The 144,179-nt window shown below is 36.8% G+C and overlaps 5 protein-coding genes and 4 long non-coding RNA genes across 10 annotated transcripts; 7 read left to right on the top strand and 2 right to left on the bottom strand.

The window, feature by feature from the left end:
* Positions 1–5,861: 5,861 nt before the first annotated feature.
* Positions 5,862–11,193, bottom strand: LOC115928223. Its single transcript, XR_004065952.1, has 4 exons — positions 11,087–11,193; positions 7,292–7,419; positions 6,584–6,711; positions 5,862–5,968 (listed from the first exon to the last, which is right to left on the bottom strand). It is a non-coding gene; the product is annotated as an uncharacterized LOC115928223 (long non-coding RNA).
* Positions 11,194–27,649: 16,456 nt separating this feature from the next.
* Positions 27,650–33,787, top strand: LOC115928281 (fibropellin-3-like). Its single transcript, XM_030995359.1, has 4 exons — positions 27,650–27,769; positions 28,915–29,028; positions 32,081–32,188; positions 33,270–33,787. The coding sequence occupies exons 1-4, from the start codon at positions 27,757–27,759 to the stop codon at positions 33,383–33,385; spliced, it is 351 nt and encodes a 116-aa protein (XP_030851219.1). The 5' UTR covers positions 27,650–27,756; the 3' UTR covers positions 33,386–33,787.
* A 937-nt stretch (positions 33,788–34,724) lies between these two features.
* On the top strand, positions 34,725–40,792 carry LOC115928241. Its single transcript, XR_004065968.1, has 5 exons — positions 34,725–34,820; positions 35,555–35,653; positions 36,197–36,298; positions 37,269–37,367; positions 39,645–40,792. It is a non-coding gene; the product is annotated as an uncharacterized LOC115928241 (long non-coding RNA).
* Positions 40,793–41,543: 751 nt separating this feature from the next.
* Positions 41,544–44,194, top strand: LOC105445744. Its single transcript, XR_973497.2, has 3 exons — positions 41,544–42,417; positions 42,860–42,997; positions 43,181–44,194. It is a non-coding gene; the product is annotated as an uncharacterized LOC105445744 (long non-coding RNA).
* Positions 44,195–48,320: 4,126 nt separating this feature from the next.
* On the top strand, positions 48,321–61,810 carry LOC579961 (dynein assembly factor 3, axonemal). The gene is made up of 10 exons (XM_030995301.1): positions 48,321–48,527; positions 49,453–49,595; positions 51,436–51,623; positions 52,128–52,274; positions 53,409–53,625; positions 54,160–54,282; positions 54,967–55,186; positions 57,074–57,191; positions 58,383–58,539; positions 59,768–61,810. The coding sequence occupies exons 1-10, from the start codon at positions 48,461–48,463 to the stop codon at positions 59,837–59,839; spliced, it is 1,452 nt and encodes a 483-aa protein (XP_030851161.1). The 5' UTR covers positions 48,321–48,460; the 3' UTR covers positions 59,840–61,810.
* A 426-nt stretch (positions 61,811–62,236) lies between these two features.
* Positions 62,237–135,041, bottom strand: LOC105445770. Of its 2 annotated transcripts, none has more exons than XM_030995298.1 (51): positions 134,887–135,041; positions 128,509–128,670; positions 122,183–122,314; positions 120,514–120,648; positions 119,345–119,449; positions 118,983–119,113; positions 117,730–117,916; positions 116,527–116,559; positions 114,963–115,294; positions 114,211–114,355; positions 113,249–113,475; positions 112,072–112,221; positions 111,393–111,537; positions 107,853–108,010; positions 107,304–107,498; positions 106,665–106,809; positions 105,872–106,040; positions 105,310–105,557; positions 99,775–99,900; positions 99,112–99,290; positions 98,451–98,589; positions 97,734–97,896; positions 97,220–97,464; positions 96,357–96,749; positions 95,577–95,778; positions 94,906–95,147; positions 94,181–94,420; positions 93,691–93,775; positions 93,326–93,489; positions 92,834–92,881; positions 92,390–92,719; positions 91,934–92,065; positions 91,374–91,544; positions 90,325–90,441; positions 89,164–89,280; positions 88,274–88,426; positions 87,819–87,935; positions 87,476–87,595; positions 86,963–87,074; positions 86,297–86,413; positions 85,784–85,855; positions 85,327–85,398; positions 84,853–84,924; positions 84,244–84,315; positions 83,658–83,729; positions 82,950–83,021; positions 81,664–81,967; positions 80,669–81,235; positions 80,025–80,238; positions 78,048–78,301; positions 62,237–65,258 (listed from the first exon to the last, which is right to left on the bottom strand). In XM_030995298.1, the coding sequence occupies exons 1-51, from the start codon at positions 134,945–134,947 to the stop codon at positions 65,004–65,006; spliced, it is 8,598 nt and encodes a 2,865-aa protein (XP_030851158.1). In that variant the 5' UTR covers positions 134,948–135,041; the 3' UTR covers positions 62,237–65,003. The 2 variants fall into 2 exon arrangements, with proteins under 2 accessions (XP_030851158.1, XP_030851160.1); XM_030995300.1 differs by having other exon boundaries at positions 80,139–80,238.
* LOC100890279 lies at positions 66,175–72,175 on the top strand. The gene is made up of 2 exons (XM_003729412.3): positions 66,175–66,435; positions 67,970–72,175. The coding sequence occupies exon 2, from the start codon at positions 68,050–68,052 to the stop codon at positions 69,664–69,666; it is 1,617 nt and encodes a 538-aa protein (XP_003729460.2). The 5' UTR covers positions 66,175–66,435; positions 67,970–68,049; the 3' UTR covers positions 69,667–72,175.
* On the top strand, positions 72,920–77,115 carry LOC579785 (histone H2B.2, embryonic-like). The gene is made up of 2 exons (XM_011681668.2): positions 72,920–74,037; positions 74,971–77,115. The coding sequence occupies exon 2, from the start codon at positions 74,991–74,993 to the stop codon at positions 75,423–75,425; it is 435 nt and encodes a 144-aa protein (XP_011679970.2). The 5' UTR covers positions 72,920–74,037; positions 74,971–74,990; the 3' UTR covers positions 75,426–77,115.
* Positions 100,963–103,613, top strand: LOC105440723. The gene is made up of 3 exons (XR_004065976.1): positions 100,963–101,515; positions 101,880–101,965; positions 102,610–103,613. It is a non-coding gene; the product is annotated as an uncharacterized LOC105440723 (long non-coding RNA).
* Positions 135,042–144,179: the final 9,138 nt, after the last annotated feature.

The following is a 144,179-nucleotide window of genomic DNA, read 5'->3' as shown; positions in this document are numbered from 1 at the left end:
TGAGTATAGACCATCAATAATATTATTGTTGAAAAGTTGTTTTGCTGAAGGACATAAAGGCAGTGGGAAGGGTTCGAACTCGGGATCCTATTATCGGAAAGCATGCGCTCTACCAATCTTGACAAGCCAAATGCACATGAATGTGTATATAGCGCGAAATCCTGAATATATTAGTACAGGAAGTTGGTCAGATGACCGCCTTGATCGACGTTCATGATCACAAATGAAATAGTAATCATATATTGTCCCCATAGCCCTGTCTAATACTGGTTACTACAGTGCCCTCTTGTTTCGGAGTTGCAAAGTGCTAAATAACGTAGGCATTGTAATTATTAAAGAAGCCAATAATAAGTTATATGAATAAAAGTTATGAATAATACTCATGTTTCGATTTATATAGCGCCTAATATGGATGATAACCAATTCTAAGCGCTTTACAATGATATTATTAGCCCGGTCATAGGACACAATGGAAAACAGCACACATTGTGTGCACCATCTCAACTTTCTGGGGAGCAATCCTCCTAAGCGGCTCATGGGCATTGAGAAGATATTTTACATGAGGGCTTTCACCTCCTACAAGGTCCTCATTTATACACCTGAGTATAGAGCATCAATAATATTATTGTGGAAAAGTTGTTTTGCTGAAGGAAAAAAAGGCAGTGGGAAGGGTTCGAACTCAGAATCCTATTATCGGAAAGCATGCGCTCTACCAATCTTGACAAGCCACATGCACATTAATGTGCATATGGCGCAAAATCTGAATATATAGTACAGGAAGTCGGTCAGATGACCGCCTTGATCGACGTTCATGATCACAAATAAAATAGTAATCATAATATATACAAATATTATCCCCATAGTCCTGTCTAATACTGGTTACTACAGTGTCCTCTTGTTTCGGAGTTGCAAAGTGCTAAAATAACGTAGGCATTGTAATAATTACTAAACCCAATATTAGTTAACTATAATAACTATAATAAGTTATGATTAAAAGTAATTTTTTCGAGTTATAAAGCGCCAAATTTGGATGATTAGCGCTTTACAATGCTATTATTAGCCCGGTCATAGAAAACAACGAAAACCAGCACACATTGTGTGCACCATCTCAACTCCCTGGGGAGCAATCCTTCCAAGCGGCTCATGGGCATTGAGAAGATCGTTCACATAAAGGCTTTCACCTTCTACCGGTTTCCCATTTATACACCTGAGAGCAGCAATAATTACTGTAGCCTATTTGATATGCGTCGAGCTCTATGGCAAGTGCACTAATCGCGTTTAACCCTTACTGTACTGGGGGGGGGGGGCTGGGAGGCCCCCCCCCCCTTGACATTTTCGGAGATTGCGCCGCAACCGCTTAGAATTTTGAATTGTCGTTTCATGACTTTTTTCCCTCAAGTCTTACGCACATTTTGATACCATTTTCGTCATAATCGAATATACCTGTAAGGCGTTACATAACAATTAGTATGCGCATGTCATCAACAACAAACAAATAATAATTAAAAATCCATCAAAATTTGCATAAATTATCATTATTAATTACATTAAAATAACTTTTTTGTGTTAGAAAAGAAGTTTCATATGAATAATTAGTTTCAACATTCAAAAAGTGGAGTTTGACACGTTTTCTGTAAAATGCATAAAATTAGCGCATTTTGCATAATTAATTAGGCTAACGACAAACATTTGCATATTCGTAAAAAACTAATTATACCATCTTGTTCCTTACGTAAATATCTACAAACATGCAAATTTTCGTGTTCATCGGACAATCGACGGCCGAGATCATAGGGGGGGGGGGCCTCCCAGGCCCCCCCCCCCCCCAGTCAGTGGGTGCTCAAAATAGCCCAGTACAGTAAGGGTTAAGGAGACCGACATCGGCTGACGCCCGCGCCGATGTCAGTCTCCATAAAACGCGATTAGCCACTATATGCCCTTTCAGCTAGAAACCCCCAATATCTCATATTTTCAGACATATTTATACATAGTTTTAATTTAATGCTGTATACGTATACGCATGATGATGTTGAATATATATAACAAGTTCCAATTGGTTTCACGAGGTTACGTCTTTAGCTAGTCTAGCCTAGCTGGAAAATTTGGGTCTTTGGGGGCGTCTGGCGGCTACACCCCACCACTTAAAAAGTTTGGCACAGTCATTCGTGTGTCCTTTAGATATAAATAACAAGTTCCAATTGGTTTCACAAAGTTACCTTTTCAGCTAGCCTAGCCGGGAAAGGTCGGATCAACATCATCCTCATCATGGTCACCATCTTCATCACCCTCACCATCACCATCATATTCTTCCTCATCACCACTACCATTTTCATCCTCACCATCATCATTATCATCACTATCATAATCATCCTTCATATTTCATCATGCCGACATGTTAGTCATAATAAACCAAAGTAGAGAACATGAATGTGCTGAATTTAATATAAAAAGGTTTATTTTGTACGTTTACATGAACTAAAGTTAGATTTTCAAATACACGCATCAATGTTTATCTGGTTAGTTAACGAGTATGTAAGTACTAAAGCCTATGATATTAATTCCATCCATGATAAAATGCCTTACTAAGAGTTCTGGTGTTGGCGGAGGCATAACAACTGTGAACAAGAACGTTGTATGTTTAGCTAGATCATTGCAAAAAGCTGGACATTAAACATAACGATTGCTGAGTATGTAAAGTTTGTCTTGCCCCATGTTGTATGAGTTTGTACTTTGTTGGTATTATATTGACAAATGTATTTCGAAAATACTGAAATATGGTTTACTTAGTACAATTACCCGGTAAAGATTAAAACTATGTGTTTGTACTACATTTTTATTCTGACATTTTGAACATATATTTATACAAACATTTTCAAGGAGTGATCAATTCAATACACATGCAGTACCAGGGTTGCCAACTTTGAGCCAGAGGTGAGAGTGAGACACTGCGAGGGAGCTAAGCGACTGAGCGGGGGAGGGTGTGGGAGGGTGTGGGAGGGGTGTGTCCCCCTCCTACGGTAGGGAGCTTTTTGCAATTTTGGACTTGAAATTGTGCAATCTGGTGCATATCTAGATATGAAATTCAGGCTGAAGATTAACTATATCTGGGTAAGGGTGTTTATGATTTGATCGACCAGAAATTTGTAATATATTTTTCACGAAGAAAACAAATAATTGACATATGCACCCCAATACACACACATGCAAATATTATTGTATTTAGTGTCATATGCAGTTCCAACATAAACCATATATGCAACATTATGTATGATCCAACAACATACAGCCAAGAATGAGTCTGGAGGGAGCGAAGCAACATAGGGCTGGGGCAGAGCCAGAGGGGGAGGGGGTAACCTCCCTCCCACGGTAAGGAAGATTTTGCATATATACTTGACATGGTGCAATTTGGTGCACGTCATGCCATACATGTGTCAAACGTGAAACAGGAGTTTTCAACAGGAACTGTATTTATCTCCACAGGTCAATCACCAAATAAACTGCACACAGATTGTGACTGAACAATGGTGCAAGCAAATACTAAACAAAATAACTAGGACTTATAAAACTTATAGCTAATATGTAATTTTCATTGCCAATTTTCGAGAACTTGTTCGTGTCAAACCTGAAAGAAATGTTGTCCATACAATATCTTTATGTCAAAACTCCAACATTGTAGTAACATTATGCTAAATCAAATTAAACACATTTAATGGCTGCTGTGTAGTTTAAGGAAGGGATGATTTCTACACACACGTTTTTCATTTGTAGAATCCAAATACCGGTAACAGGTGTTCGACCTGACATTTTATTTGAATATTGAATTCGTCCCCATCCATCTACGAGAAAATATTCAGACGATGTAAATGGTGGACATTCCCTTGAGAGGGGTAGTACAATTTTGGTAGAGCTAAGCTTTAGTTACCATAAAACAACAACACTACAAAATAGTTATTATTTCACCATGCTTGAAAGTTATAGAAAATTACGAAGACTATGGAAGAAAAAAAACCCGTTATCATTCAAAAAGAGCCATTGAAACACAAGAAGGCGCTCTAAAAAAAACATTGGTTTGAACCATTTTTCATACAAAGTTATGCTTGTGATGTTGTGTTGAAATAATGATGATATAAAGAAATCATCAACAACTATTTAAAAACCTCTTTTGAAAATGTTTGAAAAGTGTAAGCATTTTATTAATTTTTAGAAAAATCATCTTATAAATTTGGGGCCCAAATTCATTCTGACTGGATATATTTATTGATATTTCAGCCGTTTCTAAATTTCAAATTTTACACTTGATTTTCATTATCTCACAAACAAATTATTTTGTGTAGCACCCTCTTTACCAAAACTGAACTACCTCTTTAAGCGATAGGAATTTAAACAAAAAGTGACAATGCTTTCCATTTACTGAAACTTATGGAAAACATACATTTCAATAACATTCAATATGGCCTTGATCATGTTGGTAATGGCTGTCTGTTAGGATCATTCACACCCCTGCTGTAATGTACATGAATTCTGTGGTGCTAGTGGCGACTAATCAAACGAAAGTCCACTCTACTGCTTTCCGCTTGAGGGAAACATCATTACTGGTTGTGCCATAGCAGGTTCTTTCATGGTTTTGAATAGATGGAATCCATTTGCATACCCACTTCAGTATTGATGTCCTTTCTCTGACGCATTGGGGTGATAAACTGTGTGGTTGACCCGCCTATATCCATCGATACCTATATATAAATATATATATAGGGCAAAAGAAAGAAAATGTGCATATCAGTGGCAATTATCAATGCATAAAGATAACCAAAAGGGTTGGGACTAATCTTCCAATTTGTCTTTTAGACGAAAAGGATTGACCCTGATAAGCACTCTATCAACTACAAAAACATATGCAAACTGGGAAAGGTAAGGCCAATATTAATTTAATCCTAAGAATCGTAAGGGGTTGAGGAGCAAGAGATCATCTTCAGTTGAAAATAATGACTCCGCTATCAAGCCAAAATTAACATGCACTGAATTAATCTGTAAACTCAACTTTGATGGTAATTCATCAACCAGATCCTGAGAAATCACAATTACAAGCTATTTTAGAATGATTCCTGAGACCTTGACCTTTGACCTCATGACCCCAAGATTGTACCACTACATTGACTTCATAAAATTCAGGTACCAGGTGTGATTAAAATCTGACATTCATTTCTTGAGTTTTTACAATTAAAGGCCACTTCGCATCTCTAAATTCTGTGACCTTGAACTTTTACCTCATGACCCCAAAATGGTACGGTACGTAAGTCCCCTATTAATTCAGGTACCAAGTTTGATTGAAATCTGATATTCAGTTCTTGAGATTTTGCCATTATAAACAGTTTTAGCATGTATTTATAATATACCGGCAGTCATATGACCTTGACCTTTTGAACTTGTGTCCCCAAATTCTGACCAAATATTTTCCCCTCAAGAGACGTACAGGTACAAAACTTGATGCTATTTTGTCTAAATAATGTGATCACAGTAATACAATATGTTTGGAAATATATATATAAGCCCTGTGACATTTTATCTAAAGGCCTCCAAAATCCAAAAGATACACGTATTACTGGTAATGTGTCAACTGGTTCTTATGATATTGTACACCTTAGCAGTTATCATAAAGCCTTGTGACCTTTTATTCCATGATCCGAATATCAATCATATCATTGTCACCCACAATGTGGGAACATACCAAGTTACAAATTGATCCATCAACAGGTGCTCTAAGATATCACAAGACTCTTCATGGGACAAAATCTCTCAAGGGTCCCGACACATGTGATGAGATATATCTGGCAAAATCTTACCCAGCATTTAAGGACGTTTTACAGCCTCTTCACATTGACATGCATCCTGATGCTAAGCTGGTCTAAGTGCTGGTCTAGTATGTGGTTGTTCAAACTGCCTCTCGATCAAATGCGACACAGGTATGGTACTGTAGTAAACAAATACATGTAAGAAGACAATAATACAAAAATAACAAAACATACACAAAATGGCGTTCTGCATTTATGCATTGCTATCATAAACATATATTTCCTCTAAGCTATCAAGAAGTATAGGTGAGTTGTATGAATTTAAAAAAACTTTTGACATCTCAAGATATTGTTTTTTTCATACATATCCCACAAATCAATCTGTCATCAACTCATCGTCAGCTCAATCGGTAAGGACAGCGTGTTACTAATAGAACTTTGGATTTGACGTGAGGGTTCGAATCTCAGTTTATTCAGTTTTTTTGCCTTTATAAATAGTGGGGCAAAGCAATAAATAATCGAAGTCCAATTGTTTGTGACCTCTTTTTATGTATGAAAATGAGTTCATACTGGAATCTGGGCACGCTGGGGTACGAAAAAACAAGACCCGGCCTGAAACGACATACATGTAGCCGATTGGCCTTCCTAACATCACAATAAAAGAATTTGCTGAAAATGATGACATTCTGGGAGAAACGAGTCACTGTGTATGGAACCAAGTGATGTTAGGATGATAAGATGCATTTCAGTGTTTTCACAAAATCAAGGAGGGGTACAATTTTTGAAAATCTTACCCTGCATTTGGAGAGGTTTCACAGCCTCTTCACATTGACATGCATCCTGATGCTAAGGTGGTCTAAGTGCTGGTCTAGTATGTGGTTGTTCAAACAGCCTCTCGATCAAATGCTGCACAGGTTTGTTACTGTAGTAAAGAAATAAGAAGACATTTGTACATAATAACAAAAAAATATATACACAAAATGGCATTCTGCATTCATTGCTATCTTAATATGAGCACTGGTTTCTCTTACAGCACGGAAAGATCAAGATGTTAATATGACACATGTTCATTGGCTATTACACTGAATTTTAGTTTTTCTAGAAGAATTAATCATGTGTAACCATGTGTCGAATAAACCGCATACACGTCGTACAGTAATTTGTTGTAAAATCTGACACAAATTATTGCTGTATTAACCAGGAAAGCAGAGTTCTTTTTTAATGAAACTTTTACACATCATTCGGACATTTCTAACAATAGGTGAATAGGTGAACAGTTCATACTGGAATCTGGGCTCGCTTGGGTACGAAAAAATAAGACGCGGCCTGGAACGACCTAGCCGATTGGCCTTTCTAACATCACAATAAAAGAATTTGCTGAAGGTGATGACATTCTGGGAGAAAGGTGTCACTGTGTATGGAACCAAGTGATGTTAGGATGATCAGATGCATTTCAGTGTTTTCACAAAATCAAGGAGGGGTACAATTTTTGAAAATCTTACCCTGTATTTGGAGAGGTTTCACAGCCTCTTCACATTGACATGCATCCTGATGCTAAGGTGGTCTAAGTGCTGGTCTAGTATGTGGTTGTTCAAACAGCCTCTCGATCAAATGCTGCACAGGTTTGTTACTGTAGTAATCAAATAAGAAGACATTTGTACATAATAACAAAAAAAATATATACACAAAATGGCATTCTGCATTCATTGCTATCTTAATATGAGCACTGGTTTCTCTTACAGCACAGAAAGATCAAGATGTTAATTTGACACATGTTCATTGGCTATTACAATGCTGTCTTTCTATTTCAATTCAGTTTTTCTAGAAGAATTAATCATGTGTACCATGTGTCTAATAAACCGCATACACGTCATACAGTAATTTGTTGTAAAATCTGACACAAATTATTGCTGTTTTAACCAGGAAAGCAGAGTTCTTTTTCATACATCATTCGGACATATCTAGCAATAATTTTGGCATGGGATGAAAGACTCAAATGTCATTTTGGGCAATACCTGACAATTTCCAGGTGCACCTGTAAGGGTAGCACACCACTTGAGTCAAATCTTGTCAGTATACCAGGTCTCTACTTTTAACAGAAACACCACCCGTAATCAATAATCTTACAAATGAGTTTTAGTAGTCCAGTCCATTCCACTAATAAAAAAAAAAACTAAGAAAAAATAGTTTCCAGACTAATTGTATAATTTGAATACCCATTACAATACTACAGTAATCGTTAATGGGTCTGCAGATAGAGACTAGTCCATTGTCTAGGATGTACGCATCTACCATGCTTTGAATGTATTCAGGTAAGAATTGGCGCACACACAATGTACGTTTACTTTTACTTGGGCGCTTGCCTAATGCGGTGGTCACATCCCGCCGTACTTGCAAGTACGTGCTGTCTACGTGCAAAAACGTGGGCAAAATTTGGGTATCCGTACGTGATGAGTACCGCCTCCGTACGGATTTGAGAGCACGCAGACACACCGTAGCACTTTTAGTGCACGAGGAACTTTCGCTGCGTTCGGGCTGCGTTCGGGCTACCGATTCACCCCAGTGCGTGTGACGTGCGTGCCCGGTACTGCCAACGAGCGCACAACGCACTGACTCCGTGCGTCTTTTGAAGGCGCACGTGATAAGTGCGTGGTCCGTGCTTACTCGCCACTTCCCCAGTTCAGCTATCAAATGAGCACGTAGAACTCACGTGGACCGTACCGAGTGAGCACTTACAACGCACGTTGTTCGCACTGATTTATGCAGTATATAGTCTCTTCGGTGAAATAGGCGGCATCTTGAGGCAGCCTACATATACACCGTCCTACATATACACCGAGTTCATCGCACGTGCACGCACTTACAACATGCGTGTGAGTAAGAACACCGTACGTGAGCAGCACTTGTAAGTACGGCCACCGTGCGATAACGTGGCAACCGCACGGAGACCGTACGTTGTAAGCACGTACAACGCACTTACCACGTGCGCAACGTACGATGCACGCAACCGTTCACGGCCAGGCGTGGCGTGCGGGCCACGTACTTACACAGTGCGTGTGACGCGCGTTGCCGGTACTCCCTCCCTGCCTTTGCCACTCCATCCCTACGTTTTCAGAAAAACGTGGCGGCCGTGGCCTCCCCAAAAACCGTACGGACTAAAAACACGCATGGTGGGATGTGACCAACGCTTAACCAAACTATCTAGCCTTAGCTTGGCAAAGGAGTACGTGTTTCTCAAAAATGGGCCATTTTAGCTTTTTTCCATTCCCAGGGTTTTCAAGGTCCAAATTGTAATTAAGCAAACTCCCATATCAGCTTAGATTTAGGTTTCCGAGATATCAGGGGCCATATACACCCAATTACATAATTTGTATAGTACTGTATGGTAATGTAGATCTATATATCCACGTCCATGGAATTGTTGTTATAACTTAAGCGATTTACATGTTGTGTTGGGACGTATGGGATGCTGGCCTGGATCATCACCTTACCTTAAAGGGCAATGAAACTGTGGCTTTCGGTTATTATTATTATTATTGTTTAGAGGGTGAACAGACATTTGATTTAATACATAACTTGGCAATTTTGGCCTCCTGGATCCAATAAATCCTTACGTGAACATAGTAACATACCCACATTTTACTAATTCTTATGGCGGCAAAAGATGATGGGAGTGGCCATGTTCTTGTAAATTACCTGACATGCTTTGCAAACTCTGACGTACATGTATGTGCCAATGGTCGAACAAAAAGCTTTTCACTGATTTCAAAGCATCTACAAGTATTCAGATTTCAGACGATGGTTTCTTCAAGCATGTATGTAAATTGTAGTTGTACAGTGCCAGCCGAGCGCAAGGGGAAATTTTTAAATCAATTGCATGACGCGCAAAATCACAAGTGTACGTGTTTATGTCATCTTTGTCATAGAAAACATACTTACTGTACGAGTGGCTTAGTAAAGTGCGCGCCTAATGCCCAGGGGGGGGGGGGGGGGGGAGTGCACTCAGTCATAGATCTAGACCTAATGTAATAGTATGACGGGTATGTGCTGCTACTGCCTGCTAATACAGTTAACCTTTTAGTTCTACAACCATGCGCGTAGCCAGAGGGGGGGGGCGGTCGCCCCAAAAAAAAACGCCGGCCGAAAAGAAAAAAAAGAGAGAAAAAAAGAAGAAAGGAAGAGGATGTAGGAAGAAAAAGGATTAAGAGTCGAGAACGGTACAACGAATCGTCTTCTTTCTTTAATAATCTAATTAAAAACGTCAAAGCTTCCGTGCTATGGGCAGAGGAAGGGGATATTGATTCAAACAAGGATTACGAGTTGAGGACGGTACAACAAATCTTCTTCTTTCTCTAATGAAACGTCAAAAGAAACTGAATTTAGATAAGGATTAAGAGTCGAGTACGGTCCAACAAATCGTCTTCTTTCTCTAATAATTTAATGAAACGTCAAAGCTGCACCCACCTAGACCGAAAACTTCAGTCTCTCTAATCGTCGGTTGTTCCACTGAGACTACGTCTGGCTCCACTAGACCTCCGATTATAGATGACAACAAATGTCAGTTTTATTAAAGAAATGACCCAAATCAGATGGTTATTGCTGTCTACACCCACCCCCCTAGGGAGCCGCTACGCGCGCTCTGTGTTTCGCAGGCTTCGAGCTTGTATACAACGGCTAGAGCAACACGGTACTAGATGGATCTAGATCTAGTCTAGGGTCTAGTATTGTTTAGTAGTCTATTCCTGTTTTCGACGTCTTTGGCATCGGCGTTGGAGCTTCCTGGCCATGGAGTTCTATAAAGAATTTAGGGAGTCGGCATGATCGGGCTAACTCGGACCAGGCGACAACTCGGCCCAGCTGCAAAAACGGTCATTTTTTGCATGTTTAGGTTTAGGGTTAGGGTTAGGGTTAGGGTTAGGGTTAGAGTTAGGGTAAAATGACAAAAAATGACCGTTTTTGCAGCTGGGCCGAGTTGTCCCCTGGTCCGAGTTGGCCCGGATCCATTATTGATCGACAAATCTATCGCTTTCATATGGCCCCTGCTTCATATTTACTGCAGCAGCAGTCTTTCAGTTTGGCAGTTTCTAAATCAAATTCGCCACAAAAAAAACACAAAAATAATAATATTAATAAGTCATAAGACTAAGAGCCAGGAGCAATGGCAAAGGAAAAGAGGCCATGTTATATTGTCATGATTGTTAACGATAGATTTGTAGGCCTAAAGTTAGATCTAGTTCTAATTGTTCCTCCTAGATCTATTCTATGATTAAACTAACAACACAGGGTAAAGTACATACCAGCCTTCGTCAAGCTCGTCGAGTAAGCTGCCTCGACATCGACGTCGACAGCAATCATGTCGATCCTGCAAAAATGTGCATGCATTCACGTCACCGTTTGGCTTCCAGTCTAGCTAGCTACCCTCACGAGCCGCGAGTCGACCAGCACGCCTGGCCGGGGCCGGGCGGCCAGCGCCAGGGAGCTAAGACATATGGCGCGCATCGCAGTCGGATATCCTGGTCGCTCGATCAGGCGAAAATCAATACTGTACGAAAATGTTAGAGTTTTCCTAACCCTAGCTAGCCCTATATAGGCAGCTAACCACTGATCTCTACCCAATTCAGTGCAGCTAACCCTAGATTGTTCACATTATATTTCAACGCAAGTTGGCGCTTTTGCCTTTGAAATCGAGAGTCCGTCATGATCTTTGGCAAGATTTATACTATTTTGTAAACTTCATTTAAAAACAGGAAAATGCGTTTCCAGTAAAATTGACAGCGGATTTAAATTACAATTTACTCCTGCTAACTTGGTATAAAAGGGCAATCAATAAATCCAATAATTGGAGCCGTCAGAAAGGGATTGTGTTACGGGGACATGTACGAGTCCCCGTAACACGGCAAGTCCCCGTAGCACGGGGATATACCCCGACAGAATGTCCGCGTAGCACTAGTTTTACATAAATATATATATATTGTGACGAATATATGAAAATGATCTTTCTCTTTCTACTCTTTCTCTTTTTATATTCAATACTTGTAAATATTGTGACCATTATAAATATAAAATGTCTTTTCTGGTCGTTACTTATTTGTGACATGTTTTTAACGGATTGCTCTGAACGAGCGACTAATATAACAAGTAGCATGTGCTCTTGTTGATAAACAATGCTTAATTTATTCCACTATTGATCGATAACTTAATATTCATGTATTATTCATTAGTTTAAGGCGCGATCCAAGGTGCGCAGCCAATTAAATGATTGTATATGCGCGTACGGCTTTCTTTTCCATGCGCGACCCAACCAGTATAAATAGTCCGCGCGTGGGTTACTGGGTTACCCAGGTACGTGACTGACAGCTTTTTACAGGCTAGTACGCGACTACAGTTTTTGCAGACTACGTGTTACGCGAAAGGTGAATATAAATAGTGACTCATACAATGTTTACTTATGCAAATTTACTAGGATTGTTCCAAAATATGGAGTGAAAGGGATATTTTATTGTTCTATGGATCAATGCGGTCAGAGTGGTGTATATGAAGAGAGGTTTTGAAGTATTTTTGATGGTGATATATTAAGTTGGAAATAGGCATCTATATTTGTAATAGTTTGGATGGGGGGAAGCAAGACAGAATGTCCAGTACCGGTAGTGAATGGACGAAACGTCCTTGAACTTGTCTAGGACGGTCGGTGCGTCCTATTTTTAGAGGGACGGAACGTCCCATTATCGTTTTAGGGACACAGTGTCTCCCTTAAGTGTATAAATATTGGCATGGGATTATAGTTGAATTATTATAGAGATATCATTATACAAATACATGAAAGATGTTTTTCTTATGTGAAATGTCTATTTTGTGTGATTATCTTCTTCTTTGTGAAGATTATATTGCCATTTTTGTTAAGGAATAAATCTAGAATTGGTCAACCTATTTTGGAAGAGAGAGATTTTTGCTCTTTGGTGTCCTAATTGATTAATTTGGACACATAAAATTGAGTGTGATTCAGGTCGTTGGGCAGACTGACAATCTGTCCCAAATGCGGTCATATCTCAAGTCTAGCCATTTCTAGTTTAATTTCTATGGCCAGTTTAACTATGTTTGATAAGGAATATTACATTGTATTGTTGTCTTGATTTTCTCCTAGACTATGAATATTTGGAAAGGAAGGCTTCGGTCCTCTGTGACCTAATTAAGGCCGAAAGTCACCAGTGCCTCCGTAGTTTAATTCATATATTTAATATTGTATAACGCTTAAACTTATAACACATGTATTCGCCTATCTAGAGGGCGTGATACTCCGTAGATCGTATAATGATGTTTTAATGAACTTGATATTGTATATAGATATTGTATAGAAAGTGTATAAAGGATCGAGAGAGTTGGAGAAACAACTTTGTCGTATATCTATAGTTTATTATCTACATTTATTTAATGCATATATAACAGTTTATTACAGACATGAGTGTAACTCCCCCCCCCCCCCCCCTTTCTCCTTCTTCGTCCTGTCTTGGAAGGGACAGTGTGTCACTATGAACATGACTGACAATGAGAGCGGACAAAATATACAGTTCCTCAGGTAGACAAAGGAACATCCCTTACTGCTATTATGTAAAAATGTGTAGAACAGGTGTCACATGCATATTCACCTTTTTACATAATAGCTGTGAAGGGATGTTCCTTTGTCTACCTGAGGAACTGTATATTTTGTCCGCTCTCATTGTCAGTCATGTTCATAGTGTGTCCTTCAACCTGGAATGGACACAGAACGTTATATGTATAGACAATGCATGGGCTTGTCTTGGAGGACACAGTGTCCTTAGATTTGGACATGGACACAGTGTCTCTTTTCTTCCCCCCCCCCCCCTTCTTACTCATTTGAATTGCACTCATTATTGTATATAGCATGACATGTATATTAATAGAATGACATTGAATAGTGGACAGTTGAATATGTACACTCGTAGTTAATTAATTAAATAGCTGCATTTACGAGCCTATCTAAATCAGGCAATTATTACTTTACTACATAATTAAGAGGTGCGAACTTAAGACAGTAAGGGACGAATTCAATGGAATGCCGGTTATCTTTGAATTTAGAAAGTCAAATCTTATACAAGTATATTCTGGAGTAAGTTATAACTAGGAGATAAATACTCGAGGCTAGTTTATAACGGTGATGATGGATTTATATAGGTACAATGTTTAACCGACACAGTGTGTTAGCTTGTTACTTAATAAAGGAGTGGAAAGACTTTTGAAATCCTGGTCGGAAGGGTGTATTGGTTTAAATGTTTCATTCTTGTAGAATGGGGATGATAGGGACACATTGGCCAAAGGTGTCGGGCGCAGGTAGATAGTTGTTTCAAGGGGTAGGAGTACCGAGAATACTAGTAGTCGGTCAGAATAGAGTTACTTGTAATAGGAGTTAGAAAGAAATGCTAACTTTGGTTTGATAGCCATGGTGGTTTGTAAAGTTCGTTAGAAAAGCCTCTATCTAAGTTCAGTAAGTTTATACATGTACATTATTTAAATCGTATGCAGTCTATACTAGTCAATTAAGTGTTGACATCCTGTAAATATGAAGCTAAGAAATACTGTATAAATTATATAAGCAGTAAACATTTATTACAATAATTAATTAATGTACATCTAGTAGCAATCAGTAAGTTAGTAAGTTCATGGAAGTATTTCTATTCTTGTTGAGAGTTTTACAGTTCTTATGTTGTTGAACAGTTGCCTAGAAATGGCTTAGTGAATAATAAATTCATTATTCGACTTTAGATCGATTTCAAGTTACAAATCTTGTTAGTCTGGTTTGCCTAGTAAATTAAGTATGCATTGTTGATGATAGCGTACAAAATCTATAGTAGAATTAGAACTTACTGTAGGATTTATTACTAAACAGGAACACAAAACTTCGTCTGTATATTTCAGACAAACGGACTCAGGTCATCGTGCCTTATATATCGCTCGGAAGTGTGAAAGGGAATAAGATACTATTTTTGTTATTTAGTGAGTGACTGAGTGGAAGACTTGATACACAGAAATGAATGTATGGGACATGATTATGGTCTAAATGGTGTTGTGAGGCTTGTTAGAGAGACAAAAACATGATTAGTTCCTACTTAATGATACTTAATTACGGTATCAGGGGTGAGAATAACACTCACCTATAAAAGGATGGAAGATATTGTGAAGTGGTTTGAGACTCTAGAAGCTAACTTTGAGTGGAAATGGCCAAATCAATACAGGATTTTCCCAGAGTGAGACAGTGCGTCTTGCACGTGACGAGAGACAGATTGGGAAAGGACGAGACAGTGCGTCCCAAAAGGAAGCAATTGCCATACGTCACAATGACTTTAAGCGTATACTAGTAGAAGGACGCATGGTCCGGTTTCTTAGGAATCTGGGGGCCGTTTCTCGAAACCGTCATAACTACAAGATCAACGACATCTCTCCACTGTCACGCAACTTGTCAGCTAAGTGTTTCACGAAGCCGTCTTTGCCAAGATGAGCGACAACTTCCGCGACAAGCGAGTTGTCACTGCTCCGAACCTGTCATATCTTTTTAATTGCTGTAAAGCGCCACCACAAGTCAGTTTGTTGCCATTCCATGGGCCGCGAAAAGGACGATTAGTTTCACTATCATTTTGAGAAAAATATAGACGAGTTCGGTACGTAATTCTCTGGAATACGAAATGCAAATGTACAAAAGTGAAAATACAAATTATACAGAAACTTTAGATAAGCGGAATATAAACATTAAATCACAAATCATTAAACTATGACATATAAATAAGAGAGGTAAGAATGTTACACACCGTTTTCCATAGTCGATCCATAGTCTTTTCTTAGGATACCGTCATACCTTTGTGGCCTATGTGCATTATTATTCCCTCTCTAATTACTTCTTCCAAATTATATTTTAAATATCAAATCAATTATATAACGAGTATTTATGAGACTCTAGAATAAAAAACTGGCTGAGAAAAGACAAATTTGCCTAAAATTCCTCGTCACAATAAACAAAAAAGTACGTATTGATAAACTATCACATTACGGTATCCTTCAACTAACTTTTGATTCGACTGTCGAAAAAAATCATTCACCGGTTTTTCTTCAATTTAAGAATCTTTACAGAAATATGCAAATCGTTTGATGATGTAAATATGATAATTACACTATTTATTATTTATTTTAGGAGAATTTATACGTATATATTTCTTTTTGAACAAATTTAGCCCCAAAACTTGTTTTGGGTTATTCTTGATAAATCAAATGGATCGTGACAAAGACTATGTTCTTGAGCTGCTAGTATCGCGATATATCGATATCATGTCTGTCATGGCTTTGTGAAACGGTTTATCCGCTTCATGACATCTCCGTAGGTCGCCGACAAAGATATGACTGTCATGGAGTTGGTTTCGAGAAACGGCCCCCTGTGTATGTAAGTGAGAGTGTATCAGATTACAGAGTGAATGTAAACACACAAACCGTGTTGTTTTGGAGATCCTAGCGCTCCAGATTAAGACTAGGTGGTGGCAGCAACCGTCAGAATTAAGGGTATAAGAGACTGACATAAAAGTGGTTATGAATGTAGTCTTCTTTCCAGACCTGTTTTACTTGTATTCCCTATATTGATAGAATTCGCTATAATGGTAGCAGGAGAAAGTTTATGTAGCGATGGGGATGATTTTGGGACAATGGTGGAAGCATATTAACCACCCCCCTCGATTCCCCGATTCCCTAGAACCGTCACAATGGTGGCCTTTCTATCAACCCCCCCCCCCCTCTTCTTCCCTGATCACACGCCAGAACCGTCACAATGGTGGCAGCGGTGGGATTTCTATTAAAACCACCCCCCCCCCCCTCTCTGATTTCACGCTAGAACCGTCACAATGGTGGCAGCGGTGGGATTTCTATCAACCCCCCCCCCCCCCCCTTTCTTCCCGATTTCACGCCAAAAATCGTCACAATATATATACTTCGATTTGGTCTATTCCTCCGTACAGACTACAGTGCTCAATGCTTATAGGCGTGAAACTCGGAATTGCAACCATGTTCCATTAGTCTGCCTTATTCACTATATACATATATATATATATATATATCCGTAATTTCATGTTTTGTTTTTGTTTCTTAGATGACCTGTGTGTGCCAGTTAACCCTTGCCAAAATGCAGGGACCTGTAATCCTCGAACGTTTGACAACAACAAGTCCACTTTTACCTGTACGTGCGCACTGGGCCAGTTTTGGACAGGAACTCTCTGCGCTACGCGTGAGTACAAAGGGTGTTATTATAATTTTGCCCCGGGTGCCATTTGGCTTCAGTATCTGTTTCTTCTTCTTCATCTTTATTTTATAGAATAATGGGCCATTTTTATTCATTTAGGTCAACGAAATACAGTGAGTTTTTAATTATTAAGTCAGTATAATCAAGGAAATCCTGCTGGTCATGTTCTAATAAACCTTTATTGAATTGAATTTATTGAAAATTCTTGTTTATGGATATAATGTGCAGGCCTGCATTTTACGTGTGTCTTTTTGGGTGTTTGTAACTGTTACAAATTTGCGAAACCAAAAAATTGGAATTGCAAAGACAGTCCATGAAATTACAAAAAATACACGCCAATCCCCTCGCATTTTGACTGCGTTAGTATTTATGATGATGATTTATTATTGATGATGAGGACAATGAGTGCATGCTTCAGAGATTCAACAAAAGGTTTGCATCCTTCGTTTACTTTCTGTACGTTGTATTTCTTACACGACGCGTCAAGCAATACTGTCAACAACTGATAATCATGACACGGTATTGAAGCCGTTTAGTGATCGTCAGTACTACTGATGTTTCACTAATCTCATGTCGTTTAATCCTTTAAATCGTGCTCTATAGCGTCTGGATGTACAAATATCCGGTGTGAGAATAACGGCAATTGTATTACCAATCCTGGTACTGGGGGGTTCGAGTCCTGTGTCTGCACTTCTGGTTATTATGGAGTATTGTGTGGTAATGGTAAGTTATTCAACGAGCCATTTAATAAACAAAATACGACAATACGATCGCTTTTGAAGATATCTGCGATTTCACCTGATTAAAAATATCTTCTGTTAAAATTGTTACTTTCCTACATATAGAGTGTACATGTAAATAATGAAAGAATACAGGTATGTTTAGATATCCCTAATCATTTGGTCACCACATTATGTAGATAATCTAGCTATTGTTTCCAACCTATGACATAATTATGTTTAATTCATGTATAACAGCTTTGGTATACTTTGTAATATCTATAATACAAACGAGATCTCACTGTAATTCACTTTAACTTTTAATATCGATGTTTCTAGCATTATGTCCTCAGAAACCTTCAAAGTGTCACCGTTTTGATATATGCACGGTGTCTGCAAGCACTATGCAGATATACCATTACTCTAGTCATCAAGATCAGGCTTGCCCCCAAACAATGTATGTACATTCTCAACTCCCTGGGGAACATTTAGCCAGTCACCATTTAGGACACGCTGAAAAAAAATGAATAAATCACAATGAAATATGTACCCCATATTTTCGGGTTTAATTTATCATCTGCAAGGAGACTTGGAAATCATGCAAATTAAATGTATTCCCTTTTTTATTCAACCTACGACCTTTGCACTTCAGGTCAAGTGTTAAACAACTCAACTTCGGTACCTTAGATATTGTTCATGCATGACTTATTACATGTAAACTTTGTTTATTGCTAATGCAGCATACCCATGTACCAACGACCCGTGCAATGGACGAGGTAGTTGTGCTAATATTGGGACAGTTGCTCCCTTCTCCTACCAGTGTACTTGCTCTTCTCCATACATTGGAATCACATGCGCATATGGTAAGTTTGTTGAAGTGTTAGCTTTAAGCTTTTGAATTTCTATGTGTTAGTCAGGCCTTTTAAATCATGGAATCTATCATAGCATCTTCATTAAGTTTATATATTCATTCATACACAACACAAATATTCAAACTTCTCAAGTCAAAGCCTCACAAATACTTTTATCTTTTATACCATATCAACTTTTTTTATTCTTAAAACAAGTCACCTGATAAATGCAAAGCGCAACCAACCAATAAGGAGCTCCCATGGTAACTTTATTACTCAGCAAACTCCCTGGTACAAATATACATCCTACTCAAATCAGGAAAGGAAAACAAAATCTATTTTCGACAGCTACGAACTCATAAAGTCTGAAGCAGTGGACATGAGGGTAAATTTGTCCGCAAGGCATTGTCATTTATAGTATGCTTACCTTAACCCCCAAAAAGCGTTGTACTTTTTGAAAGAAAAGTTTGTAATGGCGATCATCTGTTTTGGGGGACAAGTCCTTTATACAAAAAAAAGTTACCATACTTTTTTTCCTGACGTAACATACATGTATTCGAATTAGAAGAAACAAATCATTTGTATGCATAAGGCTCTGATGTTTCACCGACATTATTTTAATTTTTTCTTCAGAGGATCCTTGTCACATGACGAACAATCCATGTCGGAACGGTGGAACGTGTTCATACATGTTTCCTGTAGCCGGCACGGTCAATGCTCCCACTGTGCAGTGCTCCTGTCCAGCAAACATTTACTATGGAGCCAATTGTGAGTTTGGTAAGTTCATATTAGGTGGAGCACTTTTGTTATGCACACACATACCTCTACCTTCCGACAAAATGTATTCTTGGCCTTAAGGAGAACAAAAATATCTTCCAAATGTCAGGGTCATCTGACAACCAATCTTAACATAAATTGTTATCACATGTGTTCATGGCGCTCGTGTGCGTGTGGGTGTTTAAACAAAAAAATAATGTTCATCTCATTTCCTACTGAAAAAAATTGGTACATGCGATAGGTCGGGTTGAATCGATCCGCGATTGGCTCCTGTTTCGTGGGCTCCAGGGCTTAACCCGATCGTTACGGTCAGGCTGACATGGAGCTCATATTCCTCAATAAAGAAAGTTGTACATTTTGTTATAATTTATGTTCTGGACATACTCCATATTGTATTATCATGAATTTGAATTTGTAACAGATTTGATACATAATCCCGAAGAATTTGTATTGATTAATTTGTGTCTTTCATATTTTCTTTTAGCTTTTCCATGTACTAGTAATCCCTGTCAATTTGGAGGTTCTTGCACCAACGTGGGATTTTCTAATTACGACTGTAATTGTATTAATCCCTTCATTGGAGAAAGATGTCAAGCAGGTAGAATTCAATTCATTTCTTTACCCTACAACTTTTGTTAAAGCCTTGAACATTCTACATCATGCACAGAACGATAGTTTCCACATAATAATCGTTACAATTGGGCTATTCCATGTTTATTTAGATTAACATAACCCCGATCAGGAACAACATTATTATATTTATTCTCAGTCATTAGTTTTGTTCAGACCTAAGTTATTACACAAATATTTCGAGTATCCAGTAGTATAGACCCCGTAATGATGAACCTGATTGTACACATTGGTTGGAAAAGTCATTGAGAATATTTTTAAATTTTAAAAATGCGTTTGATGTTCTTCCATTAAATTGCGGCCATGAAATTATGTACAATTATTCCTTCTATTACTCTACTGCAGTTGACAAAAATGGTTTTGTTATACAGTATGAGGATTTTTCACGTTCTTTGTCTTCATAAATAGTTGAACCGTGCATCTCCGACCCGTGTTTGAACGGTGGGATCTGCAGTGGCTCTGTAACCGCCGGCACTACAACTACTTCATACTCATGTGCATGTGAAGGGGTGTGGGGTGGACTAAGGTGCGAAGTTGGTGAGTATAATCAGATGAATAGTGTAATTCAGTTACAATATCCTTTCCGAAATAAAATATTTTTCCATGCAAAAGGAGATTAGACGATTAGGCCCTACGAGATTGTTGGAAATATTAGATGAGATCAGAGTTATCTTCAATTTTATAACGGGTGTTTGAAAGAACCCCAAGTTGAACATTTCCTGTCGAAAGAATATTTACCGGTAACGCTGTAAGAGGATTGTCCGTTATACTTTCCATTGAGAGTTCGATTAGGTATCACTGAAGACCATTATTGATGGGCGAGTAAATTTTGGTCAAAAATATTACTAACCAATCCAATACGAGGTTAAAATAATAACAATGGATAAGGATAACGAAGTCGGTCGTTCGTTTGCTCATTAGATGCCAATTAAGTTTAATAGTATAAATATTGCTCAATATTTAACTGGGCACATCAGTATGGGGCGAATCTTGTCCCAGATTTTTTTTTTTTTATTATTATTTTTAAACATTTAACCTACAATGTGTAAGAAAAATTGCCCTTTTTTTTCTAACCATCGGCCCGTGTACCGAGGGGACGCTAGGCATATGTATGCAGGATGTACTGAACTAATATGTTCTCGAACAGATATATGAATATTCATGGTATTTACATATTGATTGGGCGGGCCTGTTAACTTAATGACACCAAACACATCATAACTTTTATAAGGCATTATAGAAGCTTGTGATTGATATAAATACATTGTAGATGGTTAGGTATTATAGGTTGGGATATAGGTTAGGATAGGTCAAGATGTGTTAAGTTATGATAGCATTGGTTAGGATAAGTTAGGTTATATTAAGTTATGATAGGAAAGGATAGGATAGGTCAGGTTATGTTAAGTTTTGCTAGGATAGGTAAGGATAGGTCAGGTCATGTTAAGTTATGATAAGATATGTTGGATAAGTCAGGTTATATTAAATTATGATAGAATATACTACATTAAGACTCATAGAAACAACCGGAAGATAGTAAATGGCTTTACGGCGAAAAACTGTTTACTATACTTTTTGATCCAGCCAGGTTAGGGAAATAAGGGGGAAAATTTGGCAAATTTTGCTTAAGAACACAACATTTCATTTACTCAATATCAGTTGGGTAAATTTTGACTATTTTCAGGCAATCACTGCAAAAGAGAATTGGATTTCTTTTCAGAGTTGGGCAAATTTTTCCTTCAGAATTAAAATTTCTTTACGCTAAGATTGGGCAGTACGGAACTTTGATAATGTGTTTTAGGGTAAAATTAATTGGACGATTGATTTGCGTGTATGTATGCATACACATTTATCTCGGCCCGTGTATACACATACGCCGTGTTAAAAGGGGAACCCGAAGGGATAAAACATAAACAAAAGATAATACGATACTCTCCGAACCCTACTTTCCACCCATTCGTTGGTTTTCGTTCACTGAGTAAAGCCAGCGCACCTCATACTAACTAACCTTCATACGCCTCTGGTACTTCCCAACAACTCCCCTCCTTAATAAACCTAAAGCCTCGGTTACAAATGCCATTACGAGCTGCTACGAATGCCGTACGAACGCTTTCAGACAATGGACATTCGGGAAGACAGTGGAAAAACAGGGAGATTCTTACGAAATTATCGTTCGTACGAACCTTTGTGACCGTAGCATAACTAGAATGCATGTTTACATTTATTCAATTGTTTCTAGGCTAATCGAGAGCATCTATTTGTAATTAGGTGTCATGCAAAATTTACATTTCTGCTGAAAAACTGTTTTTTTCCAGGTGCATGCTCACCGACGAACCCATGTATAAATGGAGGAACTTGTCTGTCCAACGCGGATGGTACCTTCCAATCTTGCCTATGCCTGGCGGGATATACTGGTAGCATTTGTGAAACTGGTAAGTATTTTGCCAGGTGAAACTTGTTTTCTTCTTCATTTCCGTTATTACGAAAACTCCAGATACATAGTATTTCAGCATGAAAATAGCCATACATTTGGTGAATGGAGCCGGTCAAGATGGGCCCGTCCAATACACATTTATGACAACGAATCAAATATTTATGACAAAAAATCAATCGTTGAGAATAATCATTGAATTACAAAGAATCAACTTTTGGTTTGCACTAACGTTGAAACGATTTTGTCGTTCTCAAATGATTATAATTATACACAAAATAATCATAACCCTGCATATATGTATACAGTATGTAGATTAAACTATCTACATAATATGATTAAGATATATACCACTATTGATGCCTCAAGGCTAGTTTATTTATGAAGCGTGAACAAAATTGTCCATGTCCTCTACGATTTTTGTGTATAAATAAATATGCATAATGTTTATATAGATAGTGCCCTCTTTCTGCTTAATATCTCTTTACTTCGAAATTTTGCATTAAATGTTACTTTCGTTGTATTGTTGCTTCTAAATACTTTTTCCTTTTAAAACACAGAGGGAAAACCCCTGTTTGGATTTTGTTTAGACATAGCATGTTGTAAACGGTTTTCCGGTATCAGGGTACTTCCCTGCAGCATTTTTAGGTGGACTACCTTAAAAAAATATGCTGCTTGAAAGATATGTAGGCCACTTTTAAAAATGGCCGCTATGTATATCTAATGTTTAACGATTTTGAAGATAAATTGATAATAGAAACTCATTTCACAATGTGTGAGGTTTCATCTAAGAGAGAATTAAGAATTTCGAAGATGATACCTCATTTAAGAATTTTTTCAAGATCATGAACTGCGCCAAAAACATATTTCTTAATATTGAATAAGTTATTATCATTTATGACTTTTGAAACTTTCTAGAAATCTGTCCGCAAATATGTTTTATATTATATCTAAATTGCAAATTCATTGAATTTTTATAACATAAAAAACACGTTTCAGCGATCTAGAGTTAACACTTTGATATGAGCTAAAATTTCAATCATGTTTACTACGGGCTGCCTTCTTCATATCAACACAAACAAAGATGACTATTTTGATAGGTAGTGTGATGTAAGATGATGCAGTTTCATCATATTTTAATTATATATATAATTCTCTCTTAGTTCCCGTTGATAGCTTTGGTAATAATATGTCTAATTGTATAGCAACCAATATGTGTGCTCATAAACCAAATTGGCTGTAATTCATGTATTCATTTGGTATAATTTCAATGGGGTAGCCCTGTCAGTAGTTAGAATACTGTTATACTTGAGGCACCGCATAACGTAGATAATACAGAAAACATGTACATATTAATTATTTAAATGGTGAAATAACAATCAGGATGTTTTTTTTCAGGTTATTTAAACAGAATAAACAAGTAAAATGAGGCGTGTGCACAATTTCGTGTCGATCGATCGCTCAATGGCTGAGATCTTTGAGTGGGACGTCATACTACCTCCAGTCTCTAAAACATCTTTTATTGTTAAAACGACCGATAATGAACGTATAAAAAATGATTTAATTTCTGTGTATTTTTTACATCTATTCATTAGTTTTCTGATATTGGTTGGTCAGACAACTGTCGTTTCTCTGTTATCTCCTGTTGTAACTTGTATACCTACGTTTACAGAGATTCCGTGTTATGTAACCAGAAACCCATGCCAGTTTGGAGGAGTATGTACATCAACTAACCAGGACCAAAGCTTTGTCTGCACTTGCCTTACCGGATATCTTGGAGTTACATGTCAATTCGGTATTATACTGCATTCTCTTATGCTTTGATTTTTTTAGAACAGGTTGCCATTAAATAATGTATTTACTGTGGCATCTATTAGAATTTTTAAAGGTCGTAATCTTGTCTTACGTTAAACGGTGTTTATTTTCTTCTTCTTTTTTTGTACACGAAATGATAAAGTAATTGCCACAAGTGCATCAAGTCTTTCGTGTTCTTTGCGCATGGCTGTTCGTCAACGAAACGGAGTTAAGTCTTTTGTCAACTATATTTGTTGCTACGGCAGGCAGCCAGTGAAAACGAATTCATTTAATCAAATTGTGGAAATGCAAGCATTACTTTGTTATTCCTGGCTCATTTTTCCTGATTGAGGTGTCATATGAAAGGGCAGAAAATGAACTTTCTAGAAATGTGATTTTCTCTTTGAAATTCAGATACCACCCTAAAATGATTTTTTTTGTTGGTACCCTCTCTTCAAATTCCTTTTAATCCACTCATGCGTGAAATATGCATCATATGAGTTACATCAAATGAAAGGAGGGGAGTTAAGCCTCACAAATATGTGTCCTTGTTTTCGTTCACGTTCTTCCCAATTAATTGCAATGACGACCTTCGTCATTGCCTTGTTTTCGTTCACATTCTGCCCCATTAATATTCTCCTTTTCCTTATCGTCCGGAAATCCCATTCGTTTTGCACGTAGTGCTTGTCATCACTAATTATGGACAATTATTCCTTCTATTACTCCACTTTCCTCATGTCCGTTTCCTTTCAAATTTCATAGGCATAGTCTCTAACATCGCATCAAGGTCACTACATTCTTCGATTCTCGAAATCGCTCATGCATAACCGTCCAGGCGCCATTTTGTCCGTTTCTGGTCCATTTTAAGGCCTTTCTTTTTACCTTCCTATCTCCACTATCCTAGATCCTACAAACTTCTAACAAATTCCTTTAGATAGTCTAAGAGATGTTCGTTCATCAGCGACGTATAATCTGACCTTCAAAATGCCATATTCGTACTCAAAAATCAATTACGAAACCTACTCCGTCAAAAATCTCTCAAATTCTTGAAAAATGGACCCCTAAAAATCTGAAAAATGCCATTCCTTTCTCATATAAATTCCGTTTTGTATTTAAGTCTCACAGTTTCCTTATCCCACAATTGCACTTAGCCATGCCAAATTTCATGCTCCAATGGCTATGCAAAACATAAATAGCGCCCTCTAAAGTTCTGGGAATTGGCTTTCTTTCTGTGGCCGTATCTCCATTATGGCTTGGCAAACCCGTACCTTTTTTTGGATAAAGATACTTGAAGATATGCCCTTTCCAGCTATATACAAAATTATATACCCTATTATTGACCAAATTTGAGAAAATTGCCCTCCAAATATGCAGTTTTCAAGAAAATTGCGAAATAACTTCAACTTGCTCTAAAATTACGATCCTTATGCCTACAGCAATGAAACTTGGCAGACATATGTATCCATATACGTGACAACTGTCCGCCAAGTTTGATACATTTCAATGACGTCAGCGCAAAGTTATCGCCAAAAATTATGAATTTACTGTGCATTACGTAATAGCGCGTCTAATGCGTGCAGTACATTGCGCACAGATGACAATGGTGTCAAACTGACCGCAATGAAGTGCCCTTCTGAATGATACCAAACACGTTATACGTTATCACAGAAAATTGTGAGTAAATCGCATTTGAACAAGGATCGCTATACGAATTCCCGCCGAGTTTCCGCCCGATTATAACACGTATCGGTTATGACGTCATTTTTTCAGACTGCTTTTCGCCCCCTAAACGTCCTTATTTTTCCTTGAAAATGGGCAGTGACATTACGAGTTGCAATACGCAGGGCACCCCAAGGCCGGATTTTTAAAATTGGTCAAGGGGGCCATTTAAGACGCCATTTTGTCCTATAAATCTTTTTTGAATCACGTGTTTCGATAGGATTATCATAGCAAAAAATAAAGTGGTTTACAATAACCACCATGAAATTCTCTTTCCAATAATACCAAATACGGCCCATGAAAAGATATAAAGAGGGAGAGAACAAAACAATTTAAATCCGGTCATAATACAGATCATGTACGTTTTCCGCCCATGTATTACACGCATTGTCTATGGGGGCAAATCAGATTCACGCTTTTGGCCCCCAAACCGATCTATATTTTTCTTGAAATGTTTTTTATAATTTTTCAAGGGGGTATTTTAGACCCCATGTTATACTGTTTATGATTATGTTAGTATAGACGACCGTTAGTGCCAATTCGCCCGTCATTGCACGCATATCGTTGTGCCACGATTGCAGGTCTAGTTTTGTAATTATAATTGTGATTAAGTTACGATAAAACATCGATAATTCTGGGTTTCATTTTTTCTAGGACGCATTTTATATTAAAATTGAACTTAGAGTTGAATCGAACATGGCCATGCTGAAGAACAGCCTTTGGCTGAAGTATTCCACCGTACTAACATGAAATAATCAAACAAACAAACTTAGAGTGTCGGGACCGGGACCCTTGTGGTGGCCATTCTTAGTTAAATGGGCACAGCGGGCCAAAGGGACCGAATTTTTGATTTCCTGATATGCAGAATAATTGAAAATCCTATCTTTGTGCAAATTCTCGTGATTTCATGAACCTTTGCACAATTCCTTCAATATTCAGCACCATACTGCTGGACTTATAAAGCTGGTATCTTTGTAATCATGACTGTTATACCTATATTTCTGCTCCATGAAGTATGAACATTTTTGTTTGTAATACTTGAATAGGTGTATACATGTACCTTTGATGTTGTATAAGAGGCACCATTTTTTGGTATGGTGTACATTATGCTAAGGCTGAGTTGATAAAATCTTCTCGTTGCCCTTAACCATTTTGTTGTAGAGGTAGTGGCATAGCCATTTTTTCCAGTGTGAGAAGGGGCAACCTTTCAAAACTTCCAGACGGGAATCAAGTTCATAATGCATGGAACGGACGTTATCCATGAATATATCTAGGATACTAATGATATGATAGCAATAATATGACAATATTTCTAGATAATAATGATAATCGAATATTGCCAATTCTACCGGAAAAATAAACACAATCCTCCTCCTCTGGTATCGTAGTTGAGTATTCCGAACACCGGTTACAATCGGGGAAACTGTATTTTGCCACGAGCGCAAACAAGCGCACTCGTTTTCTTTTTTGCATTGAACAATGTTTGTTTATTCATCTTGTTGAAAATGTATTACTTTTATGCTTATGTGAATAAAATCCACTATCGCAGATTTGACACCTTTTTCAACGAAAACTTTCTATTATATAGGTTAAGTTCTCAATTTTTCTTACTTTTCATAGAGTCTCTTTTCCAATTCCTCATTTAGTATCGCCATGCCTTGCTGGGCCATGTGAAAACAGTGGTGTCTGCCATGCCATTGACAGAGGTCTTTCAACACCCTCCTATACTTGCTCCTGTGCCCCAGAATATTACGGACCCATGTGCCAAAATTGTAAGTGTTCATACTTAATGCATAGAGTTTGATCATTGGGTGTACTTTTTGTTAGGAAAACATGCTGCTTACCCGACTGGCTGTTAATGAAAGGAAAAGTGTTATTCGAGCAAGACTACATGCTAAAGCTGTCACGCATGAATGTGAATTCGGGCGTCATTCAAATTCAAGCACGACAGTGTAGAGCATACTTTTGCTAATGCAAATGTGGTCGTTTATATATCGTTTTCTAATGCAAATGTGGTGTTGCAAAATAATGTTGTCGTCGAATTATAACCGGTTTTATAACACAACCATTCTAACTTGTGTACAGTGCAGGACATTTGCCTTTACCAGCTGATTGTCGCGTTTGGTATTCCGTCTAATTCTCCCTTTTAATTATATCTTGTTGCGTTTCATCTCAGGACCTGCAGTTGGTCCGATCACACGTATAATGATTCCCATGCGTGGTTCCTATTCTAATTGATGCTAGTGGGTGCTTCCGTTCAGCATTCCATTTTAAATTATCTAGAATTCCCCCAAATAAAACATTGAATAGGGACTTTAATATTAATTTTGAGGAGCATTCACACGTAAATGTAATCAAACGATTGTGCATCAATTTGGCTAGTACTTATGAATAGGACTGTAAAAATACATATTTGTACTAAATGAGGAACCTTAAATGGTTTCCTCCAAGCTACTCTCTAGTTCTCCTTAAGCATATTGATTTTATGTATTTTTAATTTAATGTCCATTCATTTTGGATTTTTTAATACAAAAATTATCATCATTGGACACAATGGGCCATCATGAGTGAGTTCTTGTCATAAGCAAAATGTTGCATTAGTTTAAAAATACTGTAAGCTATTTTTAATAGTGTCATTCAAGTTATTTTAAACATATATTAAACCGATTTCATCTTTTTGATCTTTTCTAATTGCTCTCGGAAAATTGTTCTTCCTTCCAATCTTGCCAATGATATTCTTACCTGATTGTACGAATAGTGTTTAATTGATGACATGAATGAATTATCTTTAAAAAGACAGGAGATATAGGAATATTACTGAGTCCTTTTCTTCTTCATTTTCTCAGGTATTTCACTTATTTTAATCGTGATTGTAATTGTTATTTTCATGTCGCTGCCACTTCTTTATTTCTGCCAGCCAAGTCGTGTCTTCTTGATCCTTGTCAGAATGGAGGTGCATGTGTGCAAGTTACAAACACCTTTCATACGTGTTCTTGCTCCTCACAATTCACCGGGAATCGATGCCAGTATGGTAAGTAGAAAACAATAATAGCGTAACAGGGGACAAATCATTCTCTATCTACAGTTAGATTTTTTTTTTGTCAGCGTAATTTAGTGACCAAGCAAAAACTATTTTCATAAAATTGTTTGTTTTTATATGAGTAAAGGATACATTTTCATTTTATTTAATAGAGTCGCTGTAAACCATATTGTTAATTTATGAATCGGCAGTTGTGGCAAATATCCGATAGGACGGGATATTTCTTTTAACCATGGATTGTTATGTATCAGTGGCAGGGAAAAGATAAGTTATTGTTTAATCGTCAAAGGGTAATCTTCTGAAAAGTAAGATTAAAATCAATAAAGTATGTCACCCTTCCTTCCACCTCCCCTTCCCCATCCCCCTATACCCCCCCCCCCTCCATCTCCACCCCCGCCCCAATCCTTCTCTTCTCTTTGTTCTTTTATTTCCTCTATTTTTGCCATTTGATGGTTGGGTGGAGTTGTCACGTGTAATAAAGAGTACTTTGTAATAGAAGTATCCTTTTAACCCATATTGAAAATCATATTAAAATGTTCTCTGCTTCGTCACCAAAGTTCGGGCTCCATAACACAATCTTATGCTTTATACCTGAAATTTACAATTTCTTCCTTACATATCTCTTTTGTCGCTTCCTCATCTACGTCTGTTTCTCTCTATCCATATCTCTCTTTCTCTTCCCCTCTTTCTTTCGCTCTCTCTGTTTCTTTCTCTTCTGTGTAAAAATAACTATTCCACCATTATGACATTATTACGGAATGAATTGAATGTATCAAATGAAATGAATTGCATATGCTTTTTGCAGAAACAAAGTCACACACACGCGCACAAAAGTTGGTTGATATTTGATATTAGATATTTGATATGTGTGGCATGATTAATTTCGTTAGGGATGTTATTTGGATCTGCAAAGACCGAATTAAAACCCAAATCCCAATTGTTTTATTCAAACATCACATAAGCAACTTTGGCGCAAGTCGATTTTTGCACTCTTGCAAACAATGCCTCCTGTTCATCCAAGCGTGAATACATACCACACAGCAATTATACCAAATGATTTGGGATAAAACACTCTTTCATAAGATGTATAATAATTTACTGTTCAAAGATGATTTTTAAAATAATAAGCAATTATCTAGGTGTAAACTTTTTTTTTTACTCACACGGTATAACATTCCATGATGAAAGACACTATAAACAGGTACATGATGAATAAAAGATGATGACCTCTCTTCCAGTTATATATGATCGCATTATTCAGTGATACTCAAAACCGTTCAAGACAGGAAAATACTATACTATTTGGTCAAGAATATTATACTCCCACATGTTGATGAACACCCAACATGTTATTCTCCCTGCTATAGTTGTCCTTAGTTTATCTCATCAGTATCTCTTGTTATCGATTGAGATAAGAGACAAGTACCCACTCTATCTTCTGATAAAAAACCTCCTCACCTCTAAGTGCCCCTTTTAAATGTGATAAAGAAACATTTTATCTTCTGATAAATGGCATTTTCATCTCTAACTGCCCTTTGAAATGTAATGTATTGCTCCCTTATAAAACAAAAATTATGATTAGTGAAACCTTCTTAAAAAAATTACCCTTTCCCCCTTTTGTCCTAGATGGGTAATTGACCAGGGGATAAATGTCCGGGTAGAATAAACGAGTTAATTTAATTGTTGTATTCTTTCAAATCTTTATTCGAGTAACTGATAATCTGAAATTCGAAAGTATATCACGATATGGACATATTTTCAAGTTTTCTCCTGAAAATAATACACTTGAAGAAACTATTCAAGAAGTTTTAGGCTAGTTTGACGTGATTGTACTCTACCGTTTAGAACCGCGGTAATCCATTTGTGCTGGACAATTACTGTAATTTCAAAATTCGCCTATGGACACACTCCTCCATTTTGGAATCTCCTAGGAAGTTGTTCTGTTAATCGTCAGACTAACAAATTTGTTTTTGCAGCTTTGACGAGAACATACAGTCGACTGAGACAGATTCTAAAGTTTTCTTTAGACCCTTCTCATTCTCGATGCCGTTCTTGTGTTTCATCTTTCACCGATTCAAATAAACTTCGTACAGGCTTGAACTTAAATGAGCTTTTCACGAAACTACAATTACTATGCTATTATTAAAGTTAAATTCAAAGGGGAATAAGAACCGCCCATGTTTATAGCCTTCTCTTGCCGAGTCTTTGAAAAGACCACTAGATGAGAGACGTTGAAACATGCACATGCCTCAAGAATGAATTGAACATGCAATAGTTTGATTTTTTTTCTTCTTCATTTGCGTTATTACCTGTTTGACAAAGTGGTCCGGCCCATCCCGCTCTGCAAAGACACGTAAATCACCCGGGATTATTTATACAGTCTCAGTTGATACATGGGGTAGTTCGAAATTCGTCGATATCTGTAAATATTAATGTAATAGCATACAAACATCAGCAACACCAACAATAACAACAATACCACAAATAAGAATAATTAGACATGTTATCGTGCCCACGATACATGAGCAATATTTTAAGAATTGAGAGGGACATTCGCTCACCAATCATCTTGACCTTTAGCGAGGGCGGCATAGAAATAAATTATGCACACGGTAGATTAGTTTGTTACAAGCAAAATTGTTTATCGAGTCACTTTTAAATTCGTTCCCTGAGTCCCGGTAGACTCAATTTTCAAGTTGCTGCCTCGGGTACTTTTGTCATTAGTTTTTTTTTTATTTCAGCACATTTCGGTTGTTGAAATCAAAGCTTAAATTATTATTATTACTATCATTTTACTTGTAGAACATGTGCGGAGGGATGCTAATTGTAAACAGGGAAATATTACCTAATTATTCAAAAATGACATAAATATGTGGCACAGGTGCCCATCACGACAAAAGAGGGCCCAAAATGTCCTTGTTAAATTGAACTTGTATCATTCATGCATTTTGCATTTCCACGTGTACAGTGAATGCAAACAAAAAAAAAAAAAAAAAAAAAAGAATCGTCATTAAATCTAGGATATTTTCTCTCCTCTTTGTAGTTGACTGTACTGGTGCCAACCCATGTCTGAACGAAGGTGTATGTGAGAACGCTGCATGTACATGTGCATCGGGCTTTAGTGGATCTCTGTGCAGTGACGCCTTTATCAGTAAGATCTTTTAGGATTTTATTATATTTGTTTTATATTACATTGACCACTTTTGAAATGTCTATTCGTTGTGTTGGAGTATTGCAAATAAAATCAAATGGTCTGTGTCCGTGATCTCACCAAAGCACACAGACAATAAGGTTAAATACACCTGCAAACTATTCCTGGAAATGTCTGACCGGTGGTTGTTTCTTCCCATTCATCCTTCCCTTCATCATATATTTGCATAGGGCTTCTTTTTCAAGGGTAATCCCAACAAAACTTACTTTACATTAGTACTCTGAAAGTCTTTACCGGAGCCTTTCTTCCTTCCATTGAAAGTTATATCATTGTTTTGGAATATATAAAATCGATTTACGATAAAAAAATTGCGATAATCCTATTTACTAACTACACACATTAATGTATAATGATACGCTAACAAATGACATCATCTCAATATGGTGTGAAATGTGGTTACACTAATAATAGTTCCTTTGTATGAAATACAATTAGTCTTATTATATGATACCAACAAATATTCAAAGTCATCTCTTGTCACATATTTTGTTTAATGTTTCAATAACCAATCCTTTTCCCATCACTCCTGTCCCAGCTTAAAAACGAGGTGAGGCTGGCCTTATATACGCCTCTGTAGTTTAGAAAGTTCAAAATACAAGTTCAAATTTTCTTTTCTTAATATAAGTTTTTTGTTTGTGTAGTAGAGGTATAAAAATCTATTGCAACATCGGGATTCATTGTGTACATTAAGTATAATATTTTTGCTAAAGGAAATTAATTGACACTTAATGATAACAATGATTTAAGCCATGATACACCAATATCGCGTAATTAACTTCTTTATACATTTCTAAATCAACATTCTAATCTTAAACCTTTACCCCCCCCCCCCGAAACTAGGGTGTTGTAAGGATTGGGGAAAGCCTACCTATGTTTAATTTTAAAATGTTTAATATATCTAAATATGTGTTTACTAAATGTTATTTTTTATATTTTATTCTCGTCATTTATGCTATTCCATGTGATCGGTAAAAGTAAGGATTTGTCATAAATTTTAGGATATTTTCTCTCCTATCTGTAGTCGACTGTTCCGGGAGCAACCCGTGTCTGAACGGAGGTACCTGTGAGAACAATGCATGTATATGTGCAACGGGATATACAGGAGCTTTGTGCGGAGACGTGTGTAAGATCTTTTAAGCTTTTATTTGACTGCTTAGAATTTTCTTCTATTCGTATTAGATTAGTCTGACCGGTGGTTATTTACTTTTCTTACCATTCATCCTTTCCCTTCATCTTATGTGTGCATAAGGCTTCCTTTTCAGGGGTAATCCAATTAGAACTCAGACTCACTACGGCTGTGACGTTTGACAAGCATCCTAATTTATATTAATACTCTGAAAGTCTTAACTCTAATTTGTATCTTCCTTACAGTGTTATCATTGTTTAGGAATATGTACAATCATATACATTTATGATAGAAAATATGCGATAATCCAATTAACGAAGAACATACATTAATGTATTATATGATATAATTAATACTTAAAGGTACAATGTCCCATTTGCAGGCCAAACACATGAAAATGTTAAATTCCAACGGCATTTGAAAGACAATACTTATTTAGAACTTCCCTCAAAACGAAAGGGCTTGAAAATTACTTTTTGTGGGAAAGTAAGGACCATTAGTTGTCGAAACGACTGTGTGTGTGTGTGTGTGTGTGTATGTGTGTGCGTGTGCGTGCGTGAGTGTGTGTGGATGTGTGTGTGTGTTGGGCTTTTACAGACGTGTATCTATCAGATATGATTATTTACGTCTGGGGACCGACCTTTGAACGTCACCATCCGAAAGACGTGACTCAGCTTCGAACCTGCATTCTCGGCTGAATCAGTTTGTGACTTCCACTGTTAATAATAATAATAATAGCTAGTTCTTATATAGCGCTTTTCAGGACCGGAGGCCCTCTCAAAGCGCTTTACAGATGTATATATTATATATATACATATATATATATATATATATATATATATATATATATAGTATATATATATGTTACCTGGATTACAGGCGCACGCTACAACGCTTAAGTAATAATCTGATTTTCAGACCCCTTTACCGAATGGTCGTACGTTTTGTGCTGCACAAAGATTCATTCAGTTTAATTTTGCCATTACAAGAAGTGGGTTTATATTGATGTAGACATATATGCTCATGTACCTGTTACAGCTCATTTTATGAATGGTATTACCAAAGGAAAAAAGATGTCGGTCATTAACTCAATAGTGTCGGACGGTTAAGTCTAGAAAACGGATTTCCTTCCATGATTTGAATACTAGGACACTGCTAATGTTTAAATTTCACAGGTCGGACATACTTGACATATTCATAATTTCTGCAAAGTTCTACATAATGTGATGTTGGCTGAAAAAGGGACATAGTATCTTTAATAATCAAAAACCTCAATACAAACAAAAGAATTCATCTGAATGTGCAATTTTCGTTTGGTATCAATTATTTTTCTCCACTTTGTAGATGACTGTTATTTCAGGGCTCCATGTCTGAACGGAGGTGTCTGTGAGAACGATGCATGTACATGTGCATCAGGATTTGGTGGATCTCTGTGCGGTGACGTCAGTAAGATCTTTTAGGATTTTATCGCTTTTGTTTAAGATTACATTGACCACTTTTGACATGTCTATTCGTTGGGTTGGAGTATTGCAAATAAAAACAAATTGTCGGTGTCTGTGATCTCACAAATGCACACAGATAATAAGCTAAATACACCTGCAAGCTATTCTTGGAAATGTCTGACCCTTTTTAGTGATATTCCCCAAAAACTTACTTTTAGTACTCTGAAAGTCTTCACCGGAGCCTTTCTTCCTTCAAGTGAAAGTTATATCATTGTTTTGAAATATATAAAATCGATTTACGATAGAGAATACGCGATAATCCTATTTACTAACTACATTAATAAATGTATTAGTATATTGCATAAATTATTGATACGCTAACAAATGACATCTCAATATGATGTGAAATGTGGTTACAATAATAATAGTGCCTTTGTATGAGATACAATTAGTCTTACCTACAAATGTTCAGGGTCATCTCTTGTCACATATTTTGTTTAATGTTTCAATAACCAATCATTTTCCCATCACTCCTGCCACCGCTTAAAAACGAGATAAAGCAGGCCTTATATACGCCTCTGTAGTTTGAAAATTTCAAAATACAAGTCCCAATCTTCGTTACTTAATATAATTTTGTTTTACCCTGCTTGACTATGCAGAAACATTTATTTCACAAAATTAATAGTCCTTCTAAATATGCAAGTTTTGTTTGGTATGATTTTCTTCTCCACTTTGTAGTTGTCTGTTCTACTAGTGACCAATGTCTGAACGGAGGTACCTGTGAATCCTATGAATGTTCATGTGCTGTGGGATTTACCGGATCTGTGTGTGACCGAGGTATAAACATGTTATAATGTGTACATTCAATGGTAGAGTGTTAGATATACTATATGTTGTCCCCCAAAGTAGGATATCAATGTCACTTACTAAAAGAAACGGAATGTTCTCACAATCTCCTTACGTGATTATAATGCTGTGGGATTTAGTGGAAAGTCGTGTTGTAGAGGTATGACAATCTATTGTAACATCGGGATTCATTGTGTACGTCAGGTATAATAATTTGGCTAAAGGAAATAAATTGACACTTAATGATAACAATGATTTAAGCCATGATACACCAATATCGCGTAATTAACCTCTTTATACATTTCTAAATCAACATTCTATTCTTAAACCTTTACCCCCCCCCCCCCCCCCGAAACTAGGGTGTTGTAAATATTAGGGAAGCCTATCTACATTTAATTTTAAAATGTTTAATATATCTGAATATGTGTTTACTAAATGTTATTTTTTTAATTTTATTCTCGTCATTCATGCAGTTTCATGTGATCGGTACAAGTTAGGATTTGAATTTTAGGATATTTTCTCTCCTCTCTGTAGTCGACTGTTCTGGGAGCAACCCGTGTCTGAACGGAGGTACCTGTGAGAACAATGAATGTACATGTGCAACTGGGTATACAGGAGCTTTGTGCGATGACGTGTGTAAGATCTTTAAAGCTTTTATTTGACTGCTTAGAATTTTCTTCTATTCGTATTGAATTAATGCACATTTGAAGAAGAAAAAAAATCATATTGTCACAAGGCGGGAATTGAGCAAAACCTTTTGGCTGGGATATTACAAATTCACACAGATATTTCGATTAAATAAGCCTTCATTAATGCAAACTATTTTTGGAAATGTCTGACCGGTGGTTGTGTACTTTGCTTTCCATTCATCCTTTCTCTGCACCTTATGTGTGAATAAGGCTTCATTTTCAGGGGTAATCCAAGAACTTTGACTCAGTACGACTATGACGTTTGACCAGCGTCCTAATTTACATTAATACTCTGAAAGTTTTTACCCGAATTGTTATCTTCCTTACAATGAAAGTTATCATTGTTTTGGAATATGTACAATCATACATGTATCTATTTACGACAGAAATTATGCGATAATCCAAATAACAAAGAACATACATTTGTAACTTCCACTGTTGGCTGGATTACATGCGCACGCCACAACGCCTAGATAATAATATGATTTTCAGACCCCTTTACCGAATGGTCGTACGTTTTGTGCTGCACAAAGATTCGTTCAGTTTAATTTTGCCATTACAAGTAGTGGTTTATTGGTGTAGACAAATGCTCATGTACCTGTTACAGCTCATTTTATGTATGGTATTACCAAAGGAAAAAAGATGTCGGTCAGTCACTCAATAGTGTCGGACGGTGAAGTCTAGAGGGTAAACTCGTTTCCTTCCATAATTTGAATACTAGGAGACTGCTAATGTTTAAATTTCACAGATCGGACATACATGACATATTCATAATTCCTTCAATGTTCTACATAATGTGATGTTGGCTGCAAAAGGGACACAGTATCTTTAATAATCAAAAACCTCAATTCAAGCAAATGAGTTCATCTGAATGTGCAATTTTCGTTTGGTATCATTTATTTTTCTCCACTCTGTAGATGACTGTTATTTTAGGGCTCCATGTCTGAACGGAGGTGTCTGTGAGAACGCTGCATGTACATGTGTTGCGGAATTTACTGGATCTGTGTGTGACAGAGGTATTAAAATATGTTATATGTGTACATTAAATGGTACAGACTACAGAGTAAGATACAGGGGCAAAAAAAGTGTATAGCAAATACTGACGGCCCAAGAGTGTAGCGTTTAGACAAATAAAAGTGCAAAAATCTTCTCGCTCGGGAGCTACGCTCCCTCGCATAATATTCTTCAAACTGTACAAGTAAATAATGTAGATAAGTGAAGTGTTATACTATTGTTTTGCTAAGGAATGTAATTTGTTAATACAACAAAAGTTGTAAGAACCTGTAAGGGGTGAGTCACTTCCGTCACCTTCACCCCTCTCGCTCACGATGCTTCCTCGCACTGGCGTAATGACCGGGGGGGGTGTGCCTGGTGGTAGTTTCCCCCCTAATAAAATTCAAACATGGTTTATTTCTTATTCGATACCAGTGATTTACAATGTTGCTGAAATTGCTTCTTTTTTTTCCCTGAGCTTCCAGGGGCTCTGCCCCCAGTAACCCACCAAGGGCCCTAAGGCGGGCCCCTGAATGCTCTTCTGACCGTTATTAAATGCCTAAAGCCCTGAGCTTCCGGGGCTCCGCCCCTGAAAGGTAACCAAGGGCCCTAAAGCGGGCTCTTAGATGCTCATCTGACCGTTATTAAATGCCTAAAACCCATGAGCTTCATGGGGTTACGCCCCTTGAGCCCCGACAGGGTTTTGGCCCCTGGGCCCCACGCCAATTGCACTCCACTTGCTTCGCTCGCTTTGCTCTACCTGATCGAAAATACTTTAGCCCCCCCCCCCCCCTCCCGCTCCAAAAAACGTTCCGCGGGGCCTGCATGTACCATGTAAGAGTGGGGGTGCGTTTTTTTTTTCTCCCTACCCCCTTTGCTCATTACGCCACTGCTCCCTTGTCCCTCGGATTTCGTACCCCCCCCCCCGGTCATGAAGAGAAATCGCCGCCCCTGGTAAGATAAATCATAATATGTTGTCTTCGAAAATAGGATATTCATGTCACTTAATGAAAGATACTGAATGTTCTCATAATCTCCTGTCGTGATTATGATGTTCTAAAAAAGCATAAGGTCGTCGTAAACTTGTTGTCCCACTTAAAAAAATACAAGTAATACGGCAGGAAGACACTTTCACAGAAAGAAAGACTGAATACACGGTATACATTTTTGATGCTGCAATGAATGGGGGTGGGGGGGAGGGGGTGGGGCTCCGATTTAGTTGTCAACCTGGACATCAGACCCGAGGGCGACAGTGATTATCAAATCCCCAGCTTTTAGATGTTATGATATTGAGTGTGTATATTAAGCTAATTATCGTCATTCATGGATTTCTATCTAAACGAGGAATGTAATATTTCTTCATTAATTTCAGATACTTTTTCTCTCAGTAGTTGACTGATTTAGTGGCTACCCATGTATGAACGGAGGTACATGTGATACCGCTGTATGTACATGTATTGTGGGATTAAGTCGAGAGTTGTGTAGTAGAGGTATGGAAATCTATTGTAAAATCGGGATTTATCGTGTACGTCAAGTAATATTTTGGTTTAAAGGAATTAATTGACACCCACATTAATAACACTTGTTTTGTTGGGGGGGAGGATTGTTAATTAGAATGTTGATTTAAAACATTAAAGAGGTTAAATGCGCGATATTGGCGTATCATGGCTCAATCATCGTTATCATTAAAGGTCGGGTGACATCCAAATACATGTTGATTCAGCAGAGCTGACCACTTGTTTACAATAAACCATACAATACCTACATATGAATTGCTATGTCAGACGTGCTGTAGCATCACCAGGAAACGAAATGTAAAAATGCAATTCTTTTGTGAGCATGTGCTGAGCTGGGGGGAGTTGCATACCGCTGTCTTTTGTTAGCTCACTACTGATTGCCAGATGTCACAAGATGAATGAGATCTGGAGCTTTCTTTAGGGTGGAGCTTAGCAGGTCTGAGAACATTATTTTACAAAATATTTAAAAATCTATGAAGAAATATATTTAGATGTTTGAATAACAAAATATGAGTTGTATGCAGCCCTGCACATCAACATGAATCAACTTATATTTGCGGGATGTCACCCGACCTTTAATGATAACGATGATTTAGGCCATGCTACGCCAATATCGCGCATTTAACCTCTTTAATATTCTAAATCAACATTCTAACTTACAGCTCCCCCCCCCCCCCCAACAACAAAAAACAGTGATATGAATGTGGGTGAAGCTTACGTAGTTTGTAATTTAATGTTTAATATATCATTCTTAAATTGTATTTTGTTTCTTCCTCTCTGTAGTTGACTGTTCCGGCAGCAACCCGTGTCTAAACGGAGGGAGCTGTGACACCGATGCATGTACATGTGCTGCGGGGTATACAGGAGCTTTGTGCGGTGAAACGAGTAAGGTCTTTTTAAGGTTTACTGGTACTACTTACACATTTCAATGTCTTTTTGTCTAAGAGTATTGCACACACACAAACAACTAATAGTCGATAATCTTCGGTCACTAAAGAAAAACAACTACATATTTTCACAAGGGCTAGGATCTTTCTAATTCACATAGATAATTAGATTAAATAAGCCTTTATTCATGCAAGCTATTCTTGTCTGACCGGTGGTTGTTTACTTTTCTTTCCATTCATCCTTTCCCTTCACCTTATATGTGAATAAGGCTTCATTTTCAGGTATAATCCCAAGAACTCTGACTCAAACTACGACTGTGACGTTTACCGACATTTTTTGAAAATGTTCAATAAGTCATCTTCGCTTCTAATCCACCTCTTCACATTTTCCCGTCACTGGCAGATAGATGAGCGATGACCCTAGCTGCCATCTAAAGTCCATGCCAACGATACTGTTGGTGTGCTGCGGGTTTTCGCGAGAAGTGCCTGGCTCTTCATTGTCGAATCCTCCACAATCGATATTACTGATCCTTATGGTTTTTTCTTTTTGCTAGAGTATGCCTTCTCTTTTTATAGGAATTCAATTTCACGATGATAGAGCGATGTCCGGGAGGTTTTCTGGGAGTTGCTACTGATGGTTTCACCAACCTGCTCGCTGATGATCTCTGCTGCTATTGCATCGGTGTCTTCACACGGCTCCTCCTCAACACCGAATATGCGAATACACGTCGTTCGTGAATACCTTCTAGATTATTGATGCTATAGTTGGCATTACAGACTTCCCTGCTGGGGTTTTCTACTGTCCTGTTCAAATCAGACATGTCATTATCTTTGCTTTCTATTTTCATCTGCAGATCAAAATAATACATCACCTTGAATAACATCTAACCTAGCTACTCAGCAATTCTCCCATTTTTTCCTCTACTGCATCTCCTTGAATAACATCTAACCTAGCTACTCAGCAATTCTCCCATTTTTTCCTCTACTGCATTGCTGACTATCGTATCCAGATGTATGTGACAAACTCTTCATTCTTCAATAAGTCTGTGATGACCCAGGCGCGTAGCCAGGGGGGGCGGTGGGGGCGGTCGCCCCCCCCAAAACGTCGGCCAAAAAAAAAAAAAGAGAGAAAAAAAAGAAGAAAGGAAGAGGACGTAGGAAGAAAAGGATTAAGGGTCGAGAACGGTACAACGAATCGTCTCCTTTCTCTAATAATTTAATGATACGTCTAAGCTTCCGCGCTTCGCGCGGGAGGGGAGGGGGGAACTGAATTCAGATAAGGATTAAGTGTCGAGAACGGTAACAAATCGTCTTCTTTCTCTAATAACTTATGAAACGTCAAAGCTTCCGCGGGAGGGGAGGGGGGAAACTGAATTTAGATAAGGATTAAGAGCCGAGAATGGTACAACGAATCGTCTTCTTTCTTTAATAATCTAATAAAACTTCAGAGCTTCCGCGCTACGCGCGGAGGCAGGGGAACTTGATTCAAACAAAAATTAAGAGTCGAGGACCGTGACGGTACAGCGAATCGTCTTCTTTCTCAAATGAAACGTCAACAGAAACTGAATTTAGATAAGGATTAAGAGTCGAGAATGGTCCAACGAATCGTCTTCATTCTCTTATAATTTGATGAAACCTCAAAGCTTTCGCGCTTCGCGCGGGAGGGGGGAAACTCCCCCCTCCCTGCACCCTCCCCCCTAGGGAGCGCGCTACGCGCGCTCTGTAAGTGATTCGCACGCTTTGCGTGCTCACTACCGCCCCCCCTAAAATGAAATCCTGGCTACGCGCTTGTGATGACCTGACATTTCACAGCTGCCGTTCGTCTGGTGATTGCGACTCCTCCGCCATCCTCCATTGTGTGCAGATAGTTCTGTCTGTGTCTGTTATAGACACAGTTCAGTGAGCCCTGTGTGGGTTGGTATAGCCTTGAGGGCTAGGTGATAATGTAAAATATGATATTGATATCACCTAGCCTTAATTAATTTGCACCCATACTCCTGCGTGAAGAGGTACGGAAACAAAACCTAAAATGCGTCCGAAATCACCCCTTCCCGCTCCTGTCGAACATTGCACAGTGGCTTCGGAGTTCGCTAATGAATTATTCTTTCTATTCATAAAAAGCATTTTGAAATCGGTCAAAAAATTAATATAAAAAGCAAAATTTAGCTACCGGAGCGGTTTCGATTTGCTTACCTTCCACGTGTTCTTGATGATAATTCGTAAAAGTGCGATTTACAAGACAAAAACGCTGACCTCTTAAGAGAGTTCGCGGTATACTCGTAAAAAACTTTTTTTTGCGAATTTCCAATTCAAATACTTACTTACGATAATAGCAATTAGTCTAAAAAGGCGCGCGCGCAAGGAGTTCGCTAAATTCAGCGAAATCTGTGCATGCGGTTTCGTATAGTATATACTAAACGCTACTATCGTAAAGATAATATATAGGGCACCAGATTTTCCTGTTAGCTCATCATGCACCTTGTGGCCGTACGGCAGCCGAGACCATCTTAGTTGTCAACAGTAGAAAGGCGGGCTGGTGTTCCAGTGACAGAAGACGAGGATATCAACATCGTCATCCCCTCGTAAAAACGTCCAAGGAATTCAAGGTACCCTACCAAGCAGGAGACCATCCAGCACGCTGACATCGACCAAATACTTCCCTACTCCAGGTATTTGTATTTACTTTGGTGTAATATTGTATGAATTACTTCTTGGAACAATGCATGCAGTTTTTATTTAATTCGTTATCATTGATCAAGCTCAATCGTTATGTGAGCGAAAAAGCAATGATCACAACATCGAGAGTATAATATCTCTAACCGATAGAAAACGTGTAGTGAGTAAAAAAATTCTTCCTAGTTACGATATGTCTTCCAAAGGATTATTTTACTTTTTCCTCCAATGAACTTCCTCCAATGATTTTGTAGCGAATTTAGATCAACAGAAGAAAAAGAATTTAGAAAAGGTACAATTGCCGTTAAAAAGAAATAGCTGACCACTTTTCTTCACATTCAATTCACCGAAATTAACAAATGTCAATGTTTGCAAAAAACTGTGAAGGGGTTTACAATATTTACCATGCCATTTTGTTTTTACATTTTTGTTGTGCAGGACATTGAACCGGAGGAGTCGATTTCTTCCTTTCCACGTAGAGTGATATCAAGAGGACGACGACGCAGCAATATTCTGAACAGTTCAACAAAGGTTGTTAACTGTGCATTCTTCCAAAGTGTCAACGGAGACCCAAAGGTAATGATCATTACAATTAGAATAACCATATCTTTAAAACGTCTATAACCATTAGTTTTGTTGGTTATTATTGTCATAAATAGTGATGTGTTTCCATGACCATGTTCTTTACATAATAAAGAAACAAACTTCACATCAGCCACACATTAATAATTTTCTATTCATAAATATTGTTCATTGCAGGAAACCAAAAAGGACTTTGGCGGACAGAGTCTAAGATTGCTGGGCGGTTCACCACCTTCGCGAAGAAGCGTTTTGGTAGATGAAAGCATACATCAATAAATACTTCTAAAATTGACCTTTCCATATTTCAAACTATCAACGGACCTGAAACTCCTGTCTATCAATATTTTCTATACGAGAGTAGCAATTCAACTTGATTGGCCAACATCTCGCCAACAAACAAAATCAGTTTCACTGCTAGTACTGCAATGAAAATTGAGGTAACATTATTAGAGAGCGAGTGCACGAATTAGTTGAAGTACAACGTCCTACTGAGGCCGAAGAAGATCCAGTAAAACTAAGTCCCGAATTGTAATAGTGCTCCATCGGAACTGGTACTTCCTACTCTTGATGGAAAGCGAAGTTAGAAAACGGAAATGCATTTCAGATATAGTTGGTCGGTAGAAAATACAGGGTAGAGAGGTTTAGCAAATGGGGATATGAATAAACATGACAGATGATGGCAATGTGATATAAAAAAATTCAATACATGGAAATATCTGGTAGAAAACTTGCCAGCTTGTCATACAGATTTTATGTGTTTTTTGAAGAAAAAAAGAATAATCCACTCTATGTTTTGTATTACATATTACATTTCAGAAGTTGTTAGTGGTTTGAAAATAAGAGTCTGGGATTTGATGACATAAATGTTGAGGTGTACGAAAATATTATCTGCTTTATTTTACAACCACTGTGTAGTATTTATAATTTTCCATTAGTATTTGGAATATTTTCTGGCTGACAAACTGAAAAGTAGATCCAGTGTTCAATTAGAGAACTAAAGACAATGTATCAAAGTATAGACCAATTTCCTTATTGTCTGTATGCACAAAGACGTTTGAAAGATTATTTACACGAATCCTATGAAACATATTTAGATAAATCCCACAATGTTGCTGATGTATTTGAACAAAAGAAATGTTTAATCGGAATCTATTTAGATCTTTCAAAAGCCGTTGATTGTATAAACCTTAAGCAGGGCTCCCACTTAGCCGAGTTGGAGCCGAGTTGGAGCCTCGAGTTGTGGCGAGCTGGCGCGAGCTTATGGCAAGCCGTTTTATAATTCAAACATATTTCTTGATATCACGAAATCGAATTCTTCATATCACGAATTGAATTCTTGATATCAAGAAATATGATTTTAGTGATAAAACGGCTTGCCATAAGCTCGCGCCAGCTCGCCACAACTCGAGGCTCCAACTCGGCTAAGTGGGGGCTCTGCTTTAGAATTGTGTTACATAAGTTAGTTGGCGTGCTTCTGCTTCTGTGACATAACTTAATATTATCAGGGAAAGAATGAATAATTCATGACTTCTCGTGTTCGGTTTTTATACGTTCAGGTGCTTGAAACATGTGGTGGAAATAGGTGGATACTCTGCTATTTATTGGCTCATTACTCCTCTTCCTTTTAGTGTATTTTTTCCTTCTGTATTTTATTTCACTGAACTCGTTAACAAACTATTTGTCAAATTACCGCCCTCTTACATTTGATTATGTACGTCTCTTAAAAGTAAACATTTTCTGTCACTGTCTCCCAGGAACCTATTCTTTACAATCTATGCTTCTTTTTTCTTTTATAGGTTTCTGCATATTTCACAGTGTTGTGCTTTTCTTGTATGGGTTTCCTTTAACATGATAATAGTTTTTTTAAATAAAATAAATGTAATGCTTCCTGGGATAAATTTCAATTGTTTAAACATATTTGTGGCTCACATCCAGTAAATAAGATCGATTGGTTGATCTGTAATTGAAAACAATACAGACAAAATTTTGGAACTATTTAGCGGGATTTAAACCCAGTGCCATCTGTGGTAGAGTCGCTGCACGGCAAACAGTAGATGGCAGGTTTTTCTGACTTGTTTTCAATTACAGATTACTCAATCGATCTTATTTACTGGATGTAAGTCACAAATATCTTTAAACAATGATAATAGTTGTTAAACATATTTGATGATATATGTAACTTCGTAGTCTAATTAATTTTATCAATTACTATAATCATTGTTTTAATCATGAAACAATATGTCTTTTATGTATATTTTGTTACCGGTATTGTATCTGCATGTGAAATGTGAAACCAATATACTCAAACTCAAACTCAAACACTATGGAATTAGAGGAAATGTTTTTAAATGATTCCAAAGTTACGTTTTTAATCGCAACCAATTTACAAGTGTTGAAAAGTGTACATCAGATGAAGAATACATACTCTCTGGTGGTCCGCAAAGATCAGTCCTTGGATCATTGTTGTTTGAATTATTTGTCAATGATTTTCAGTATGTCAGTGACCGTTTTCTTTCCATTATGTTTGCAAATATAAATTTTGTTCTTCAATTGATTATGTATTGGAACCAAATAATGTAATTCACACTGAACTAAACAATGCTGAAAATTAGTTTAGCTTTAACTGTTTGAAAATTAATGTGGACAAAACTGTAATATGATTTTTATACCCTGTAAAAACTTGTTTCTGAATGATTCTTTGCTGCACTTAAAAATTGGTAATTACGAACTACAAAAAGATTACCAGCCAAATTTTCTAAGTGGGACAATATTATTGATGATATATCATGTAAAATATCGAGAGCTTTTGGTGTAATGAATCGTGTAAAACATATTGTTCCACTTAAGGTATCTTTAATGTTGTATAATACTTTTGTTTTATCAAATTTCATATTGCAACAGAGAATGGAGAAATTGTACAATAACAACAAGCAATAGATTGTATATACTTCAAAAATGTGCATTCAGAATGTATGTGCAATGGCCCCTCCTGTATAGCGCTCCTCTTGTTAGTCAAATGAAAATTTTAACTATTCAGTTATCAACTAAATCAATTGCAAGTTGCTATTTTGTGTATGTATTCATATTTTAAAGGCACACTTCCGTCCATATCTAATCATATTTTTAATCTGAATTTTACATTTCATCAGTATAATAGAATAACACAAAGGAATATACGCTTGTCACTGTTTAAATATAACTTTTTAAGAAGCACTACAACATTTATTGGAACGAAATGCTGGAATACTGTCCCAAATGATTTGAAGTTTTGTCCAACATTGTTAAATTTGAAAAAGAAATATAAATCTTTTCTGCTGTGCAATATCACTTAAACACCCAGATCATGCATGTAAATTTCTTTCTATTGTTAAGTATCTCTCTCTATCTCTCCTCAATTGTATTCCTAATATTATTTTACACGAGGATTGCCCCAGATAAAGCCTTCATTTGGCTTTTGGTGATCGTCCCGAATACAAATATCCAAGTGTATAGGTAGTTCTTACCTTCTCCTTTTCGTAAGTTTTTTTATTGTTTAATTGTTGAATATTTTTTATATCTATTGCTTGTTTTTCTGTAATTTGTTTATCATGTAATTTTATATATATTGCATTTTCTTGTTTTTATCTTTGAATGTGGAAATTAATTAATTAAATGAATGAATGAAAGTTTCTCAAAAACCTCCCTACCTGTATTTTGTTGTCAAGTACATTGTATATCGCTAGGAAATTTAACAAGGCACACATTTCAGACTGTGATTTCAAACTTGCCACAGAATTCAGGACATGCAGATCAAAGAATGGGGGTAGTAACAAATATTCAGCTAATATAGGGACAAAGAAAATTAATCGAATTGATGTGTTTGTAAGCATTTTGGCGAAGGACTTTAGGGGGATTGAAAGAAGTCATGATTGATGATCACTCGACAAAGCTTTATGGAAGAAATACAAAAGCAAACAACAAACTGAATAAATATTACTTACCTATAATATATAGTATATAAGTTTTTAGATGAGCAGATATACGAGCCAAGGTTTACGGTCTATTCAATGTCGACCGTTACAATTAAAGGGGAAATGGAACAAAAAAAGTGGCAAGATAAAGGTGGGGGTAATTCAAAAGGCGCCAAAGAGGAATCCATTGAGGTATGTTGATAAAACATAAGGAATATTTAGGCACTAAAATCTCACCTTTAAAATGGTGTCAGTCGTTAGCCAAACGATATAAATGAAAGCCATCACATCATAAAACGCATTTTCTCAAACTTTACTCCTAAATCCCGTATAAACCCCGTATAAACCCAATATATGCCGGTTTGAGCCCTAACATCAATCTGAAATAGTTAAACCAAGACAAGAAGTTTCGGCATATGATTATATATGGGAGCAAAAAGTAAAATCTCACCTTAAAAATGGTGTCAGTCATTAATTAGTTAAAATGGCATAAGATAGATTTAGAAGCCATCACATTTTAAAACGCATTTTGCAAAATGTTACTCGTAAAGCCCGAATAAACCCCGTATATGCCGGTTTGAGCCCTAACTTCAATCTGAAACAGTAAGCTCCAAACAAGAAGTTTTGGCATTTTACATTATTATAAGAGATTATTGGACAATTACCCCCTGGGCAATCACCCCCGACCAATTACCAGCAGAACAATTACCCCCCGAAATTAAGCCCTCCGGGAAATCATCCCCGTGGAAATTACCCCCTCGGAGATTTATTCAACCCCCCCCCCCCCCGTGGAAAAAAAAGTTTTGTTAAATGCAAATTATTATCAGGTTGGACTTCCCCGTTAATAAACAGGGGGGGGGGGGGTAATCGTCCACGGGTTTAATTTCCCGGGGGGTAATTGCCCTCGGGGGAATGGTTGTCTTTTTTTTGGGGGGGGGGGGCTGGTAGTTTTCCAGGGGATAATTATTGATTACGCATATATGACAATATAGAGTAAGATCTCACCAAAATCGGTGTGGGCCATTATTTAGTTTAAATGTCTTACAATTGCTTTAGAAGCCATCGAATTCTAAATCAGATTTTTTTCCAATTTTACACGTATTTGCCGATTTGAGTCCTAAATTCAAGCTGAAACAGTAAAACCCAGATAAGAAATTTCGGTATGTGACATAGGTCTATATGAGAGTAAAGAGAAGGATCTCACCTTTCAAATGATGCTAGCCATTACTAAGTTACAATGTCATAAGATAGTTTTAAAAACGTATAAATCTAATCTCTTATCGCTGTTGCCGTTACGGTCAGCCAAGATGTTCAAACTTTTCTTTTTCCTTTTCGATTATACGATTTGGAGACACTGTAACCTCCATTATTGGTGGCTAGTGTTCGCGACCAGATTTTGCTCTAAAATTGTTTGCCGTTGTTAGGTCACAAAATGAAGTGATGAAATCTGTTATTATAGTATTATAATCCGTATAGTTTTATCTCTAATTATTATCTGTCATTAGAGATGGTTGATGCCTTGGGTTCTATCACATTTTGGGGTTTCAGCTCTGCTTTGGATCTCCAGGACAAGGGTAAGATGATGGAACGATTTCATACCTAAGCCCCACGTGTGGGATTTGGTGTTACTAAAATAATACTAGAATTAGTGTAGACCTATCTCATTCGGGAACTCCGCTGAGCTAGCGGCACACAGCTGGAGTGAGCTCCAGCAAAGCTAAGCATAGAGAGTCAATGCTAATGCGTATTGGTAATCTGGTTTGGATTTCTTTTGTTAACCTTTGTTTCCGACTGGATTTCTCTACCAAAATGTATTGGTAGCGTCCAATCAGCGCACGTATCATCGCGTGACATCAGCATATCATTTATCCATCACACACACACACACAGCTAGTAAACTCTATAATTATAGAGTCTAGACCTAGTACGAATGACATACTATATGACGTTAAATAAGAAAATCTATCGTTAATCCTCCTCCTGTCGAGCCACTTCCTATTCAATTGTGTGCATTTCTGGGTCACGTCTACGCAGGTGAGCGCATGCATCTCTGAAGCAGCTCGACCCAGAATAATGTACCACCAAAATAATTGGTCTGTAGCGTAAAAACGTCAAGAGTCCTGATTTTGTGTGTGGGCTATATGGACCGAGTTTAAATACATTTTATTGACAGAGTTTGATTGCCAAGAGAACCAAGACTATTGCTGAGAAAAAAACAATGTGACGGTGCGATATATCAGTTGGATTTCTTTGTTTTTGTACATAATTTTGACTTTGGATTATAGAAATCTCAGTAGTTCTTCCTCAGAAGTTCTTCCTAAGTATTTAAAAATGTTTATTTTATTTCACCTAGATCTAGACCTATTTATTTTGTACATGCAAAAAATTGATCAATAGGCTACCTTTACCTAATAATACATTGTGAGCTCCTAGTGGTCGATATACATTTCGATCACTAGTGTTAACTGGTGTGCCTTTATACTTCATTCTTCATGACAGATGTATTAACAAGAATTAGAGATGTAAGCCTGGATGATGCAGCTGATGATGTCATTCAAATTCTGCTTATTGGGAGTGGTGACATGAGACATCTCCTGACAACAATAGCTAGAGCATGGAGGCACAGAAAGAGAAAACTGAAGGTAAGCACATTATTACTGGCAGGGATGCAAACATTAAATAGAATAGAGGGGTGGGAGAAAGAGAGAGAGAGAGAGAGAGAGATGAAGAGGGTGTAAGAGGGAGAGATGGGAAGAGTGAGCGTATTACATGGATAGAGACTTGAAAAGAGAGAGAAAGATAGATAGAGGATATTAGAGAAACATTCAATGACAAAGAGACCACTGTGGTAGCAAGCAGACAGACATAGAAAGGAGATGAAGAAATAGTTATGTAGGTGAAGACAGTGTGTAAAGGAATGGAAATAGATATATAAAACATTAGGAGTCAGATCCCAAAATGTGCAACAACAAATTAAACTAGAAAATTTAAATCGTCATGGGGACGAATTAGGTGGTCTGTCTTCACTTATGATAGATTTGAGAATGGGAGAAGTTATATAGACATGTTTACAATGATGATCATGATGACCATGATGATGATCATGATAGTAAAGGTGATGATGATGATAATGATAATGTTATATGATGATAAAAACGATAATGTTAATGATGATGATGAGCATGAGCATAATCCTGACATCTGATTGAAAAAAATGAGGAAATATTTAGATAGCATATAGTCTCAGCTACAACATACTCAAATTTGGGAGAAAACTGTTGAATAACAACCGAGATACTGGTCAAAACACATTGTCATGCAGATTCATGTTTTGAAAAAAGTGACCTCCCATAGACATAACATGCAAATATGACAAATTATCCAATGTCGCCTTTAATCAAATATTGAACTATGATGATGTCATCCAAATGAAAAATAAATGGCATGTTTCTGATAGAAAATTATCTCAGCTACAACATATCAAAATCTGGGAGAAAATCGATTACCGATAAGTGAGATAATCTCAATTAAACAACGACAAAAATGACGTCATCAACAAAATACATTTTTTGGAGTTTAGATGCCAATATGAAGACTTTGTTTCACTTTGTAAGAGTCAGGGTGGTATGAAATCATATCTCCAACTCATGCTTTCTCCAATCACGATATAAAAATTGGGGGTCGATGGACTATCTGAAGAGCTATTTCGATTTTTAAAATGGCATGTTTTTGATCAAAATTTGCATTATATTGCCCATAGCAGCACGCGCAGATTTTGAACTTTGACGCACGCTCATGGCCTTATGAAATATGAAGAGTGACTGAAGGGGAATCCAAATCATGTAAACATTTTGAATTTGACCTTTTCCGCACGCTGTGAGCGCGCACAACGCGCGCGGGGACACGTACAGATGGAACATTTTGAAATGCTTAAAATGACCTGATTCGTACTCTCGTTTAATAGTTAAGTGATTTTGAGCAATTTTAAATTTTGACGCGCGTGTCATGACCTTTATTTGACCTTTGATGACACGACCTGTTGATCCTTAACCTGAAGTATATGTGATATGAATATGAATGAACTTTGAGTACGCATCATGAAGATATGATGGATAATGTGATTTCACAAAATGGCGCCTGGATGACGTCACAATAATTTGATGACCTTGAAAATGTTCCTGTCACGTCTCATGATGATTACCTATGACTGTGTCAACATTGAGAGAAATTGGGTGGATAGATATTGAGAAATCGGTTGCACAAAAAAGTGGAGAAATAAATAAAAAGAAATAATAAAGAAAGAAAATTCTGACGAAATCAATAGGTGGTCTGTTAACAACAGACCACCTAATAAAATGGCTGAGAAAGAATTCAGCATTGAATTTGATGAGTGATGTCAAAGTTGTAAAACAAAGATTTTTTTTCTCCATTGTGATTCTCTACAAGTATCTTTTAATAACCCATTGACCTATCTCTCGTCAGTTCTACATCACTGAAGGTAACCTGGAGCTCTACGTCCGTCAGCTCCTTCTGCTGCATCTCCTCCTAGAGCCTCCCAGGGAGATGGGACTTCAGGAGAAGACTGAGTTCTTCCTGGAGATCTTTGGTAACACTCTCATCAGGCAACAAGTCTCTGATTACATTGTGTCAAGGAGCAATGAACTCCTAAGGTAAGTGGAAACATGTATGATGATGATATTCATAAGATGAATTTACAAAGTGCTGCTACTGTATCATTACATATATGAGACTGTGAGAAAATAATATAATGAGCAAATTCTCCCCCACTTGGATACATGCATAACAAGTCTCTCACTGTAATCTTCTGCAAGATTGCTTATACCATCCCATGGGATGACTAAAGGCCATATTTCAATCAATGGGAAACATGTTTCTTCCAAGAAGCCTCGCCTTACCTGTTTGAGAACTGCACTACATCAAAAGCTTTCTTGAACTTACTCTTCTAATCTTCTGAATGTCTGGTGCTGAACCAACCAGTAGATCAGTAAGATGAATAAATAAACTTCACTTGATGCTTTAATACTTGTGTGTAATTGGCATGTTGCAGTTCATCCTATGGCTTTCATACTTTTGTCTATCACATTTTATGACATTCCTGAAGAAATAGCGAGTCAGATATCTTGAGGTTATATTTATTTCTTCCCAATGCACAGGATGGTAACAGATGTAGACTATCTATCTCAAAGAATGCCAGCCGTTCATCTCTCAGCACTCAAGTTTAAAGAGAGAGACCAGATGGAAGCCATCTTGAAATTCTTAAGAAATCCAGATCCCAGGACTGCCGATATTGCAAAGTTTTGGTGAGTGAAATATGCTCTTTTTTTATTATTCACTAAAGTATTTGTTGTGACAGTGCACTTGAAATTGCTTTATCACTCAAGTCATTTGTTTATTGTATCATTGATGCATGACATGACTACATGCATATCATGTAATGGCACTTCCTCAGGCAATGTGTCTAGCATAGCACTATCTATTGCTGTACACTTTATACACACTCAGAAGTCAACATGAATTTGGTTGTGTTGTGAGGATCAAGGATCCCCTTTTTGCCAGCTTATCATGGGGATTTGAGCCATATTATTGTCATAAAGGCAGGCAAAGAGGTTTTAGTTCTGTTGTATATTTAATGTATTTTTATGAATTGTCAAAACATAAAGTGGAAATTAGTGTGTGTGTTTTGAACCCAATACTGAGAGATGTTGATGTTAGTATGTAATGTACATCAGTAAGAAATACCACACATAGCAGCATTAGTATACTTTTTGTGTATTAAAAACTGTTTAGACGACCTCTATTGATTCTCAGAAATTTAAACACCACTGTGCAAAACTCAACCAAGTTCACTCAAATTCTATACTAAAGTGACAATTGATGACACCTATAAATAGCAGTAAAATACAATCCTTTCAACTTACCAATGTTAGAAAAAATTCTTTGAAAATTCAAATCGTGAGTCTACTGTCAAACTTGCCGGTTAGCCGCTTCCTGTAGAAACTTTTGTCCAGACATTTTGTTTGTTGTCAACCTCGCTACAGCCACAGTATTGATATATTAATATATTTACAACAAAAATTAACATGCATACAGTACATACTCTTCTTTCTGATGAATGATTTCTCATTAATAGTGATCAAGCTGAAGATGAGAACTTTCTCCCTATTTTTTAATGGAAAACTTCAGAGCAAAAGCAAACACAGTACGCTTTATACCTCATTTTTCCTTGAGGGAAGGTAGGTAGATATGCAAAGGAAATTATTACAGGAAAAATGTTTTTGTAAGAAATGTCAGTTTTTTAATAATCTGTTCATCACATTTGTGTACTTCAAATTTACTCATGATTTTAAAGGCTTTCGATAAGTTTGTTGTGGTTAACGTCAATGTGAAGTTTTTTTTCTTTTGTCTCTATTTTGATTCAATTTGAACATTTTCAGGGATAACAGATTACGCAAACATCTTGAAGTGCGCTATGACTCCCGCAAGGGAGCGTATGACTGGGACTACAGCATGAAGCTAGCTGATAGAGGTAAAGGAGTGATGAACAACAGAGAGTATGCCTATTGGAGACAGACAGGGATAGCCTTTGGACTTCGTGAGGCAGACTATAACATCCAGAATAGGACATTGGTTTCAGGTGCTATCATCAGGAAGGTGGGTATTCAGTCTGTCTTGCTTGACTCAATATCTATGATGGATCTAGTGATATTGTCTCTGACCTAAATTTGTAAAATGTGATGCTCTTAATTTCTTCCAGCTATCTACTCTAGTTCATAGGTAAAAGATCCTAACTTAATAGGTGCAGCAACATTTGTGGAAATAAAGAAAGGATATCTAATTGCTGGAATTTTTAGGGGGGGGGGGGGTTTCAGCATGACCACAAATTTCCTGAAAACACTAGCAAATCTTCTTATAACAAATTTACGTACTAATAAGAATCGTGTAGGTTGTACGTTTTGTACTTATTATGCTCATCTTTCTGCGTTGGCTATTTTGTTATTTTTGCAAAGTAGACCCAGGTATTGAGCGATAAAGTGTACCATAATTATAGAAGCTCCAGACTATATGACAATTGAAATGCTGCAAAATTTCTGTTAGAAGAGTTCAAGATTCCTATATCTGTTTCTAGATGATAAAAGACTGCAGGAGTATGTAATGGTTGTGTTTTGCTATCATGTTTATTCCTAGGGTGGTGAGCGTAGAGCCGAGAGAGGATACTGGGGTGATATCGTATGTAGTCCCTATCTCAGCTATGGGATTGAATCTGAGGAGGAAAGCTTCTTCAAGAAATCTAATGGTATATACACTAAGGTAAGCAGCCATCTAGGTGAACATGGTCAAGGCTGTCTGATGGTGGCCCTCATCTATAAAAACTTATCTAATTGTCTCATAGATCACGTTGTTTTGTCTGGTGGTTGATTATTTGATGGTTGTCATTACTACTTGGAATTGATTTTATTTGATCAGGGTACATTTTCTTCCTTTTGGGACTCCTAAGGGATTTTTCACACAACATGGTTTCGTACCAAATCACTTTTTTTTATCAAATCAAATGGTTGGTAATATATATTAGTGTTCAAATGAATAATAAAGGCAATTTAAACAAAATATATATATATATGAAAGAACCTCTTCCTATGTGAAAAAAACTGATTACGGAGGTGTTGAAATGCTGTAACTTATGATTATGCGTTATATTTATGCCAGTATAAAGCATGGGCTTCAATAAAATTGTACCTGGTTTGCTACATGTATGGAAGTCAACCGTGGAAATATAGTTTCTTCTACTGTGGAATGTGAACTTATTTTTACCAGTACTCCTGTCATAACTTGTTAACAGCTTCTCTGCCTTTATCCTATTAGGCAACAGGTTACTGAGGTATATGAGGATAAAGATATTTAGGTCATTTTTAATTGATAGAACACCCTCTTTTAATTAAAAGCATATTCTCATTCAGTTTTCACAATATCAACATTTTTTTGTTCTTTATCTAGACTAGTCAGGAGGTATCTGTGTACAACATCCTTTCACTCCTACATGAATTCACACACAGAGAGAAGTATGTGATGCCAGACCCTAAACCTGCCGAGGAGAAGAAGAAAGAAGAAAGTAAACTGGTAGAAATCACTGAAGAGGAGGAGGAGGAGGAGGGGGAAGAGGGTGCGAAGGAGGAGAAAGTTGAAGAAGAGAAAGCTGAAGCAGAAGCTGAATCTGGTTAGTATGGTATTATTTTGTCTGTTAGCTCATTGCCTACGTGACCTGGGTGGCTCCTGTATTAAGCCTATTTGAATGCGAGAATCCAGTTGTCAATGGGGTATGAGTAGTAACATCAAACGAGTCATTAGGGATTAAAAAAATAAGTCTGTAGAGAAATACAAATCTAATACTGCTTTCAAACTGGCTTCTATCGGAGTCACAACGATGAAATTACAGATTGAATTTTCCTTATGTAAACAAAGGTGAAACCGCAGTTTTCCCCCGTCGCTTTCTAACTGCCGGTGAAATTCTCTCGCTGTGGCGAGCCCATGCCGGAAGTGAAGAATTATTGCGTAATTATTAGGCCCGCGCTCCATCTAGCTAGCATGCAGCATGTTCAACCATAAGTCAACAAACAAAGCTGGTTACGAAAAAGCGCGCATACACTGCGACCTTTGACCATTTTAATCGCTGTTTTAATCGCCTTTTTCTCCCGAACGCTTTCATACTGGCCGTTTCATCGGTGTCACACCAATAGAATGAGAATTTCTCCTGCTCTTGAGCAGGAGAATTTAATCGCCTATTTCTCTTCTTTTCATCGGCTATTTAATGGCCTTTTTCTCCTCTGTTACTTTCATACTGGCTGTTTCATTGGATGCGTCCGGATGCATCCGATGAAAATCAAGTGCAGTTAGAAAAGGGTATAATATCATTATGTAGGCTGCAGGTTGAGTAATCATAGCATCATTATACTAAAGGTATAATTACAATGTTCTAATGTAACTTTCATTTTCCCAGGATGTCAAAGAATTTCAAATTACCATATAATTGATTGGGTAGTTGACTATTTCACTTTACTTTTGAAAAGTGAAACTAATCCTTGTATGGCTTTAATTATCTGCGGGACTTAGCAATATAGGAGTAATCCCTTACAATTGGGTCCCCTCTCCATGCTTGTAGCAATGTCTGACCTCTGACCTCTCGCTGGGGGTTTGGAGGTGGAGCCCCGGAACGCTCTTGAGTTTTAGCAATTCAGAACCTTCAAGATGACCGTCTTGAGTGATAGAAACTCACACTCTCTCCTAAGGACAATTTTATACAACAGCGGTTTATCTTAGGAACTACTTCTATCTTTACTAATGGGGTCCAGGGGTCCGTCTTAGGGCCCCTGGAAAGCTGTCGTGAGTGATAAAAACTCTAATCCATCCCTTGAAATTTGAATTGCACTCCCCCCATTGAATGCTCCTTTCAAAGGGCACAACAAGCCCTTAAATTGATTCCATCTCTTTCAACAATGGCAGAACATTCAATGAGATAAAAAAAAAGGATTATTCCTTCACTGAATAGGGACTCTTGCTATACATTGTTATCTTTCTTTGCTCCAGTGATCTTGAGGCAGCAGACAGCAAAAAATTGTGTAAACAATAACAATTCCATAGGAGTGGTTGTTAGAAGCTTAAACTATATAAAACTCACACTATTCCAAGGACAATTTTAAGCAACAAAAGGTTGTCTTGGAAACCATGCATATCTTTATGGATGGTGTGCAGGTGGAGAGTCTTTGCAGGAAGTTCTTGAATTTTTCAGGATTTCTTAAATTCTGTATAACATTTTAAAAAATTCTTTAAAATTCCTTAACACTTTACAAATTCTGTATTTACCTTAAAATAAGGCAATTGGAGACACTGTTATGGGTGGTCCGGATTGGCCAGATCGTGGTGTGGACTTTGAGAAGCCCCATTATTTTCAATGTCTGTCTACTGCATTGGATTACATATTAATTCAAGTTTAACTATAGAATCATCACATAAAGTGTTTTTTTATAAGTAATCCCAGAAGCAGAACACTTAAAAAAAAAAAATTATCATAATTCGCTCACATTGTTATTATTTTGTTTTTTCTTAGCTGACCTGATGCCCATGGAGAATGTTGAAATCCACTATCTACCTATCGGTTCAGCACCAGATCTTCAGAAGAAGAGCAAGTACAAGAAAGCTTTTGATGTCGTCTACTTCTCAAACAGGTAAGGCTAGGCTTCTTGGAAGAAATCTGTTTCCCATTTATAGTTCAAATTATTGATTGGAATATGGCCTTTTATCATCCCATGGGATGATTTAAGAAGACAAAAAACTTGATGCATGGCTAACCGTCAACAAAACGGAGTTAAGTCTTTCGTCAACTCTGTTTGCAGTGAAAAAAAAATTGTTTAATCAAATTATGGAAATGCAAGCATTACTTTAAACAGAACTTTGTTATTCTTGGCTCATTTTTCCTGATTGAGGTGTCATATGAAAAGGCAGAATAATGACATTTCTAGAAACGTAATTTTCTCTTTGAAATTTAGATAACGCCCGCCAAATGACTTTTGGGGTTTCTCTCTTCAAATTGTTTTTTAATCACTGATCAGGAAATGTGCATCATATGAGTTGCATCAAATGAAAGAGGGGGATCTAAGCCTTACAAATATGTGTCATTTATTAATTATAACTGTGATTAAGTTATGATAAAACATTTATACTTCTCGGTTTCGTTTTTTCTGGGACCCACTGTATAATGAAATCAAAAAAATATATTATCCTATATTTCTCAATTTGAAATTTCGTTATTTGAAGTTCATTTATTACAACTATTTGTAAACTGAGGTGCATAGAATGAATGGGTTAATGACATATCAGTTGGGATTTATTGAGCCCTGTTCAATGAATTCAATCAGCTTTGTTTCTTTTGATTTATTTTTTCCGATATTAATGAAATTGAATGTGTAATGTGTGCTGTATTAGCTTTATTAAGCACCTGACTGGTCAATATTTCTTTGTTGATATTTATTTGTAGAAGTGTGGTAGTCGGTGGTTTAAGCAATTGACTTGAAATTCAAAGGTCATGTGTTGATCCCTGACATGGCACTAATGTCCTTTGGCAAGGCATTAATCTACATTTACCACTCAATACCCGAGAAAGAAACGGTGACCTGGTAGGATGACAAAAGCATTTGTGATAGTAATTGACTATGCCCTTACAGTGACCATGTGGTAGGATTACTCCCCAGGGAGTGGAGATGGTGCACATTGTGTGTGAATGAGTTCGATGACCAAGGTAATAATATTTGTAAAGTGCTTAGAGACGATATACCATATTAGGCGCTATATAAATCCAAATTATTATTTTTATTATTATTATATTGTATTTTTCAATATGATCCTTTGCCCTCTTTCAGCATGGTTCATCACCTAACCCCTGAGATGTCAGCAGTGTTTTCAGACCAAGCCACAGTCATCTGTGAGACGGCTAGATACATGCTAGAGCTTAACAAAGACCAATGTCAGGAGTTTGTTAATAAGGTCGCAGCTATGGCCAAGAATGCTGGTTGTCAGGTAATCAAACTGCTTTCATTTGGCAAGACGTTAATCTCAATTGGCCACTCTCCACACTGGTGTAGTAAATGGGTATCTAGTACAAAGCTGTTTCTTGAAAGCTTTCAATGTCTTAGGGAATCAGGGCTAAAGCCAGGGTAACATTTTGTGATGCCTCGAACATCTCTCTTTTGGATGGATGTGCACAATATTACATATTACATTTTACATTTTCTAGAAAATCAGATATGAAATGATTTTGTGGTATGAAAGAAACATTGCTCAGATTTTTAAATGCTCCATACACAAGCAATAACCAGGGCTTCATTTCTTCTTCCATAGATAAATATCATCTCTCCACCCTTAAAGTGATGGATTTTAATTTATCAAAAAAATTGATGAGATATTTGCTAGTCGTTTTGATGAAAGATAGTTAATATCTTGGTAACTTTCCTTACTGTCACTCCAGATATCCTATTATTCTTGAATTCTTGTAGCCAGACACAAATTGACCTTGAAAGTGAATAAGGGACACAGAGAATTCTCATAGATCAGGGTTGAACTACCGTGTGAGTCAAAAAAAGTTTACACCTAGAAAATTGCTAATTTAAAAAAAAAAATCATCTATGAACGGTAAATTATTATGCATCTCATGAAAGAGTGTTTTATCCCAAATCTTTTGGTATCATTTTTCTGTGGTATGTGTTTACGCTTGGATGAACAGGAGGCATTGTTTGCGAGAGTGCAAAAATCGACTTGCGCCAAAGTGATGCTTACAGTATGTATTATGTTGGGATTAGCGGAGTGAGAGAATAAATTGAATGTATAAAATAAAATGCATTGCATATGCTTTTTGCAGAAACAAAGTCACACACATACACACGCGCGCACAAATGTTTGTTTATATTTGATATTTGACATGTGTGGCATGATTAATTTTTTTTAGGGATGTTATTTGGATCTGCAAAGACCGAATTAATACCCAAGTCCCAAATCCCAATTGTTTTATTCAAACATCACAAAAGCAACTTTGGCACAAGTCGATTTTTGCACTCTCGCAAACAATGCCTCCTGTTCATCCAAGGCTGAACATATACCCACATAAATGATACCAAATGATTTGGGATAAAACACTCTTTCATAAGATGTATAATAATTTACTATACATAGATGACGTAAACAAAAATTTGACTCACACTGTCTTATTGATCAGTTTATTGCATTTGGATCTGATTCTCCATTTCTCTAGGCAACAAGTCCAGTTGACGGTTTCAAGTGCTCAACAATGAGATTCACATTCCAGAGGAAGGGAGAGTCATGACACACACCGCTCTAGACTTCAGGTTCAAGTCCCTCTACCAGCCCCATCATCCGTCCAGCCAGCCCTTCATTCCATAAGTCATCCGTCCCTCTGGTCATCCGTCCATCCGGTCATCTGTCCCGCAAAAAGTGCAGAGCTTTTCATTCACTGTAACATATTCAATCAAGGTCTGAATTATGTAGTCCTTAATTTAATAGGCATTGGATATTTCCAAGCCTATTTTGGCTTGGGTCAAGTCGTGATTTGTTGTTTTAGTGTTACAATATTGAGAGCCAAAGGTTATTGTACTCTATGCAAAACGATATGACATAACAGTCTTGGCACTCATCAGACATTATGGTTTATCAAAATAAAATATGTTGGCAAGTATTGTGATAAATCTAGACAATTTAAATTGATCTGCCTTGGACTATTTTAATTAGATGTTCTCTGGCCGGAAGCCAACCATCATTTCCTTCCATGAACTCACAAGAGCCTTGCTACATGTAACTCTGACTTTTTTAAAACTTTTTTTTAAATTTTGTCTTTCAATGTATTGTATTTCAAAGATGAACTTAAAAATAGATTAGATATAGATATTGCACTACTAGCTTCATTATTTACTTTTGGAAATGTTTGCTGAAAACTATCAGTCTGAAATGTGATGAAAGCAATTTTGATTATATAGGAGGTGATGATGGTATGTAACATTTTCAAAATAAGAACTGTATGAGTACTGTAATTATAATATCTAATCACCACCGGGTTATTTGTACCTTCTTGTGAATAGAATGGACTTAATTGTGAACTGAATTTTCATTATTGGTGACATGAAGAAGACCCATTTTTCTTCAGGGCTGCGTCCCTCTTGAAAATTTCAGTCACATATCGTCAGGGACCATACTTTACAACCAACTCCTCTTCTGGCATTGTATTTAATCATTCTCCTCCCCCTCCACCTTTTTTCATATGTGAAATAACATAGGGCAAGTCCAAGGACTGTTTCTTTGGTTATATGATTTCCCATATCATACCAAGTTCTGAACATATATTGACATCAATGTGTCATTTCTTGTCATATTTAGTCTTATACATTGATCTGGGACCTGTTTCACAAAGCCTTTTTTCAATGAAATATGACAAAAATCAGTGACAAATCTTCTGATAACCAATCAGAAGCAAGGAATTCACTAGCTTATAACCAAACTGTCATTTGTCGTCGATGACAAGTTTTGTGAAATGGGGCCCAGATATACTAAAATCTTAGATGTCCGTAACTTATGAGACAAAATAACTTGGACTTACTGTCGAACAAATTTATAAACAAGTAAGACAACATGGATACATAGACTCAGTTTCTATCTTTTGAATGTTACTTCATTCAATAAGATTATAGAAATAATTCTTTATTATTATCAGTAAAAATGTATACAATACTTGCTGCTACGATCGTCATGCATATATATCTGTTATAACAGTCTGTACACTTGGCATGCATAATCACTCTCTGGCTCACTGCCAGAGACAATGTTTATGTTCAACAATTAAGTTTAATTAAAGCCCTTCTTCAGCTGACCGCGTGATAGTACTTTTATCGTCAAAAGGGAGAATTGACCACACATGTGTTTTATCGGTAAGCATCTTAGGACCTCAAGGAATGTATTTCATCTTGTAGTCAAATTGATATTTTGTCAGCTTCCTGATAGAAGTCTAACTGTTAACAATAAGTAGTTATTATGACCTTCTGCAGGTAGCCATTAATTTGTTCTTACTGATATATTTTAGAAGGTAGTTCTTTAAACTGTTATTCAATTTTGCTTGTTTTAGATAACCACCTTTTCAATCTTTTTTGAGCTGTGACACGGACCATACACGATTGACATGACTATTGTTTACAAAACCTGTAAATTTGTTGGAAAGTTTGTTTGATATCACTGTAAACTGATTGCTGACTGAAATTGTTCTTATTATATAAATTTTGAATATTCAATGGCACTGTGCTCATCTTCTTTGTCTTTTCCCCCTCCTGTTACTTTTTATGAACAATGCATCAATTATTCTTATTCTCATATTATCTGTTTGGAGCCAGAAGGGCAGCAACTCATATACTTTAAAGGGAGTGGGTAGTCAGTTTCCATGTGCAGAAGACTATAATTCGCTGACACCAGACTTGGTGAAAATACCATTAATGGGAGTACAAATCTGCACACAGCAAACCCGTTGGCCCGTCAAGAATTACCCCCTAGTCTCTCGGAGCATGCTCGGAGATTATTCGGGCGAAGGAAAAGCAAAGCATTACATAAGGTATAATGGTCATAAAACTCGAGGCTAACCCTGGTGATTGACAACACCTGTTATTTGGGTAAACACCCGAACGGTGTCGAATTCCCCATGAGAGCTGACTTCTATGTGACTTTAACACAGAGTTAACGTCCCTCTGGATCCGAACAGATGATATACACCTTTCTTCATCTTAAGCAGAAATATATATTTCATCTGTTTATAGCCAGAAGGGCGTTCACTCTGTAATAAAGCATGAGTGAACGCCCTTCTGGATCCAAACAGATAATTTCATGGGTATGCAAAACTACATGTATACACATTGACATCAAATAGGAATGGTCATTTTACATCAATGGAGCAAAAAATAACAAATTAACAAAACAAAATAGAAACAATAATCACATTGTCAACTGAATTGTCACATTCCCCATCGTTGAGTAGGTAATGGGTATACAAGTCATGAAATGAGCAAATCAAACTGTACAGCCTTCTGACTTATGGTCCGTAACAATCTTTTAACAAAATAAAACACAATTTTGGCTGAGTAATGTTCAGACTTATTTGATCGGTTATGCAGCAAGGTTGAAGGCATAGCAAATATTGCATACATGAAAAATATATATTTTGGCACATTTGTTTCCTTCTGTTTGTAATGAGGGAAATAAAGGATTGCTTTTAGCGTGTTATGCCTCCCGCCATTTACATTCACCGAAATATTTTACTGGGAGCTTCGAGTCTAATACATGCAAATCAGGGTATACACATACACATCGTATATATTCTCAAGCTTTTATAAATGTTTTAAAAGGCCCTTTTCCTCAAGTCGAAAATATGCTATATTTGTCTATATCCTTAACTCTGGCATATAACTTTTCTTCTCCTAGCTGCAGTACATTGGACAAGTACTGTACTCCAATGTAATAAATTGTACCCCTGGTACATAGTTACATGTATAACTCAAGCTAGTATGAGACTTGTTATTCGCTACAACAACAAAATAAACACAAACAACTAAAACATAAACGATGGGTTATACAAAATATCAAGCAAGGGTATACACGGGTGGAGAAAAAACATAAATACATCTAATTGCACCTCAAAAGAATTTCATTTGAAAATATATTGCCCTCTGTACACAAAACATAAAAGGAATGTTTACCTTCTTAACTCAAATACACTTTTGAGAAAACTTGAAATAAAAATGTTAATTGTATTGCACATGAAGTTGATAGTACATTTGCACGTACTTGGTGGTATTATGAAGAGCGCTACAAGACATCACATTTGTGAATCACATTCGAGATAGTAAACGGTAATTAATTATTAGACAACAACAATGAAATCTACAACAGGTTTTGCAAATTCAGGAGCGTTTAAGTTTGAGTAGTTTAAATTTGAGTACCAACTTTTTTGCAAACAATCTTATTGGCATTAATAATTTCATAACAATCCTTTTCTGTGGAGAATATTAGAAAAAGAACATGATAGCTGCCAGCAAATTTTGGCGACAGCCCCCTCCCCTATTCCAAACGCACCGTTTTGTTCCACTCTAACTCGGTCCGTGGAAAGAAATAATTTCTATATAAGCCTCATAAGAGTTCCTGATCCCATTCGCAAATGGCATGGAATAAGCCTTAATTGGTCACGTATGAATTGAACAAACATTAGTATAACATTTCATGAAACGTGTATGTACAAATTATGAGTACTGCAATCATAAACAATAACTTTCATTTTCTCTACCTTATTTGGGCATTGAAAGGAGAGTGTAAACAAAGTATCACAAACACAATGGCAAGGGGGTGGCATATATGAGAACCAATCGGGATGCCCTCCATAGATGTACAATGGTTTCACAATCCTACGGTGTACATTATATTTGATACTATCTACTTGCATTGATGTGTTGTACAGTTATTTCCTTATTTGGATAATAATGATTATAACATCTAGCTTGTATCAACTGGCTTTCTTTCCTCAGGGCAAAGTTGGTAGGCTTACTGAGCGTCACTAGTGGAGGTAGGGCATGGAGGAAAACAGGATCCTTTGATAAAATAGAAACATAGTTTTTGTTACTTCAAACCCCTCCCAATCTTGTTAGAAAGGTGATACTGGTGATGATGATGTTTTCTTTGAGATGCATGAGTTGAAAGGAAATTTAACTATTTACTTGATAGTATGAATAAAAATACATAAATTAAGAAACGATACCTTTCACACGACAAAACAATAAATGGTATCTTGCAATACCACTGCGAGCGAGCGAGCGGCAGGGCCGGGATAGGAGTTCCAAACCTCTTATTCTTGCTTTCATTCTATTCAGTTCATTGACTTTAAACATGATGTCATTTAATAAAGAAAGAACAAATAATTAAAACCCTGACCACATGAGTTTGCTGTTATTAATTATTATCGGTCCGTAATGAGCTCCATATCACGTTCCTGTCAAGTACATGTTTCTGTTGGAATGCCTGGTTTCCTCCTCTCTAACTAAAGTTGAAATTGACATTGAAAGATCACTAGGAGGAAATAACATTTCCAAGTTCCTTGTTTCTTTAGCAACACGTCGTTTAGGCACAATAACACCATGTCTTTTCTCCTTTTGCGTAATAGATCCACGTCACCTGACATTCATTCCAATGAAGAGAACAAGAGTTAAATACGATCGCCTTACTTTAATATTTTATTCACCAAGAAAGATTTATTTGCCTATACAATGCATGTCAGTATGATCTGTTTAACAGTTGTCACAATTATGCGTCACGTCCATCAGGAAAAGACTATCAATCAGGTGATTTGCAAAGCTGAAACATGTTTTTGATCTCCCTTCAGAAATTCAGTCATTAGCACGAAGGCATGATATCATAATCTTCATTTGCCACGGTTAATGTTACCGTCACCGTCACGGATAGATAGCTGATTTGAGTCGCAGAATCAAAGTTCTTAACTGCTGATAGTCTCTTTGTAAAAGTGGTAGACATTCCTCTTCCTCATCATCATCGTCTTCATCATCGTCATCATCTCCTTCTACCCTGGCTGCCTTGCTCAGGTTGTCCAACCCATCCTCATTCTCGGAATCGAGGAAGCCATTTTCAACGGGTTCCAACTCCTCCCCTCGCATGATGAGAAAGGCACCTGTCCTGTTGTTTCGAATGTCCTACAATATGTGAACAGAACATGAAATATTACAGATATTGTTAAAATAATTAACATAACTCTCTAAGTGCCAATATGAGCGGTAAATCTGCCCAAATATTAAAATGGATTGAAAATGTTTGGGTTAAGGAAAGTTTGTCCATGTTTTAACTATTGAAAGGACATAATCGCACCAACGATATCAATTCATGAAGACAAATGCCAGCATGATGAGGAAATATTTAAAACGATAATTTGTGATACCGATGCATGTATGTGAAAAACAGGTCCTACTGAGTACTGACACAAATTTGCTATAATGGAAACTAGATTTGTAACCCAAGTCCTTATAATGCAATTATTCTGATTCCTAAAATTAGCAATCCTCCTCATCCCGTTTTCAACATCACCATCGTCATCATCATCTTCCTCCTTATCAACATCCCTAGTATCATCACATTCACCATCATTATATCATCATTATCATCATCCCGTCGTCATCATCGTTATCACAATCATAATCACAATCATAATCATTCCCCACCATAATAGAATCATCTCTTTTTGACAATTATTAATGTTAACGTATACGAGAAGACATAATCCACGATGATCGATTTCATGTTATTGCTATGGGGAGCCTGACAAAGTCTATGAGTTGGATACGATCAGGCCTTTTATGGAACCACGAGGAACATTAATATACATCTCGATGACTTGAGACAAGGCAATACTCTAGAGTACGTGTTGTGTGGATTTGTTGGCACGGATCCTAAAACATTCTCTATTTCATCGCATAAACAGATGGCGACCGCGAGAGTATACAAGGAAAACATTGTAGATAGGGAACGAGAAAGGAGATGGAACATGATCCTTCAGGCAAGAAAATATGTATGATGAGAGAGCATGACGAGAGAAAATGAAAGAGGAAGAGAGAGAGAGAGAGATAAAAATGGAATAGTGAGAAGAGAAATATCACACTCCATTTAAGGAAATAACATACACCGACCCTTGACGTCGGCTGGGTTTACCATGACAACAAATGTTCAATATTTTCACTTGTCTGATTATCTTATATATCTGGCAAGACCATTCTTCACTTCCTCGACAAGACATCTTCGTGTTCACAAGCAAGAGACGCACAGATTGCACGTTGAGCTTTAAGACAATCTATCAAGAGGCGATTAACACGTTATAAGGCAAGTATTATCGTTTCGTTCGTAATTATTGAGTATATCTGCTACTTATTATCTAGGTCATCTCTATTGACAAAAAGCAAGAGTTATAGCACGATACAACTTTTAAAAACTAACATCGAATGGGGCAACGAGACAGAAGAAAAATAACAACCTCTCATTATTAAGTAATTGCAACCAACATGGTGAAGAGGTGCCTTGAACGAGCAAATGATAACTAGCGTATAGAAGGGATAGGAGGTGAAAACAGGACTTGTGGAAGAACGGGGGTGAGGGGGTTGTAGGTTTTTTTTTACCAGACGACGTGAAAGATGCCCATGCATGCAACGATGCACCTAAGAAATATGGGCATTTCGGATAACTAATCGTTTGTGAATCGGGAAATTAGCCCGAAGTAACAAATCGAGTCTTCATCAGCTCGAAACTCAAACTCGAGAAATTTACTCAGGGTTCGCAGGGCGATCGGGCACGCTTACAACGTAGGCGCCACAACTTACCTTCACCATTTTGCTACTTGGTACATTTCACGGTCCCCTCCCCTTTTGGAAAATACAAATGTAGTATTCCAACTTCGCCATTGCTGAACTTGTCATGATCGATTTCTTGGAGAATGCAGGAAAAAGCTATGAAGTATTCACATAAACGTCCAGTTTACGCATTCAGAAATGCCTTAGAATGTACCATAGAGCATCTTAAGGTTCAACATTTTCCCGGACCCCACGCCGGAAAGGCTTCGCCCTCGCAATTCCGTACATTTCACGCCCCCTTTTGGAAAATCCTGGATCCGCCCCCCGATTGCCCATTTGACTATTGGGCCGTACCATTTTTATCAAAGGGGGTTACGCGTGGATTCCTCTGTTTATTGCAGTGGGTATTGGAAATTTATGTTCTCAACCATCATTCTCATTGATTCAATGCTTCTTTCTTTTCTTATATATATATGTACGTATTGATTATAGCAGTATGTTAGTTACGAATGTGAATTTTCTTTTCATTTGAACCCAGTCCTTTCATGGTCGGACGCACAGCTACACAAAAGTACAGGGTTTGGGGCCTATGGGCTAATCCGATTTAACGATCCCAGTGCACTGCCTCCCAGTGAACGCACAAACAGGGGTCGAAAAATTCATATGCATGCAGTTACAAAATGTAGTAGTAGTTGTTGTAGTAAAGTAGCAGAAGTATTTTGAAGTAATAGTAGTGGTTTATAAAGTAGAACAAGCAGTAGTGCTGGATTGGCTTCTTGCAAAATTGACCGTTCATTTTACCAGCTACAACTTGATGCATGTTGTAGAAAGTAGAAGGAAATTCAGTATATGATATATAATTAGTACTTTAACGAGCAATTTGATAAATGAGGAAGAAAGACAAATTAATCAATTACCATTACTGATAATCAGACAAAATGTTCTTCCACATACGACGTGTCACCATTAAACGCAATGCTAACATCTTTCGATTCATGGGGTCACACACCAATGTCATATTTCATTATATCGAGGCCTGACAAAATATTTGCACTTCTTTCAATTTTCAGGCGTGCAGACGGTATTGACACTGCGGTATTATTATTCATCGAACAGTTCACGAGTGCAGATCATAGCGAGCTATTGAACCATGAAAAGAGGAAGTTGGATACTAAGCTTTGGGACGGCGGAAGGAAAGAGCTCACACTGTGCACTATCAAATGTAGGCACTTTGCAGAATTCCTATTCCGGGTGCGGTAAAGATAGTCGATATTTAGGCGAAAACGAGACTGAAAGTATGGCAGAGAGCGAGGTTCGTGGAGCAGAGTCGTTAGGTGAGGCTGCTCAGAAGGACGACGAGAAGAGAGATTTAAGTCGAGGTGATTCAATAGAGAGCAGTCTTGATATCGACCAGCATATGAAAGATGTAGAGTTGGAAGTTATTGCTGCTACCGAGAGAGAGCTCAGTAAGGCTGAGGACGACCGATACAAAATGGCAGCGCTCATCAACCAGGAAACTGAACGAGATATTCGACGATTGTACAAGAGACGGGACGAGAGACTGAGACAGAATCATAACGATATCGAGAAAAGGCGTCAAAAGATCGTTGAAAAGAGATTTGAACTTGTGGAACATATTCATTCATTGGGAGATGATATCATGAAAAGTGCTAACAAACTGAAAACGAAAGGTTTATCAAGGTCACCGAAGCTTCACGCTCAGCTTACCAAGAAACGATCAGGACATCACAAGAATGGTGGAGACGGCAGCTCGAAGAGTAAATCCCCATCTTGCGGAGTCGAGGGGCTGGCAAAGCTACTTCATGAGACAGCTTTGGGGATCTCATTCATGGAACTTGAAGGGCCGAAAGTTGGTCGAATAAGCGGAGCTTCAGACAGGTGGGTCTTGGAAGAGAAGGTTGAGGTGGCGCCGATGGTGGGTCTGCCAGCTCTGAAGGGCTCCATCAACGGCTCTGAAGTAGTGGTAGAGGATGTCAAGACATCTTCCATTTACGTCACCAACATCGAAGACAAGACGACGAGGATGGTGATTGAAGAAAAAACACCGTTATTCAACTGCGCGTCCCTCGACGGGGCGGTGATCGTCTGCGGAAGCAGGAGTGGTCGGGTGGCGCTCTATGATAAATCCTGGAGACACCTTCGGAATCTGAGTTTTCCAGAGAAGTTCTTGAGCGGAGCCGAAGTGATGTGTGTCGCGGTAGATGGCAGCGGTAAGATCCTGATTGCTCAGTACGGAGGGAGTAACATCCATGTCTTCAACCCATCTGGGACTCAGTGGCTTAAGACTATTGAGATCGAAGAGATGATACCTATCCACGGCATCCATGCTCTACACTCGGGGATCGCTGTTCACTCTGCTATGTACGGAGAGCAGGTATGCATCCTAGACAAGGACGGCAAGGTCAAGACAAAGGTGTTCCTGGAGGAATCTGAAGAAAAGTGCATGAGTATTCTCGCTACTGACCTGGCGTCCAATTCTCTCTTCAACCTGACCTGTGGTGCTTCCAGTGGACAGTGCATGGTGGAGGAACTGAGTGACCTTAAGTCAGGTCATGCCAAACCAGAGAAGGTCATTGAATTCGCTGCTCCTCGGTTAGCTAATGGGTTGATTGCAGGAGAGGGGTTCAGCATCCTGAGACCAGATAAGATGGTGACCTGTGATGGGGAACATCTTCTCGTATATGGGAAAAGAAAAGGCGTTAACCATCTCCGAAAAATAGTCACAGCCTCTCATACAAGTAGCTAAAGTGATAAAGATGTTCTTTTCTGATTTGTGAGGAAAATTTAAGCCGCGTCTTGTAAATATTCGACTTTTCGTCAAACGGTACAAATGGCAGCCTGGAGCTGACAACCGTGACAAATAATTTTGAATAATATTATTATATTTTGTACTCGTTTCTATATTATGCTCTCTTGTCTTGTACAATGTGAAGGGAAATCATGGCTTTTAACAAACTCTATTCCATTCCACGAGTGAGAATTTTAAACAAAACACTATTAGGTTCTTGGTATTGGGGGTATGTGTAGATTTATATTAAGTATAATCGGACAATTAATGCTTATCAATGATTGTTTAATCACTGAATTCAAGCATGTATTAATGGCGCTTTCAATTATCGATGCGGTGATTTATAGATCACTTTATTCTTTGTTTTTTAGTGACGAGTCTTCCATGTATTATGATGTAGATCTGTATCACAGTTGCCAAATAACTCGGTTACATAATGATAAATACTAGTCTAATTTGTTCTTATCGCTTAATAATACGTTTCTGAGCGCATTGCATTGTAATTAGTATATAAGGTGGGACAGTCATCCATTATGTCCTAGGCCAGAAAACACCAGTGAAACACTTTTGATTAACCCAATTCAATCTGATATTCAGAGTGATCCAAATGTATTGGACTAGTGGTAAATATATCAATTTTATTCTAGATTTGAAAGAACCAATGTCAGAGCATTGCATAATAACGAATTCACTATGATCTGTATAAAGATAAGCTCATGAATCATATAAATTGTATATTCCAAAAATATCGTCCTTTCGCAAGCAGGCGACGATATCTTTACACCCCTATACCTACATGTACCCCTGTCCCCTTCGCGGAGGATCCTTAACCCCCATCAATGTCTGGATTCTGGATACACCACTTAAGTTTTATGTACATTGCACAATCATAATTGCGACTGTATCTGAAAATTGCTAAATGTTATTTTTGTCATCATTCCAAGTGTAATCAATCTATGGCATGCCCGTATACATGGAATGTTAGAAGAAGGAAGTTTGTGTACTATGTTATCATAACAAAACATGCGTTTCAAGAAGTCAGAAATCTATCATGACCTCATGAACTGAATTAGTCAATGGTGATTAGAAGATTGATGGTTGAAATTCATGTCTGTTACGTTGAAATGTAAATTGAAAGAGAAGTCGCAAAGGTTCCGTCAACTATATTTCTATTTTACTGATTCAATACTTAACAAAGAATTAATGCTTAAAGAACGCCTAATTAGGCCGGTTTTCATGAGCTCGAGTTTGCCAAATAGCCCTTTTGTATTCGGGGAATTAGCCCGAAGTTAAAAATCGCGTCCTCATCAACTCGGAACTAGAGCTCGAAAAATTTGCTCAGTGTTCGCGCGTAGTGCGAGTCTTTGGGCAGGTGAAGACGGACCACAAATAGCGGGCTATTTTGCAAATTGACACAAGCTCTCTTTACTTGCCAAGTAGCCCGCTATTTCGTGACCTGGCTAATTTTCTGGATCGGAAATAGCGGCTATTTGGCAAACCTGATAAAAACAGGCCTATTGTCCACGAGTTTGGAGTCATTCGGGGAAACCCCTTTCCTGGCATTTATGGCACAATCATTCCTCATGTAACATTTCCCTTTGAAATAGATAATTAATTCTTTCCTCAATGGCTGAGCTAAAATTACCTCCCTGTGAGTTATTCAAGAAGACATGTCTCCTTTAGCAGGGTACACAAAGTTGCCAAAGGTTTTGTATTTGATTGTATTTATTAGAAAACTCCATTCACATGGTGTACATGAATAATTTGTTTTTAGGAATATTACAAATATGGAATCAATCATTTGAAAGATACATGGACATATTATAAATAATTATACAAGTGTGTATTCCTACATTACTTCATAATAGAATTGATGCTTAGAAAATGACAACTGGTGATTCATATCAAATCTTTTGTGTTGATAATTTACCTGCTTGCGTGTTGTATAAATTATGGTATATGGGTAAATCTCATAACAATACTTATAACGGAAATTACAATGTAACATAATTTGGGGGTACCGTTCGAATGGTCAGAAACACATTTTGAGTATCAGATGAAATGAATTCTCAAATGTGTTCAATAATCTGTAACACATAATACGATGTCATTAATTTCCAACTTAAACTCGATTTGAGATGAATGAATCACATGATTTATATTAAATGTATCTTTAACTAATATGATATTAGGAAAAAATAAATGTTAATATGACAGTTTTAGATATTCGGAGAACCAATCCCGACTAGCACTCGTGCTAACTTTTGGTTCTCCCTTTAACAACATTTTTTAGTTACTTTTTAAGATTAAAAAATATCCTTTATTTGAATCACTTATACGTTATTGGAACTCTGTGAATTTCAATTCCAGCCACAAATCTCTACATATTATTAAGTTATAGCTAATTCACAGGTTTGATATGACATGATATATGATTAACTTAATTTGTATGGTTCAACTATAGATATTTTCTATTTTCTTTGTAACCCATGTACATGGATATGTATACAACATGTTATTTTTGTTACCCACTTGAAAAAGAAAAAAAACTATATGATAAGATCTAATAAATTTCCATTTTACATGGGATAAAATGAATGTCAACTGTGTCCAATGGTTACAATGGTTGTCAAAGTCCTTTTATTATGAGATTATACAATTGTCTAATCAGTCAAATATATCTGCAGTCGTATGTAACTGTGTTATACATTTCAAACGATCTTTTTAAAGCCCCACTGCACTTGTTTGGCCAGGAGGGATTATACCTCCCGGCATGGTTACTGATAGGTGGTTATCTCATCAAATGAGCTCTCAATTAACATAAGGAAAAGGGTACCATGGGGACCAATGGTCACCGATTAGTCATTGTTTGCTATATAGAGGGCGCAAGTAGCTATAAGTAGTGCAGTGGGGCTTTAATATCGAATGCAATGAATGACAAGTGTTTAAATAAATTGGTAAAAAGGCACTATGGTTTGCCATTGTAATACGTGCAAGAACTCCTCAATATTTTAAGACATGATTTTGATGTGAAATTACATCAATTCAACTACATTTATATCCTTCACTTTGGATAATATGAAGAGAATTTGTTTGAATCGAACTGCTACATTCACATTTCATTCATTTTGATACAAAGGCCAGCTTTTATACAAGGGTTACGATTGATCCAAATTGACCGCTAGTCCGCTATCAATCGAAAACTTACAAACTTTCCCTGTATTACAGACTTGCGACTGGTTTCAAGTTGCGATGGATTTAAATCAATCACAACTAATATAGACAGTGCCGGGAGTTTTGTTTTGATCAAAATGTTAAACATTTAATAGTTACGGTAAATAGAAGGAGACAAAATGCTATCTTCATCAGGGGAAGCCCCTTCTCGACAATTATGACGCAATAGACCTCCCCGACCTCTTGTTGTCTCGATGGAATTTCACAGATGAATGAAACCTTTTCATTGGCTCAGTTTTTAAAAACGGCCCCCCTTTGTAATTTTTAAAACAGATTTGCAGCATCAATGAGAAAAATAAAAAACATCCATATATGAGTAATGCAATGGTGGGGTAACATTTACCGGTTACCATAGTAGCTATGACGACTTCAAAATTGATTTGAAGTCAGAAAAAATGAATTCCAGCTACATCTAAAAAAAAACGGAAGTGGCCCATTGTTACAAAAAAACAACCTGTTATTCTTATATCTACTGGGAATGACTTTATGAAGAGGTTAGTGACGATTGTTTTTAATTAAAAAAGCAATTTGTCTAAATTTAGAATGCTACGTTCAGGTAAATTCGGGTGTCGATAACAAAAGAGAGTCCTTTACAAACGAGTAAACGTCGATTGTCTTGATATTTAATTATGTGACAAATCGAAATGACAAGCAACCCCTGGTAAGGTGCCAAGAAACTGTCAGCCAGTATCCACATGCAATGGAACTTGTTGTATCATGTTCATTATAGGCACGTTGAACCTCGAAATCTTTGTTATCACATTCATATAATTTCCTGATGAATTCTCATAACATCCTCTATCGTTCCTTGTATGTGTTATTTTAACTTTTATTGTGGTTGGCTGACCTTTCTTTTTTTCAAAAGTTTCAATTCGTGGTACTTTACTGACTGCATGCTCTAAAACCAAATCTTTTCCTAAGCTTTCTCATCGAGTCAACACGTCTATTTGAGAGCGTCATCTTTACACTTCCGAACTGGGAGCAAATTTCTTCTATCTTCATTCCAACCTCCTGCATCTCACTTGGAACATTCACTTTCTCTGCAACTCACTCAGAGAATATTCACACAATATCGCTTGTGCTAGCCAAGTATAGGTTTGTCATAATTATATGTCGTGATTTTCTGTAATACATCTTGAAGATTATTTGGAACATTATACAAATACTACACACTAATGAGGGTATTAGTAAGAATTACTAACACAAGGTACCTTTGGAACAGTCTGACACGTCCAAGGCGATAGCCGAGGGTATTTGGACTGTTTCGAAGGTACCGAGTTTGGGTAATTTTACTAATGCCCGAACAAAATTATGTGTATTATTCGTTTTATGAGATGTTTTATTAGTTTTATATAATGATACTTATAACATGATTTTACTAATGACCGATCATAAGTATTTACTAATGACCAGTCAAGAGTAAAATAACGGCAAAATAAATGCCTGGTCACGTTTACGCTCTTGACCAATCATGATTAGGATCCGCTTCGTGATCTTATACATATATATATATATATGGAGGATTCATGTCTTGGTAGCTCTGTGCGCATAAAGTCTGTGGTAATTGGTTTTTAGTCATATCATTCTGCTCAGCGACCATTCCCGTGTCAAAAGTCTGAAGTTGCTGTTTTACAACTTTTACAATGTTCGTCACCTTCGGACCAGAGTAGGAACAGCTTCTAAAATTTATCTTGAGAGTTTTTAGAATCGGTATTGTTTTGATTGTTAATTTGGAGGAGGTTATAAATGAAATGTTAGATGAAGCATGAGGTTTGATCCTCTACATGCAATGACAGAAGGCATCGCAATTAACAACTGCGATACAAAATATGGTATTTTTGTTGGATGCATACACAATTGTAGCGCCTTTCCAGAGGAAACAATGCGCTGTCTCTTAGTCTATTAACAAATTAAGAAGAGTTGTAGAGGTTTGTTTCCAGATTTGTTGTTGTTTAAGAAGTCAAGCTACGTACAACATGTATCGAAAGAATATTGGCTTGACGTACTCGTTCGCTTCAATCTTTACAGACCAGAAAAGTTATTTCATCATGGCTCCAACAGCTCAAAGGGCTAAGAAAGGCTCCAAGAAAGCAGCCAAGGCCCCTCGGCCCAGCGGTGGCAAGAAGAGGAACAAGAAAAGGAAGGAGAGTTATGCAATCTACATCTACAAAGTCCTCAAGCAGGTTCATCCGAATACCGGCATCTCCAGTCGGGCCATGGTCATCATGAACAGCTTCGTCAAGGACATCTTCGAGCGAATTGCCAGCGAATCTTCCCGCCTCGCCAAGTACAACACGAAGTCAACCATCACCTGGCGTGAGATTCAGAGCGCCATCCGCCTTATTCTTACCGGAGAGTTGCTAAAGCACGCTGTGCGCGAAGGTTATCACAGTTTCACGATGAAACGTCGTAGCGAATTAGTTAATCCCTTTTATGATAAAGTAAGTTCAAGAAACAGCAGCGCACTTACATCCCTAGTATAGTAATGTGAACTATACCATGATATCATGTTACATTAGTTCGTAGACAAATAGATCTACTCGTTCAAAGTCCTTTACATGCAGACACTCTTTCAACAAACTAAAGAACATGGCACACTATTGGTATAATATAATAGGTCTCAAAGGTGCAATCGAATGAATTGAAAACTAGTATGTGGAACTATATTGTCCGTAATATATTCGAAAATTGTTTGAGAAACGACATTTTGGCTGGTTTGAAGCAAAACACCTTACACCACACAATTTGTGTTTCAACGAAATGTGTTTCCTTTTACAAACGCGAACGTAGACAACTTAGCTTGAATCTGATTGCTGAATTACAAAGTTGATTGTTATTGTTGCCTTGGTTTTGTTTTGTTCATAATGTTGCTAGTGATGAGTGTGGTATCGTGTCGTTTTCTGTGTACGATGTATATACCTTTAATCCAACGATAAGTATGTAATTATTATACAAACCACCAAATGGCCCTCGCAAAGGGATTTAAGGTGTTGTTCAAATAGTCCTCGATAATTCTGCATTGAAAATGTTAATCACGTTATTAATAATATTATTATTAATATTCATTAGGCCAATCATAAAAGCACAATACAAATATAATCAGGATACAGGCTTATTTGACCGCTGCTCTGTGTTTTATATTTTCTTTACAAAACATTAGATTGTAGCTCTATCTAGTCAATTTTGTATAAACAGTCAATGTGCTTTAGTAGATTCACCTGTAATCAATTAGATACCTGTTTTCAAGCTTTAACATCCACATAGACACGTTTTCATAGTGGGTGTTGAGATATTAAAGTCTAAGATGTTGTTATATTTTCATGAAAAAGTACCAGAAAATATTGATTATGATTTTTTTTCTTCAAAAACCATCTGATACTGTATGCAGTTATAGCATGTGTACAGCCCTTGAAACCTGGTCATACGGTAGCCCATGGGTTAATATAGTCAATCAGCATAATGCGATATGAGGAAGTTCACTCTACAAGCTAGAAACTCAGATTGAACACGTAGCACAGACCATGTATATAATACTGATCGAGGCCATAGTGCATTAATGATGTATAGTCAGGATACGGACTTTGAACCGAGATTCTAATGACAACAATCATCGTGGAAAATAGGAAAATGAATAGAAAGATAAATCTTGACTGTACCCCGAGGCTGAGGTGTGCATGGCGGTGAGGATTCATAAATACGTTCTGATATACTGTGTGTGTAGTCTGTAGTCTCTCTCTCTCTCTCCTGCTCTTTCTCCCTTTGTCCCTCTTTTATTTTCTCTCCGCTTCAGTAATTTTCATTTGTCATCCTTCTTTCAAACAATACGAGACTTTCAAAGTCAAATGCGAATACCCTGTAATCTAGTAAATATAGTTCATACGTCATCGCCGTGATATTCATCTAATATTCTGATAACGTTTATAATTGTTCATTTTCTTTACTTTTTTTTTACTTCAATAGAGCAACGTACTTTGATTCTTGAGTCGTTGCAGATTATTACGATTTCTAAAGAATGATTTGCATTATACTCATTATAATAATTGGGCGCTTCACAAATATTGAAATATAGTTGTAATATAGTGGACCACTGTTAGCATGATAATAAACTAGTCGCATGATCAAGGAATTCTAAATGATGTAATAGTCAAATGAGTCGAGATTATCCCTTGGTGGTTTTTATTCCATATATTTTCATCTCTCACCGAATCTCTCACAGAATGTGAATGATGAAGGGAGTGGAGGAAGATAGTAAAGCGATAGAAAGAGAAGTGATATACAGAGATAAAGACAAGAGAGAGAGAGGGAGAGGGGGAGAAAGAGAAAGCGCGAGAGAGAGAGAGAGGGGGGAGAGAGAGGGGGAGAGAGAGGGGGAGGGAGAGGGGGAGAGAGAGAAGGAGAGAGAAGGAGAGAGAGAGAGGGAGAGAGAGAGGGGGTGAGAGGGAGAGAGAGGAGAGAGAGGGAGAGAGAGAGTGAGAGAGAGAGAGAGGAGAGAGGGAGAGGAGAGAGAGAGAGAGAGAGAGAGTGAGAGGGAGAGAGAGAGAGATAGGGCGTCGAGAGATAAAGAAAGAAGTAAGCGTTAGAGGAGAAGGGAGAGGAGCGGACAGAACGAAAGAACTTGAGACATGAGATCAGATCAGATAAGAAAATGATGACATAGAGAGGTAGAAAGAGGGCGAGATATGAGGAGAGGAGAGGAGAAAGGGGGGGTAGATATGAGGAGAGGAGAGATAAGGGTGATATATATATAGAGAGAGAGAGAGAGTGAGAGAGAGAGGGAGAAAGAGGGAGAGAAAGAGAGAGCGAGAGAGAGAAATAGAAAAGAAGAAGGAAAAGAGGGAGGAGAGGAAGAATAATCGAGGGCGGGAGACGAATAAATTAGTCTACTAGGCTTATTGGTCTTTCCTATCCTCAACACAAAACTCATTAACATCGACACCGTCATCCGCATTAATATAATAATCACCAACACAAGCACCCCTATTATTATAGCTATTACCATCACCATCGTCATCATCATCAAGATAATAATAAGCATCATCATAATCATCACAATGATCATTAGAATCATCATCATCATATCATCATCATTATCATTGCCATCATACCTTATCAACCAGAATGTAATCCTCCGTAACCCGACCGTGTACGTATCCATTCCGATGAAGGAACTCGAGAGCCCGCCCGATGTCGCGTTCGATCACCATCACATCGACTTCGGATAGATAAAGACTGGGTGTAGCGAGATAGTGCGCTAATGTGAAGGTCCGACATCGACTGCTGACTACAGGCATGACACGATTTTCCGACAAGTCGAGGTTTATCGACCTGACGAATGGACTAGCGAGATCGCTGCCTGCAGCTAAAAGAGAGAAAAAAGTATTTGATCGAAATAGATTATCTTCTTAAAAAACCCGGTCATTGAGCTCTAACAAAAATTATACTATCTGACTTTGACGAACTCTGATTAAAAAATTGAAAAAGAAAATAACTTTCGTTATGGACAAATAAAAGTTGTTAATTCTTCCACGTCAAGGTTCCCTCTTGCCACACTTTAAACCAAAATGAATATTGCCATTTTTTTTAAACTTGAACGTAATAGTGTAGGCCATGTTATTGCTAGTAAGTACTGTATATGCTCTAAGAGATCAATGATTTGGAATCCTATCCGAGGCTAGGGACAAGGCACTGGAGGATGCATATATTACATAATCCATATCTAACTAAACTGTTAATATTTTGTCTTCATCTTCTAGATATTATAAGTACCTGTATACATATCGCAGTTTGATACACATTTACTTTCATTCCATGCACAAGATTGATGCAAGTAACCCTACAAGATTCTGAAGACGTTGTTCGGCAGCGGTCCATCAAAACTATCCTTTCTATTTATTTTTGTGTGCTATCACGTTATTTACTACTGTGCAGTGATATTTCAATTACAAATAATCAAAATCAAAACAGAAAAATGATACTCAATTGCGTACATTCTTATATAATATTGCATTCACATTTTGTCTAACATGCTGTCATATTTTCCAACATAGGACGCATAATATGTATATTTGTTCAAAGTCAAACAACCATTCCATGAATTAAATATCCTCTTTACAATAAATGAATGCCACTTACAGTTTTGATTAGATTATTTACATAAATTACTTTAAATTAAGAAGGTTTTTTTTATTACCTTTTGTTAATGATGGATAAATAGGATAAATTCCAGAATGAGGTGGGCGGGATTCAACCAAACTTTTCAAATTTGCTTCCAGATATATATGAATGTAATGACGACATTATTTTGCCCGGTTGAATTTTCCTTGTTTTCGTTAAACACCATCGTTCACCATCAAGCACAATCGGTCACTATTTAACAAATTTCGTAAGAATTCATGCACAATCAAATGTAGACAATTCAGCCCAGTCACACGTGTACACATGGTTGTCATGCAGCTTAATGAGCCCCTATGATCTTGGGTCGCTGACACCCGGCGAGACAGGGGGCGCCCTTTCGGATAAGTGCAAACGCATCGTTGAATGAAGTTCGTCGAGTTCTTCACGATTGTCCAATTTTCACATAGGGATCAGACAGACACCGCCAACCATGTGAGGTATGGAGATTATTTATGAAGCTGGAGCGTGGTGTATATAGGACAATAAGGTCCAGATTTTACCTTTATATCCGGGTCAACAACGATGTAAGGATTGTAAGCGGTGCAGGTGCATATGGTGATTACAGCATGATTCTATATTTTTGTGTGATATGTATTCCATTCTTCTACAGACAACTAACTTGCAATCATATCTAAATAATGATACAATGTACATTCAACAGCACGCCACAAACATACAATCATGGTATAATTTCGCATGATTTAAATTCGCATATCATGGGCGCGGGCGAACATATGACAATTGATATACAGTGTCTTGATGTTTTTTGTTTTTTTTTATAAACGATGCATCTTTTTAGAATCATCAACGGTTGGAGATTATATATTAAATAGCGTCTTAACCATGATACCAGAAACACACACGCGGGAATAATATGGGGTGACAGCTATGGCAAGACATAACGGCACCTTTAGGAGCCCCGCTGTCCCGCCGAACAAAGCGAACCATCTCAAGATCTCCCACACTCAGCTCTCGCGTGCACTCGCTCTTCCACGTGCTGTGCGTAGGGGGATTTCCCTTACTCTTCTCCCGGTTACGTTCCAGGGTTGAGATGGTGTAGAGGTAAGGGTTTGCTGCTGAATTCACGGGCAAGATAAACACCGCCACCCACGCGTACATTTCCTGAAGAAAAAACGGGGAAACGTATGAAATATTAATACGTAATAATGCGATTCGTTTGTTGGTTGAATGTATCAAGACACTAAGCCATCTAAGTGGCGTCAGGAGTGAGATAACATGTATAGGAATCTTTGCTACACAAAAATTCTCTCCCTGGCATGCCCCTTAGGATCTGAAGGCTTCGAGTCATCGGTTGGACCTACTGTAGGTACTACAGTTTTATGCAACAATTAATTAATTAATCTTTTCGCATCTCCTCACGATATAGACAGGAGAATCAAATTCCACCCAAACCACATTTAAAAGAAAAATGTAAAAAGAATAAATTTGGCCCATAACATAAACTATGGGATATAGATTATTTATTACATATTTGTCCTATAACGTTAAGGCGTATTTATGTTATCGAGATACAAAACAATTGGCATGCTACCTGAGGTATATCTACAGCACCGCTTAACGAGAGCAAGGCCATGATGATGATAGGCATCCAACAACAGAAATCAGTCCCTACGATCACCGCCATCTTGGTCGCCATTTTGATTTCCTCTGCGCGTTCTCTCTGTCTCGTACACTGCTTCGAGGCTCTACGTATCGCCACAAACATCACCGTATAGCAACAGAAGATGATGAAGAACGACATGAAGTTGAAGCCTATGAAGAGCGCCACCGAGTATCCCCAACCTGGAGGCCTTTCGGCGGTTAGCGGTAGTGCAAGACACACGCTGGACCGTCCATAGAAGCGATTCCCGAAGGCTGAGCGGAGGCAGATGGGTAGGAGACTGAGGATGAAGGCGAGTAACCAGGCGATGAGGACGTTGATTCGCACGGACTTGGTGTGGAATCGGAAACGACTGAAGGGGAAGACGACGCCCAGGAATCGATCCATGGAAATGAGAGTAACGAGGAAGACGGAGGCTTCTGAGCTGAGTACAGAAAGAAAGCCAGCTAGCTGACACATAGAACTTGATTGCCACTTCTCTTTGTGAATCATGTACTCCTGCAAATTCGAAAATAAAAATGATACCGTCAGGGCCTTTGTAAAAAGAAGGATTTCAGCGACCGCCAGGATAGTGAAACGCTACAAAATTTGAATCTAACGAATTACAATCAGTTTAAGAAAGTTACAGAATGCAACGTCACTTCATATTTCCTACTTAGTGGGTCAAGCTGTCGAGAAAGAAAAACTCATGCAAAGAGTATGACTTTTTTGTACTGTAACTTATTGCTTCGACGAATTATTTCATCAACATTTCCAATATTCTAGACAAATTTATACTCTAGCAATTCAAGAGGGAAGGTGTCACGACTTTTCCTTTCTAATTCGCCTCTCACTTGATCAATGTTCCACAATGGATCAAACACATTTGTAATGGTTATGGAATATTGATTGAGCCATTAGCGTTCAGAAAGTAAATAAGAACGCACCTCTCTGTAATACATATCAGCGCTGCCGATGATGATCATATACAACCCCATGAGAAGGTCGCTGAAGGCGAGGTTAAGGATGAGGAATGTCTGAACTCTCTTCGTCGGTTCCTTATGCCTCGTCCTCCACCGCCAAGTCATGACGAAAGCGTTACCGACCAAGGCGCTGAGTCCAAGTAACCAGATGGCCACTCGAAGGAACTTGTTTCTCATCAAGTCTTGGCAGTTGGAGAACTGATCGACCGGAGCTACGCAGCTCGTGCTGGATGAGACTAAACAACAGAAGACATACTCGTCTGTGTATCTGGGATGACGATGTAAAATAAAAGAAAAAGGTTGAAAATAGTATTAATTGAATCTTCAAGCTTGTCCATAAGGTAAGGAATCCTTACACGAGTTATAGAGAGTAATCGTCACCCGAAAAACTACAACTGAACAACATGGACATTAGGGACTTTAGATTTACACGACGAGAGCGTGGACTGCCGCGTGTGACACTGTGTTAAGCGAAGAGATTCGATCATACACAGTATGTCCTCCGTAGGTGTTAAGGTACTGGGCCGTGCCCGGCCGTGCCTTAAAAGGACGTCACATTACCTTAAAAGGATGTCCACGTTCTCGTCGTGTAAATCTAAACGTCCTTAATATTCCCCTACAACATCACCTATGTAGGATAATTACTCATCAACCTTTGGATGTGACGATACCAACTAAATTCTGACACAGTAACTGTGACAACTATATAGCTCCTGGTGTTATGACCCTGTCACACCTTGTCGATTTAGCTAGCGTATGCCGACGTATGAAAAAAAGTTGGCGAATATGCTGGCGTACATGTACGTGGAATAAGTTATGGGTAAGTTAATAGCAAGCTGAAGCACGCTGGTATACGTCGTAGTACGGCGAGGTCGTCGAAAAATGTTGTGCGTACAACATTGTCGACGTATGCCAGCGTATGACTCAAACGTCCTGCATACGCATAATCTACATTGACACACGTTTAATACTTGTAAGTAATGTTACTCATAAGTCGACGTACGTTGAGTTAATGTCTAGCGAACCCAACGCTTATTTTTAAGCTATGAGTAACATGCTTTGAACCTATGTCGAACTTATTTCCAACTAGTATTTTACACATCTGTCTTGTTTTCATTTATTGAAGATAGAGACTCCCGAAGATTGTCTTTATATCTAACTGATTTGTATAATTAATTGTCCACATCTACACGGTGCACTAACATTGTTGTGATTCTAAATTACAGTACAATGATTAAACCATAACTTACAGTGTTTTCAATCCTCCAAGACCCTGGAAGACATCCCGATGAAATGAATCGACCTCACATCCTCTGATGTCACTGTAAAATCAAATGAGTTATATAGACATGAATGAGAACATGCTATCAGAATTTTCCGTTTTAATAATACACAAGCACCAATGTCGGTTTTGGTATTGACTAAGTTAACTTGAAGAACTACTCTGTTCTTTAAAAACCAAACATACTATAAACAACATCAATATCATGCTATCCCTTTTCATTAAACAAATATGATAGGTTTTCATCTTACTTCGGCTTCGGGTTGTAAATCATTTTATTATATACATAATAATGTTCTCGTGTTTTGAACTATGCTCATATTTTTGATGCGTTTCGTAGCATGTGACGTAACGCAAGTATTCATATGTAATAAATAAATAGTTATATGAATTCGGCTCTCTGAAATGCTCAAAGCAAATTCATCGAATCATCCATTCACCTAGAGCTGTTTGCGGATCTCTTTATCCCTGTTCGAGGCTCTTATTCTTATTAAAGAATATGAATGGTGTATACTCCTACAAACCGAACCAACAATCAACTAAAAATATAATTTTTCATCCAATAACTAGTCAAAGGTGACAAGTTAACTATAAACATAAATATTATTAAATGTGCATGTATTATACTAGAAATCCAATCATCAATGGATCTGAATAGTTTCGTGAAAATTCTTACATTGACTCTGTTGTATTAAGTAGAAGAAAAGCTCCTGTTTCTATTCGACTGAGAGGGTTATTCTGCAGCGATCTGTTGGATTTAAATAAAAGCAATTAATGCTTGATTACAAATTAACGTGTATAGCATAAACAACAAATAAATGTAAGATAAGAATATTTTAGTGCTCAGTAAGGTATGAAAGATGAAACATCAAGCAAAGTATATCTGCATCTGGGGGGGGGGGGTGTTTCATAAAGCTGTTCGTAAAGTTACGCATGACTTTACGAACGACTTGTATATGAAAAGCCAAATGGGATGCTCAATCATTATTGATTATTATTTATTAAGTTGAACTGTGCAGATGTAGATTAACATTCTTATTATAACAACCATTTTTAATGCAAATTATATTTTGTTTGCCATAATTTAATTGAGGTTATTGGAAATATCAGAAAAAACTTTGGGCATCCTATCTGGCACTTCATATACAAGTCGTTCGTACAGTCATGCGTAACTTTACGAACTCTTTATGAAACACCCCCCTGGACTGATAAGTGTTCACATGTATATAGCCTGACGTCCTTGAAAAGAGATGTATACTTACATGTGTCGTAAATTTGTTAGACCTTCGAATGAGCGACGTTGAAGTGTTCCAATTTCAAGAGCCGAGAGATTTCTGAAAGTTATGAAGAAATGTATAAACATGTTAATCGATTGCGTTGTGTGCATTTTAGAGGACAACATATTAGCTCATGATCGCAAATCATTTTTAGAAATCTCGATGAAAATATTCTATAAGAGGCAATAACAAATAGAGCACATTCTAGACAAATTTAAAATTAAATTTACAATGTGCACATTCATTTCAAATCATTTAAACATTCGAATATATATAAAAATGTGACATTATTTATATCATATAATTCTTTTCATAGCATTTCTTGTTTAGAAAGTAAAATCAATGTTAATGAGTACGAAGGAATAGAGCAATAACGATTCAGTATATCAATCAGCGACATCAGGGCCCCGTCTTAATAAAAAGAGGACTTGCGATTGATCCAAATCAATCGCAATCCTCCAATCAATCACCAGTTCGCTGTCTCCTACAATGTATGTCTTACGTAAATGGTTGTGATTGCTATCAATAGCAAATTAGTTGCTATTAATATCAACTATTTATAAGACAGGGTCGAGATGTTGATATTGAACTCACAGTATAGGTATGGTGTCCAGATTAAAGAAGGTCCCAGGTTCAATAAAAGCCAGAGGGTTGCCACTCAGGTCTCTGCGTGGAAGTAAAGGGAATCGTAAAATAATTAGCAAATATACTATATACAAGCGTATGTGGTTTTCAACATAAATGACATTCCATTATATTTGAACATTTTAAATGAATACTGAAAAAGATATGAGTGTTATATAATTATGTTGTACTATTCACTCCATATTCAGTTGCATTTTGAAATTCATTTATGAGGTTCAGCGATTTTTGGCGCGGAATATTTAGCGACAGTTTAAAAGTATTTTGTTATACTAATTGTCTATGCGACTAGTAACATCTAGCCAGTGGATTTTAATACTTATTTTCTAGTCTATATCACTATTAGACTATTCGACCGCGAAGTAGTATATCCTTATTAATAGTAGTAACAAAATAAAAATTGTTCAAGAGGTACGATGTACTTACAAATGAATAAGTCGTGAAAGTCCGTCAAATGTGCGATTATGGAGGTATCTGATTCTGTTCCTCGCCAGGATCCTGTAATAGAAACACGTGAAAGACGAAATATGTAATAGCATGGTCAGGTCTGTTTCTGGAGTCATCCTCCTATAGTGTTCCAACATTTTGTTACATAATTATACATGTTTACTAAAAACTATTCTGATTCGTTATTAAAACGCCACATAGGGTAGATAAATGAGTTTAAAACAGATACTTAAAAGTAACCATTAGAGTCAGAAGACTCAAATGTTACAACAAGGCCATGTTTCATAAAACTTGTTATCATTAATATGATATGTTAAAATTCTATAAGAAATTTACTCCCGGCCAATCAGTAGCTTTTTAACAGTTATTGTAACTTGTTATTGATATTATGTTTTTTTAAACAGGGCCCTGGTTCGTCTAAAACATGCATACTCACAGTTTGTAAAGATTTATCAAAGAAGAAAACGACCCAGGGTTGATCACTTCAATTTCATTATTCGATACATCTCTGAAATAAGAAAAGAAAACCACGTTTACATTGTACAGAGTTGACCAGAAAATAATGGTCAAACAATAGATGGGGTTGGTGGGTATCTATGAGGTTCGTAATAAAAATCATGAGGATGACGAATCCCGAAAGGGTAGTACGACGTTTACAATGATATTAACTGATTGACTATACAAAATATGAGCAAATTTTAACGATAAATGCAGTCGCATATAAACACTCAGTTACCACGAATATTGTTGTCCATTGCGCCTTTCATAAGACTGTTGCAGGAATACAACTTTTTCTAAAAGATGGTGAGGATAAAAATCTATTATTACTAGTTGGTACTATAAGATAAATTTAATCTAAAACGTCTTATAACAATCAGAACGAATGCAAATGCAGAAATCAGTAGGTTCGTTTTTTTTTCATTTCCTGTAATTAAATCATTCTACTCACAGTTCAGCGAGTAGTTTGAACTCCCTAAAATCAATATGAAGAGCCTCGTCCAGCGTCAGATTGTCTGGAATGGATCTTCTTTTTCTCCTCTCACTCAAAGCTACACCGCTTAGATTCCTGTACGAATAAATGAAAGAATATATACATAAATACCATTTTATATCTGTATTCTGTTGGTATTATTCCTCTATTTAGAATAATATTTGTTTGAATTTCTCTTTGCTCAGCATTGCAGTAGCTAACTCTTACTTAATTTGAAACAGGAAGACATTTCATCAAACCATGCGATATATTCGTTGAAGACAGATATAATCAACGCGAAGGTTGTGTAAAAAGATTGCTTATCAAAAGTAAACATTTCATGGATTTCGATATAAAGGTTATTAAATGCTAGGATAGTCAGAGATAGTCGTCCTCCATGTTATTAAGCATAGTGAAAAAAGCCGAACCCTGAAAGACCTAAATTTCAAGGAATTGCTAATTCTCGATAGCCTCCAAGCATTTCAGATGTGGTTAAACTATCCGACTAATTTTTAGGCCCAAATCTGTCACGAACAAAACTTTAATGTTCGCAGTAGAATACATTTTGTGTTTTCATTCAGTCGTGCTTTGTATCAGAAAATAAGATTATTGGATTTCATGCAACTTTGATTGATAGATGCTTACAAAGTCCTCGTATTTACTGGAATAGCTCTCGCCGATTCGAACGTCCATTCAGTGTTCTCCGAACAGGAGTATGCAAGACCGGTACATTGACAGCCACTTGGACATGGTTTTCCTGCAATTGAAAAAAAATGTTGTTAGATAATCTTTTAATTATATATGGATATTGTAAACCTTTTAAATATTTGTGAATGTAAACAAATTTAAAATATTAATAACAAAAAACACGACCAAGACAGCAGTGGACTCTTGTTTTTCTTAATCAATGCTGTAGAAAGTTTATGTGGGATTCAAAACAAAGATTACTTGCAGTTTGAAAATTGATGGTATTCTGTTTGTTGTACACAAAATAATCTTAAGTACACTGACGTTATGATCACACCGGATTTTTGTCAATACAGCCGGTTTAAATTGTTTTATATTCCCTGTACATTTACCATCATTTGACAACTGGTTTGTTTCTCATGTCAAATTGGTCAAATTGAATGAACCATTCTTCAAGATGACAAGGCTTACCGCAGAAGAACTCATCATCTCCATCTGGACATTGCTTGATCCCGTCACAGACTTGAGACTGGTTCAAACAAAAGCTGTCACCATGACAACGGTAACTTCCTGACGGACAGGTGTAGTTATCTGAAGAAGAGAAAGTCAAGGGAGTTTAAACAATTTAAAGCAATTTAAAGCAATTTAACGATGTCGACATTTAAGAGCATAAAGTAATACAAACTAAATTTACTATAACATATTTTACTTTCTAGTATCGCTCAGCCGATGAAGGTGAATTATCGAACAAACCCTTGTTCATTCCAACTTATGCTATATTGAAAGATTTGCATATTTATGACGTCACACTTACCGCAGCCAATCTCGTCCTCTCCTATCGGGCAATCACGTGACCCATCACAGCGGCGCCTCAGTGGTATACAGTAAGAATGCGGACACTTGAACGTGGATGAGCTGCACTGGAAATCCTCTGTATGTCAGCAGAAGGTGGAAGGAAAGTATATTTTCAAGAAATTTGATTCATTTAGAGTTAATTATATTCCAGTTCATCATTTTTAAAGCGTCGATGATTTTAATAGCTTAAATTTGATCTCCAAAAACTTTGGTAGTTTATTGTATGATCTAACTATATATATCACTAAGTTTATAAATGAAAAAAGTTAGCGCTGCATCAATATTTCATTGTTTTGAACAATATAATTTAAACACCGTCTCCGATTTTGGTCAGTTTTTTCAGCTTAAATATAATTATGTATTTCAAATGTATGCATGAATATTAATAAACCTGTTTCATCTAACGTATCATACCGCAGTGTCTAAGATGAGTGACGTCACGACAGCCAATCTGTAGTCCGTATTCATCAAAGTCGTAGAGACAAGTGGTCTTCCGATCTGCGCATGCGCCGTTGTGACATTGGATCTGGAACTCACTTGTGCACTCGAAACTCGACAAGTTAAAGCCTAGATAAATGACCAAAAGCATATCGGAACATTTTTACACATTGGCGTAATATTCACAATCAATCTAATAACATTGATTTCATTTAATTATCTGTTATTTGTGATATTTCAGAAAGTTAATTAGAGTAATTCTAGTTTGATAGAAAGACAAACGCTATAATGAGTACAGATGTTAATAAAAGAGGGCATGAATATAATGTCTAGAATAACTTGTGAAGGTATGAACTACATATCTTAAATGTATAGACCAGTTTTGGAAACGCCCCCTCTCAAAAAATGAGATGGAAGCTCTTATTACCAATCATGTGAAAGAATATGTTTTGACCAATACGTGATGATACACATTTTTTGCCGGGAAACCGCCTACTAATTGATATTTGGTAAGTTATCATATTGATCCGGCCTGGATAGATATTGCGAATGCACTTCAATAATGATTATTTGGGCATATATTTCTGCTTTTTTGCGAATTTAGGTTTTAGTATTGCCTTCTAAACCTCTGAAGGCAATATTTAAACAATATTGAATGGATATTTTGCACCCAAAACAATTGAACCGCATTTTTACCATTACTGGCCTTTAGCTTTAAATGACTCACGGCATACAAAACTGCAATACAAAACTGAGATTGGTGTAAAAGACAAATATCCCACTTTCTTTAACAACTGCTCGATTAACGGTTGATTTACCGCTTTCCTTTGTGATTGGTCAAATTTTTCTGATCACGTGATACTCACGGCAATAGTTAGGCTCGTCTTCCCAGCTGTTTCCTGGACAATCTTTGACTCCATCGCACAAGATTCGTAGAGGAAACCAAGTACTATCGTAGCATTGAAAACCCACTGATGAAGATTCTGCATGATTAAGAGAGAATTTTTTTAATAATAACAATATTCCGCCTTTATATAGCGCCAAATACATCGATGCAACGATGTGTGTAAGCGCTTTACAGATCCGGTCATCGGATTTAGGCTAACCCGCACACAATGTATGCACATTCTCCACTCCCTGAGGAGCGTTTCGGCCAGTCGCCATTTTACAAGCACTAGTGGCCTAGTGTAGGTCCATTTATTGATAGTGTGCTCTGGCGTCAGAAGGGGAAGGGGACAAGTGTAATTCAAATTATCAAGGACGCCAATTGATGAGCGTGTGAAGGGGTTGCATTATCTTTAAAGGTAATACAAATTTTTGGCATGGGGTCATGAATTTGGTTCAAATGAACATATTAAAAGCATGCGATCCTACAATATATTCGGTGATCGTTGTCGCCGTTGAAATCGAGTCTAAAGCTATAAACTTGTAAGTATTAAACTCTTTGTGTTGTATAGCTCCCTTTCAAGGTTAAGAAATTAATTAAGCTATAAAACAATGTTACTTGACTAAATCGACCGATTAGCTATTTCTGTTTGGAAATTATATATCACAACTACATATTCTGAGATTTTCACGGTCGCAGCTACCATTGTCCGGTCGTAGGCGCTATTTGAAATCAAAATTTACCGGGAGCACTAGTAAATTGTTATATTAAATTTTTCTCGAAAGCAGAAGTGTTTTTGTGGCTAAAATTTCTAGTGCTTATAATATATCCACAGGGGTATCCACAAATATCAAAATTGTAAAGAATCCCAATCCACCCAATTTTCAAAATTTCCCAAAACGTTGTATTACTTTTAAGGAAAGTTTCCTACCGCTCCCCTTTCCTTCTCCCCTTTCCCCTCGTTCTTCTATCTTCCTCTATATAGCAAAGCCACTGTACGTATAATTATGTACCATTAAACCTATAAAATATTTGAATTTTATTGAAAGAGATCATAGCTGGATGAATTAAGTTTACGATATGATATATGATGTATGATAATACGATATGAAGTTGAATTTCAAAGGAAATAATATCTTACCGCAAGTCTCTTCGTCTGAGCCGTCAATACATTGTGGTAGAAGATCACATCTCTGGCTGTTTGGTATGCATTGACCGTTAGCACAGGTAAACGAGTCGTCTGAACACCGTGGATAATCTGCAATATAATCAGAAAGACAACACTTGAGAGAAAAAATGATTATAGTGAATGGATAAATATTAGTTTATCATAGCCGATTCCATATAAGTCTATAGTACGAACTCAAGGATGATTAAATGAATTAGCCATCATAAACACGATCACCCAAAAAACATCATCTCGCTGAGATGCAACAATGAAATTCTTGGAGAACTAATTCCTGAACGATAACCTTGGATTATTGCTTCCTAGTACCACCGGAGATCTATCTCCTAAGGACATGCGTGATGAGCGGACGTGTTATGATCTCCCTCTCTCCAACACTAAAATGGAAATATTACCTTGAAATCAAGAAATGCTTATTGCTACATGGACCACCAGCTTGTTTATCTGGCATACAACCAGTCTGGGAGCTGAAATTAGACCTACAAGTAAAATGCCTACAAGATCAGGAAAGCCAAGACGAGAAGCTGCAGCAAACAACGGGACACATCCAACCTTTGTCACTACCAAAGGCGCCCTGGAGAGCCCATCAGCTCCCGCTGATGTATCGGGCGGTACAAAGGAACCTGGTAAACCGACGCCAATTCACGCATCGGGAGATCACGTGATCAAGCCACGAAGCCCTCCGGCACAAGAATCTACTTCCGTAGAGCCCGATGCTGAACTCACTTCAGCCATTCGGCAAGTATTGGAAAGTCTTCTCAAAGACGACGAATTTGTAAATCAGCTCACTCGTACAATTCAAGGAAAGCTCTTTAAAATAAAAGCACTTTAGATGAAAAGTAGCAAAATATTGTACAGTTGAGAAAATATGTGATTTTTGTTGATAACATTGTACGTCAATTATATTTTTTATTACAACTTTATTTTGATGTCGAGTGAATGTAAATAAACATCTCATTTGAGGCACACACCAAAACAAAATGACGAACGATTGCCATACTCACTGCACTTTTCTTCATCAGCCCCGTCCTGACAATGCTTGATGAAATCACAAAAGAAAGATACTGGGATGCATTCTCCTGAACCACATTGGAAGAAATTCGTTCTGCATGGTGATGAGGTTATCTCCTCCTCTTCATTGACAGTGATCGGGGACGAGGTTGTCATTTGGGTTACTATGGGAAAAAACGATATCATTGATAAGAGGGTACAGAGGATACAGAGAGTAAAATCACGATTTCGATTATGGCTGCATCTCCTTTTAAAGATCACTACATCATTCAAGGAACCCCGTTCATAGAACTAAATACCCCGTTATATTAGTATGCATATAAAGGATATTGAATGTTTAAACTCATTCAAATTATATTTCCGACTTTAAAATAATTACGAATTTAATCAATTATTTTATTGTTCGTTTATTCCCATCCCATACAATGCCGGATATAATGTTTATATCTCTCTCATACCATCTGGACAGTGACATTTATTATCCAAAAAATATAATGTGTGGTTTCATGTCAATGTTAAATCTACGTCACGGCCTTAGAAAGATTGTACATACCAGGCAAACATAAGAGCGTATCTTCATCGCTTCCGTCACTGCAATCGTGTTGCTTGTCACATACGTATACGTTATGAATACACTCTCCCGATCCACAACGAAACAGCTGATTAGGGCAACTATCAGATGGTTCTAAATATGAAGAAGAAAAAAAAGAAGAATGATAACTTTAATGATATAGATACTGAACACTGCTTCTTTACATGAGCGGTGACTGAAGAGGCAGGATTTCATCTGTTCATAATTAAAATTGATGAGAAAATAATCAGAAAATAGAAAACAATACAATCAAAGTATTAAATAAAAGTTTAATTTTTAAGAAAATTGCCATGCAGCCAGTATTAAAGTAATCGAATAAATCGAATAAATGACAACCTGTAATGTTCAAACTAGAATTAATAAGCTATAACAAATAGATGTTCAGATTGTAAACCAATGAGTTCGCAAATACCGTACCTATAGGTGAAGTTGAACAGATCAAGGCTTCCAGCTCATCGGAACAATCGGCCCATTTCATCTCGAAGACGTTTGTTTCACTTCTCTCTAAAATCTGACATAAGGAGGACTGCAGCCTCGACAGTAAGATAGAAGTGACGTCATTCGCCGAGGGCCACACGTGTTCCGCGTAGAATATCAGCTGCCTGACTTTTGATTGGCCGATGTTGCTCAAGAAGGTGGAGCCTTCAGGACATTCAATTGACGTCACGTTAGGGGTGCGGCTGTTGCGTTGAAGTAGGTGGAGTCTCACGCACGATGAGCCAATCAGATCTGCGTTTGATTTACACTCTGACAAAATGAAAAATTCAAGACAGAATTTGTACAGGTCAAATACGACATTATTTTTTTTTTTAATATGAAAAACTTTAAAAAATAAAAAATGTTAATTTGTTGATGTCTTACCCTTTGAAATGTAAGGTCCGAGACGTCTTCGGGACACCATGGCAACATCTGGAATTGAACAGAAATAACTATTTTTTAAATCTCGTATACATATAATAATTTATCCGGTCTCAGATCACAGGGCGTGTGCCACACCATCATTACGTTATGAGTCGATAAACATCCATCCGATTTCTTTCTCCCGCGGCATTAGCTCAGGGAATTACTTTGTCAAAGATACAATACTAGAGTTAGGATATTGATAAGGTTTCAGCTTTGGACTAGAGTAAGGGTTATATGGAGTGCTGGGTCCTGAGCTGAAGATCGGAATTATGCTAGGCCCTAGTTTACGACTTTGACCGGAGAGCGATAATTGTGGCCGGAGCATGTGCCATAGAAAAAAAAAACATGTAGAACAGTCAGAGCCTCATCCTTGTTCCCACGAAAGATGGATACATTGTACAGGAGGTTTATAGCTTGGTGGGGTTAGGAGACAGGGAAATAAAGGATTACCTGAAGCAGTCCGAACAGGTTTTTCACACACCATCTGCATAGCGCTCTTAGACGCACAAGGTATATCATGCCACTGACTCATCGAGTGAAGGTTGAACAGGTCAATGAGGGCGCACTCTTCCAGGTCTCCACCGTTAGGTTGTCTCAGGCCCCAGTCACTGTTCCTTTAATGAATAATGAAGCAGTACTACAATTAACCACATGGAAGCAGATGAAGTGCTATAATTTCAAGAGAGTAAAAAAAGTGATCACAAGCATTTTCCCAGCAGTTAAACTGCATGTTAGACAGGACTGAAGAGTCTTGGTAATGATTCTTAGAAGGTTGTTCAACGATTTGGACCTCGATGAGAGATCGTAATTCTTACCTGTCAGGGATGTACCAATCAGCATAGCTAAGAGGGGTGTCATCTACCCATCTGTGGATGTGTTTATCACGTTGATATATCAAACCTGTCAATGAAATATAACCAAAAGATTAGAAATGCTTTACCATGTGACACTTATATGACAGTTATTCGCTAAAATTCACTAGCAAATACTAGGCCCCACATATGCAAAGGCGTTTCAACATAACCAAATCGCTTCTCAAGTAGTTTTTGCTGGTTCACAGATGGACGTTCTCAATAATCTGTATTCCTTTAATATTAGATGAACATATCCAATAAGTAGTTTTCCAGAATGCAATCACTCCTCAATGTTTATTGTATTGAAGACAGGAAAACTGAATATATCGATACTTATATATATTTTATAATTTCCATTTAAGTACCATCTTATCTGTTATATCCCCATTTCAGTATATCCCACTGTCACAAGAACTTATGAAGACATACAAAAAAATGTAGCTAAACTGACCTATGAAAGTCCTGAGACCCTCTGCAAACCACTTGGATGTCAGCAGGACGTGTACGAATTGCATCTCCTCGATGTTACCAATACTAACAAGATGCGCTCCTTCCTCCTGACACATGCGATGTGCATCAGTCCATCTTACTCCAGTCTGTGTCTGACGGAACGCGTAACAACTACCAGAGTACATCTCCCATCCATCGGGGCATGACGCAGCGGATGGCTCAGGGTGACCCAGCTCTCCTCCTTGGGGTGCAACAAGATGAACAGGGAGAAAGGGGGAAAATAATAATAGATTAGACGGAAAATAGAACAAAAAATAAAGGAAGAAAGGAAAAGCCAGTATTTCCCCCTAAATTATATGGTACTGTCGTGCTTGATTACATTTCCCAACGATGTTGTTTCTGCATAATCATGATGGTCACAACATTCTTCCATCATATATAGTATTTCAGCTATACCTCAATACAAAATAATCAATGATAAGTGTTCTAGAGTTACTAACACATGTGAATCAACTCTACTTAATCATTGCACAGTGAACATCCTAAATAACTTTAGAAGTATTTTCGTATGTATAACTATCTTCATTCTGCTATTTTTTCGTTTCGTTTTACCATTCTTTTTTTTTGGGGGGGGGGGGGCTAAGCCTTCCTTGTTTCTTCTTTTTCTTTCCCATTTCTTTAACACCATCCCTACTGTTCATCTTGTCTGCCTTGTTCTTTCCGTACCTTCACCTGGTGTTGCGGTGGGTGATACCGGACTGTTCTTCAGGGTCTCCTGAAATGTCAAGCCGGTGTAGACGGCATAGAAACCCCTCCCGCTACCACTCCCATCCGATCTGAGTTGCAGCAACATGGTGTTGAAACTTGCCTCTACAACTTCAGGAGGAGGATGGTTGTTGCAGTATGTATCAATCAATTTCGTCATGTCGGTAGCACCGTCGTAGATACTCAGCGTATCTCCTTCGCATCTGACAATAGCGATTAAGATATGCAATTTGTTAAAGGCGGGAACAATTCTTCAATTCCACTTTCAGTAAAAATTAATATGAACATTTGCTCTATACTGGTGGTTATTTGTTCTGTTATCGACTGAATAATTGGTGTTAAATTGTCATTGGTGTTATTGTAGAATTGGTGTATGCGGTGTTTCAATCATTTTCTTAAAACTGCAGTAGACGATATCCTGAACAATTTGTGTTTGTTTATGAATATCTAAATGATAACATAATCCTAGTCACACCGACAAATGACAGCCGAGACCGTCACGAGACTGACAATAGACCGGATTAAAAAGAGCATTACGACATTACAACGAATAACCAAGATTTTGACCATTTTGAGTCGGTTTCGAGTAGGTTTGGTGGTGCGACTGTTGTATCTAAAGTGACCTTCCATACCTTGAGCCTGGCGAATCGATATCAAAGTCGTGGAAGCGAAGTTGGATGAAGGTCCCATGCCTGCTAGTAATCCGCCATCTTGGACGTGCATTCACAAGGTATGGTAATGGATAGTTAGTAGATGCTATGGCTGCGTGGTCTAGGTTGCATGCGATTTCACTCTTGGTGGTGCCGTAGTTTCCAACATTGCAACCAGGTACAGCTGTACAAAAACGTAACGGAATAACATCAGTCATTGATAGATATTGCCAAAATTTATCAAATAAGAGTCCATATTAACACAGCAAAGAAAAGTGAATTCACAAGAGGACGATCTATATATATACAAGAAAAATATGAAACTGTAGCGAGTCATGAACAAAATACCACTCATGCATCACATTTTGTAATTTTTATTAATGAAAAATACATAAAAATGCAAATAGAATATGAACAGGTTGCCATACATTCATGAGGCAATCACTATGAACATGACTGACAAAGAGAGCGGACAAAATATACAGTTCCTCAGGTAGAGAAAGGAACATCCCTTCACTGCTATTATGTAAAAATGTGTAGAACAGGTGTCACATGCGTATTCACCTTTTTACATAATAGCAGTGAAGGGATGTTCCTTTGTCTACCTGAGGAACTGTATATTTTGTCCGCTTTCTTTGTCTGTCATATTCATAGTGAATGGTCCTAAACTGGAAGCAAGTACCTTTTTATACGAGCCATTGTACTTTATAGAAGGACAAAGAAGAGGTGATATTCACGACATTAGAATTTCATTCAATGTACCTTTTGATGCGTAAACCACTTGAAATCCGCTGGACCCGGTGTCCAAACCAGTCTGGAAAATCACTGTCACAGATGAGACGTTGGTCATAACGTAGGCGGCGCCCTGACCACAGAACACATGGCGCGATCGTCCTTCATCCCAGCGATGCTCAGTAGGAAAGATCTCAACCGAGTCGACGCAAGCTCCGGACTCGACGTCGCGCTTGACATCGAACTCGGTGAAGTTGAAGAAGATGAAATGACCTTCGGGGAGTGTGATCGTCCAGGTACAGACAGAGAATGGGGCCGCGTTAGAATCACCAAAGTTCTCCAGAGAGAAGTTTCCTGTCGCTGATGTGAAGGGTTCCTGGATACCGCATCCCGGGTCACATTCCTCGTAGGAGCGTGAACAATCTACCAATTAAAAAAAAATTGAACACCAAAATATTATCTTAATGCCAAGAAAGTGCTAAAGATGGAATAATAAAAGCAAATACAACGAAGGTATTAAAGTTAATAACCTTTCATTATGTAATCTTCGTCTTATCGCGAATAACAGTTGAAAACTATTTCGTGTTTATGGTATGCTGGATACAAATTGGAATATAAGCCTTGAATTCAAACAACATATATAAAAACATTAGAGAGGAGCAGAGAGGGGGTGAGAAAGAGAGAAGGAGAAACAGAAAGAGAGAGAGAGAGGGAGAGAAATAGAGAGAGAGGGGGAGAGAGAGAGAATGAAAGATAGAAAGAGAGAGAGAAAGAGAGAGAGAGAGAGAGAATGAAAGAGAGAAAGAGAGAGAGAGCTGGTACAGAAGGGGAAGGAAAGATATGGAAGCGGTCACTCTGAAAGTGAAAGATAAATGTTTTCTGATGAATATTACCCAGTGTGTCATATGTTGCAATGAAACCCAGCTTCTTGGGCATGCCTGATTCCAGAGGACCCATCTCCAATCGTAGTGTGACGTCATTTGACCTTGTTTTGACCTTCAAGTCGTGGAAATGACCGCAGTACGACCCACGCAGCAGATAACCTCGGTTAGGGATGCGGTCAGTGATGTTCAGGTTATCCATACAGAGGGCGGCAGACTGGCTGGAACGTCTGAGGATCATCTCATGGAAGGTAAACCTACAAATTAATATCAAAATCAAATTAAACAAATATAATATGAAATGTATGCATTTAAATTAGGCTTACTTTGATATAGAGGTGTAATACCTGTGAGCAATCATGACAATGATAACAAGAGGATACTATCATGATATTGAGTTGGGAGTAAAGGGCCATTGGTAATCAAAAAGAAATCAAAAGTGCGATTACCTGTCCCAATTTAAACTTGCTTTTCAATGGTGAGACATCGACTTGACAAGCAATAGGTCAAAGATCACATTCCTAACCTGATAATTTGTCCTTCCGGTACATGTATCCTCATCTGGCACCACTGACCAGTGTTGTACCATGGGGGAAAACTGATGGACTCGATCAGGCCAAAGGTCAATGTAGTTTCGATGTCAGACTGACGTGACTCCCATAATTCCTCGCAAGATAGTGATGCAAACTCTGTAAGGGATCAAGAAGTCATGAACAGAACAATTACTGAGAGAAAAAGAGAGAAAGAGGGAGAGAGGGAGAGAGAGGGAGAGAGAGAGAGGGAGAGAGAGGGAGAGAGGGAGAGAGAGAGAGAGAGAGAGAGAGGAAGATAGAAAGAGAGAGAGAGAGAAAAAAAAAAGAAGAGAGATATGTATAATAGAGGAACAGAGAGACAAGAGGAGACACAAACCTATTAAAAAATTTAAAGTTAAGACCGGACCCGCTCGTTCAGATTTCATTGGACTTTTCAAAAGAAAAGAAAACATCTTTGAATGGCATTGTTTCTTCCTACTTACAAAAAGTGATATTTCTCAAAGTAGGCCAAAAATTATCGCATGAACGTAAAGATGCAAAAATATATTTTGCAATATCCAACAGTTAACTCAACTTTTGGTAAATTAAGATTTATTCCAATAACTTTGCTAACAACGACATATATGCTTGTAAAAAATATTATACTTCTACATGTAAGTTCTCATAAAGTAAAAATCGTACTTATGGATTTAAGAATGAAAATGTTTTACCAGTAGAGCAGATAGCTGAGCCGTCTTCTTCCACGACGACCATAGGTGTCGGGTCGGGTGATGTTACCGGTGGAGACCAGGATATCCAACGACGTCGATGATTCTCTGAACTACGTTTATTCCTTGTTGATGTCGACGTCTTTAAAATCGTAGAGTAAGAGAAAATAATTATAAAAGTCATTATTATCATGCTTTTTCCACACGATATAAATATCTTTGGGGTATTGTCTCTGATGACGTAATTGTTGATATAAGACAGAGCATGTTAATGCCAAGGCTTTTTATTTTATATACGTATCTAAACAACAGTTTTCAAGCCAGGCTTAAATTATTCTACTAAAGGTGAATTTAGTGTCGAATGGAATATTAGAAAAAGTTACATATAAAGCTTATCGCCGAGTAGCATATGAAGACCTCACAGAAAATCTCAATCGTATATGTTTTGCCTGAAAAGGCCATGCGCAAGTGGCACTCTTGAACATTCATATCGGTGAAGAAAAAAAGCAGGAGGAATTATCTCAAAGGACATTATTGCAATGCAAGGGCTTGAACCCTACATCTTTTCATCAAACTGTTTAAACCATGCGACCACGGTACCGCTACTTACACAGCAAAAGTAGACAAGGACGATCATATATCTCTATTAAAAGGACCTACTTACCGCTGCACGCCCCGACCACTCACTCCCTGACGTCATGAGTGAATCACGTGGTCTACACTCTAGAGCTGAGGTCGTGTTACCAAACGGTGATTCATCAAAGTCTGCATGGAACTCACATGTTGTTCCGTTCTGTGTTAAGTTCACCTTGGACAAGGAGCTGAATTTGCTCTGGCACACAGCTGGAAAATCGAGCAAAATGAACACCTACGGTTAGTTTTCGCAATTTATGTTTAAGAACTTATGCCTATATATTAGCCTAAATCTATATCTTTATCTACAAGACGATAAATAAATTGCAAAATCAATTATTTCTGTCGCAATTATTGTACACAAATGTTCAAGAAATAATTTGGGCGTCAGGTCTATTCTTAACAAAACACATACCAAATATCAAGTTTTCTTATCATTGCAATGCGGAATGGATTTACAATGGTAAGATAAAATGCTAACGCATGTACAGTATATTTTTCAAATCTTTTTTCAAAACAGCTCAAAATCTAGCCTACTGTTGATATACTACTGCTTTCAGTAGAATATATGCTATTCCCATTTTGTTTATAGAGAATAGTGGTCATTATTTAGAATGTTTCTGATAGTATTGTTAAAGGAATCATTTTAAATGCAAATGTAAACAAAATTATATCCAAGTTTTAAACCACTTACATAAACACGTAGTTCCATTGAGGCCATCGAGATAGTAACCTGTAGGACAATTACAATGGAAGCTGCCCTCTTCGTTCCTACATTCATGTGAACAACCGTTGTCTCTTGTCAAACATTCATCCATGTCTAAAAGAAAATATCATGATGCAGTTTATTAGTGTCAGTAAATCCAGATTGATTGTTAATTGAAAATAAACTACAATCACATTATTCTTTAGGGAATAACCCTAGTAGTTTTGTGTGTTGCGAAAATATATTTTTTCCCTATTTTTTTCCTATTTTTTCCCTATTTTCTGGAAATGCAGACTATTTTTTCCCTATTTCCTTCAAGAAAATAGGAAAAAAATAGGGCTATTTTTTTCCTATTTTCCAGCACAAACTATTTTTTCCCTATTTTTTTCACCTATATTTTTTTTCAGACTATTTTTTTCCTATTTCCTATAAAAAAACAGGGAAAAAATAGTCCTATTTTTTTCCTATTTTCAAGTACAAACTATTTTTTCCCTATTTTTTTCACCTATATTTTTTTTCAGACTATTTTTTTCCTATTTCCTATAAGAAAACAGGAAAAAAATAGTCCTATTTTTTTCCTATTTTCAAGCACAAACTATTTTTCCCCCATTTTTTTTACCTTCAACTTTTGTGGACTATTTTATTCCTATTTTTTTTAAAGAAAATAGAAAAAAAATAGTTCTATTTTTTCCTATTCTCGAGTACCAAACTATTTTTTCCCTATTTTTTCACCTTCATCTTTTCCAGACTATTTTTTGCCTATTTTCTAAAAAAAAATAGGACTATTTTTTCCCTATTTTTTCATCTTAATCTTTTTCAGACTATTTTTTCCCTATTTTTTCACCTTAATCTTTTTCAGACAATTTTTTCCCTATTTTTTCACCTTTATCTTTTTCAGACTTCTTTTTACCTATTTGCGAGTACTATTTTCTTCCTATTTTTTGCACTTAAATTTTTTATGACATGATACAAATTTGTAAACTATTTTTTGTCTATTTTCTAAACTTGCATATTTTCATTGTTTATGACTGGCATCCTATTCAAAAAGCCCGCTTCTCCTGCCATTATCTCTGTTGTTCATTTTGCGACTTATTGGTTGTTTTTAGCTGTGGGGTCACATATTTAATAGTGAGCTCAAAGATGACCATAAATAAACAATGTGTAAAAAGAAAATGTACGAAATTTCAATATTGTTCCTTTATTAATATTCTTGATTTTATTTACAAACTATAGTAGTGACTAGTGCACTCAAAGATAACCATACATAAACCATGTGTAAAAAGAAAATGTACACATAGAAATTTCAACCAAAAAAAATCTCCTTTATTAATAGAAAAAAAAGCATTCGATCGAGATATTCCCGTTCTATGTGTGCGCAAAGTTTCAACGTAGAGGACAGTACGCAAGTACGTAATTTGAAAATTACCCGTTATTTTTTTTCCCCACTGGCACTGCTGTGCGCATCGGACTTTTGCTGATTTTCGTTCATCAAACGTCTCCAAATCACACCAAAATGTCTTCCAGCAATTATTCTAGCGATGAAATTTCATCAAGAGATAGTGACTCCTCATACTCCGATGCCTCCTTATCCCATTTTAGTGATTCTTCCCAAGAAAATGAGCCCGACAAGTGTTCAAAATATTACTAGTCCCACTCGTAGAGAAACGAGTTTGTTGTCGAATTACGGACCATCGACGAGCGGAACTGGCCCCAGAAAACAGCTGAAAAGGTACGTTTATTTCTGAAACTTAATTATATTATGATATATATATTTTTATTGTGTCTGTTGTTGAATATAATGCTACTTCATAGACATAATAGGCCTATAGAATGTTATTTTACGTATCAATATTCCCATGTACTAGTGTTGAGGTTGTAGACTACACAACTTCTTAGTGAAGTGTAGTGAATCTCCAAGTGCAGTGTAGTGTCTGTTAGTGAATGAGTGAATGTAAACAAACGTGATTACAATAAATCCACGTAAAAAAATTCAGATTTTGTACCATTACTACGTCTGTCAATTATTTTGCCTTGCACGATATAATGTTTTGATGTGGTTTTAGGCTAAATTGTATCTCAAATTATTTTTCTAGGAATCAGAAAACACAATCTGCTAAAGCACCACGCAAGAACTTAAGAAGAAGAGCAAGTCTTCCAAGTCCGAGAGTGTGTCTGCGAGGTATGCACTTCATGCACTGTCACTATGCCATCACGTTGCACGGACATCCCAGTTTAGCTGTATGATAGCTGCCATCGGGATTATCTCTACAAGTAACAAGCAAGTAACTAAGTAGAAATCTAAATCTATTGTTGATAATTTTTTTGGGTTTATTTATTTCATGTTTGTTAGTTAAGATCTGACATCAAAATATTAGAGTAGTTTACCTCATCATTATGCTAGAACAATAATTTGCAGGTGGCACAAGTTCTACCTAGATCTACATTATTTTTCTCTTTCCTTTTTATTTTTTTCTTCAACAAATTGTTCCTTTACTATTTTCTTTTCTGTGTTTTATGTTTTATTTTATGTATGTTCACCAAATATATCTAAGAATAAAATAACTCTAATTAATTGCCTACCTGAGTGGTTTACATTTCATGCACCTTGACAGCTCTTTGATGACTCCGTTGTTTCACCATCCGTTCGTCGTCAGCCTGGCATCTTTTTTGCTATCATACTTTTGTACACACATGTTCTGTGCCTTTGAATTTTTCATTATGAAATACATAAATACTTGTAATAAGTATTAATTGCATGTTCATAAATGTACCAATGCATGATTATTCTAACCCCTAACTCACATTTCATTTATATCTTTACAGATCAATTGAAACTAATCAAGCTACAATGTACATGTAACGTACAATCACCATTCGATGCCTGTGAACAGCATGACCAACATCTGTATCCTTTACATTAGTATTTGTTTCCATTTTATTATGTAATACTTATGTCTAATCATTGAGATTCATAGGCAAGTACAACATGAATGTGTACACAATGAGTGCCTGCATATTGTGAAGATAAAGGACCATAAGACCATTACTTATGATACATGGTAATGATGGTATACTTTGTAAAACTATTTGAAAATAGTAGCATGTAAGTCTGTCATTTTCTTGTTTATGTATATCTCAATGACATGACATGTCATTGATTTTGTAGTAAGTGTTTCTAGATTATGATGATTGTATTAAGATTTTGACAGTTCAATTGAGATTGAGAAAATGATGTAACATGTCAACTGTACAATAGAGCATGCATGCATTGTTGAAAAATCTGTTTTATGATTTATTTTATTTTGTTATCTTTGTAAATAACGAGAAATTTTTTTTTTACTTGTCATGATTTTCTTGAGGTTTGAAAATGTTATTACATTATTAAGAGCACTTTGCAATTAAATTGTAATAAAAGAGACAGAAAACAACACTCTCATGTCAAGAATACTGCTTTATTTGGTTACTAGTGAGGGAGAGAGCTTGTGATTGCCTGGCATATCCACATCGGCTCAGTAATAGTCCTGAAACTCACCTGAATACTTTATTTGAACAAAAATAGAAAGCTACATTCTAGGTGGATGATATTTTTTTAAGGCGGAGGCATATAGGAGACGCAGTCGCATTTGTCTTGTTTTTTTTTTTAGAGTATAATCATAGCAAACCATGAACAACTCTATTACTACAACATGTACACTACAGTACTTAACCAAAGATTGCAAATATCAGTTAAGTTCTTTTATTTATTTGCTTACATGAACACACATACTATACTAAACTCATGTCATTGTGTTTACCTCTCGAAAATAAAGTACATGTATTTTATTTGACACGTTCTCTTTTATTCTTTTTGTTTGTTACAGTCCACTGCCATTATAACGAGGTGCTCGGGACCAAGCCAATTTCCTTGTTAAAATGAAATCATGTTATACTCAAGTTACTGAACACATTGGTTTGTTTAAAATTGGGACTGATGAGAATTGCCTGATAATAAAATCTTGGTGTATCCATGTTCGTTATAATAGGAGTGGACTGTATAACATTTTCCATATACCCATTGACTATTTTAAATGTTCTACTGAATGGATAGGACTGAAAGGATGAAGTGAATTTGGCAAACTGAGTAGGTGCATCGATGCAGAGAAAAGAGCTGTAGGAGTAGGTTGACTATTCTACAGTGGAAACTTTTGACAATGAGGTCATGTGCAACCAAGAAATCTTAACCCCCAAAAGCTGTTAAATTACCTTGTCATTTCAGGTATAACTGATCTCTTTATATCAAGTTTGCACTGTATGATTTAATTGAATGTACAGAGTCGTTGACTGGATGTGTGAGATGGTAGTGCTTGAGAAATCCATGAAAGTAAAGGATGAGTGACCCCCCCCCCCCCCTATTTCCTGACTATTTTTTTTCTGATTTCCTCACTTATTGTCTATTTTTTCCTATTTCCTTACTATTTTTTTCCTATTTTCTTACTATTTTTCCCTATTTTCTTACTATTTTTTTCCTATTTTCTTACTATTTTTTTCCTATTTCCTTACTATTTTTTTCCTATTTTCTTACTATTTCCCCTATTTTCTTACTATTTTTTTCCTATTTTCTTACTATTTTTTTCCTATTTTCTTACTATTTTTTTCCTATTTCCTTACTATTTTCCCCTATTTTCTTACTATTTTTTCCCTATTTTCTTACTATTTTTTTCCTATTTCCTCACTATTTTTTCTCCTATTTCCTCACTATTTTTCACTGTCCACTAGCACCTAGTTATCACTATTTTTTTACTATTTTCTTCACCATTTTCTACACTATTTTTTCCCTATTTTTTTCCTATTTTTAGGTCTGAAAAATAGGAAAAAAATAGGAAAAAAATAGAAAAAATTGTTTCAAACCTATTTTTTTCCTATTTCCAAAACTATTTTTTCCCTATTTTTTCCTTTAAAAAAAATAGGGAAAAAATAGAAAAAAAATATATTTTCGGGACTATTTTTTCCTTATTTTTCCCCTATTTTTTCCCTATTTTTTTACGACTGGGGAAGGAAATCAACCCTTTGTCAGGCCTATACATTTTAAAGGCAGTCATGCCAACGTCGATGTTTTGGATAACCTTTCCCCAGTTCCTTCCATATTTCCCCCTTTAATGGGCCATTGGTTGTTGGTATTGTTATTTTATTGTTATTTTATTTATTTTATATTGGGGGGGGGGCGACGATGTGACCTGCTCTTAGTGTAAAACTGTCTTAAGCCAGGTGCAAAGGTACTGGGAGTCTTGAGCAACAAATTTTATATTAGGCATGCCTCATTCAAAGAAATTAAGCCTAATAAAATAGGAAAGGATTGGTTTAATAATAAGCTTCGTCATCAATAAGAAGATGTGAAAACATTCTGTAAAGAAAAGGCACCCAACAGAGTAGAGGTGGTAAAGCTAAACCATAACTTAATTCACCCCTTCCAAAAAGTGAGGTCTTCCAGCCAGGTCCAAACTTCAACTACCCACTAACGATATCGGTTCTATGATATCACCTCACCTATTTGACAAACAGTAGCCCTCGAGATAACATCATCACGACATTTGTAAGCGCGCCACCTCATGTCGTCATCCATGTCAAATGAAACGCACCAATCAACGGTCGAGTTGTTGTCCACCTGATCAGGAGTCCATCGGAAATTATCGTACGTTATCGGAGTACCGTCACGCCATGTAAAAGCGTGCTGACCCTGAGATTGGAGCATGCGCAGTCCAATCACGTATTGATATCTGTATGGCAGCTCAAATCTATAAAAGAAATCATGAAAATATTACAAGATAGAACATTTTCTAATTCAATACAATGACGCTTGAAAGATAAGTGGTGTTTTTCCACCTTCTTTATATTTTGGGCGTTTTTCATTTGGGTTTTACCCGTTCAAACTCCTGAATTTTCTTAAATCATGGGGTTAGATAAGGAACCACCGGTTCCAGTAAGCATTGAGGACTTTTGAGGTCTGGATAGGTAAAGACAAATTTGATTTGTAGGTGAAAAACTAAATTGTAGATGAAGGAATAAACAAATCTTCGGGAAGTTCGGTACAGTTTTCAACATTACTAACTTTTTTTTGCGGTCATCAAGATAGTTCTGTGTTCCTGGAGATGAGATGGAGATAGGATAACTATCCTCCATGAAGATCTTATCACAAGAATCTTCTTTTTGATTGTTGACTGTATACATGCAGAATCCTTCATGCTCGTCGCCTGTCTCGGGACAGATCTGACCGTAATCTGAAAATAAAACAATTCGGTGTGTTGAGATCAAGACAATGTATAACTCTGTATATACATTTGATATTGATTTTAGTGCTTAAAACAATTATCTATTATATTTTTTCGTAATTCGGCTTTTAACTAAATCCTGTATTGTAAACCTAATAGTCCTTCAATTGGAATAAAGAAAACAGAATTCAAGTAAGATTGGTTTATTGCTTAATACATTTAAGATATGTCGTCAAGAAGACAATTAAGCTATTTCGGTCTGATGTGCAATAGATTGTACTCATCAAATTTACTAGCCTCCCTAATCATGTGCGTTCAAAGTTGTCGCACGACGAAGATTAAATGATAAAATACGTAGTATCTATCTGCATGGTGAAACAGTCTTTCAACCTCGGCCTATTATTATTATTATATAGAGATTCAGTGAAATACAACTGAACTTGGTACATTCATTCAGTCGTCGGTGGGGCATTTTAAGATCTTTTAAATTTCAATTCAATTTCAATTCAATTTCAATTTCAATTTCAATTCTATCTTATTAAAATCCGTATTATTACATATTTGTATCAGCCACTTCAGGCAGGTCAGATATGTGAAACTAGCAGACCAATTATAAAAGGGAAAGTGCTTTACCAACTAGTTTGCAGCCTATGAGTTCGAACCTCATGCAGAACTGTCCTCTGGAAGATCGTGGATTTAGACGCACAGCTGTGGTGATGAAAGGCCTCTCAAGATCGTGACGCATCTCGGTATGAGGATCGGGGTACATAGGGAAATCCTGTACATGAGAAGGAAAGAGATACACAGAGTATGAGCAAGATAACAGGAGTATGTAAGAGAGAGAGAGGGCGTGAGCCAGGTACAGATAGGTTGATTTGCGGAGAGGGTGAGATTGGCGGGTTAGAAGAGACAAAAATCAAGAAACTTAAATGGAGGAAAATTATTCTTATCTAAAGTGAAGTCATTGCCTATCATACATCTCACTACTATTTAATCATCAGATCAATTTTTGTATACGATATAAAAATTGATTAGTGCTGTGAATAGCATGATCGACATGACGCCTCGAGTGCACCAGGGCCCCGTCTTACGTCTTACGAAGAGTTCGATCAAAATCAATCGTAAGTCCTCCAATAAAATCGCAAGTTTGCAGTCTCCTATCTCTTATGTACAAAGTTGCGATTGATACAACTTCCTAATGAGAAACAGACTATTACCATGTACAAACCACTACACTACTGATAGAAAGTAAGACAAAGAGAGTTAATTTACCACTCCATCTCCAAATCTGTCTGTATAGAGTCTCCATTGCATGTTCAGATCAGAGGTGGGCGAGGTAGGGTCGCTGTGGTACTTGCTCCGGTAGAGTAGCCGATAGTACTCGCCCCACAGGTAGTTGTTCGTCCACGAGTCATAGCCACCCTGAGTGATTACACCGGTGATGGTATGGTACCCTAACAGATTCACCTGCAGAGAGAGAGGGGGAGGGAGAGAGAGAGAGAGAGAGAGGGGGAGGGAGAGAGAGAGAGAGAGAGGGGGAAAGAGAGAGAGGGGGAGAGAGAGAGAGAGAGAGAGATGATGATGATGATGATGATGATTATTATGATGATGTATAATTTTACTCACTAGCGTAGTAATCGACCCATTTACAAAAATCAAAAGCATAAAGTTATACAAATTTATTATCTAAACGAAAGGAGACTGCAAACATAACCCCTGTCTAAGGAATTGTCGAATCATCTGTGTCTCTCAGTCTTACTTTGAGGATCCGCCATAAAGGCGTCATGCAAGTAGGATAGAATGCTTGATGATTAATCTTACCTCAATCCAATGATGATCTCCCCAGCTACTTGGTATCCAGCATTCATCAGGGAAATGAAGCCTCCCTGATGTATGGGGGCCAAACCATTCATGAACCTCGGAGTTGATCTGCCAGTCATTGATGAACCGAGATTCCATACCAAGTCGACTTCCACATCCTAATACAACAGTGAGGGGTTCAAGATTTAGAAATAACAAAAACAGCAACGACAACAAATCCATTTGCGAAATACATTTACTTTGTACAATTTCATTCATTCCAAACCCCCAGTCACATCGCCAAAAAGTCCAAACCGACATATCTTGACTTTTCCAATAATGTTATTTTTATTTAGGGAATCGTCGGTCAAATGTTTTGATCTTTTAGGCATGGGATGACTGAACTAATGTCTTTTCAAAGGACATTTACTTTGATGTTATTATGGTGTCGAGACCCTTCTTAACAATGTTTCAAGCTCTATCTTACGAAAAATGGACTCCGGATCTGTCACCGCCATTAATGGTCCTTTTAGATTTGTCCTCAGCCTTCGACACCGTAGACCACAAAATACTGGTCAATACTTCTGAGTATCCAGGACCAGGCTCTCGAATGGTTTGAATCCTATCTTTCATGCCATTCAAAGTCTGTTCTTTTGAACGGTTTCACATTCTCCACCAGTAGGCTGTGGAGTACCCAAATGCTATGTAGGTGGGCCCACCTGATTTTAAATCTATCTAACTGGTCTCAGAAATGTTTTCGAATGTCACTTTGTTCACTATCATTTATATGCCGATGACATTAAAAAAAACTTTTTCGCCGCATCAAATTCAAGCTTCCCAAACCTTGCGCGATTTAGAAAATTGCATCGCTGATATATTACGCCTGGATGAAATCATGAAGTCACATTTTTTGCTATTATACCACAGTAAATGCGAGTTCATTCTTTTCGGCTCAAAATCTCAGTTGGACAAATTACATATAGACTCCATTTCTATTTTCGGTAACACTATTCCTTTATTAAATTCATATCTCAATCAGGGCGTCATGCTTGATTCTTAAATGTCCATGTCTAAACGAATCACCAGCATGTTCAGATCAGCTCGCTATCAATAGCCCAATATTGGCTTGATACGGAAATGTTTGTCTCGTTTGGCAACAGAGCAACTTGTCCACTCACTTCGGCAACAGTCTACTCTATAATTTACCAAATTCATAAATTGCACGGTTACAAAAACTACAAAACGCAGCTGCACGCACCATTCCTCTGTCAAGCACACGTAGTCACATTACACCTATCTTACAAAATCTCCATTGGTTGCCCGTAAAGGAACGTATAATCTTCAAAATGCTTCTTTTAGTTCGTCAAATTATGAACAGAACAGCTCCTGAATACAACCAGTCTTTAGTTCACCTCTACCAACCCACACGTACCTTCCAATCATCCAACTCTGGTCGTCTACACATACCGCTTTCAAAGAAATGTTGGGGGAACGAGCTTTTGCTCATGCCGATCCAGCCCTGTGGAATTCACTTTTACAAAAGCTAAAGAAAACCAATTCTTCAAAGGTCTTTGAAGAGCAACCTTAAATCCCCTTTGTTCAATTTTGCGTTTTGAAGAGAGACATTCATTCACTCTTATGTAAATGTACACGATTCCTTCGTCATGATGTGATGTGTTCCCTTATATTTTGAAGCGGTTTGAGCATTTAATTAGAATGGATAATGGCGCTATATAAATCTCATGTATTTGTATGATGATGCGACCTTAAAGGTTGATGTAAACGGTAAGCGACTGGAATGTGTCTCAGCCTATAAATGTCTGGGTGTTACCATTGCCGTAAATCTCACATTTTGTAAACATTTCCCTCTTAATTAAACAGAAACTGATAATTGTACGTAGGCTCCGTGAATCTTTAACTCAATTTCAACTTAAACAATTGTATACTGGGGATATGTATTACCGCATGCTCTTTATTGCTGCACTGTATGGTCTTGTCGATTTAAATATAATGTCGATGTGCTAAATACACTTCATAAAAGAGCAGCGTATATTATTTCAAGATAGTCTTGGCACATTCCATCGCGACAGGTCTTCGGTGGCCTAAAATGGCCAACTCTATAAATGAATTGTTCGACAAGGCCACTTGTTGTTGTTTTTAAATGCATTACTAATAGCTCCTCCAACTATGTCTGATAATTTTTTACTACGAGATGATATTATGCAACGCACATTTCGAAATAGTAATAAGAATCTGTTGAAACCTCATTATGTGCAATACTGAATTGTATTTAACACTTTCGTTAATTATGGCGTTAACGTGTGAAGAAAGCTAACAGTAATGGTCCGATTTTGTTTAACTCTCAATGCATTTAAACGGATGATATCAGAGAAGTAACATGTTTAATAATTTTCTAAAACTCGTCTTAAATTTGTATGAACTGAATTGGATCTGGGAGATTTATTTAGGTTCTCTGTCAATTTTATCATGAATCCTTATTTTATAGCACATTGTATTAAAAAATCTGACCTTTCTTGCTCTTTTAGAATATTAAATGAGCGGTGTTTTACTTCCTGTTTTTAATACAAAGTCATTTTCACTTCTTATATTGTATCATTATTCTATTCATTCATTATGGAAACATTTTTTATATCTATTTGTATTTTTACAAAGCAGAGCAACATGAAAGATCAGTTTTTATCGTAATTTATTTCATATTATTAGTCTTACTTGCGTTATCATTGTGTTTTGTTATTATGCTTTATCTATTTAATTGTTGTCTTTTTCTTCCTACTGTTATTGTATAATTTTGTTTTGTGAAATTTGTATATATGTGTTTTTGTAATGAGACAGAGCCTTATGGCTTTAATCTAAATGAGATATTCTGTATAAATGTGTGAAATAAATACATAATTTGTTATTATTATTATTACGATATCTTCTTTATTTTCTTTCTGTGATGTATGCATACACCACAATTGAAAACAAAATGACCATGATTGCGTTTATGACTCAATATAGAATAAAAATGGAAAACAGGTTCAATAATAATTCATACGTTTATTAAAGAAAAACAAGAACGATTGGAAGATCTCAAATAAAGGTTCAAAGATGGCAAAAGGCTTAAAGGTTCATCAGAGTCTAATGAAAAGTGAATATATATTACCTGAGTAATTACAATAGCCCCTTCACCCATGAGTTATTCTTATTGTATTGTATTGTATTGTATTAATTAAGTCTTATTTTGAACGTATTTTCACCCAGGTTGTAGAGTAATCATGTACTTTTAAGAATGCTACCAGTTGCCTGATGAATGCTCGCAAGGCGTGAAACTCGGAGTAGCAAACATGTTCCATTAGTCTGCCTTATTCAATATATATTTCTGCTCTGCCTATTATAGGCATTGAACACTGTACGGAAGGATAGAGCAAAGCTAATATTATCTATAAACATGTATATAAACACAACTTTCGCTTTTATTTCTCTCAAGTTATCTCTCTTAAATAAAATCTCACCCATTGTATGACTATGACAATATGAAAGATGGAATATTGAACTTACGTCTGTCTTTACATCCAATAAGTTCAAACCGAAGACACACTCCGATGTGGCTATACAGAACGACAAGTTGAATGACTTGGGCCACTGTGGGCTTCTCCAAGCTATTACGAACCACCGTGTTGTTATCATTGTTTGCTAAAAAGATCTGGAAATTAAGAATGAATAGGAAAGTTATGCTTTATCAATACACCATTGATTTTATCTATCTATCTAGCTAGAATACATATCTACCTATCTATCTATCCTTCCATCTATATGTCTGTCTTTCTTTTTGTATGTTTGTCTATCTATCGACTTATGTATCTTGCTATCTACCTATCTATCTTTTTACCTGTCTATCTATCTAACTGTCTACCGCCCTAATCTATATACACATCAATTTCAGTCATCTGTATTTTTTCCAAACATAGGTAAATTCATGCTACTTGAAATCTCTATAACGAACGTCTTTAATATTGTAATAAACTTTTACTCTGAGTAAACATTATGTATTATAATGTTATAATAATGTTGCAGTATGCATTGTCCTACGCAAATTCATCTGGTATCCAGTTAGTCTAATTCCATTTGATAAATAGTCTACTATTAGTGATTTTTGGTTGTAGCCTAACGTGGCCTTTCTCCTGATGGTACTTAGACCCGAATATTATACTTCATGCCTTGTAGGAGTGCTTCTTACCTTAGTTTCATTACCAACCATGTATGGTCTGAGCTGATGTCCCTCCCCCTCAGCATGTTCTGAGTAGCGCAGGCTGTAAGCTGTAACCCATCGCTTTCCGCAACCCTGGGTCAGGACTTCCTTGATCAAATATTTCCTTTTCAAGTCAACCTAGCGCATGGAGAGAAATCAGGAGATAACACCACATTAAGATTCGAGATCCAAATTTATCTTTGACATGAGGAAACATCAAATTGAATAGATCACATTTATTCAAATTTTATGCACACCTCTTCAACAATGGGCCATTTTCGTATTATAACCAAATGTATGCATATCCTTAGCAAAGGGCCTCGATACGAATTATTTCATTCACCTGTTACGAATAAATGTATCTCAATAGTCAGAATTCAAATTGCATATATTATGTGTTGCTTGGTAAGAGAAACATTATGTTTGTCCTACCAAGGAGTTTTAAGAGCTGGAGTCCCAACTGGCAACAAATTATTCCAAGCAGCTGCCGTTCTCTAAGGTTGCACAATAGAATCTACAGGTGTTCTGTTACCTTTGATGTCCGAGGTTCGAAGCCGTTAATATCATTGGAAAGCTTGAGTAGTGATTTTTTTTTCACAAAGAAATATAGTTAATATTTCTTTTTTTATTTTGAATAACAAGAGAAAAATCGAACAGATGATAAAATATGAATACAAAAACCTAATAAATATTGTGTCAAGAAATGTGCATACATTGTATAAAAGCAGTTTTAATTTGTGAAAATAGTAACATTTTACAATCCTAAAACCTGCAATTTGACACTTTTCCGATTACTTCCGGCTCACGAAAATAAAAAGGAAATTTGTTCTTGTACACATATGCCCAGTCGAGTAATTTTTGTTAATATTTTAGGAAATTTTGCTCCATTTCCATTCGTTTGCCTCCTGTAAAAGTAAGCACTGTGTACTGCTCGTATTATCAGACGAGTGGTAGCGAAAAGTAATTGTCATTACAAAAGCATATTTCCCTTTGAAAGTGGCCCGTTAGTTTGCAGCTAGGCAGGAATCTTATGTCTACCCGTATCTGCAAGAAAGATCCAGTTCAGCACATACCTGACAAATTTTCTCCTGGCGGCATCAAAGATGGTACAAAGGGAATGAGCTAGAAATGACTCCATCTCTTAAAACTCCTTGATGGAACTAACCTGAATCCATTCTTTGACCTCTGGTAGAGAAGACGCGTCATAGTCGGAGATGCGACCACCAGGCGTATGGACAGACGTAGGCATCCATCCACTACCGTCTCTCTGCTGACCGTATGGACGTAGTCTGGACATGGCTGGGGCGTTGAGGGCGTCATTCAAACTCGATGACGCTTCGATTTGACTGTCGTGTATTTGCCCATTTTGCATGCCGAGTGTAAAATCACAATCTTAAGAACACAAGAAAATGTGATGAAATGGATAAATATATAAATATTGATATAAATATAGGCCCATATATAACTGATATATGTCGACCAATTCCAACGAAAAGAGGCCAATATCAATAAAGTGACATATTATGTACCAATAAACAGTGGCTGACATCGCAAAAACCTTTTTGCGCTTTATCATTATGACCTAACAATACAAACTGATAAATAATCGTAATCAAAATATTTTGTTTAAAATTCGGAAAAACAATGTGAGTAAAAGGAACAACCGATTATCTGTGCCGCAAACTGTATTAATGGTGTCAAGGAATCTCCCCCCCCCCCCCCCCCTCCTTCCAGCTTACCACTGTGAATATATGCTTGCAATATCGAAAGCCATTACCTCATCACATAAGTCGTGACGTTATGGGTCTCGGAAATAAAACAAATATAATACTAATACGGTTAGAAAACAATCATGTATTCCCTGCAGTATGCCTATCATGATAAGTTGATAATAAAACGTTTTCTTGTACAAATCTATAATAGATTAGTTCTAAATGAAATGCATGGAATTTATTTTCTTCATAACTTAATGCCCCATTTTAAATTGCTTTATGTGATATAGCCCATACTTTGATGAAACATGAAACATAAAAAGGGATATCTTGGATTTGGATCAATATGATATAAAACATGGAAATCACATTCATGTCTGTGAATAAAACATGAATAATTCTGATTTCAGCTTACCATCGTCTCGACATCCAAGGACCTCGAGTCTGAGTGAGATGTTTTTATGTTTCTCATAAGGCATGACGCGGAGCTGAGCGGCACGGATCGGTGGATCGAAGTACACCGGATGCTCACAGTGAGGCTCTCCATTCGCTCGAAATAGCTAGTGTATGTATGGAAGAGGGACAGAGGGATAGGGAGAGTGAGTGGGAAAGAAAGACACAAAGAAAGAAAGAGAGAGACAGGGAGTGGGAGAGGGGGAGAGACAGAGACATACAGACAGACAAAGATAGAGACAGAGTGGTGGAGAGAGTGAGTGGGGGTGAGAAAGAAGGAAAGAAATGAGAATTTTTAGGCGTCAAATGCTGAAGGCGCACTTGTGGCAAAAAATGAAATAGCCTCTGAATTATTGAATAAACATTTCCAATATAATTTTAGCGTGAAATGAAATATGGTGGTTACTTGTTATCAAATTTTACCGAAATGTTGAGGTACAGAGTATAATAACAAATGATACTATATCGCGAACAGACGTTCCTTAAACGGATATCGAATTTCCAGTTCTGAAACAATATTGGTCACTCAAATAAAGTGACCGCACCATTTTGTCATGAAAACCTAACCGATCAGATAAACAGATGACAAATTGCCACCTCGCTGCTAGAATGGCATAAGACGGTTGTCTTAACATTGGTATTATCATTTTTTAATTCCCGGGGAGGGGGGGGGTGTTCGAGCAGGCCCCTTGCATACACCTTTCGAATACTTACTACATCAGTGATTTCAAGACCAAGGCTAAAATCCATAATGAACCACCACGCGCTTTGCACGCTGTCATCATTCCGATATAGTACGTAGAAGTTCTCGACGAACGCGCCGTCGTCGACGCCTTCGCCCTGGACGATGAGACCTGTGAAGATCATCCTGGAAGGGAAGATGACGTCGATGAACGGCTGCTGATCATTGAGGGCGGGCATCCATGATGAATGATTCCCGATGCGAGCAAAGTGAGGCATATGATCGTCATCAAGGTAGGATGAGGCTCGTATCTGAGCATCGCTGATCTCACCGAAGGCCATGCCCAGAGGCAACGAACACAGGTCTAGACAGAGTTATCAAAGATCGTGATGAAATGAAATGAACAAAATTCAATAATCAGTGATAATCATAATTTGGTTTTCATTTGATAATTTCATTAACATTCTATAAATATCTAATACTTTTTTAAAGAGATTTAATCACATTTGATCACAAAAATCACATTTAAAGAAACTGTTATTCGATCATACATGTATTTGTTTCCATTCTTCCTGTCATTTCTGAGATGTTTTACATGTTTAAAAGTGATCATTCACAGGCATGTTTACTTAATGCAGAAAAGACACACAGAATTATCGACGTACTGTTAATCGATTTGAACGTCACTTTATCTCTCTTTTTGAAATATTGACAGAGTAGGACAGTGCAAAATTTGTATTTGCAGAAAGAAGATACTAATATTTGTTGTGATTACACGCAAAGTGAATTCAGGGAAAGTAAAAATTTGAGTGAAAAAAGTCTATGCCCTACACCAATTATCATCAAGTTATACGAAGCATCTACACAATAGATAATTTATGATCTTATTGATTGAGCAACAAAAAGTGTTGCTCAAAGGGCGTTAAACTGTATTGACAAATCATGTTTGGTTTCTGAAAACAACTACATTTTTAGGATGGACGTTCTTACTTTAATACTCAGCAAGTTAGACAAAGTAAAATGTCAGTTTCAATATTAATCTAAATTTACTTCCCTTACAAAAAAGACAAATATTAAAATAAGTTGATAAATCATTTGCGTACAAATAAAGAAAGCAACAACATACTGTTTCGTAGAGAAATGAATACTTGCAAAATCAATGTTAAATATATTGGACGTCTTGTCGCCGTTAATGCAATGTAGCTCATGCAGTTGGCATAATGTTTCTTATTTATTTTCATGAAATGACTGAGACAATATGATGTATTCTCGATTGATAAAGTTTATATATTTTCAGGACTTTATTGATAAATCTTATTATGATCAATCATATAAAATGTGATTACGATACTCATTTTTATAAACAAAATTTCGTGCAAAAACATGAATTTGAATCTAAATTCATAAGCGCTTGTTCTTAAAAAAAAAAAGAGAATTTGAAACGACAGTCTAAGTGAAACAACAGAAAGGAACTGAGATAGCAAAATGAGACAATGTCATGTTGACGCCAAATGAAATGAAACGTTTAAAAGACATCGCACATCTTGATAAACTTCATAAGGCACACGAGGGAAAGAAAACTACATGGCATCTTACCTGGGAACGAGGTTGGCTCGAAAGCATCACATACTGAAAGCATTGTTAAAATAATTGATAGATATGAGATGTGTTAGTCATTGTAGTTACGTAAATACGTTTCGTGTTATTTATTTTTATTTTACATGCATATGGCGAGAGATAATACACATTCCTAAGATACAACAAGAAGGCACCATTGACGCGTGTACGATTGAACATGTTAAACTTGATATGTGAGACCACAGTCAACTCCAAATCACACACCAGCCAACCCTCTTTAATATTACACGAAATATCATTAAAATCATTATAATAAGCGCAAGCCAACACCTATTTAAACCTCAAATATCTCTTATTATATCATGCATCAAACATGTATTGGCTTTTGATTGGTTTAGAGCTCGTCATGTGATCAGAAATATTCCATCTATTTTAAGGTTGCTTTGAAAAAGCACTATATGAGAGTACTATTTGTGGGTACTATTTGGGAGTTGAAATTTGAATTGATTTTTTTTTAAATCTTAATTTAATGAAAACAAAATATTTTTAATCTTTTTTGATAAAAATTGACATTTTATTATATTCTAAATTTATATTTTTCCCCAAAAATAGGATTACAAAAAAAAAATTAAATACATTTTTGATGCAGGATATAAAACAAATATACCATGCCTTCTATTCGAGGTACTGGTTAAAACTATGGGTCTCGGTGACTCCCAAATACCATTTGCTACGGGGCTGCGCCCCTCAGCAAATAGTACTATATAGGAGTCACTTCTTGCGCATAGTTTTAACCAGAATCTCTGAAACAGTGTATATTTGTATACTACTTGAGAAGCTAGACGGGAAAACCCCTAATGGTTAATGAAACGATGACTAAGGAAAATAATCATATTCATTCGCGGGTGTCGTTTCATTGCTGTTGATATTATTAGCTGTCATTTATAGTTTTTATTTTCCTTCTTCTTCTTCTTTTTCTTCTTTTTCTTCGTCTTTCTTCTTTTTATTCGTAATCCACCCTATTAAGATCATAGTATTCCATTCATTATTATAATTACTATTATTATTATGATTACTACCACATCTACTACTCCTCCTCCTAATACTACTACTACTACTACTACTACTACTACTACTACTACTACTACTACTACCACTACTACTACTAATCACTTTATTTATTATCATAATTTACTATTAGCATTAATCGTGTGAACTTACTTGCTTCCGTCCTCGTGAAGAGATCAAACTGTTGATCCACAATGGGTTCTTTATAGTTATCCAAATGATAGACCGTCACATTGGTCCATATACATAATGAGCTCGCATCATGCGCGTCCGTCACTACAATGCTGATGTATTTCAAGAACTCGTTGAATATAAACGAACGGCATTTGAAAGACGTCTCCTATAAATATGGAAATAGCGACAGGTAGTACAATCTTGTTATATTTTGTCACATTATACCCCCAATTTCACGGAGGGGGTGAGGGGGGGAGGGGTAGCACAATCTTGTTACATGTTGATAGGGTAATACAATCTTGTTACACTTTGTCGCATTAAACCCAAAATCTCACGTCCTCCTAAATCGTCACCCCTACTGGGTGGTATTCGTTCTCGTACTTCTGGTAGCATATTAATGAGCATTATATTGAGAGTCATTTATTAACCGTCGAGAAGAAGTTTGTTCCGTCAGAATATTCGTACCTAAATATAATGGAAACTTGATTTCTTATGGTGATCCGCAGGCATCAGTTGATGATCTCTTTCTTTCTTTTTTGTTGTTGTAATTCTTATTATTTTATTCTTTATATTATATGATATATATATATTCATTTATTTATTTATTTATAATCTTTTGTCAGGGTAGCCCATTCACCAATAAGTAGTGGTTTTCCACGGGCCCTGAATAAACATGAACAATTTACATCAAAAAGCATATCGTTTATACAGAACAGTTAAAGATGAAGTTGAGTTCTGGTCATGCGATTGCATTGTGAAAGTAACGGTGTGGAACCGACCAGAAAAGGTTGATCATCTAGCATGTGTGTATTGCAAGGTTCTGGAATCATCAAAATGATAAGAAATTTTGCCAAGTCTTGGTAAAGTTACAAACACTTGCACAGAAAGATGTATATGGGACTACACGAACACGTGGAGTAAAAAGCCGGCCCCCAATTTTTTACGATTTTACATGCATATTTAGAATATGAAAGCATTCGAAGAGCCATGCTTTTCAGGGAACATGTCTTAACTGATGTTCTTCCACACTTGCATAATAAGAATGAGTAATGCTCACAAATTATTTTTCACCTCTTCCCAGAACTCAACCTTCTCTTTAAAATAAAATTCCAAAGTACTGTTAGAAAGATATGACACAGCATATTCATTATATATTATTGATGTTATACTCTTTGACGTTTCCTTTCCAATGAAGCACTGAAACAAGACATCAATACACACAACATGTTTACCTCGAGACACAGGCGGGCGCACTTCTCCACGGTGACGATATCACTTCCTTTGTACTCGTTGTATGGCCACAGTCGGTAATTAATGGTCGTACTCATAGTACGAGTGAAGTTAGCTAAAGAATTATCTTGACCTGTAGATTCACAGAGAGAGAGAGAGAGAGAGAGAGAGAGAGAGAGAGAGAAAGAGTATCTATTTCCATTTGTTCTCCATTATAATGAGCGTTTAAACAAAAATAAATACAGATTTTGAGTGGATGGCGCGTGAAATCCTAAAAATATATGGATTCCTACATAACTCTCATAAAACATATTAGAATTGTTTTTCTAAAATAATCATGAATTTCTGTCAAGCCTATACTTACATTGTGGTATAGGACAGTAGTCCCATGATATCGAGCTCTCATCATAGAAGTAACACCATGGCCTCTCCTGAGAGTCAGGGTTTCGACAAAAGTTCTGAGAAAGTCCTGACAAATGAGAAGGATAGAATAAAAGCATCTTAATAAAGCCTCAAATTATGAATAAAATATTTGACCAGGTATGTGCTCATGGCTGTAGTAAGATAATTTTTATACAATCGATCTTTAATAAATGAATCGCTGAAGGCTCTTCTTGACATACTATCTGACATGTCTAATTTACTTATGACTTCTAAAACAGACTTCAATATTCGGAATTCGGGGGCATCAAATTAAATGTACCCCGTTCCCATCATCCTCACTATCCTATGAGCTTGTTTTTGAAGATTATGATAAAAGCGTGCAGATGCCAACATACATTCATGTCAAGTACAGGTGCCTCGGGAAATTCGATAAAGCAGAAACTAAATTGAAATGAGATTGACTTTTGATTTTACTTGTGCATTTCACTTTCTAAATAATAGTGTAGTTATCAATAGTCATTATGAGACAGAATGAGCAGTGAACGAAGAGAAAACCTGATTGGTTGAGTGGAATGTCGTATACAATACGGCATATACCAAGAAAAAAACAAGTTACTGAGGTAATATCATATTTTTGCTTATCTTCATGATTCATATTACTATTATAGGATTCAGTTCTAAAACATACCTAAAAGGTTTTCTATCCCGCGTAATGGGGCAGTATACCCGCTACATATTGCCAGTACACGTCTAAGGAAAGCGTATGAACCAAAAACATCGAGGCTGTCCTAGAGCTAAACAAGTTCTGAAGGTTTCGTAAAACTAATTATATCATGCTACATCTACATATCATTAAAAGTAATGCATTGATTACGAAAAAGCTACGGTACCGGAATTTCTGAAAGTCAGAGTGGTTACATTATCCACAATATACAGTAGTACGTTTTTCATTTCAAAATTAATAATGCAAAGGAGAAGAATAAAAACCCATGTTTTTCTTAGAATTCACTTGTATGGATGAAGCATGTTTAAGAACTGAACTATTCAATATCATGAATACGAGGACGGGCATGTTTTAAAAATCGTTACAAAAACAGAAATGCTATCACCTGAAATATATGTTATTGAACGCGCTGCATGCGTTCTTACCATCGTTCGGGTGAGTGGATGGGTTGACTGGTTGTTCATTCATATCCTGCCACGGTAGACATCGATGACCAGTCTCTGTGAACATAGCCATGTCTCGATACTCACTCCCATTACCGACCATGCAGCCAGCATGAGCTACAGGGAATGAGTTATTAACAAAAGAACTTGAATGGTAAAATTGTCAAAGTTAATCATTTTATAACGGGTATCTACAGTCATTCCAATACCAACCATACAACGTGCATGTTGTTCAAGATGTCGTATTCCCAAGCCAACTTGAATAAAAAGTGGAATAGGATTCTCAATGATAATAATAAAACAAATCGTAATAGGTATATACTTTTGGAAGTTATGTTTGTGGTATTAAAGTATGACGCTAACCCAGCTGTAAGCATTCAAATATTCTTTTATCTGCCAGATAGTGACCTAGCCCCTCCCACTTCCGAGGTTTAATAGAGAAGTGGAAGGGCACTTGCCCCTATAATGGCAACGAAAAAGGAGGACGATCGAAAGAAAGATACAGGGATAAAAAAGAAACAAACAAAGAGAAGACCCTTTCATCATAAAACCTAGTGCAATATTTACGCTTAAAAGCACTAAAACAAACAGAGGGGACCACTCCCATCCAGATCGTTCCTGCATTCTATCCTTCCATCATAGTTCGCCTGTCCTTTATTTTATTATTATATTATTATAGAGTATATACCATTGCTACCAAGATTATTTATTACACCTCATTTAGTACACGAGTTTTGTTTACAAAGAAGAGCGATCTTTTCCACTTTGATATTGAGTCGCTCAGAGAAGCGGGTAAGATTGATTTCCAACCACAATGACCAGTAAAAGTTATATTTAGGTTACATCCTTCAGAAATAATATGATTTACGAATTATCAGAGTATGGTATTTCCAGTATCTCCCACATCACTTTAATTTTCTTTTTTATTGATTAATGTTTCGTGGTGATTTTCCACTTTCCCACCTTTTTGTGATCGTGAAAGAAACACAATACATTTGTATACCTCACTAGCAGTCCAACATCTATGGATTTTTATATTCATTCCCCATTCACGGCATTTTAGAGCGAAATTTAATACTTCCATTGAGGATGGAAGAAGGGAATTCACACTCCATTTCAATTGAGAAAATTTTAGAGCCCACCGCACACTACAGGATCCAACGACGAACCGATTTGGAAGAATTTGGTGTAGCATTATTTTGTTACTAACATTGAAACATGGGGGGGGGGGCTTAATATAAAGCATGATAAGTATATCATATATCATGAGCAGATTTTTTTTGCTCATTATACAGATTATTAGGAGGGGGAGGGGGAGTTCTGCAGAAATAATTTTTAAAGCGTAAGAGTATTAGCCGATCCTACCAAAACATTTAAGGAATAGTAAATTTATCGGTTGAACGCTCGGGTATAATAAGTCAATCATAGACACCGCAATTATATTATTTCTTTATATTCCTTCAAAGTAATTCAAATTGTAATCTTCCCCTTAAAAGTCGGACATGCCGTGAGCATCGAGCCCATTATTACCTCGACTCAGAAAGGGGAGGGGGGACACAACCCGATTCAATCTAACCTTTGAAAAAAACATCGTTAAAGTAGGTAAATTTGTAGAGTCCCTTCTAATTTTTATAATCTTGTCTTATCTTACCATCACAAGGCGGGATGTTACAGTTGATGAAGTACGTCACATTGTGTTCTTCTTGGTTAATAACACATTGTGGAGTCGTTGCGTCTGGCCTCAAGAAACGACAAAAATTCTCCTCGAGATCCAATGCAGCAACTGAAGATAGAATCATGAAAAAGAAATAAATCAGATTAGCAAGTAATGTTGCATTGTTGAGAAAGGGAAAGGACGTCGAAAGTTGAAATAAAAACATTTTATACGAGAAAATGATTTAAAACATCGGAGTAGTCCATGGATAACATAACTACTTTTCTGTGATTTCATAATTCCAGTTTTGTACCTATGTCATGGAGTTTGATTTAAAATGAATTTGCTATCCATGTACGCGACCTTTCGTAAAGTCATTTTTCTGCAATTGCTAGTAGCACTTAAATAGCAAAACGCAGGATAGAACAGAGGTCGTCAATTTCGGAAGCTGCAGAACATATCTATTCCATTATGATGTTCCTTATAAAGCTCTGCGAATGCTTGGAAACTCTTTTGTAAATCCCTTGATGGGCCAAAAGAAATTGCGAGCAATAACGCGAGAAACGGATGTTAGCTTTCCTATTTTTGTCTTACCTAAATGGAATAAAATGGATTTTGATGGAACAATCCTAATTCGTGTCCACGCATGTCCATTTACAATCTCTCTCCCTTTGTTCGGCAATATGAGACTGATATGTGAACATAGAGCTTTGGACGGCTAAGTTTAAATCTATTTCGATATAAAGCACTCTGATAAACAACTGGTGTTATTTTAAGTCAAGGGGTAATATTGATTAAGCTAAATAAAACCATGAATGTGTTAACTTTCTTTTGAAATTATTTAGATCATTGGTATGCACAATACTTAAAAAGAAAGAAAGGTTTTTTTTTCTTGCATTTTCATTATGATTGGTTAGAATTATGTCGTTTGGAATCTAAAGTTAGAGAGAGAGAGAGAGAGAGAGAGAGAGAGAAAGTTAGAGAGAGAGAGAGAGAGAGAGAGTGAGAGAGAGAGAGAGAGAGAGAGAGAGAGAGGAGAGAGAGAGAGAGGGGGGGGGGGGGGGAGGGGAAGGGGTAGAAATGTACTTGAAAATAAGGTGATTCGACGCCGCCTACCGTATCCTGCCTCATAAGATGATGCCCCATGGTGCCGATACCCCCTCAATGGCTGGACCCACTCTACGCCACATGATGATCCTATATCCTTCTTGGTGAACAGCCCCCTCCCCCCCCCCCCCACACTCCGAGAACGGAGGGACCGCATCCGTGTTCCCAAAATCTCCGGCTCATAACAAAATAAAAAGGTCTACCCGTATTGACTTTACACACAGGACTTATGCTAAAGGGGAGGGGTGCTGGGGACACGCATAATATGCATACCCTAAATAACATTGAGTTGGGGGGGGGGGGGGTGAACAGTTTGCTGTTAACATTGACCAAGAACCACACCTGAGATTCATGGATATTGGCATAACTGCCCCCTACCACCACCCCTACACCTAGTTTACCAGCTCAGGGACTATAGGTTAATCTACTTGCAGCAAGTGACGGCAGAGGTTTATAGAATAACGAAGTGGAATGAATTCACTCTCTTTCTCCCTCTCGGGGAAAATTGGAAGGGAGACTGTACTTTCACGCTTCCAGGAAATGAAATCTGTTATCTATTTGACGCGCATGACTGTAGTTCATAATGCCGGTCAAAATGATGGAACGAATAAGGCAGTTTTACGAGAGGATTTCTCCATTATGCACAATGAAAAGGTTCCAGATGTTAACGATTAATTATATAATCGAGATATTTAATATAGGTATGTAAGATATCCTGTGCTTATTATATGAATATTCATGAAATACAGTAATTCATTTGATGTGCGTGTACAGTTTTGCAGAACGGGAGTAATAAAGGCCAAGAAACAATTGTACATTTCGAGTTACTTTCCTTAAGTGTATGAGTGTTTGTTTTGCGTTTATGTCGTATGGGTGTGGTCGTCGAAGCAGGTATATACATGTATATGCACAGCATCAGTATAAAGGCATGAAGAAAGTAATCACTTGAAAAAAAAAGTGTTTATTGTCTGCGGTGCTCATTTAAAAAATAGCTTCCTATTACCATAGGTATTCGTGGAATATAATCATACAGTCCAATTTCCTGCAATCCCGCATAACGTAAGTACGTGTAGAATTGAAAAGTATCACACCTCATTCTCTGATGGGAATACAAATCGAGGTAAGTGTTTTTTACTACTAAATTATTTATTCCCCTCGTAAATTTGATGTTTTTTATGTTATTTTTCTTATTTATTCAATTCAATTCAATTTAATGTACTTCCGCTTTGAAAAATGTTTACAACTCAATAACATATACATATGAATAATAGTGGCGGGTTCATGAAAAACAATAATTGGCTTATTGAAAATGACCCCTTAACAAGTATACGCATAACACATTGTAAGAAAATATCAAAAATTATATAAAACAGGAAAAACATAACAAAAACATCAAAATTAAAAATGTAAAATAATTGATAAGGAAGAAAAAAAAAGGAAACGTCAACAAAATATTCATCATTTATGTGTTCAAGAGGTGTTGTTTAAATAATCGTTTGAACTGTTCATGGTCTTACTATTCTTGAGATTAGGTGGGAGGTTATTCCAAATAAATGGTCCGTTGTAAAAATTGAATTCTGAATTATTGATAGGGTGGACATTTTGGGCATTTCTAGTATGAATGGAACAATGCAAAGTAAAATAATCATCATAAATCTTTGGAAGAAACTTATTAGACAGTTGAAACATGCAAATTGCAGTATTTAAAGGGATCCGGTAACTTTGTCTCAGATTCTGAAACAAAATTCTGGATTTAGCTCATGATGCAATGATAATTTTAAACCTTTAGGTCAGTCAGGAGCCCCATGACTTTTACAAGCCGATCGCCTGTCTGATTATCAAGATATTTATGATTGGAATTACAAATTTTGAAAACCGTTCATCTGACGGTTTTCATAACTCTACAGTCTATTGGGGAAAACGAGTATGGTAAAACCGGTCACTCAAAGGTTTTTTACTTTTTTGAGGCACTTCTTGATCATTTTGAAGCGCAATTTTTTTTTAGGGCTTCAATATTACACCATATCACAGACACTGATAACACTTCGGGCCGTGTATCTCAGATTTAACATTGTTAAACGATCCCTTTAAGGTTAATAAATCATGGATAGGTAGGATTTGCTTTAAAAAAATGATGGTTGAGTGTGAGACAGAAAAAGAGTGTGTAATAAGGTGAATCCCACGCATCCGTAATTTTTAAATTCGTTCAATATTTCTTTTAGAAGTGAAACCCCAAACAATATTACAATAATTTAAATGAGAAGAAATCAGGGCATGGTATAACATTTTTTTAAACAGTCTGAGGTAAGAAAGTTAATCTGAATAAGACACTAATATTTTTAGATACATTTTTATCAATGAAAGGTGAACTGTTGTATTAGGGTCTTTGTTAAATACTTGTAAGTATAAGCTTTAATATGTGATATCCTCAAGACAAATAAATAGGGACAAATCAATTTCTCATATACTTAACCAAATAAATCATAACTTGGTTAAGAGTATGAATTAGTTAGTTGTATACGGTATGTCTCAAAAAGGAATATGTGATGAACGTGTATAGAGATAATGAAAGTTTACAGTTTAATCTATTCGATATATGGGGAAGACATTCTGTCCAAATAGCTCTTACATGAATCATTGGAAACGGCAAGCTTAATCTGCTAAAAGCAAAGGACCTGCCTCAAATATCCACGTTAATCGAATTAAAGGGAAGGATAATCGTGAGAGAAAAATGTCTTGGTTTTTTTTACTGAGCATCCTCATGTTGGTAAATGCTTTCTTGATAATTCATCGTCACTGAAACAAAATAAATGGAAATTCTCGTTCCTGAGATATTACCATAATTATTAAAAACTGACGCGTATAATTCGCTTCATGAATTTTCTTTGTGAGAGTAATGATGGCACTTCGTGTAGGTCTGCATACAGATGGAAGGATAAAAACCCAAGGTAAGAAGAAATACCAAACCGCATTTGTAAAGAGGAAAGACGGGATAGAGAAGGGGCTTTCGATGATGTTGTTATGGAGACGGCTATGTTTCTCTACACAAATCTGTGAGTCGGACGTAATGTACAGAAATTCGCGTTCAGGTAGAAAATTCGTTGCGGTATGAACATTTTCCCCTTCACATTTCTTCCTCTAAACACCTTTAATGCGCGGGTGATAAAACATTATTAGATGATTGATGTATATCTATGTTATGTCTTTAAAATCACGTCAACGAAGTCGACAGCGTATTCCCGACTTTATTTATCTCATCATGGATTCTGTGCGTCATCTTCCCGTCGAAAATAATAAACAATATTCATCCATTATGCTTATTCTAATTTCCTCTTTCGGCAAGACGGGTGGCAGGACAGAGACCAGGGTAATGAAATAATGGATATTTTACATCAACTATTCACTCGCCGCGTATTAATGTGTTATCTATCTGGTGGCATATAAACGTAATTCATGAGCCCGCAAAAACAGCTGCTATCGATCCCATTCTTAGCTTACAAACCACAAACATATAAGTAGATAATATTTACGTCATATTGTCTTTGTAAGTTCATTTTGAAAAACAATGATATAAACGGTATATTAAGAATGAGTTTCTGGGAAAACGTTCTTTTTGACTTACTTGTATTGACTCCAGAGTTGCAAATCGATTGCTTTACCATGTAGAAGTTTTAGATTTTCACAAGATTAAGTTTAAACACCTGTTTATAGCATAGGAACGGTTAAATGACACACAATCTGAGAATTTATTCGATTATTGCACATTTTGTGAGATCAAACTGAAGATTTCCAGTCGATATTGCTGTTAATTCATTTCTGACGGTTTATAAATAAGTGTAAATTTATACAAGTTTTGTTGGAAACTTGACAGCTCCCAAAACTTCTGCCATAAGCTTACATACCATGCTATTCGTTAGAATCGTAGACTACAGACGTTATTTTTCACATGTTTTGGTGCATGCGCTCAGAAAAGAAGGACGCATGTAAATGTTTTCGACCACCGCTACACATAAAAACCACTAATTGAGTTAGGGTTGTCAAATCTTCCGCATTCATGGGTAAAACCAGAGAATCCAAAAACATTCATCAATACAAATCAGCGCTCTGGCATTGATTCAGTATGTATTTGACGAACGGAGAAAAAAAAGGGGAAAATGACAAGGAAATTTTTCTTTCGAGAAGGTAAATTTCCTTATTTTTTTCTTCTAAATTCTTCCAGGGGTAAAAATAGATGACTGAAAAGAATAAGTCAACATCGATGAAGGTAATACGAACAAGTAGTTCAGTTATGGTGAAGTGTATATGGTATAAATCTTTATGTAAAAATAGCACTGAGTAAAAACGGTGTCGACATAATAGCAAACCGGTTTTTATCCTCTAGTCACATCACCGAACCGACACAAAAACCGATCGATAATCTGGTCATTCGAGATACTAATTTTGTTTTAATTCGGTCTGTTGTCAGTCTGGTGTTGGTCTCATCGCTGCGATTGGCGGTATTGAATGGATTCTCGCCGGGTAAGATTCAACTATGCGCGCATTATACGAAATGGCGACTGGCTGGAATGCTTCCCATTTAAGTTGAAAAAAGTGCACCATAATCAGTGCGATACCCAGTCACATTACAAAACCGACTCCAAACCGATAATTGACACCATCCAGATAATGTACTTGTTTTCTTTCGGTCTACTGTCGATCCGGTGTCGGGCTCGCAGATGTGACTGGGGTGTATGACAAGGGTAATACGTATATGCCCCTATATACTGCGATGTGGTCGTATGCTTGTAACAGGAAAGGTGCTGTATAATTATGGGTCCGTATTCTCAAAAAGACAATTAGACCCGACCTAACTTACTACACTTATGTATTGCAGACAACGTGCCAATCCTAAAGTTCTGCAGAAATCAATGCAATTATGTAACAAATAAAAGTAATATAATTATCATGACTATGCTATGAAAATGAAACAAAACAGGTTTGCAGAGACAAGTTTTTGTATATTCATATAACTTCAGAATTTTGACGATTGATACAGGATGAAAAGGTTGACTCAAACTAGAAACTTTTGGGAAGGGTTTAACTAAAGTTAAGCGACTTTCGAAAAAACATATCATTATTCTAATCATTTGTGTTATTTCGTGATATTACTCTTAACCAGTATACATTTACTATAAAATAATTAAAAAAACGTGGGGTATTTAGATTCTCATACTCACTATCATCGGTGGTCATCTGCCAGAAATCAGAGAAAAGAGAATCCGAAACATCACTCCAGTTCATACAGGAGTAACATGGTCCAAAGTCTGGTATACAGGCGGTAGATCCGTTCCCTTTATAAGACTTCACCTCCGCAGCTGCATTATAGCAATCCCATTTACCTAAAATAAAATAAAATATCAATTGATTGAATGAACTATTGTTAATACGTGTATGTATCAAATCAACTTCTTGAATATCAATGGTAATCAAACAATACGCAATCAAATATTGCATCAATATTTGAAATTGATTATTATTTTGTTTTGGTCTGTGTGTGAATACTTATTCAACGTGATTTGTATTGACCAGCAATGTAAGTTAACCAATACGCAATCAAATATCGCATCAATATTTGAAATTGATTATTATTTTGTTTTGGTCTGTGTGTGAATACTTATTCAACGTGATTTATATTGACTAGCAATTTAAGTTAATCAATGTGCAGTCAAAAAGAACATTAGTGTATCAAACTAATTTCTCTCGTGAATACTTATCAACATGAAATCAAATTGCCATCAAATTATGCTTATCAGTATACAATCAAATACGACATTAATTTGATATATTGACTTCTGTTGCGACTGCTTAATCAACATACAATCAAATTGGCCATCATTTTATTCAGTCAAATAGGACATCAGTGTATATAAAGGACATCTTTCGTGAAGACCTATCAATCAATATACAATAAGATATGGCACTGATATATCACATTTTCATTCGTCAATACTAAGCAGTATGCAATAAAAAGAGCCGGAAAAAATTATTTAAAATAAAAAAAATTACATTTCTTCTGGGCAATCCTTATCAAAATACAATCAAATAGGACATCAATATACCGAATTGACTTTCGGGAATGGTTATCAATATAAGCTATGCATTATAAATCAATGTATATAACTTATTTTCGAGATTACTCATTAGTCTTTATATGTATCTTTCAGAAATAATAAAGCGGATACTTCGAATATACATGCAGTGTATAAAAGCATGGGACTCAAGAATACACAGAGCAAAATAATAGTAGTCATTTATATCTTTTAAAATCATAATCTCAATATAGCCTACTCCATATCAAGATGTTTTCTTGTTATTTAAAAAGCTCATAAAACATATAATAAGTATATGATATCTGTGACGTAGAACTTCGAATCGAAAGTAATGAATGACTAGAATGAAAATGAATTACTACATTTTAGAGGTAAGGAGTGAAAATGGGATTCGTGGAATTGGAAATGAGTGAGTGGACATGATGTAATGTCTGAATGATATCTATGTTTATTGTATTCAATAAAACTCCAATTTTGTCTCGCCATTATCGACTAAATGTTCATCAGGACGGTACTATTGATCTGCTATCACGGTGAATTATTTGAAAAGGAATCTCTTTTATATCACGACTCCAATTTAGCTAGGATTGAGAAAGGCCGTTCCCAAATGATGGCTCGGCGGGAATGCTTTCTCCAATTCCGCATCGTCAATCGAGCAAAGTTCCACTGCAAAAATACGAGGGAAAGCATGTTACTGCCATTGACAACAACAAAACCTAACACATGTACTTGTACCTATCTTTGAATGTGTTCTCATGGAATCATAAGGCATCGTTTAACATTTTTTTCTGTGATGCATGGCCCTACGTGTTATAACTATTTGTGATATCGAAGCCCTAAACAAATTGCACTTAAAAAAAGTAAAAATCTTTGAGTGGCCGGTTTTACCATACTCATCCCCCATAGACTGTAGTGTTATAAAACCCGTTAGGAAAACGGTTTTTGAAATTTCGATTTCTAATCATAAATATCTTGATAATCACACAGGCGTTCGGCTTGTAAAAGTCATGTGGTTCCTGACTGACCTAAAGGTTTATGATTATCATTGCAAGATGAGCTAAATCCAGTATTTTATTTTCAAAATCTGAGACAAAGATACCCAATCACTTTAAGCCGTAGGCTACTGACTCCTCTCAGTCCCATAGGCTTGGTTCCCGTAGGCAATGATTTATATATCAGATATAATTTAAATATCTGACTGAAATGATCGAAATTTTCTTCCCATCTAAGTTGGCATTCATTCACATGACGATGATTAAACTTCCATTTTACGAGATGAAAAAGAAGCGAAACTACGAATGCAAAACCACTGCGCAGTTTGCCAGCTTGAATGATTTCTTCATTGTAGCAAACCGGGAAGACAGCAGCCAGAGTCTAACTCTCTCGGGTCATGGGGATGCATTGCTGGCTGTAACCATGGCAACATGAAAACATCCGGAAAGGTGATGAGATGGAAACTGAGTGAGAATGCATCTATTCATGAATACGATATCGAAACACTGCACTAACACACAGAAAATAACTTGGCATCGACTTCGCTGCTTACATCTTGTTTCATTATCATACAAGATGGGATAATTTTCTAGAACCTTATACAAAAGTGGTGTCACATAATCAGAGATGCCGTGCTTTATTTCCTCACTCAAATTACATTGGTATTGATGATTAAGTAACATCTGTTTAGATTTTTCTCTTATTTATCATAGCGGAAGAGAAAAGACAGCTTGAGGATAATAATCTATAACTTTCCTAAAATGAGATATTGGATACTCCAAATGACTGTCGACATCCCAAGTCCCTACAAATATAATTCCTTCATTTTGACGAGCGGAATATCTGATTATGAAATGAGAGAACCTGGACATACCGGGTGACATCCTTCTACAGGTCCTAACCATTCATTTATATGGGTTAATAGAGGTCCTGTCAGTCACTCTCAATTCATCATGTTACCTATCTACCATTCTTCAGTTTCGGGTATATTTTACTCAGATCGAAGAATGCATTCTTGAATGTGTCCTACTTCTTGAAGAGGTCCAATAAGTCGAGTATAGGACAGTGAAGTACTAGAGTGTGTTCATACGGTCTTTCAAGTCCGACTTTGAACCCAGGTATTAAAGCCACACTGTAGCTACTTGCTCCCTTTATATAAAATACAATGCCTAAGCGGTGACCGCTGGTCCCCATGATCCTCTTTTTCTTATGTTAATTGAGAGCTGAGTTGATGGAATAACCACCTGTTGGTAACCTTGCAGGGTGGTCTAATTACTCCTGGTCAAACTAGTACATACAGGCTTTAAGGACGCTTTACGATACGAATGGTGTGATATCTTACGCCATATTCGTAATCACTATAAGATGTCTGACATTGTATGGACAGCAAATCGCGATGACATTTCGCTTTCCATACGCCGTGAAATGCCTCGATGTAACAACGCGCCGTGATATTGTGGTTATTTCAAAAAAATTGAAGAATTTCAATCATATCGATAGGCAGTCACAGACAAGAGTACCACATTTTCACTAATATCCATTATTAAAGGGCCACTCTAACCAAAACGGGCTAAAAATGAAAAAAATGATATGTAGAAATAAATTTTTTTTCCCGAACATGACAATGATTTTTCTTAGAGATCATCAATAATTCTGGAATCTTCCTTTTAAAATGACGACTCAGAACGCGCAGAAAAAAGCCTCTCCGGTGAAAAGGAGGGTGATTTAGGCATTAAATGTCTTTAAAATGGCAAGCTATGATATTGATTGGAGAAAAAAAGACATTTATCCGAACAAATAATATGCACTTGATAATCCCAGAACGTTTTCTGGCAATTTCGTCATTCCTAATTATGAAATCATGAAATTATCAAATCGGACATGCTCGCAATGACGTCAAATGCGTCATCAAGCCACGTGACCGTATTACCTTTTTTCGAGGGGCGTAGCTCAGCAAGCGTGAGAACTGTAAAAAAATGGATGACTATTATCATTTTTTGGTCAATTTAGAGATTTCCTGAAAAATCAGAGGCTGGAATACTAATAAGTAGAGGTGTATTCATGTTTTGAAAGGCTATGTTAGTTGGGTTAGAGTGGCCCTTTAAGGGTATCTAGCGATATCTTCACGGCATTTTAATTTTAAAATGATCAACACTAAAGTGTGAAAAACAAAAGTTTTATCGACGTCGCAATTACGATTACTGTTCTACGTCACTGAGTAACAGTTATTTCAATATAGCTCTTTTCCTTTACAGAGCACCACGTTTCTCAGGTACTCTATAATTTATTCCAGCAATTAAGAACAACGTTTAATTGCTCAATAACATTAAATGATCAAAACAAGCGTTTGCAGTTTCAGTCGGCGTTTGACATTTTAGTTTACGTGATGGTTTTACTCCAAAGAAGTGAAAGAAGTCCATAATGTTTGTTGGCTGCTTTTTAGATTTCACAATGCAGAGCAACATGTAACCACATTCTTGAAGTGCATTTCCCTTACTAGACCTCAATGATTACCTTTAATGCCCCAAATCATATTCCCATTTCAAGGCCGTAGATATTATAATAAAAGGGGAACATGAAGTTGACGATCCATAGTTAGGGGGCACTTTGAATGTTAATTAAGCGTAATAATGGATGAACGAGCGACCTCCGTTTTCATGTTTACTGGACCAATGTCTCTTCAACTCTGTTTTAATGAATTTCACGGCTTGGTACTAATTGCAATAAATTCCAACGTTTGTTGAAGATCTATGTTTTGCATTTTCATAATGAGTAAAAGACAATTAGATAAGTTAAATCATATTAACATCCAAAATCATATTCGAAATGTTGGTCTAACATGATTGCAGCCTTACAGATAGCGACAGAGATAGAGGGGCAAAGCGAGAGGAGAGAAGAAAGAGACATGCGGAGGACGATGGGGGAGGTAGAGAGATAGAGAGAGAGAGAGAGGGAGAGAGAACGAGAGAGAAAGGGAGGGGGAATCGGGAAAGTGGAAGTGAGCGAAAAGGGAGAGAGAGAGATGGGAGAGAGAGAGATGGGAGATGGAGAGAGGGAAGAATGGGACGGGGTGAAAGAGGAAAAGTTTCAGACAACCTAAAGTTTTATTACCAATTTAATATTAATGCCCGAAATTTGCTAATCTAGGATCGTTATACCTAGTAAAAAAAAACATCACCCCGTTTGAGAGTCCATGTAACCACGATCATGGCAAAATTGAAGGGTCTGCGTTTTAATGTGTATCGATACAACGACTCCTAGTATCTCCTATATACATACTTTCTCGAATGTAGTCTGTACTTGTATGTTTTTAACAAAAAAGATCACACTTAAGACCTATACAAAGGATAGAAAGAGAGGGATAGACAGAGAGAGTGTGAGAGAGAGAGAGAGAGAGAGAGAGAGAGAGAGAGAGAGTGAGAGAGAGAGAGGGAGAGGGAGAGAGAAAGAGAGAGAGAGGGGAGAGAGAGTGGGAGAGAGGGGGGGGGGGTGAGAGTGGGAGTTGAAATGTGAATAAGCCGCCGTCATTGCGGCCTTTAAAACAAAATCGTAAAGAAGATATTGCAAATCTCCACGTCTGATACTTAACAATATTTAATTGATTAGATCATATTCATAACATAATCGAATAACCATAAACATTTTTATCATACACGATTATATCGAAAAATTTGCAACCTAATTAATTCGATTGAAAGCCAGAAACGCAGGATAATGAGAGAAAGAAGGTGTGAGAGAAAGAGAGGTTTTAAGAACATGCCAAATTGAAGCAGGAAGATGGCGACGCATTGAAATAGAGAAATAAGTTCCAGGCATTTTTATTTTTGTTCTTAATCTGTACATCTGGCCCTCTGAGCCCGGCTCAATCGATCATGTTAGCCTGGAAATGAGTCGTGATGTAGGTCATTCATTTAAAACAGGAAACGAGATTTATTCAGGAGAAAAATAGCCCGGAGGAATACTCATTACAGCTGGATTAAAGTCGTACTGACAGCAAATCCAATAAAACGAGATAACATCTTCGTATGTCTTCATCGGGAATCATCTATGGACGTGCATTGATGAATAATATTCAAAGGAGAACTGATGTACACCTCGCCTCGGTATAACTCGGTCAACAGGTCGTACGTGTTTGACTGTTGTCAAACGAAGATTAAATATGGGATATCTCTTTCGACAATTCTTTGATAGAGCAAACTTTCTTCACCGATAGGTTGGTTTAACTTGATTCCAAAGGGGGGTGTTTAATCGATGATATGAAATGAGGCTGAAAAGTATTTCGGAGTCGGAGCAGGATTGCTTAGGGTTGACTTTTTTCAAAGACATATCTTTAACTTTTTAAGATTAAATAAATCTTGATTGTCATGTTATGTAAACCACAGAGGCATAACAATCACCAGTTCCTTGCTCAAAGGAATTACAACTATACAAACGACCAGTAAGATTTATTTTTTGTATAAGATTACAAATTTTGAACAGTATTTTTTTCCCCTAAAAAATGTGTATACAAACCTTGGACTATTCCAAGGCAGAATGCTACCAGAAGTAGACAACGGAGAGCTCGGGATAACATTGGTACTGCCTGATAATGAGCAGCGTCTGCGGCAAACAAGTCCAATTAGTATATCCACCGTTAGACTATCTTCAGCACTATCAGTTCATCATGGTAGCTGAAAAGAGACAACAAAGAAATAAGATGTTAAGTTCCAATATCGCATGAGAATTTCGAGCAGTTTGAAATGTATATACTTTTGCACGATTCAGCCCTTTGAATCATGATAATAAAGGTAAAGATCACTTCTGGTCATGCGATTGCATTGTGAAAGAAACGTGTTGGAATCGATCAGAAAAGGTTGATCATCTAGCATATAAGTTTTGGTGTGTACTGCAATGTTCTGGAATCATCAAAATGATAAGAAATTTGGCCCAGTCTTGGTTAAGTTACAAGCACTGTACACAGAAAGATGTAAATGGGACTACGCGACACGTGCGCGATATCTATCCGGTCCGGATAGATATAATGATTTACCAAATATATCAATTAGAAGGCGGTTTCCGGGCAAAATTTGTATCATCACGTATTAGTCAAAACATATTTTTTTAACATGATTGGTAATAAGAGCTTCCGTTTCATTCTTTAGAGGGGGGCGTCTACAAAACTGGTCTATACCTTTAATCTTTTCAGTAAAAATAGTCCAATCGCATTTTAAAGATCATACCGCGCGTCAAATGTAAACTCCTGGCATCTTTCCATTTTACTTCCTGACTTTGTTTGCGTACTCATTTTCTTTCTTGAGCGCCATCTAAAGTCTGATGATTCGAGTCAAGACTGTCGGTTTAGAGTGTACCGGTGATGAAACGTTCACAAATATTAGCTTTGGCATGAAATCATACGTGAAAAATTGGCTCGAAATGAAAAATTAGAGCTAGCAGGAAATTGGCGATGTGCTGATAACAAAGAAAAATGCACTGAAACGCCGAAAGTAATCTGACTAGGCTACATGATCACATGAAATGGAAAATGTGTTGAGGAAAAGTCGCTCAGATCATCATGAGCATGATGTTGCTCACGTGTTAAAAGGCTAATATTGCCTCTCTTGATTGCATGTTCTCTGTCATTCTCTCTCTCTCTCTCTCTCTCTCTTTCACTTTCTCCTTCTCTTTCTTTCCTTTATAATCATTTACATAAAAAGTTATTGTAATATATTTGTGTAGCTGTGGTTAGTATACTATTTTGATCTGTGGTGCAGAGGCGGATCAAGTAATTCATAAAAGGGTATATTCCGTAAAAATGTCTTACAAAACAAGGTTTAAACAATAAAGGGGATGTTATAAACATCACTTTTCGGGTATACTTGTATCTCTGATTCAAAAGAGCGAACAAAAATACAATTAGTCTGGGCAAGTTTGGGGGTAGTTTACTTAATGTACGGACCGGTTGCCCCCCCCCCCCCCCCCCCCCCCCCCCCAACCCAGCCATTGCGTGATTGAGTTTTGTGATGTAATTTTGTGTCTAACATGCATGGACTTTGTTTATTCCATTGAATCCTCACATTTGCAAAGACATGCCCTTAGAAAAATGAAGCAGTTGTTTAATAAGTAACTGTTAAGTCGCTGTTAATGATACCATTGACATAATTTTTGTCTTCAAATATATCACAAACATTCTAAAAGTCGAAGAATCTTCAACAACAGTGAAACTGCAGTGTTAAAAAAATATTTAATTTTTCTCTATCAGTTGACAAAGATCATGCATATTAGCGTACCCATAGGAGTTTTTCAGGTTAGTATTTGTGCTCTACATAAAGCATACACTGTACATATACAGTGCGTCCCAGAAAAAACGAAACTGAGAACTATCGATGTGCTATCATAATTTAATCACAATTATAATTAATAAATGACACACATTTGTAAAGCTTAGATCCTCTTCTTTCATTTGGTGCAACTCACATGATGCATACAATCACGAATGAGCGATTACAAACAATTTGAAGAGAGGAAACCAAAAAGTGATTTGGCGGGCGGTATCTGAATTTCAAAGGGAAAATCACATTTCTAGAAAGTTCAAGTTCTGCCCTTTCATATGACACCTCAGTTATGAAAAATGAGCAAGGAATAACAAATTTCTGTTTGTTTAAAGTAATGCTTGCATTTCCATAATATGATTAAACGAGTTCATTTGCACTGGCTGCCTGCAGTAGCAACAAACAGAGTTGACAAAAGACTTAATTCCGTTTTGTTGACGATCAGCCATGCACAAAGAAGACGAAAGACTTGATGCATGGCGGATCGTCAACGAAACGGAGTATATCGTGAAAGCTAACTGGCTTGACTGTTTAAATGAATAAGTCCTAAAATGAAAGAGGGCGCTTCACAATGATGGTTTAATAACAAGTGACATACTAATGTACGTCTTTCAATATCTTTTGGATAATCTCATTCTTCTGCGATGAAGCATTCAATTAAATGTAACAAATTCAACTAAATTTAAAAAATAAATGTAAATTATTTGACGGAACATAACACAAGCGAAGGTTGAACCTACTGGATTTCTTTGGCAATGAAATGGAATACAATTAAGCCTTTAAAAAAAAGACGTTGTATTGCCCTTTGCGACCGACCCCAAAATCTTGAAATCTAGGGTCGGTCTTTATCAAAGATTTATTTTTAAACCATTTTTTAGGACAAACAATGTTTTAAAGCATTCATAAGGAGAAATATCAGCCAAAGGAGGGAGTACAAAAAAAAAAAAAAATTTTTTTTTTAGATCCGACCGACCGACCGACCCATATTTTGGCACCTAAAGGGCAATACAACATCTTTTTGTTTAGGCTTCAGTTCGTTCCATCAGATGGCACAGACCTACAACCAGAGCATCAAGACAGTGTCTTCAACCCCCCTAGGGTACTCAACAATCACCAGTGGTCGCCTGTTTGCTTGGTTTCATTCTTACACCAGTAGGGCTCCTTCTTCTACCAGACGACATCAATGACCTTGGTGCAGACGAAAAGTGACGAAAAGAAGACGTTTCATTCACCCAAACAGGAAGCGATTAGTGAATGCACCCAACATCATAATCTGGTCGGTATTTCGACGTCTTGATGTGGAGACTGTCTAGGCATCTTTCTTTTGTGCCGTTGTTCCTTGTCCCTGACACCCGGCCTGACACGATAGGCAGGTCAAATGAAGACAGTGAAGACAGGCGCCGTGAAAGTCACGTGACTAATAATTGCCATTTTGACGCCAAGCCTATCAAGTGTACACTGGTTGAGCTTCAATAAACAGGAAAGACGACAGCTTGAAATTGATTTGATATTACACACAACAGACCTAGTCAATACATGCAGCATGTCTGTTATACTTGAGTTGCAATACATTCAAAAGTGCGCAATGTTGCTTCAAACATGAGAATTACTTCAGGAGACAGAATTGAAAGAATCCGTCGAGATTTCCCCAAGGGGGAATTGTAGAAGATCTGACATCTAAGAATCAAACATTGCTCAATGAAACAAGGGCAAATGAGAAAGTGAAAACGGCGTGGAGCCAAGACGGAAAAATAATCGCGTTGCTTAAAGAACAAAATGGAGTAAGTACGAAATCTACCAAACTCATACGCAGCGTGGATGATTTGAAATTGTTGTAATTCATTGTGTAAAGCAAAATATACTCCTGTTGGACATCCAACTTATTTCGTATTACACTACATAAAACTTGTACTTTGTGTATATATATTCATGTTTGTTTTAGATTTTGATTTCTACTATTTGTATATCTATATATTTATGTAATACTGATATTGTTTTATGTTATTTGTTCTGTCTGAATTCAAAATGTATTCTCAGTATATTAATTTTCCTAGTACTATTTCAAAGGAGGTGGAAAGAAAAAAGTTTGAAGGTTTTAACAATGATTATTTTTCTAGATTGAGACTTTTTGAACCAAATATGGTGTATATATTCTCATGTGCTTGCTGTAAGCATCCTGGGATTTCTTTTTCAATTATATATATAAGATGTGTTTCATTGGTTGCCTTTACAATACATGGGTAATCCGTTAAACGATTTGGATCCAGATATATGCATATTTGAACACGGTAATACTTGTTCATGTTATACACCCAGTGAATTTAACTCTTCTTTTGTAAAAAATGAATATAATTTCAGTTTAATTCATATGAATGCCCGTAGTCTTAATATAAATTTTGATAGCATTACAAATCTTCTTGATACATTGTCAAATAAATTCTCAATAATTGCCCTTTCCGAAACATGGATTTGTGGTAAACCAGTTACTCCATTTCACTTACACGGTTATACTTTCATACATTCGGATAGGGCTGGTTGTGTTAGTAGAGGAGGAGGTGTTGCACTGTTTGTAAAAGATGATATAACATGCACCGTTCGGGATGATATCTTTAACACCTATGATAATTCAACTTGTGAATATTTATTTGTTGACATTACACTAGGACCTACTTTAAAATACACAGTTGGAGTCATTTATAGAAAGCCAAATTCAGATCTTGATGTTTTTTTCAAATTTTATAATGAACTACTACTTCGTGTATCCCGTCGCAGTTTAATAATTACAGGCGATTTTAACATAGATCTTTCAAACTTAACGAACAATAAAAGTGCAAATACATTTGTAAATTTAAACTGCTCATTTGGTTTATTAAAGTTGATTACAACTCCCACTCGTATTACAGTTAACTCTGCAACATTAATCGACAATATAATTACCAACCTTACTGAATCCAAATGTACGAGCGGAACAATTTGTACTGATGTAACAGATCATTTACCTGTATTCTCCCTTTTCAATATAGATAATTATGAAAGACATAGGAAAACGATTCAAACTTGTACTCGGAAAATCTCAAACGAAAATATTGCAGCATTATTAGGTGAATTGTATAGAATAGATTGGACTTTTTTAAACAACCTTCAGGATATAGAACAGATGTACGATACATTTATATCGGTGATAACCACTGCATACAACAAATGTTTACCTTTGGTACCAAATAAGTCTAAACGATTGAAAATCAGAAAGCCTTGGATAAATAAAAGTTTGATACGGTGTATTCAAAAGAAAAATAAACTTTACAAAAAATTTATACATAATAGGTCTTTTGTAAATGAAAATAAATTCAAATCTTACAGGAATAAAGTGAATAATATGTTAAGAAAGGCAAAAAAACACTACTTTTGTTTAAAATTTGAAAATTCGAAAAATGATATTAAAGATACATGGAAAACTATCAATACCCTTTTAAATAAATCAAAACCCAAATTACCCACATATATTATGAAGGATGGTAAAATGGTTGAAAATGATCAATCTATTGCAGATGAATTTAATTCCTATTTTATTTCCTCATGTTCTGGGTTTGATGCAAATAATCGCCTTGCCCAAGTTAATACCATTTCTCACACAGATTACCTACATGTCCCAACTTCTTCTTCAATATTTTTTAAACCTATATCACAAAATGAATTGATTGAAGTGTGTAAATCATTAAGAAATACAAAATCTTGTGGATATGATAACATAGGTTGCAATGTACTCAAACAAATCATTCATGCTATTGTAAAACCATTGGTCTACATTTTTAATATATCACTGTCAACTGGTACGTTTCCAAGCAAACTTAAAATTGCTAAGATTATTCCCGTTTTTAAAAAAGACGACCGTCATTCATTAAAAAATTATCGACCAATATCTTTGTTACCTTGTATATCTAAATTACTAGAAAAATGTGTTTATAATCGATTGTATAGTTTTCTTTCTAAACATAATATACTTACTGATTGTCAATTTGGATTTCGACGTAATCATTCCACAACCCATGCTTTAATTGATTTGCAGGATAAAGTGACTTTAGCAATGGAAAAAAATAATTTTTGTATCGGAATATTTATGGATTTATCAAAAGCATTTGATATAGTTGATCATTCAATTCTCTTGTCCAAATTGAACTTTTATGGTGTACGTGGAAACCCTCTTAATTTTTTTAAAAGTTATTTATGCAATCGACGTCAATTTACTATGTATAATAATAATGCTTCTGATTTTGCAGACATAACACACGGAGTTCCTCAGGGATCTATACTTGGCCCTTTGCTTTTTTTGATATATATTAATGACTTAATTCAATCTTCTCATATCATGCAGTATATTATGTATGCAGATGACACAACTCTTATTTTTTCACAACCTGATTTAAATAATGTAGAGCACGAGGTCAACAAAGAATTAGACAAGGTTTCAACTTGGTTCAAAGCTAATAAATTGATAGTAAATCTTTCTAAAACAAACTTTTGTATATTTCACAATAAGAGTAAAAATGTTTCCAATGTACTAGATAAGGTAACTTTAAATATTGATACTACATCTATATCAAAATTAAATGTTGTAAATTTCCTTGGAGTATCCGTAGATAACAACCTTCGTTGGGATTCCCACATCGATAATGTTATAAGCAAGGTATCAAAATCTATTGGTGTTTTATATAAATTAAAATTTCATGTACCATTTCCCATTTTATTCACTTTGTACAACTCACTTATATTACCTTATCTTACATATTGTATAAGTATTTGGGGAAATTCGTGTCATGGAAAAATTAATACCCTCTTCAAATTACAAAAGAAGGCTCTACGTATTTGTACGGGTAGTGATTATTATGCCCACTCTGCTCCGTTATTTCTTCGTTTAAAAACCCTAAATGTTTTTGATTTGTTCAAATACCATACTGCACTAATTGGTTTTTATTTTTTTCAAAATATACTTCCAAAAAGAATATCCTCCATATTTTCGATCAATAACCAAATTCATACTCACAATACTCGGCTTTGTAACACGTTTCATTTATGGAAAGTAAAAAGTTCATTTTCTAAAAAATCAGTAAGAAATACTTTGCCAAACATATGGAACACTCTTCCTCAAGTCCTCCGCTTTTATAAAAACAGTTCAATATTTAAAACAAAAATGAAACAGACCTTTTATTCTGAGTACCGTTAAATTTACCTTCCAAACCTTTTTGCCCCCCCCCCGCCTCCAATTTTAGATTATTTCATACATATGTTTGTAGTTTTTTGTCTTTATATTGTATTTATTGCTGTATTTTGTGTTTATCGCTATATTTTGTGATATCTCGAACTCATATATGCTCAATAATATAAATAATATAAATTATAATATTCGGGGAACTTTTTATACAAAGCCACCATGGGCCTTTCCTATGTTCTCCAATTTCATTTTAAACTATTGTAATAACTGACCATTCCTTGTATGTATTTATACTTGTATGTTTATTTGCATTTGCTGTGTTTTTTATGGAAATGAAATAAATAAACGAACTTGAACTTGGGTTTGAATAATTCTGAATAATGGACGAGTTTAAGAATGACAATGGACTAGGTAAAACGCTAGTATCACAAACAGGCAGCTTCTCTGATCAATACTAGAATGGAGGATTGGTGACGTATGTCTCTAATGTATAAAATGTTTTTTGAGTCTATGATTAAACTGGTTAAAATATTGTGCATCATGAAAAAGATCTTATGAATTAGATACAACTTGCAGAGTACTGTAAGGCTGGTCATGTCTTTACATCTGTGATTAATCAGGACATTGCATTGAATTATCTCTAGTTTGATATGAATTCGGCTACGTATTTTAAAAGCACATTGTCCTACTTGTAGCTACTTGCTCCCTCTATATAGAAAACTTCCCCAATCGGTGCCTGTTGGTCCCCCGTGATTCTCTTGTTCTTATGTTAAATGAGAGCTGAGTTAATGAGATAGCCACCTGTCACAGTGATCTCGCTGGCTCACTGGGTGGTCTAATCCCTTCTAGCTGAAGTAGTAAAGCCTGCCTTTAAAGCAGACAGGCATCCAACATGTTCTAAACATAAGAGGCAAAAATAAAAAAATATAATTTGCTGAAAAACATTCGTTCTGATTACTTTGGAGGTGGTTGATTTTCTCAGACTTCATGAAATATTTGGAAAAAGGAATCGACTTCAAAAACGAAATCAAAACTTTCCTAACGATATCGATTTCCGATTGTATTATATTCCTTTACTGTCTTACAAAGTGATAGAGAGTGTATCGGATGTATTCAAGCGTTCTCGATCTTCCTTGACAGGCGGTTGAATAAATAGAAACAGATAACGAACATAAATTATTGCTTGATGGATATCCTAACTCGAAAATTCGTTCTTGCACGCATCTAAACTGCAGTACAGCATAGCAATGGCAAGACGAATGTTTCATTAGATTATTTGTTCAATGTACAGGTAAAGTAAGACAAGTATTGCAGCTGAATAATCTACCGGTCTTTTGGTCTCTATCTCTGTCTTTTCCACCTCTCCTTGTCTTTCTTTCTTTCTCTCTCTCTCTCTTTCTCTCTCTCTCTCTCTCTCTCTCTCTCCCTAATTCGATTTTATATCTCTCACTCGTTCTTGACAAGACTCGGTATGCCATACATGTACCTGAATGAAGCATCCCCTTAGGAACATGGTAGGCAATTTAAGACCTCGAAAGGCATCAAAGGTTTTTTCTTTTCAGGGTTTTTCTCCGATCCCCGCGAGAGAATCCTGGATATGCCACTGATTTCCAATCCCTTTTTTTAATCCACATCATTTAATATTTACTAATAATGCGTTGTTTTGTTTATATCATAGCTTGTAAAATGCGAAAAAGAATAACTCATCTTAACCACTTTTTTCACTTGATGAAATCATTGGTTCACTTTTAACACATGTTATTGAATGAGATTGAGCAAATATAAAGTTGTTTAGAATGCCCAGAAAAGAAAATTAGTTCAATATGAAATCACAAACTAATACCCCATACCCCCCCCCCCTCCCTCCCTCTCCTTCTATACACAGAATGCCCATGTTGCGTGTAAATCGTAACTGTCACTTAGTACACTGCCACGGCGTCAACCAAGTGTGAGTTAAGTATTCAGGATTGTTACCTCAACCCTACTGGGCTACCCCCAATGGGCTGACATAATGTCATCAATATGTGGTTTTCGATTACTTCCATGACCCAATAAATAAATGCTCATGACAAGTAACATCTATTCCAAATGTGTTAGAACTGTACAGACAGAAACATGAACTGGCGGATTGAAACAAATAACGGAGGCGGGAACACCGGATGGGAGAAAGATGAAGGAAGATTGAAAATCGATATCTTCGGGAAAGGCAGGAAGAATTCAGAACTTTAGTGATCTGTGACGTTACTCAACGTCTGCGCAGCTGTGAAAGCATTTTAAGGCAATCTGGC

The sequence above is a fragment of the Strongylocentrotus purpuratus genome, unplaced genomic scaffold, assembly GCF_000002235.5.
Source record: "Strongylocentrotus purpuratus isolate Spur 01 unplaced genomic scaffold, Spur_5.0 spur5_scaffold_21, whole genome shotgun sequence".
Lineage (NCBI taxonomy): Eukaryota > Metazoa > Echinodermata > Echinoidea > Camarodonta > Strongylocentrotidae > Strongylocentrotus > Strongylocentrotus purpuratus.
Note: the sequence above shows the minus strand (reverse complement) of the source record. Positions and strands in the feature narration are given on the sequence as shown.

What these genes read in the sequence shown, in the direction of transcription:
- LOC115928281 (XM_030995359.1), top strand. An exon ending in CGGGAATCGATGCCAGTATG is followed by an intron (nt 29,029 to 32,080) that starts GTAAGTAGAAAA and finishes TCCTCTTTGTAG; the next exon opens with TTGACTGTACTGGTGCCAAC. An exon ending in GTGCAGTGACGCCTTTATCA is followed by an intron (nt 32,189 to 33,269) that starts GTAAGATCTTTT and finishes TCCTATCTGTAG; the next exon opens with TCGACTGTTCCGGGAGCAAC.
- LOC579961 (XM_030995301.1), top strand. Translation starts at nt 48,461, where the DNA reads ATGGTTGATGCCTTGGGTTCTATCACATTTTGGGGTTTCAGCTCTGCT. An exon ending in CTAATGGTATATACACTAAG is followed by an intron (nt 54,283 to 54,966) that starts GTAAGCAGCCAT and finishes TTCTTTATCTAG; the next exon opens with ACTAGTCAGGAGGTATCTGT. An exon ending in CCAAGAATGCTGGTTGTCAG is followed by an intron (nt 58,540 to 59,767) that starts GTAATCAAACTG and finishes CCATTTCTCTAG; the next exon opens with GCAACAAGTCCAGTTGACGG.
- LOC100890279 (XM_003729412.3), top strand. Translation starts at nt 68,050, where the DNA reads ATGAAAAGAGGAAGTTGGATACTAAGCTTTGGGACGGCGGAAGGAAAG.
- LOC579785 (XM_011681668.2), top strand. Translation starts at nt 74,991, where the DNA reads ATGGCTCCAACAGCTCAAAGGGCTAAGAAAGGCTCCAAGAAAGCAGCC.
- LOC105445770 (XM_030995298.1), bottom strand. Translation starts at nt 134,947, where the DNA reads ATGTTATCCCGAGCTCTCCGTTGTCTACTTCTGGTAGCATTCTGCCTT. An exon ending in ATCGATTCGCCAGGCTCAAG is followed by an intron (nt 95,148 to 95,576) that starts GTATGGAAGGTC and finishes CGCTATTGTCAG; the next exon opens with ATGCGAAGGAGATACGCTGA. An exon ending in AGATGATGAGTTCTTCTGCG is followed by an intron (nt 87,075 to 87,475) that starts GTAAGCCTTGTC and finishes TTTCAATTGCAG; the next exon opens with GAAAACCATGTCCAAGTGGC.